Source organism: Mesoplodon bidens (genome assembly GCF_964165515.1).
Source record: "Mesoplodon bidens genome assembly, chromosome: Y".
Classification (NCBI taxonomy): Eukaryota; Metazoa; Chordata; class Mammalia; order Artiodactyla; family Ziphiidae; genus Mesoplodon; species Mesoplodon bidens.
The window spans coordinates 8,158,054-8,302,232 of record NC_138180.1 but is presented as its reverse complement, the minus strand read 5'-3'; positions in this window follow the sequence as shown (position 1 = coordinate 8,302,232).

Below are 144,179 nucleotides of genomic sequence, written 5' to 3'. Positions count from 1 at the left end.
GTAGCTTCCTGCCAGGTGACCGAAGTTCGCAGGAGAGATGATTCCCATGTTCACATGCAGAGAGGCTCCTGCCCGGGCCACAGGTGCCCACTGCCCCTGCCCAAGATCGGGGGCCGAAAGCAGCCCTGTCTAAGTCCCATAACCCTAGAGGGAGTATTGGACCAACACTTCTAGAAAACGGGGTCCTTGTGGGCAACTCATTGGAGGGACACAAATAAATCTTTGCCGACTTTTTGCTGAAACTTACGAGCGTTCACACCTAAGCCTCTTACAAGGTCAGCTGTTTAGCTAAACATGAGCTCATGATCTAAATTTACACAATAATGAAGAAATCAGCTACAAAGGGAGACAATCAGCAAAAACAATCAATACCAGAATTAGATTCCCTAGGCCATCCGTCAGATGTTGGAATAATCAGGTGCTAGGCAGAAAATATACATAAACCTGGAAATGAAACAAGGAACAAGGATGTTTTCAAAGACTGGTAGGATCTCTAAAGCATTTTTGAAGTACATGGCATTGATAAAGCTAAATACTCAAAGGTTGTTTAATACAACAAATTAAGCAGTGAGAAGAGTGAAATTATGCTGTTTAGAAAACTATGGAAGGTGAGATTTTCTGCCTAATTATATAAGATGAATTCTCTAAAAAATACACATTATTTCAAAGACTTATAGGCTGTGAAATAAGTTAAGGGTATTTCAAATGGCTTGTCTGCAAAAAAGGTGAAATGTAGGGAATCAGAGAAAGCCGAGGGGATAATATGTCAATATATACATTGCTATATGGTGAACTAAGGCTTAGGCCAGCAACACTGTAGAGGAATTGACACTTAGAAACGTACAAGTAAGCTGGAATCTTTAAAAGTTCAAATCTTTATAAGTAAAAAGATTTATTAAAATGAATAACCAAGTGTTTTACTTGACATCAGAAAATCAAAACAATAAACCCTGAGAACATAGAAAAAAGATAAATAAAGATATGAGCAGGACGTAATACCAAAGAAATCCTATAAAATTCAGGTGAGGTAGTAAGTCCAAAGTATATTCTTTGAAAAGATTTAAAAGACACACTTTGATTAAGGAAAACACAAACATAATTAAAGAATATATAGAAAGAATCAGGACAATGTTATAGCAGAGAATATATGAAATGCCAGTAAATTGGAACATTTCTGTAAAGTTGACCATTTCCTAGCTCGTACAGTTTAACAAAACTGACACAAGAGGAAATCATTTAAGGTCATCATGTCTGCTCTTGGCATTCTCGGAACGACCTTGCCTCAGAATGCAGCATCTGTAGTCCATGGTAACCTGCGGAGAGTGGGCGGGGCTTAGGGAGGCTGAAGACTGCCCTCACTGAGGGAGTGGGTGTGGTCATCTCTGCTGTGACTGAACAAAGGGCAGGGGAGCAGGGGGCCCAGGGCAGGGCCCTCAGAGTCCGGCAGTCCGAGTGGGGTGTCACAAGCATTTAGGCCCACGCCATAGGGCGCTTCTTTGTCTGCACAGCTGTCCAAACTCTCACTTTTCCACTCAGGCCGCCCACTTAGTTGAAGTGTGTGTGGAACCTGTCCACGCAGTACACCTCGCTGCAAAGCTAACAATAGGTCAGGGCATCGTAGCTTCCTGCCAGGTGACTGAAGTTCGCAGGCAAATGGGTCTCTGGGACACCTGCGGAGAGTCTCCTCCCCGGGCCACAGGCCGCCCACTGCCCCTGCCCCATATCGAAGGCTGAAAAGCAGCCATGTCTGAGTCCACTGCCTCTCGAAGGAGTATTGGACCAACACTTGTAGAAAACGGGGTCCTTGCGGGAAACTCATTGGAGGGACACAAATAAATCTTTGCCGACTTTCTGCTGAAGCTTACCAGCGTTCACACCTAAGCCTCTTACAAGGTCAGCTGTTTAGCTAAACATGAGCTCATGATCTAAATTTACACAATATTGAAGAAATCAGCAACAAAGTGAGACAATCAGCAAAAACAATCAATACCAGAATTAGATTCCCTAGGCCATCCATCTGATGTTGGAATAATCAGGTGCAAGGCAGAAAATATACATAAACCTGGAAATGAAACAAGGAACAAGGATGTTTTCAAAGGCTGGTAGGATCTCTAAAACATTTTTAAAGTACATGTCGTTGATAAACCTAAATACTCAAAGGTTGTTTAATACCACAGATTAAGCATTGAGAAGAGTGAAATTATGCTGTTTTGAAAACTATGGCAGGTGAGATTTTCTGCCTAATTATATAAGAAGATTTCTCTAAAAAATAGACATTATTTCAAAGACTTATTGGCTGTGAAATAAGTTAAGTGTATTTCAAATGGCTTCTCTGCAAAGAAAGGTGAGATGTAGGGAATCACAGAAAGTCGAGGGGAAAATGTCAATATATACATTGCTATATGGTGAACTAAGCCTTAGGCCAGGCACAATGTAGAGGACCTGACACTTAGAAACTTAAAAGTGAGCTGGAATCTTTAAAAGTTCAAATGTTTATAAGTAAAAAGATTTATGAAAATGAATAACCTAGTGTTTTAATTGACATCAGAAGATCAAAAAAATAAACCCTGAGAACATAGAAAAAAGATAAATAAAGATATGAGCAGAACTTAATACCACAGAAAACGTATAAAATTCAGGTGAGGTAGTATGTCCAAAGAATATTCTTTGAAAAGATTTAAAAGACACACTTTGATTAAGGAAAACACAAACATAATTAAAGAATATATAGAAAGAATCAGGACAATGTTATAGCAGAGATTATATGAAATGCCAGTAAATTGGAAAATTTCTGTAAAGTGGACCATTTCCTAGCTCTTACAGTTTACCAAAACTGACACAAGAGGAAATCATTTAAGGTCATCATGTCGGCCCTTGGCATTCTCGGAACGCCCTGGCCTCAGAATGCAGCATCTGTAGTCCATGGTAACCTGCGGAGAGTGGGAGGGGCTGAGGGAGACTGGAACACTGCCCTCACTGAGGGAGAGGGTGTGGCCATCTCTGCTGTGACTGAACAAAGGGCAGGGGAGCAGGGGGCCCATGGCAGGGCCCTCAGAGCCCAGCAGGCCCAGTGGGGTGTCACAAGCATATAGGCCCAGGCCATAGGGCGCCTTCTTTGTCTGCACAGCTGTCCAAACTCTCATTTTTCCACTCAGGCCGCCCACTTATTTGAAGTGTGTGTGGAACCTGTCCGCACAGTACACCTCGCTGCACAGCTAACCATAGGTCAGGGCATCGTAGCTTCCTGCCAGGTGACCGAAGTTCGCAGGCAAATGGGTCCCTGGGACACATGCGGAGAGGCTCCTGCCCGGGCCACAGGCCGCCCACTGCCCCTGCCCCAGATCGAAGGCTGAAAAGCAGCCATGTCTGAGTCCACTGCCTCTCGAAGGAGTATTGGCCCAACACTTGTAGAAAACGGGGTCCTTGCGGGCAACTCATTGGAGGGTCACAAATAAATCTTTGCCGACTTTCTGCTGAAGCTTACCAGCGTTCACACCTAAGCCTCTTACAAGGTCAGCTGTTTAGCTAAACATGAGCTCATGATCTAAATTTACACAATATTGAAGAAATCAGCTACAAAGTGAGACAATCAGCAAAAACAATCACTACCAGAATTAGATTCCCTAGGCAATCCATCTGATGTTGGAATAATCAGGTGCAAGGCAGAAAATATACATAAAACTGGAAATGAAACAAGGAACAAGGATGTTTTCAAAGACTGGTAGGATCTCTAAATCATTTTTAAAGTACATGTCGTTGATAAACCTAAATACTCAAAGGTTGTTTAATACCACAGATTAAGCATTGAGAAGAGTGAAATTATGCTGTTTTGAAAACTATGGCAGGTTAGATTTTCTGCCTAATTATATAAGAAGATTTCTCTAAAAAATAGACATTATTTCAAAGACTTATTGGCTGTGAAATAAGTTAAGTGTATTTCAAATGGCTTGTCTGCAAAGAAAGGTAAGATGTAGGGAATCACAGAAAGTCGAGGGGAAAATGTCAATATATACATTGCTATATGGTGAACTAAGCCTTAGGCCGGCAACACTGTAGAGGAATGGACCCTTAGAAACATACAAGTAAGCTGGAATATTTAAAAGTTCAAAGCTTTATAAGTAAAAACATTTATTAAAATGAATAACCAAGTGTTTTACTTGACATCAGAAAATTAAAACAATAAACCCTGAGAACATAGAAAAAAGATAAATAAAGATATGAGCAGAACTTAATACCACAGAAAACGTATAAAATTCAGGTGAGGTAGTAAGTCCAAAGAATATTGTTTGAAAAGATTTAAAAGACACACTTTGATTAAGGAAAACACAAACATAATTAAAGAATACATAGAAAGAATCAGGACAATGTTATAGCAGAGAATATATGAAATGCCAGTAAATTGGAACATTTCGGTAAAGTGGACCATTTCCTAGCTCTTACAGTTTACCAAAACTGACACAAGAGGAAGTCATTTAAGGTCATCATGTCGGCCCTTGGCATTCTCAGAACGCCCTGGCCTCAGAATGCAACATCTGTAGTCCATGGTAAACTGCGGAGAGTGGGAGGGGCTGAGGGAAACTGGAACACTGCCCTCACTGAGGGAGTGGGTGTGGCCATCTCTGCTGTGACTGAACAAAGGGTAGGGGAGCAGGGGGCCCAGGGCAGGGCCCTCAGAGCCCGGCAGGCCCAGTGGGGTGTCACAAGCATTTAGGCCCTGGCCATAGGGCGCCTTCTTTGTCTGAACAGCTGCCCAAACTCTCATTTTTCCACACAGGCCGCCCACTTAGTTGAAGTGTGTGTGGAACCTGTCCGCGCAGTACACCTCGCTGCACAGCTAACCATAGGTCTGGGCATCGTAGCTTCCTGCCAGGTGACCGAAGTTCGCAGGAGAGATGATTCCCAGGTTCACACGCAGAGAGGCTCCTGCCCGGGCCACGGGCCGCCCACTGCCCCTGCCCAAGATCGCGGGCCGAAAGCAGCCCTGTCTAAGTCACCTACCCCTAGAGGGATTATTGGACCAACACTTCTAGAAAACGGGGTCCATGTGGGCAACTCATTTTAGGGACACAAATAAATCTTGGCCGACTTTTTGCTGAAACTTACGAGCGTTCAAACCTAAGCCTCTTACAAGTTCAGCTGTTTAGCTAAACATGAGCTCATGATCTAAATTTACACAATAATGAAGAAATCAGCTACAAAGGGAGACAATCAGCAAAAACAATCAATACCAGAATTAGATTCCCTAGGCCATCCGTCAGATGTTGGAATAATCAGGTGCTAGGCAGAAAATATACATAAACCTGGAAATGAAACAAGGAACAAGGACGTTTTCAAAGACTGGTAGGATCTCTAAAGCATTTTTGAAGTACATGGCATTGATAAAGCTAAATACTCAAAGGTTGTTTAATACAACAAATTAAGTAGTGAGAAGAGTGAAATTATGCTGTTTAGAAAACTATGGAAGTTGAGATTTTCTGCCTAATTATATAAGATGATTTCTCTAAAAAATACACATTATTTCAAAGACTTATAGGCTGTGAAATAAGTTAAGGGTATTTCAAATGGCTTGTCTGCAAAGAAAGGTGAGATGTAGGGAATCACAGAAAGCCGAGGGGATAATAGGTCAATATATACATTGCTATATGGTGAACTAAGCCTTAGGCCGGCAGCACTGTAGAGGAATTGACACTTAGAAACGTACAAGTAAGCTGGAATCTTTAAAAGTTCAAATCTTTATAAGTAAAAAGATTTATGAAAATGAATAACCAAGTGTTTTACTTGACATCAGAAAATCAAAACAATAAACCCTGAGAACATAGAAAAAAGATAAATAAAGATATGAGCAGAACTTAATACCACAGAAAACGTATAAAATTCAGGTGAGGTAGTAAGTCCAAAGAATATTCTTTGAAAAGATTTAAAAGACACACTTTGATTAAGGAAAACACAAACATAATTAAAGAATATATAGAAAGAATCAGGACAATGTTATAGCAGAGAATATATGAAATGCCAGTAAATTGGAATATTACTGTAAAGTGGACCATTTCCTAGCTCGTACAGTTTACCAAAACTGACAGAAGAGGAAATCATTTAAGTTTATCATGTCGGCCCTTGGCATTCTCGGAACGCCCTGGCCTCAGAATGCAGCATCTGTAGTCCATGGTAAACTGCGGAGAGTGGGACGGGCTGAGGGAGACTGGAACACTGCCCTCACTGAGGGAGTGGGTGTGGCCATCTGTGCTGTGACTGAACAAATGGTACGGTAGCTGGGGGCCCAGGGCAGGGCCCTCAGATCCCGGCAGGCCCAGTGGGGTGTCACAAGCATTTAGGCCCAGGCCATAGGGCGCCTTCTTTGTCTGCACAGCTGCCCAAACTCTCATTTTTCCACACAGGCCTCCCACTTAGTTGAAGTGTGTGTGGAACCTGTCCGTGCAGTACACCTCGCTGCACAGCTAACCATAGGTGTGCGCATCGTAGCTTCCTGCCAGGTGACCGAAGTTCGCAGGAGAGATGATTCCCAGGTTCACACGCAGAGAGGCTCCTGCCCGGGCCACAGGTGGCCACTGCCCCTGCCCAAGATCGGGGCCGAAAGCAGCCCTGTCTAAGTCCCATAACCCTAGAGGGAGTATTGGACCAACACTTCTAGAAAACGGGGTCCTTGTGGGCAACTCATTGGAGGGACACAAATAAATCTTTGCCGACTTTTTGCTGAAACTTACGAGCGTTCACACCTAAGCCTCTTACAAGGTCAGCTGTTTAGCTAAACATGAGCTCATGATCCAAATTTACACAATAATAAAGAAATCAGCTACAAAGGGAGACAATCAGCAAAAACAATCAATACCAGAATTAGATTCCCTAGGCCATCCGTCAGATGTTGGAATAATCAGGTGCTAGGCAGAAAATATACATAAATCTGGAAATGAAACAAGGAACAAGGATGTTGTCAAAGACTGGTAGGATCTCTAAAGCATTTTTGAAGTACATGGCATTGATAAAGCTAAATACTCAAAGGTTGTTTAATACAACAAACTAAGCAGTGAGAAGAGTGAAATTATGCTGTTTAGAAAACTATGGCAGGTGAGATTTTCTGCCTAATTATATAAGATGATTTCTCTAAAAAATGCACATTATTTCAAAGACTTATAGGCTGTGAAATAAGTTAAGGGTATTTCAAATGGCTTGTCTGCAAAGAAAGGTGAGTTGTAGGGAATCACAGAAAGCTGAGGGGATAATATGTCAATATATACATTGCTATATGGTGAACTAAGCCTTAGGCCGGCAACAGTGTAGAGGAATGGACCCTTAGAAACGTACAAGTAAGCTGGATTCTTTAAAAGTTCAAATCTTTATAAGTAAAAAGATTTATTAAAATGAATAACCAAGTGTTTTACTTGACATCACAAAATCAAAACAATAAACCCTGAGAACATAGAAAAAAGATAAATAAAGATATGAGCAGAACTTAATACCACAGAAAACGTATAAAATTCAGGTGAGGTAGTAAGTCCAAAGAATATTCTTTGAAAAGATTTAAAAGACACACTTTGATTAAGGAAAACACAAACATAATTAAAGAATATATAGAAAGAATCAGGACAATGTTATAGCAGAGAATATATGAAATGCCAGTAAATTGGAACATTTCTGTAAAGTTGACCATTTCCTACCTCGTACAGTTTAACAAAACTGACACAAGAGGAAATCATTTAAGGTCATCATGTCTGCTCTTGGCATTCTCGGAACGCCCTGGCCTCAGAATGCAGCATCTGTAGTCCATGGTAACCTGCGGAGAGTGGGCGGGGCTTAGGGAGGCTGAAGACTGCCCTCACTGAGGGAGTGGGTGTGGTCATCTCTGCTGTGACTGAACAAAGGGCAGGGGAGCAGGGGGCCCAGGGCAGGGCCCTCAGAGCCCGGCAGGCCGAGTGGTGTGTCACAAGCATTTAGGCCCACGCCATAGGGCGCCTTCTTTGTCTGCACAGCTGTCCAAACTCTCACTTTTCCACTCAGGCCGCCCACTTAGTTGAAGTGTGTGTGGAACCTGTCCGCGCAGTACACCTCGCTGCACAGCTAACCATAGGTCAGGGCATCGTAGCTTCCTGCCAGGTGACCGAAGTTCGCAGGCAAATGGGTCCCTGGGACACATGCGGAGAGGCTCCTGCCCGGGCCACAGGCCGCCCACTGCCCCTGCCCCAGATTGAAGGCTGAAAAGCAGCCATGTCTGAGTCCACTGCCTCTCGAAGGAGTATTGGACCAACACTTGTAGAAAACGGGGTCCTTGCGGGCAACTCATTGGAGGGACACAAATAAATCTTTGCCGACTTTCTGCTGAAGCTTACCAGCGTTCACACCTAAGGCTCTTACAAGGTCAGCTGTTTAGCTAAACATGAGCTCATGATCTAAATTTACACAATATTGAAGAAATCAGCAACAAAGTGAGACAATCAGCAAAAACAATCACTACCAGAATTAGATTCCCTAGGCCATCCATCTGATGTTGGAATAATCAGGTGCAAGGCAGAAAATATACATAAACCTGGAAATGAAACAAGGAACAAGGATGTTTTCAAAGACTGGTAGGATCTCTAAAACATTTTTAAAGTACATGTCGTTGATAAACCTAAATACTCAAAGGTTGTTTAATACCACAGATTAAGCATTGAGAAGAGTGAAATTATGCTGTTTTGAAAACTATGGCAGGTGAGATTTTCTGCCTAATTATATAAGAAGATTTCGCTAAAAAATAGACATTATTTCAAAGACTTATTGGCTGTGAAATAAGTTAAGTGTACTTCAAATGGCTTGTCTGCAAAGAAAGGTGAGATGTAGGGAATCACAGAAAGTCGAGGGCAAAATGTCAATATATACATTGCTATATGGTGAACTAAGCCTTAGGCCAGCCACAATGTAGAGGACCTGAAATTAGAAACTTAAAAGTGAGCTGGAATCTTTAAAAGTTCAAATGTTTATAAGTAAAAAGATTTATGAAAATGAATATCCAAGTGTTTTAATTGACATCAGAAAATCAAAACAATAAACCCTGAGAACATAGAAAAAACATAAATAAAGATATGAGCAGAACTTAATACCACAGAAAACGTATAAAATTCAGGTGAGGTAGTAAGTCCAAAGAATATTCTTTGAAAAGATTTAAAAGACACACTTTGATTAAGGAAAACACAAACATAATTAAAGAATATATAGAAAGAACCAGGACAATGTTATAGCAGAGAATATATGAAATGCCAGTAAATTGGAACATTTCTGTAAAGTGGACCATTTCCTAGCTCCTACAGTTTACCAAAACTGACACAAGCGGAAATCATTTAAGGTCATCATGTCGCCCTTTGGCATTCTAGGAACGCCCTGGCCTCAGAATGCAGCATCTGTAGTCCATGGTAACCTGCGGAGAGTGGGAGGGGCTGAGGGAGACTGGAACACTGCCCTCACTGAGGGAGTGGGTGTGGCCATTTCTGCTGTGACTGAACAAATGGCAGGGGACATGGGGCCCAGGGCAGGGCCCTCAGAGCCCGGCAGGCCCAGTGGGGTGTCACAAGCATTTAGGCCCAGGCCATAGGGCGCCTTCTTTGTATGCACAGCTGCCCAAACTCTCATTTTTCCACACAGGCCACCCACTTAGTTGAAGTGTGTGTGGAACCTGTCCGCGCAGTACACCTCGCTGCACAGCTAACCATAGGTCTGCGCATCGTAGCTTCCTGCCAGGTGACCGAAGTTCGCAGGAGAGATGATTCCCAGGTTCACACGCAGAGAGGCTCCTGCCCGGGCCACAGGTGCCCACTGCCCCTGCCCAAGATCGGGGGCCGAAAGCAGCCCTGTCTAAGTCCCCTACCCCTAGAGGGAGTATTGTTCCAACACTTCTAGAAAACGTGGTCCTTGTGGGCAACTCATTGGAGGGACACAAATAAATCTTTGCCGACTTTTTGCTGAAACTTACGAGCGTTCACACCTAAGCCTCTTACAAGGTCAGCTGTTTAGCTAAACATGAGCTCATGATCTAAATTTACAAAATAAAAAAGAAATCAGCTACAAAGGGAGACAATCAGCAAAAACAATCAATACCAGAATTAGATTCCCTAGGCCATCCGTCAGATGTTGGAATAATCAGGTGCTAGGCAGAAAATATACATAAACCTGGAAAAGAAACAAAGAACAAGGATGTTGTCAAAGACTGGTAGGATCTCTAAAACATTTTTAAAGTACATGGCGTTGATAAACCTAAATACTCAAAGGTTGTTTAATACAAAAAATTAAGCAGAGAGAAGAGTGAAATTATGCTGTTTAGAAAACTATGGAAGGTGAGATTTTCTGCCTAATTATATAAGATGATTTCTCTAAAAAATACACATTATTTCAAAGACTTATAGGCTGTGAAATAAGTTAAGGGTATTTCAAATGGCTTGTCTGCAAAGAAAGGTGAGATGTAGGGAATCACAGAAAGCCGAGGGGATAATATGTCAATATATACTTTGCTATATGGTGAACTAAGCCTTAGGCCGGCAACACTGTAGAGAAATTGACACTTAGAAACGTACAAGTAAGCTGGAATCTTTAAAAGTTCAAATCTTTATAAGTAAAAAGATTTATTAAAATGAATAACCAAGTGTTTTACTTGACATCAGAAAATCAAAACAATAAACCCTGAGAACATAGAAAAAAGATAAATAAAGATATGAGCAGGACTTAATACCAAAGAAGACGTATAAAATTCAGGTGAGGTAGTAAGTCCAAAGAATATTCTTTGAAAAGATTTAAAAGACTCACTTTGATTAAGGAAAACACAAACATAATTAAAGAATATATAGAAAGAATCAGGACAATGTTATAGAAGAGAATATATGAAATGCCAGTAAATTGGAACATTTCTGTAAAGTGGACAATTTCCTAGCTCGTACAGTTTAACAAAACTGACACAAGAGGAAATCATTTAAGGTCATCATGTCTGCTCTTGGCATTCTCTGAACGCCCTGGCCTCAGAATGCAGCATCTGTAGTCCATGGTAACCTGCGGAGAGTGTGCGGGGCTTAGGGAGGCTGAAGACTGCCCTCACTGAGGGAGTGGGTGTGGTCATCTCTGCTGTGACTGAACAAAGGGCAGGGGAGCAGGGGGCCGAGGGCAGGGCCCTCAGAGCCCGGCAGGCCCTGTGGGGTGTCACAAGCATTTAGGCGCAGACCATAGGGCGCCTTCTTTGTCTGCACAGCTGTCCAAACTCTCACTTTTCCACTCAGGCCGCCCACTTATTTGAAGTGTGTGTGGAACCTGTCCGCGCAGTACACCTCGCTGCACAGCTAACCATAGGTCAGGGCATCGTAGCTTCCTGCCAGGTGACCGAAGTTCGCAGGCAAATGGGTCCCTGGGACACATGCGGAGAGGCTCCTGCCCGGGCCACAAGCCGCCCATTGCCCCTGCCCCAGATCGAAGGCTGAAAAGCAGCCATGTCTGAGTCCACTGCCTCTCGAAGGAGTATTGGAGCAACACTTGTAGAAAACGGGGTCCTTGCGGGCAACTCATTGGAGGGACACAAATAAATCTTTGCCTACTTTCTGCTGAAGCTTACCAGCGTTCACACCTAAGCCTCTTACAAGGTCAGCTGTTTAGCTAAACATGAGCTCATGATCTAAATTTACACAATATTGAAGAAATCAGCAACAAAGTGAGACAATCAGCAAAAACAATCACTACCAGAATTAGATTCCGTAGGCCATCCATCTGATGTTGGAATAATCAGGTGCAAGGCAGAAAATATACATAAACCTGCAAATGAAACAAGGAACAAGGATGTTTTCAAAGACTGGTAGGATCTCTAAAACATTTTTAAAGTACATGTCGTTGATAAACCTAAATACTCAAAGGTTGTTTAATACCACAGATTAAGCATTGAGAAGAGTGAAATTATGCAGTTTTGAAAACTATGGCAGGTGAGATTTTCTGCCTAATTATATAAGAAGATTTCTCTAAAAAATAGACATTATTTCAAAGACTTATTGGCTGTGAAATAAGTTAAGTGTATTTCAAATGGCTTGTCTGCAAAGAAAGGTGAGATGTAGGGAATCACAGAAAGTCGAGGGGAAAATGTCAATATATACATTGCTATATGGTGAACTAAGCCTTTGGCAAGCCACAATGTAGAGGACCTGACCCTTAGAAACTTAAAAGTGAGCTGGAATCTTTAAAAGTTCAAATGTTTTTAAGTAAAAAGATTTGTGAAAATGAATAACCAAGTGTTTTAATTGACATCAGAAAATCAAAACAATAAACCCTGAGAACATAGAAAAAAGATAAATAAAGATATGAGCAGCACTTAATACCACAGAAAACGTATAAAATTCAGGTGAGGTAGTAAGTCCAAAGAATATTCTTTGAAAAGATTTAAAAGACACACTTTGATTAAGGAAAACACAAACATAATTAAAGAATATATAGAAAGAATCAGGACAATGTTATAGCAGAGAATATATGAAATGCCAGTAAATTGGAACATTTCTGTAAAGTGGACCATTTCCTAGCTCCTACAGTTTACCAAAACTGACACAAGGGGAAATAATTTAAGGTCATCATGTCGGCCCTTGTCATTTTCGGAACGCCCTGGCCTCAGAATGCAGCATCTGTAGTCCATGATAACCTGCGGAGAGTGGGCGGGGCTGAGGGAAACTGGAACACTGCCCTCAGTGAGGGAGTGGGTGTGGCCATCTCTGCTGTGACTGAACAAAGGGCAGGGGAGCAGGTGGCCCAGGGCAGGGCCCTCAGAGCCCGGAAGGCCCAGTAGGGTGTCACAAGCATTTAGGCCCAGGCCATAGGGCGCCTTCTTTGTCTACACAGCTGCCCAAACTCTCACGTTTCCACTCAGGCCGCCCTCTTATTTGAAGTGCATGTGGTACCTGTCCGCGCAGTGCACCTCGCTGCACAACTAACCATAGTTCTGGGCATCGTAGCTTCCTGCCAGGTGACCGAAGTTCTTAGGCAGATGGGTCCCTGTGACACACGCAGAGAGGCTCCTGCCCATGCCAAAGGCCGCCAACTGCCACTGCCCCAGATCGTGGGGCGCAAAGCAGCCCTGTCTGAGGCCGTGCCTCTTGAGGGAGTATTGGGCCAACACTTGTAGAAAACGGGGTCCTCGCGGGCAACTCATTGGAGGGACACAAATAAATCTTTGCTGACTTTCTGATGAAGCTTACGAGTGTTCACACCTAAGCCTCTTAGAAAGTCATATGTTTTGCAAAACATGAGCTCATGATCTAAATTTACACAATAATGAAGAAATCAGCTACAGGGGGAGACAATCTGCAAAAAACACTCAATACCAGAATTAGATTCCCTAGGCCATCGATCAGACATTGGAATAATCAGGTGCAAGGCAGAAAATATACATAAAACTGGAACTGAAACAAGGAACAAGGATGTTTTCAAAGACTGGTAGGATCTCTAAAACATTTTTAAAGTACATGTCATTGATAAAGCTAAATAATCAAAGTTTGTGTAATACAACAGATTCATCATTGAGAAGACTGAAATTATGCTGTTTTGAAAACTATGGCAGGTCAGATTTCCTGCGTAAATATATAAGAAGATTTCTCTAAAAAAAACACATTATTTCAAAGACTTATTGGATGTGAAATAAGTTAAGGGTATTTCAAATGGCTTGTCTGCAAAGAAAGGTGAGATGTAGGAAATCACAGAAAGTCGAGGGGAAAATAGGTCAATATCTACTTTGCTATATTGTGAACTAAGCCTTAGGCCAGCCACAATGTAGAAGACCTGACCCTTAGAAACTTACAAGTAACCTGGAATCTTTAAAAGTTCAAATCTTTATAAGTAAAAATATTTATTAAAATGAATAACCAAGTGTTTTAATTGACATCAGAAGATCAAAACAATAAAAGCTGAGAACACAAAAAAAATATAAATAAAGATATGAGGAGAACTTAATACAATAGGAAATGTATAAAATTCCGGTGATGTAGTAAGTCTAAGAATATTCTTTGACAAGATTTAAAAGACACACTTTGATTTAGGAAAACCATAACATAAGTAAAGAATATATAGAAAGAATCAGGACAATGTTATAGCAGAGAATATATGAAATGCCAGTAAATTTGAACATTTGTGTAAAGTGGACCATTACCTAGCTCCTAAAGTTTACCAAAACTGACACAAGAGGAAATCATGTAAGGTCATCATGTCTGCCCTTGGCATTCTCGGAATGCCATGGACTCAGAATGCAGCATGTGTAGTCCATGGAAACATGCGGAGAGGGTGCAGGGCTGAGGGAGGTTGGAACACTGCCCTCACTGAGGGAGTGGGTGTGGCCATCTCTGCTGTGCCTGAACAAAGGGCAGGGAGCAGGGGGCCAAGGGAAGGGCCCTCAGAGCCCGGCAGGCCCAGTGGGGTGTCACAAGCATTTAGGCCCAGGGCAAAGTGTGCCTTCTTTGTGTGCACAGCTGCCAAAACTGTCAACTTTCCACTCAGGACGCCCTCTTACTTGAAGTGTGTGTGGAACCTGTCCGCACAGTACACCTCGCTGCACAACTAACCATAGGTCTGGGCATCGTAGTTTCCTGCCAGGTGACCGTAGTTCGCAGGCAGATGGGTCCCTGTGACACACGCAGAGAGGCTCCTGCCCGGGACACAGGCCGCCCACTGCCACTGCCCCAGATCGTGGGGCGCAAAGCAGCCCTCTCTGAGGCCGTGCCTCTTGAGGGAATAGTGGACCAACACTTGTAGAGAACGGGGCCCTCGTGGGCAACTCATTGGAGGGACACAAATAAATCTTTGCGGACTTTCTGATGAAGCTTACGAGTGTTCACACCTAAGCCTCTTACAAAGTCAGATGTTTAGCAAAACATGAGCTCATGATCTAAATTTACACAATAATGAAGAAATCAGCTACAAGGGGAGACAATCAGCAAAAACAATCAATACCAGAATTAGATTCCCTAGGCCATCGATCAGACGTTGCAATAATCAGGTGCAAGGCAGAAAAATATACATAAAACTGGAACTGAAACAAGGAAAAAGGATGTTTTCAAAGACTGGTAGGATCTCTAAAATATTTTTAAAGTACATGTCATTGATAAAGCTAAATACTCAAAGGTTGTGTCATACAACAGATTCATCATTGAGAAGAGTGAAATTATGCTGTTTTGAAAATTATGGCAGGTCAGATTTTCTGCCTAAATATATAAGAAGATTTCTCTAAAAATACACATTATTTCAAAGACTTATTGGCTGTGAAAAAAGTTAAGGGTATTTCAAATGGCTTGCCTGCAAAGAATGTTGAGATGTAGGGAATCACAGAAAGTCGAGGGGAAAATAGGTCAATATATACTTTGCCATATTGTGAACTAAGCCTTAGGCCAGCAACAATGTAGAGGTCCTGACCCTTAGAAACTTACAAGTAAGCTGGAATCTTGAAAAGTTGAAATCTTTATAAGTAAAAACCTTTATTAAAATGAATAACCAAGTATTTTAATTGACTTCAGAATATCAAAACAATAAACCTGAGACCACAGAAAAAATATAAATAAAGATATGAGCAGAACTTAATACAATAGAAAACGTATAAAATTCAGGTGATGTAGTAAGCCCAAAGAATATTTTTTGACAAGATTTAAAAGACAAACTTTGACTAAGGAAAACCAAAACATAAGTAAAGAATATACAGAAAGAATCAGGACAATGTTATTGCAGAGAATATATGAAATGCCAGTAAATTTGAACATTTGTGTAAAGTGGACCATTTCCTAGCTCCTAAAGTTTACCAAAACTAACACAAGAGGAAATCATTTAAGGTCCTCATGTCTGCGCTTGGCATTCTCGGAATGCCCTGGACTTATAATGCAGCATGTGTAGTCCATGGTAACATGCGGAGAGGGGGAGGGGCTGAGGGAGGTTGGAACACTGCCCTCAGAGAGGGAGTGGGTGTGGCCAATTCTGCTGTGACTGAAAAAAGGGCAGGGGAGAAGGGGGTCCAGGGCAGGTCCCTCAGAGCCCGGCAGGCCCAGTGGGGTGTCAAAGCATTTAGGCCTAGGATAAAAGGCTCCTTCTTTGTCTGCACATCAGCCCAAACTTGCACCTTTCCACTCAGGCCGCCCTCTTACTTGAAGTGCATGTGGAACCTGTCCGTGCAGTACACCTCGCTGCACAGCTTACCATAGGTCTGGACATCGTAGCTTCCTGCCAGGTGACCGAAGTTCGCAGGAAGATGGTTTCCTGGGACCCACGCTGAGAGGCTCCTGCCCAGACCAGTGGCCGCCCAATGCCAGTGCCACAGATCATGGGGCACAAAGCAGCCCTGTCTGAGGCCTTGCCTCTAGAGGGAGTATTGTACCAACACTTGTAGAAAACGGGGTCCTCGTGGGCAACTCATTGGAGGGAAACAAATAAATCTTTGCTGACTTTCTGATGAAGCTTACGAGTGTTCACACCTAAGCCTCTTACAAAGTCAGATGTTTATCTAAACATGAGCTCATGATCTAAATTTACACAACAATGAAGAAATCAGCTACAGGGGGAGACAATCAGCAAAAACAATCAATACCAGAATTAGATTCCCTAGGCCATCGATCAGACGTTGGAATAATAAGGTGCAAGGCAGAAAATATACATAAAACTGGAACTGAAACAAGGAACAAGGATGTTTTCAAAGATTGGGAGGATCTCTAAAACATTTTTAAAGTACATGTCATTGATAAAGCTAAATACTCAAAGGTTGTGTAATACAACAGATTCATCATTGAGAAGAGTGAAATTATGCTGTTTTGAAAACTATGACAGGTCAGATTTTCTGCCTAAATATATAAGAAGATTTATCTAAAAAATACACATTATTTCAAAGAAATATTAGCTGTGAAATAAGTTAAGGGTATTTCAATTGGCGTGTCTGCAAAGAACGGTGAGATGTAGGAAATCACATAAAGTCGAGGGGAAAATAGGTCAATATATACTTTGCTATAAGGTGAACTAAGCCTTAGGCCAGCAATAATGTAGAGGACCTGACCCTTAGAATCTTAGAAGTAAGCAGGAATCTTGAAAAGTTGAAATCGTTATAAGTAACAACATTTTTTAAAATGAATAACCAAGTCTTTTATTTGACATCAGAATATCAAAACAATAAACCTGAGAACACAGAAAAAATATAAACAAGTATATGAGGAGAACTTAATACAATAGAATATGTATAAAATTCATGTGAGGTAGTAAGTCCAAAGAATATTATTTGACAAGATTTAAAAGACACATTTTGATTAAGGAAAACCAAAACATAAGTAAAGAATATACAGAAAGAATCAGGACCATGTTATAGCAGAGAATATATGAAATGCCAGTAAATTTGAACATTTCTGTAAAGTTGACCATTTCCTAGCTCCTAAAGTTTACCAAAATTGACACAAGAGGAAATCATTTAAGGTCATTATGTCTGCCCTTGGCATTTTCGGAACGCCCTGGCCTCAGAATGCAGCATCTGTAGTCCATGGTAACCTGCGGAGATGGGGCGGGGCTGAGGGAGGTTGGAACACTGCCCTCACTGAGGGAGTGGGTGAGGCCATCTCTGCTGTGACTTAACAAAGGGCCGTGGAGAAGGGGACCCAGGGCAGGGCCCTCAGAGCCCGGCAGGCCCAGTCGTGTGTCACAAGCATTTAGGCCCAGGCCAAAGTGCGCCTTCTTTGTCTGCACAGCTGCCCAAACTCTCACCTTTCCACTCAGGCCGCCCTCTTAGTTGAAGTGTGTTTGGAACCGATCCGCGCAGTACACCTCGCTGCAAAGCTAACCATAGGTCTGGGCATCATAGCTTCCTGCCAGGGGACCGACTTTGCAGGCAGATCAGTCGTGGGACACACGTGGGGAGACTCCTGCCCAGGCCACAGGCCGCCCAAAGCCACTACCACAGATAGGGGGAAGCAAAGCAGTCCTGACTGAGTCCCAGGCTCTAGAGGGAATAGTGGACCAACACTTGTAGAAAACGGGGTCCGCGCGTGTAACTCATTGGAGGGACACAAAAAAATGTTTGTGGACTTTCTGCAGAAGCTTACGAGCGTTCACACCTAAGCCTCTTACAAGGTCAGCTGTTTAGCTAACCATGAGCTCATGATCTAAATTTACACAATAATGAAAAAATCAGCTACAAGGGGAGACAAGCAGAAAAAACAATCAATACCAGAATTAGATTCCCTAGGCCATCCATCAGATGTTGGAATAATCAGGTGCAAGGCAGAAAGTATACAAAAACAGGAACTGAAACAAGGAACAAGGATGTTTTCAAAGATTGGTAGGATCTCTAAAACATTTTTAAGGTTTATGTCATTGATAAAGCTAAATACTCAATGGTTGTGTCACACAACAGATTCATCATTGAGAAGAGGGAAATTATGCTGTTTTGAAAACTATGGCAGGTCAGATTTTCTGCCTAATTATATAAGAAGATTTCTCTAAATAATAAACATTATTTCAGAGACTTATTGTCTGTGAAATAAGTTAAGGGTATTTCAAATGGCTTGTCTGCAAAGAAAGGTGAGATGTAGGGAATCACAGAAAGTCGAGGGGAAATAGGTCAATATAAACATTGCTATATGGTGAACTAAGCCTTAGGCCAGCAACAATGTAGAGGACCTGACCCTTAGACACTTACAAGTAAGCTGGAATCTTGAAAAGTTCAAATCTTTATAAGTAATAAGATTTATTAAAATGAATAATCAAGTGTTTTAATTGACATCAGAATATCAAAACAATAAAACCTGAGAACATAGAAAAAAGATAAAGATATGAGGAGAACTTAACACAATTGAAAACGTATAAAATTCAGGGGATGTAGTAAGTCCAAAGAATATTCTTTGACAAGACTTAAAAGTCACACTTTGATTAAGGAAAACCAAAAAATAAAAAGAATATACAGAAAGAATCAGGACAATGTTATAGCATAGAATATATGCAATGCCAGTGAATTTGAACATTTGTGTAAAGTGGACCTTTTCGTAGCTCCTAAAGTTTACCAAAACTGACACAAGAGGAAATCATTTAAGGTCATCATGTCTGCCCTTGGCATTCTCGGAATGCCCGGGACTCACAATGCAGCATATGTAGTCCATGGTAAACTGCGGACAGGGGGCAGTGCTGAGGGAGTTTGGAACACGGCCTTCACTGAGGGAGTGGGTGTGGCCAACTCTGCTGTGACTGAACAAAGGGCAGGTGAATAGGGGGCCCAGGGCAGGGCCCTCAGAGCCCGGCAGGCCCAGTGAGGTGTCACAAGCATTTAGGCCCTGGACAAAGGGCTCCTTTTTGTCTGCACAGCTGCCCAAACATTCACCTTTCAACTCAGGCCGCCCACTTACTTGAAGTGCTTGTGGAACCTGTCCGGTCAGTACACCTCGCTGCACAGCTAACCATAGCTCTGGGCATCGTAGCTTCCTGCCAGGTGACCGAAGTTCGCAGTCCTATGGGTCCCTGTGTCACACGCAGAGAGGCTCCTGCCCGGGACACAGGCCGCCCACTGCCACTGTCCCAGATCGTGGGGCGCAAAGCAGCCCTTTCTGAGGCCGTGCCTCTAGAGGGAGTAGTGGAACAACACTTGTAGAGAACAGGGCCCTCGCGGGCAAATCATTGGAGGGACACAAATAAATCTTTGCGGACTTTCTGATGAAGCTTACGAGTGTTCACACCTAAGACTCTTACAAAGTCAAATGTTTAGCAAAACATGAGCTCATGATCTAAATTTACACAATAATGAAGAAATCAGCTACAGGGGGAGACAATCAGCAAAAACAATCAATACCAGAATTAGATTCCCTAGGCCATCGATCAGACGTCGGAATAATCAGGTGCAAGGCAGAAAATATACATAAAACTGGAACTGAAACAAGGAACAAAGATGTTTTCAAAGACTGGTAGGATCTCTAAAACATTTTTAAAGTACATATCATTGATAAAGCTAAATACTCAAAGGTTGTGTCATACAACAGATTCATCATTGAGAAGAGTGAAATTATGCTGTTTTGAAAACTATGGCTGGTCAGATTTTCTGCCTAATTATATAAGAAGATTTCTCTAAAAAATACACATTATTTCAAAGACTTATTGGCTGTGAAATAAGTTAAGTGTATTTCAAATGGCTTGTCTGCAAAGAAAGGTGAGATGTAGGGAATCACAGACAGTCGAGGGGAAAATAGGTCAATATATACATTGCTATAAGGTGAACTAAGCCATAGGCCAGCCACAAGTAGAGGACCTGATCCTTAGAAACTTACAAGTAAGCTGGAATCTTGAAAAGTTCAAATCTTTATAAGTAAAAACATTTATTAAAATGAATAACCAAGTGTTATAAATGACATCAGAATATCAAAACAATAAACCTGAGAACACAGAAAAAATATAAATAAAGATATGAGGAGAACTTAATACAATAGAAAATGTATAAAATTCAGGTGATGTAGTAAGTCTAAGAATATTCTTTGACAAGATTTAAAACACACACTTTGATTAAGGTAAACCAAAACATAAGTAAAGAATATACAGAAAGAATCAGGACAATGTTATAGCAGAGAATATATGAAATGTCAGTAAATTTGAACATTTGTGTAAAGTGGACCATTTCCTAGCTCCTAAAGTTTACCAAAACTGACACAAGAGGAAATCATGTAAGGTAATCATATCTGCCCTTGGCATTCTCGGAAGGCCCTGGACTCAGAATGCAGCATCTGTAGTCCATGAACCCTGCAGAGAGTTTGCGGGGATGAGGGAGGTTGGAACACTGCCCTCACTGAGGGAGTGGGTGTGGCCATCTCTGCTCTTACTGAACAAAGGGCAGAGGAGCATGGGGCCCAGGGCAGGGCCCTCAGAGACCGGCAGGCCCAGTGGGGTGTCACAAGCATTTAGGCCCAGGCCAAAGAGCGCCTTCTTTGTCTGCACAGCTGCCCAAACTCTCACCTTTCCACTCAGGCCGCCCTCTTACTTGAAGTGTGTGTGGAACCGGTCCGCGCATTACACCTCGCTGAACAGCTAACCATAGGTCTGGGCATCGTAGCTTCCTGCCAAGTGACCGAAGTTCTCAGGCAGATGGGTCCCTGGGACACAAGCAGAGAGGCTCCTGCCCGGGCCACAGGCCGCCCACTGCCACTGCCACAGATCGTGGGGCTTAAAGCAGCCCTGTCTGAGGCCGTGCCTCTAGAGGGAGTAGTGGACCAACACTTGTACAGAACGGGGCCCTCGCGGGCAACTTATTGGAGGGAAACAAATAAATCTTTGCGGACTTTCTGATTAGGCTTACGAGTGTTCACACCTAAGCCTCTTACAAAGTCACATGTTTAGCTAAACATGAGCTCATGATCTAAATTTACACTATAATGAAGAAATCAGCTACAGGGTGAGACAATCAGCAAAAACAATCAATACCAGAATTAGATTCCCTAGGCCATCGATCAGACTTTGGAATAATCAGGTGCAAGGCAGAAAATATACAAAAAACTGGAACTGAAATAAGGAACAAGGATGTTTTCAAAGACTGGTAGGATCTCTAAAACATTTTCAAAGTGCATGGCATTGATAAAGCTAAATACTCAAAACAGATTCATCATTGAGAAGAGTGAAATTATGCTGTTTTGAAAACTATGGCAGGTCAGATTTTCTGCCTAATTATATAAGGAGATTTCTCTAAAAAATACACATTATTTCAGAGTCTTATTGGCTGTGAAATAAGTTAAGTGTATTTCAAATGGCTTGTCTGCAAAAAAGGTGAGATTTAGGGAATCACAGAAAGTCGAGGGGAAAATAGGTCAATATATACATTGCTATATGGTGAACTAAGCCTTAGGCCAGCAACAATGTAGAGGACCTGACCCTTAGAAACTTACAAGTAAGCTGGAATATTGAAAAGTTCAAATCTTTATAAGTAAAAAGATTTATTAAAATGAATAATCAAGTGTTTTAATTGACATCAGAATATCAAAACAATAAAACCTGAGAACATAGAAAAAAGATAAAGATATGAGGAGAACTTAATACAATTGAAAATGTATAAAATTCAGGGGATGTAGTAAGACCAAAGAATGTTCTTTGACAAGATTTAAAAGACACACTTTGATTAAGGAAAACCAAAACATAAGCAAAGAATATACAGAAAGAATCAGGACAATGTTATAGCAGAGAATATATGAAATGCCAGTAAATTTGAACATTTGTGTAAAGTGGACCTTTTCCTAGCTCCTAAAGTTTACCAAAACTGACACAAGAGGAAATCATTTAAGGTCATCATGTCTGCCCTTGGCATTCTCGGAATGCCCTGGCCTCAGAATGCAGCATCTGTAGTCCATGGTAAACTGCGGAGAGGGGGCAGGGCTGAGGGAGTTTGGAACACGGCCTTCACTGAGGGAGTGGGTGTGGCCAATTCTGCTGTGACTGAACAAAGGGCAGGTGAACAGGGGGCCCAGGGCAGGGCCCTCAGAGCCCGGCAGGCCCTGTGAGGTGTCACAAGTATTTAGGCCCAGGACAAAGGTCTCCTTCTTTGTCTGCAGAGCGGCCCAAACTTTCACCTTTCCACTCAGGCCGCCCTCTTACTTGAAGTGCATGTGGAACCTGTCCGCGCAGTACACCTCGCTGCCCAGCTAACCATAGGTCTGGGCATCGTAGCTTACTGCCAGGTGACCGAAGTTCGCAGGCAGATGGGTCCCTGGGACACACGCGGAGAGGCTCTTGCCCGTGCCAGTGGCGGCCCACTGCCACTGCCACTGATCGTGGGGCACAAAGCAGCTCTGTCTGAGGCCGTGCCTCTAGAGGGAGTATTGGACCAACACTTGTAGAAAACGGGGTCCTCGTGGGCAACTCATTGGAGGGACACAAATAAATCTTTGCGGACTTTCTGATGAAGCTTATGAACGTACACACCTATGCCTCTTACAAAGTCAGATGTTTAGCTAAACATGAGCTCATGATCTAAATTTACACAACACTGAAGAAATCAGCTACAGGGTGAGACAATCAGCAAAAACACTCAATAACAGAATTAGATTCCCTAGGCCATCGATCAGACGTTGGAATAATCAGGTGCAAGGCAGAAAATATACATAAAACTGGAACTGAAACAAGGAACAAGGATGTTTTCAAAGACTGGTAGGATCTCTAAAACATTTTTAAAGTACATGTCATTGATAAAGCTAAATACTCAAAGGTTGTGTCATACAACAGATTCATCATTGAGAAGAGTGAAATTATGCTGTTTTGAAATCTATGGCCAGTCAGATTTTCTGCCTAAATATATAAGAAGATTTCTCTAAAAAATACACATTATTTCAAAGACTTATTGGCTGTGAAATAAGTTAAGGGTATTTCAAAAGGCTTGTCTGCAAAGAAAGTTGAGATGTAGGAAATCACAGAAAGTCGAGGGGGAAATAGGTCAATATATACTTTGCTATATTGTGAACTAAGCCTTAGGCCAGCCACAATGTACAGGACATGACCCTTAGAAACTTACAAGTAAGCTGGAATCTTTAAAAGTTCAAACTTTATAAGTAAAAAGATTTATTAAAATGAATAACCAAGTGTATTAATTGACATCAGAATATCAAAACAATAAACCCTGAGAACATAGAAAAAAGATATATAAAGATATGTGCAGAACTTAATACCACAGAAAACGTATAAAATTCAGGTGAGGTAATAAATCCAAAGAATATTCTTTGACAAGATTTAAAAGACACACTATGATTAAGGAAAACCAAAATATAAGTAAAGAATATACAGAAAGAATCAGGACAATGTTATAGCAGAGAATATATGAAATGCCAGTAAATTTGAACATTTTTGTAAAGTGGACCATTTCCTAGCTCCTAAAGTTTACTAAAACTGACACAAGAGGAAATCATGTAAGGTAATCATGTGTGCCCTTGGAATTCTCGGAATGCCCTTGACTCAGAATGCAGCATCTGTAGTCCATGGAAACCTGTGGAGAAGGGGCGGGGCTGAGGGAGGTTAGAACACTGCCCTCACTGAGGGAGTGGGTGTGGCCATCTCTGCTGTGACTGAACAAAGGGCAGGGGAGCAGGGGGCCAAGTTCAGGGCCCTCAGAGTCCGGCAGGCCCAGGGGGTGTCACAAGGATTTAGGCCCTGGCCAAAGTGCGCCTTCGTTGTCTGCACAGCTGCCCAAACTCTCACCTTTCTACTCAGGACGCCCGCTTACTTGAAGTGTGTGTGGAACCTGTCCGTGCAGTACACCTCGCTGCACAACTAACCATAGGTCTGGGCATCGTAGCTTCCTGCCAGGTGACCGAAGTTCGCAGGCAGATGGGTCCCTGGGACACACGCGGAGAGGCTCCTGCCCGGGCCACAGGCCGCCCACTGCCACTGCCCCAGATCGTGGGTCGCAAAGCAGCCCTGTCTGAGTCCCAGCATCTAGAGGGAGTAGTGGACCAACACTTGTAGAGAACAGGGTCCCCGCGGGTAACTCATTGGAGGGACACAAAAAAATCTTTGTGGACTTTCTGCTGAAGCTTACGAGCGTTCACACCTAAGCCTCTTACAAGGTCAGCTGTTTAGCTAAACATGAGCTCATGATCTACATTTACACAATAATGAAGAAATCAGCTACAAGGGGAGACAAGCAGCAAAAACAATCAATACCAGAATTACATTCCCTAGGCTATTCATAAGATGTTGGAATAATCAGGTGCAAGGCAGGAAGTATACACAAAACTAGAACTGAAACAAGGAACAAGGATGTTTTCAAAGACTGGTAGGATCTCTAAAACATTTTTAAAGTACATGTCATTGATAAAGATAAATATTCAAAGATTGTGCCATACAACAGATTCATCATGAGAAGAGTGAAATTATGCTGTTTTGAAACTATGGCAGGTCAGATTTTCTGCCTAATTATATGAGAAGATTTCTCTAAAAAATACACATTATTTCAAAGACTTATTGGATGGGAAATAAGTTAAGGGTATTTCAAATGGCTTGTCTGCAAAGAAAGGTGAGATGTAGGGAATCACAGAAAGTCGAGGGTAAAATAGGACAATATATACATTGCTATATGGTGAAATAAGCCATAGGCCAGCCACAATGTAGAGGACCTGACCATTAGAAACTTACAAGTAAGCTGGAATCTTTAAAAGTTCAAATTTTTATAAGTAAAAACATTTATTAAAATGAATAACCAAGTGTATTAATTGACATCAGAATATCAAAACAATAAACCTGAGAACACAGAAAAAATTTAAATAAAGATATGTGGAGAACTTAATACAATAGAGAATGTATAAAATTCAGGTGATGTAGTAAGTCTAAGAATATTCTTTGACAAGATTTAAAAGACACACTTTGATTAAGGAAAACCAAAACATAAGTAAAGAATATACAGAAAGAATCAGGACAATGTTATAGCAGAGAATATATGAAATGCCAGTAAATTTGAACATTTGTGTAAAGTGGACCATTTCCTAGATCCTAAAGTTTACCAAAACTGACACAAGAGGAAACATTTAAGGTCATCATGTCTGCCCTTGACATTATCGGAATGCCCTGGACTCAGAATCCAGCATCTGTAGTCCATGGAAACCTGCGGAGAGGGTGCGGGGCTGAGGGAGGTTGGAACACTGCCCTCACTGAGGGAGTGGGTGAGGCCATCTCTGCTGTGACTGAAAAAAGGGAAGGGGAGCACGGGGCACAGGGCAGGGCCCTCAGAGCCCGGCAGGCCCAGTGGGGTGTCACAAGCATTTAGGCCCAGGCCAAAGGGCGCCTTCTTTGTCTGCACAGCTGCCCAAACTCTTACCTTTCCACTCAGGCCGCCCTCTTACTTGAAGTGTTTGTGGAACCTGTCGGCGCATTACACATCGCTGAACAGCTAACCATAGGTCTGGGCATCGTAGCTTCCTGCCAGGTGACCGAAGTTCTCAGGCAGATGGGTCCCTGGGACACACGCAGAGAGCCTCCTGCCCGGGCCACAGAACGCCCACTGCCACTGCCCCATATCGTGGGGCTTAAAGCAGCCCTGTCTGAGCCATGCCTCTAGAGGGAGTAGTGGACCAACACTTGTAGAGAATGGGGCCCTCGTGGGCAAATCATTGGAGGGACACAAACAAATCTTTGCGGACTTTCTGATGAGGCTTACGAGTGTTCATACCTAAGCCTCTTACAAAGTCAGATGTTTAGATAAACATGACTCATGATCTAAATTTACACAATAATGAAGAAATCAGCTACAGGGGGAGACAATCAGCAAAAACAATCAATACCAGAATTAGATTCCCTAGGCCATCGATCAGACGATGAATAATCAGGTGCAAGGCAGAAAATATACATAAACCTGGAACTGAAATATGGAACAAGGATGTTTTCAAAGACTGGTAGGATCTCTAAAACATTTTCAAAGTGCATGTCATTGATAAAGCTAAATACTCAAAGGTTGTGTAAGACAACAGATTCATCATTGAGAAGAGTGAAATTATGCTGTTTTTAAAACTATGGCAGGTCAGATTTTCTGCCTAAATATATAAGAATATTTCTCTAAAAAATACACATTATTTCAAAGACTTATTAGCTGTGAAATAAGTTAAGGGTATTTCAAATGGCTTGTCTGCAAAGAAAGGTGAGATGTAGGAAATCACAGAAAGTCGAGGGGAAAATAGGTCAATATATACTTTGCCATATTGTGAACTAAGCCTTAGGCCACCCACAATATAGAGGACCTGACCCTTAGAAACTTACAAGTAAGCTGGAATCTTTAAAAGTTCAAATCTTTATAAGTAAAAAGACTTAATAAAATGAATAACCAAGTGTTTTAATTGACAGCAGAAGATCAAAACAATAAACCCTGAGAACATAGAAAAAAGATAAATAAAGATATGAGCAGAACTTAATACCACAGAAAACGTTTAAAATTCAGGTGAGGTAGTAAATCCAAAGAATATTTTTTGACGAGATATAAAAGACACACTTTGATTAAGGAAAACCAAAACATAAATAAAGAATATACAGAAAGAATCAGGACAATGTTATAGCAGAGAATATATGAAATGCCAGTAAATTTGAACATTTGTGTAAAGTGGACCATTTCCTAGTTCCTAAAGTTTACCAAAATTGACACAAGAGGAAATCTTTTAAGGTCATCATGTCTGCCCTTGGCATTCTCGGAACGCCCTGGCCTCAGAATGCAGCATCTGTAGTCCATGGTAACCTGTGGAGAGGGGGCGGAGCTGAGGGAGGTGGGAACACTGCCCTCACTGAGGGAGTGGATGTGGCCATCTCTGCTGTGATTGAACAAAGGGCAGGGGAGCAGGTGGCCAAGGGCAGGGCCCTCAGAGCCCGGCAGGCCCAGTGGGGTGTCACAAGCATTTAGGCCCAGGACAAAGGGCGCCTTCCTTGTCTGCACTGCTGCCCAAACTCTCAACTTTCCACTCAGGACGCCCTCTTACTTGAAGGATGTGTGGACCCTGTTTGCGCAGTACACCTCGCTGCAAAGCTAAGCATAGGTCTGGGCATCATAGCTTCCTGCCAGGTGACCGAAGTTCGCAGGCAAAACGGTCGTGGGACACACGCGGGGAGCCTCCTGCCCAGGCCACAGGCCGGCCAAAGCCACTACCCCAGATCGGGGGAAGCTAAGCAGTCCTGTCTGAGTCCCAGCCTCTAGAGGGAGTGGTGGACCAACACTTGTAGAATACGGGGTCCGCGCGGGTAACTCATTGGAGGGACACAAAAAAATCTTTGTTTACTTTCTGCTGAAGCTTACGAGCGTTCACACCTAAGCCTCTTACAAGGTCAGCTGTTTAGCTAAACATGAGCTCAGGATCTAAATTTACACAATAATGAAGAAATCAGCTCCAAGGGGAGACAAGCATCAAAAACAATCAATACCAGAATTAGATTCCCTAGGCCATCCATCAGATGTTGGAATCATCAGGTGCAAGGCATAAAGGAGACACAAAACTGGAACTGAAACAAGGAACAAGGATGCTTTCAAAGACTGGTAGGATCTCTAAAACATTTTTAAAGTACATGTCAATGATAAAGCTAAATACTCAAAGGTTGTGTCATACAACAGATTCATCATTGAAAAGAGAGAAATTATGCTGTTGGAAAACTATGGCAGGTCAGATTTTCTGCCTAATTATACAAGAAGATTTCTCTAAAAAATACACATTATTTCACAGACTTTTTGGCTGTGAAATAAGTAAAGGGTATTTCAAAAGGCTTGTCTGCAAGAAAGGTGAGATATAGGGAATCAGAGAAAGTCGAGGGGAAAATAGGTCAATATATACATTGCTATATGGTGAAATAAGCCTAACGCCAGCAACAATGTAGAGGACCTGACCCTTAGAAACTTGCAAGTAACCTGGAATCTTGAAAAGTTCAAATCTTTATAAGTAAAAAGGTTTATTAAAATGAATAATTAAGTGTTTTAATTGACATCAGAATATCAAAACAATAAACCCTGAGAACATAGAAAAAAGATAAATAAAGATATGAGGAGAACTTAATACAATTGTAAACGTATAAAATTCAGGGGTTGTAGTAAGTCCAAAGAATATTCTTTGACAAGATTTAAAAGACACACTTTGATTAAGGAAAACCAAAACATAAAAAGAATATACTGAAAGAATCAGGACAATGTTATAGCAGAGAATATATGAAATGCCAGTAAATTTGAACATTTGTGTAAAGTGGACCTTTTCCTATCTCCTAAAGTTTACCAAAACTGACACAAGAGGAAATCATTTAAGGTCATCATGTCTGCCCTTGGCATTCTCGGAATACCCTGGACTCAGAATGCCGCATCTGTTGTCCAAGGTAAACTGCGGAGAGGGGGCAGGGCTGTGGGAGTTTGGAACTCGGCCTTCACTGAGGGAGTTGGTGTGGCCAATTTTGCTGTGACTGAACAAAGGTCAGGTGAACAGGGGGCCCAGGGCATGGCCCTCAGAGCCCGGCAGGCCCAGTGAGGTGTCACAAGCATTTAGGCCCAGGCCAAAGTGCGCATTCTTTGTCTGCACAGCTGCCCAAACTCTCACCTTTCCACTCAGGACGCCCTCTTACTTGAAGTGTGTGTGGAACCTGTCAGCGCATTACACCTCGCAGAACAGCTAACCATAGGTCTGGGCATCGTAGCTTCCTGCCAGGTGACCGAAGTTCGCAGGAAGATGGGTCCATCGTACACTCCCAGAGAGGCTCCTGCGTGGGCCACAGGCCGCCCACTGCCACTGCCCCAGATCGTGGGGTGCAAAGCATCCCTCTCTGAGGCCGTGCCTCTAGAGGGAGTAGTGGACCAACACTTGTAGAGAACGGGGCTTTCACGGGCAAATCATTGGAGGGACACAATTAATCTTTGTGGACTTTCTGATGAAGCTTACGAGTGCTCACACCTAAGCCTCTTACAAGGTCAGCTGTTAGGCTAAACATGTGCTCATGATCTAAATTTACACAATAATGAAGAAATCAGCTACAGGGGGAGAAAATCAGCAATGACAATCAATACCAGAATTAGGTTCCTAGGCCATCGATCAGACGAGGAATAATCAGGTGCAAGGCAGAAAATATACATAAAACTGGAACTGAAACAAGGAACAAGGATGTTTTCAAAGATTGGTAGGATCTCTAAAACATTTTTAAAGTACATGTCATTGATAAAGCTAAATAATCAAAGGTTGTGTAATACAACAGATTCATCATTGAGAAGAGTGAAATTATGCTGTTTTGAAAACTATGGCAGGTCAGATTTTCTGCCTAAATATATAAGAAGATTTCTCTAAAAAATACACATTATTTCAAAGACTTATTAGCTGTGAAATAAGTTAAGGTTATTTCAAATGGCTTGTCTGCAAAGAAAGGTGAGATGTAGGAAATCACAGAAAGTCGAGGGGAAAATAGGTCAATATATACTTTGCCATATTGTGAACTAAGCCTTAGGCCAGCCACAGTATAGAGGACCTGACACTTAGAAACTTACAAGTAAGCCGGAATCTTTAAAAGTTCAAAACTTTATAAGTAAAAAGATTTATTAAAATGAATAACCAAGTGTTTTAATTGACATCAGAAGATCAAAACAATAAACCCTGAGAACATAGAAAAAAGATAAATAAAGATATGAGCAGAACTTAATACCACAGAAAACGTATAAAATTCAGGTAGGTAGTAAGTCCAAAGAATATTCCTTGAAAAGATTTAAAAGACACACTTTGATTAAGGAAAACCAAAACATAAGTAAAGAATATACAGAAAGAATCAGGACAATGTTATAGCAGAGAATATATGAAATGCCAGTAAATTTGAACATTTCTGTAAAGTGGACCATTTCCTAGCTCCTAAAGTTTACCAAAATTGACACAAGAGGAAATCATTTAAGGTCATCATGCCTGCCCTTGGCATTCTCTGAACGCCCTGGCCTCAGAATGCAGCATCTGTAGTCCATGGTAACCTGTGGAGAGTGGGCTGGGCTGAGGGAGATGCGAACACTGCCCTCACTGAGGGAGTGGGTGTGGCCATCTCTGCTGTGACTTAACAAAGGGCAGGAGAGAAGGGGGCCAACGGCAGGGCCCTCAGAGCACGGCAGGCCATGTCGTGTGTCACAAGCATTTAGGCCCAGGCCAAAGTGCGCCTTCTTTGTCTGCACAGCTGCCCAAACTCTCACCTTTCCACTCAGGCCGCACTCTTACTTGAAGTATGTGTGGACCGGTCCGCGCAGTACACCTCGCTGCAAAGCTAACCATATGTCTGGGCATCATAGCTTCCTGCTAGGTGACCGAAGTTCGCAGGCAGATCGGTCGTGGGACACAGGCGGGGAGCCTCCTGCCTAGGCCAGAGGCCGCCCGAAGCCACTACCCCAGATCGGGGAAAGCTAAGCAGTCCTGTCTGAGTCCCAGCCTCTAGAGGGAGTAGTGGACCAACACTTGTGGAATACGGGGTCCGCGCAGGTAACTCATTGGAGGGACACAAAAAAGTCTTTGTGGACTTTCTGCTGAAGCTTACGAGCGTTCACACCTAAGCCTCTTACAAGGTCAGCTGTTTAGCTAAACATGAGCTCATGATCTAAATTTACACAATAATGAAGAAATCAGCTACAAGGGGAGACAAGCAGCAAAAACAATCAATACCAGTATTAGATTCCCTAGGCCATACATCAGATGTTGGAATAATAAGGTGCAAGGCAGAAAGTATACACAAAACTGGAACTAAAACAAGGAACAAGGATGTTTTCAAAGACTGCTAGGATCTCTAAAACATTTTTAAAGTACATGTCATTGATAAAGCTAAATACTCAAAGGTTGTGTAATACAACAGATTCATCATGGAGAAGAGTGAAATTATGCTCTTTTAAAAACTATGGCAGGTCAGATTTTCTGCCTAATTATATAAGAAGATTTCTCTAAATAATACACATTATTTCAGAGACTTATTGGCTGTGAAATAAGTTAAGGGTATTTCAAATGGCTTGTCTGCAAAGAAAGGTGAGATGTAGGGAATCACAGAAAGTCGAGGGGAAAATTGGTCAATATATACATTGCTATATGGTTAACTAAGCCTTAGGTCAGCAGCAATGTAGAGGGCCTGACCCTTAGAAACTTACAAGTTAGCTGGAATCTTGAAAAGTTGAAATCTTTATAAGTAAAAACATTTATTAAAATGAATAACCAAGTGTTTTAATTGACATCAGAATATCAAAACAATAAACCTGAGAACACAGAAAAAATATGAATAAAGATATGAGGAGAACATAATACAATAGAAAAAGTATAAAATTCAGGTGATGTAGTAAGTCCAAAGAATATTCTTTGACAAGATTTAAAAGACACACTTTGATTAAGGAAAACCAAAATATAAGTAAAGAATATACAGAAAGAATCAGGACAATGTTATAGCACAGAATATATGAAATGCCAGTAAATTTGAACATTTGTGTAAAGTGGACCATTTCCTAGCTCCTAAAGTTTACAAAAACTGGCACAAGAGGAAATCATGTAAGGTCATCATGTCTGCCCTTGGCATTCTCGGAATGCCCTGGACTCAGAATGCAGCATCTGTAGTCCATGGAAACCTGCGGAGTGGGTGCGGGGCTGAGGGAGTTTGGAACACTGCCCTCACTGAGGGAGTAGTTGTGGCCATCTCTGCTGTGACTGAACAAAGGGCAGGGGAGCAGGGGGCCCAGGGCATGGCCCTCAGAGCCTGGCAGGCCCAGTGGGGTGTCACAAGCATTTAGGCCCAGGCCAAAGTGCGCCTTCTTTTCTGCACAGCTGCCCAAACTCTCACCTTTCCACTCAGGACGCCCTCTTACTTGAAGTGCATGTGGAACCTGTCCGTGCAGTACACCTCGCTGCACAGCTAACCATAGGTCTGGGCTTCGTAGCTTCCTGCCAGGTGACCGAAGTTCGCAGGCAGATGGGCCCCTGGGACACACGCGGAGAGGCTCCTGCCCAGGCCAGTGGACACCCACTGCCACTTCCACAGATCGTGGGGCACAAAGCAGCCCTGGCTGAGGCCGTGCCTCAAGAGGGAGTATTGGACAAACACTTGTAGAAAACGGGGTCCTCCCGGGCAACTCATTGGAGAGACACAAATAAATCTTTGCGGACTCTCTGGAGAAGCTTACGAGTGTTCACACCTAAGCCTCTTACAAAGTCACATGTTTAGCTAAACATGAGCCCATGATCTAAATTTACACCATAATGAAGAAATCAGCTACAGGGGGAGACAATCAGCAAAAACAATCAATACCAGAATTAGATTCCCTAGCCATCGATCAGACGTTGGAATAATCGGGTGCAAGGCAGAAAATATACATAAATCTGGAACTGAAACAAGGAACAAGGATGTTTTCAAAGACTGGTAGGATCTCTAAAACATTTTTAAAGTACATGTCATTGATAAAGCTAAATACTCAAAGGTTGTGTAATACAACAGATTCATCATTGGGAAGAGTGAAATTATGCTGTTTTGAAAACTATGGCAGGTCAGATTTTCTGCTTAAATATATAAGAAGATTTCCCTTAAAAATACACATTATTTCAAAGACTTATTGGCTGTGAAATAAGTTAAGGGTATTTCAAATGGCTTGTCTGCAAAGAATGGTGAGATGTAGGAAATCACAGAAAGTCGAGGGTAAAATAGGTCAATATCTACTTTGCTATATTGTGAACTAAGACTTAGGCCAGCCACAATGTAGAGGACCTGACCCTTAGAAACTTACAAGTAAGCTGGAATCTTGAAAAGTTCAAATCTTTATAAGTAACAAGATTTATTAAAATGAATAACCAAGTGTTTTAATTGACAACAGAATATCAAAACAATAAAACTGAGAACACAGAAAAAATATAAATAAAATTATGAGCAGAACTTAATACAATAGAAAACCTATAATATTCAGGTGAGGTAGTAAGTCCAAAGAATATTCTTTGACAAGATATAAAAGACACATTTTGATTAAGGAAAACCAAAACATAAGTAAAGAATATACAGAAAGAATCAGGACAATGTTATAGCACAGAATATATGAAATGCCAGTAAATTTGAACATTTGTGTAAAGTGGACCATTTCCTAGCTCCTAAAGTTTACCAAAACTAACACAAGAGGAAATCATTTAAGGTCATCATGTCTGCCCTTGGCATTCTCGTTATGCCCTGGACTCAGAATGCAGCATATGTAGTCCATGCTAACCTGCGGAGAGGGGGAGGGGCTGAGGGAGTTTGGAACACTGCCCTCACAGAGGGAGTGGGTGTGGCCAATTCTGCTGTGACTGAACAAAGGGCAGGTGAACAGGGGGCCATGGACCGGGCCCTCAGAGCCCAGCAGGCCCAGTGCGGTGTCACAAGCATTTAGGCCCAGGACAAAGGGCTCCTTCTTTGTCTGCACAGCTGCCGAAACTTTCAACTTTCCAGTCAGGCCGCCCTCTTACTTGAAGAGCATGTGGAAACTGTCTGCGCAGTACACCTCGCTGCACAGCTAACCATAGGTCTGAGCATCATAGCTTCCTGCCAGGTGACCGAAGTTCGCAGGCAGATGTGTCCCTCGGACACACGCGGAGAGGGTCCTGCACAGGACAGTGGCCGCCCACTGCCACTGCCACAGATCGTGGGGCACAAAGCAGCCCTGTCTGAGGCCGTGCCTCTAGAGGGAGTATTCGACCAACACTTGTAGAAAACGGGGTCCTCGAGGGCAACTCATTGGAGGGACACAAATAAATCTTTGCCGACTTTCTGATGAAGCTTACGAGTGTTCACACCTAAGCCTCTTACAAGGTCAGCTGTTTAGCTAAACATGAGCTCATGATCTAAATTTACACAATAATGAAGAAATCAGCTACAGGGGGAGACAATCAGCAAAAACAATCAATACCAGAATTAGATTCCCTAGGCCATCGATCAGACGTTGGAATAATCAGGTGCAAGGCAGAAAATATACATAAAACTGGAACTGAAACAAGGAACAAGGATGTTTTCAAAGATTGGTAGGATCTCTAAAACATTTTTAAAGTACATATCATTGATAAAGCTAAATACTCAAAGGTTGTGTAATACAACAGATTCATCATTGAGAAGAGTGAAATTATGCTGTTTTGAAAATTATGGCAGGTCAGATTTTGGGCCTAAATATATAAGAAGATTTCTCTAAAAAATACACATAATTTCAAAGACTTATTGGCTGTGAAATAAGTTAAGGGTATTTCAATTGTCTTGTCTGCAAAGAAAGCTGAGATGTAGGAAATCACATAAAGTCGAGGGGAAAATAGGTCAGTATATACTTTGCTATATGGTGAACTAAGCCTTAGGCCAGCAACAATGTAGAGGACCTGACCCTTAGAAACTTACAAGTGAGCTGGAATCTTGAAAAGTTGCAATCTTTATAAGTAACAACATTTATTAAAATGAATAACCAAGTCTTTTAATTGACATCAGAATATCAAAACTATAAACCTGAGAACACAGAAAAAATATAAATAAGGATATGAGGAGAACTTAATACAATAAGTCCAAAGAATATTATTTGACAAGATTTAAAAGACACATTTTGATTAAGGAATACCAAAATATAAGTAAAGAATATACAGAAAGAATCAGGACAATGTTATAGCAGAGAATATATGAAATGCCAGTAAATTTGAACATTTGTGTAAAGTGGACCTTTTCCTAGCTCCTAAAGTTTACCAAAATTGACACAAGAGGAAATCATTTAAGTTCATCATGTCGGCCCTTGGCATTTACGGAACGCCCTGGCCTCAGAATGCAGCATCTGTAGTCCATGGTAAACTGCGGAGAGGGGGCGGGGCTGAGGGAGGTGGGAACACTGCCCTCACTGAGGGAGTGGGTGTGGCCATCTCTGCTGTGACTGAACAAAGGGCAGGGGAGAAGGGTGCCAACTGCAGGGCCCTCAGAGCCTGGCAGGCCCAGTCGTGTGTCACAAGCATTTAGGCCCAGGCCAAAGTGTGCCTTCTTTGTCTGCACAGCTGCCCAAACTCTCACCTTTCCACTCAGGCCGCCCTCTTATTTGAAGTGTGTGTGGAACAGGTCCGCGCAGTACACCTCGCTGCAAAGCTAACCATAGTTCTGGGCATCATACCTTCCTGTCAGGTGACCGAAGTTCGCAGGCAGATGGGTCGTGGGACACACGCGGGGAGCCTACTGCCCAGGCCACAGGCCGCCCAAAGCCACTACTCCAGATCGGGCGAAGCAAAGCAATCCTGTCTGAGTCCCAGCCTCTAGAGGGAGTAGTGGCCCAACACTTGTAGAAAACGGGGTCCGCGCGGGTAACTCACTGGAGGGACAAAAAAAAATTTTTGTGGTATTTCAGCTGAAGCTTACGAGCGTTCACACCTAAGCCTCCTACAAGGTCAGCTGTTTAGCTAAACATGAGCTCATGATCTAAATTTACACAGTAATGAAAAAATCAGCTACAAGGGGAGACAAGCAGCAAAAACAATCAATAGCAGAATTAGATTCCCTAGGCAATCCATCAGATGTTGGAATAATCAGGTTCAAGGCAGAAAGTATACACAAAACTGGAACTGAAACAAGGAACAAGGATGTTTTCAAAGACTGGTAGGATCTCTAAAACATTTTTAAAGTACATGTCATGGATAAAGCTATAAACTCAATGGTTGTGTCACACAACAGATTCATCATTGAGAAGAGTGAAATTATGCTGTTTTGAAAACTATGGCAGGTCAGATTTTCTGCCTAATTATATAAGAAGATTTCTCTAAAAAATACACATTATTTCAAAGACTTATTGGCTGTGAAATAAGTTAAGGGTATTTCAAATGGCTTGTCTGCAAAGAAAGTTGAGATGTGGGGAAGCAGAGAAAGTCGAGGGGAAAATATGTCAATATATACTTTGCCATATTGTGAACTAAGCCTTAGACCAGCAACACTGTAGAGGACCTGACCCTTAGAAACTTACAAGTAAGCTGGAATCTTGAAAAGTTGAAATCTTTATAAGTTAAAACATTTATTAAAATGAATAACAAAGTGTTTTAATTGACATCAGAATATCAAAACAATAAACCTGAGAACACAGAAGAAATATGAATAAAGATATGAGGAGAACTTAATACAATAGAAAACGTATAAAATTCAGGTGATGTAGTAAGTCCAAAGAATATTCTTTGACAAGATTTAAAAGACACACTTTGATTAAGGAAAACCAAAATATAAGTAAAGAATATACAGAAAGAATCAGGACAATGTTATAGCAGAGAATATATGAAATGCCAGTAAATTTGAACATTTGTGTAAAGTGGACCATTTCCTAGCTCCTAAAGTTTACCAAAGCTAACACAAGAGGAAATCATTTAAGGTCATCATGTCTGCCCTTGGCATTCTTGGTATGCCCTGGCCTCAGAATGCAGCATCTGTAGTCCATGGTAACCTGCGGAGAGGGGGAGGGGCTGAGGGATGTTGGAACACTGCCCTCACAGAGGGAGTGGGTTTGGCCAATTCTGCTGTGACTGAACAAAGGGCAGGGTAGCAGGGGACCCAGGGCAGGGCCCTCAGAGCCCGGCAGGCCCAGTGGGGTGTCACAAGCATTTAGGCCCAGGACAAAGGGCTCCTTCTTTGTCTGCACAGCTGCCCAAACTTTCACCTTTCCACTCAGGCCGCCCTCTTACTTGAAGTGCATGTGGAACCTGTCCGCACAGTACACCTCGCTGCACACCTAACCATAGGTCTGGGCATCGTAGCTTCTAGCCAGGTGACCGAAGTTCGCAGGAAGATGTGTCCCTGGGACACACGCGGAGAGGCTCCTGCCCAGGACAGTAGCAGGCCACTGCCACTGCCACAGATCGTGGGGCACAAAGCAGCCCTGTGTGAGGCCGTGCCTCTAGAGGGAGTATTGGACCAACACTTGTAGAAAATGGGGTCCTCGTGGGCAACTCATTGGAGGGACACAAATAAATCTTTGCGGACTTTCTGATGAAGCTTACGAGTGTTCACACCTAAGCCTCTTACAAAGTCATCTGTTTAGCTAAACATGAGCTCATGATCTAAATTTACACAATAATGAAGAAATCAGCTACAGGGAGAGACAATCAGCAAAAACTATCCATACCAGAATTAGGTTCCCTAGGCCATCGACCTGACGTTGGAATAATCAGGTGCAAGGCAAAAAATATACATAAAACTGGAACAGTAACAAAGAACTAGGATGTTTTCAAAGACTGGTAGGTTCTCTAAAATATTTTTAAAGTACATGTCATTGATAAAGCTAAATACTCAAAGGTTGTGTAATACAACAGATTCATCATTGAGAAGAGTGAAATTATGCTCTTTTGAAAATTATGGCAGGTCAGTTTTCTGCCTAAATATATAAGAAGATTTCTCTAAAAATACACATTATTTCAAAGACTTATTGGCTGTGAAAAAAGTTAAGGGTATTTCAAATGGCTTGTCTGCAAAGAAATTTGAGATTTAGGGAATCACAGAAATTCGAGGGGAAAATTGGTCAATATATACTTTGCCATATTGTGAACTAAGCCTGAGGCCAGCCACAAGGTAGAGGACCTGACCCTTAGAAACTTACAAGTAAGCTGGAATCTTTAAAAGTTCAAACTTTATAAGTAAAAAGGTTTATTAAAATGAATAACCAAGTGTTTTAATTGACATCAGAAGATCAAAACAATAAACACTGAGAACATAGAAAAAAGATAAATAAAGATATGAGCAGAACTTAATACCACAGAAAACGTTTAAAATTCAGGTGAGGTAGTAAATCCAAAGAATATTTTTTGACGAGATATAAAAGACACACTTTGATTAAGGAAAACCTAAACATAAGTAAAGAATATACAGAAATAATCAGGACAATGTTATAGCAGAGAATATATGAAATGCCAGTAAATTTGAACATTTGTGTAAAGTGGACCATTTCCTAGCTCCTAAAGTTTACCAAAACTGACACAAGCGGAAATAATTTAAGGTCATCATGTCTGCCCTTGGCATTCTCGGAATGCCCTGACCTCGAAATGCAGCATCTGTAGTCCATGGTAACCTGTGGAGAGGGGGCGGGGTTGAGGGAGGTGGGAACACTGCCCTCACGGAGGGAGTGTGTGTGGCCATCTCTGCTGTGACTGAACAAAGGGCAGGGGAGCAGGGGGCCCTGGGCAGGTCCCTCAGAGCCCGGCAGGCCCAGTGGGGTGTCACAAGCATTTAGGCCCAGGACAAAGGGCACCTTCAATGTCAGCACAGCAGCCCAAACTCTCACCTTTCCACTCAGGCCGCCCTCTAACTTGAAGTGTGTGTGGACCCGGTACGCGCAGTACACCTCGCTGCAAAACTAACCATAGGTCTGGGCATCATAGCTTCCTGCCAGGTGACCAAAGATCGCAGGCAGATCGGTCGTGGGACACACGCGGGGAGCCTCCTGCCCACGCCACAGGCCGCCCAAAGCCACTACCCCAGATCGGGGGAAGCAAAGCAATCCTGTCTGAGTCCCAGCCTCTAGAGGGAGTAGTGGACCAACACTTGTAGAAAATGGGGTCCGCGCGGGTAACTCATTGGAGGGACCCCAAAAAATCTTGTGGACTTTCTGCTGAAGCTTACTAGCGTTCACACATAAGCCTCTTACAAGTTCAGCTCTGTAGCTAAACATGAGCTCATGATCTAAATTTACACAGTATTGAAGAAATCAGCTACAAGGGGAGACAAGCAGCAAAAACAATCAATACCAGAATTAGATTCCCTAGGCCATCCATCAGATGTTGGAATAATCAGGTGCAAGGCAGAAAGTATACACAAAACAGGAACTGAAACAAGGAACAAGGATGTTTTCAAAGACTGGTAGGATCTCTAAAACATTTTTAAAGTACATGTCATTGATAAAGCTAAATACTCAAAGGTTGTGTCATACAACAGATTCATCATTGAGAAGAGTGAAATTATGCTCTTTTGAAAACTATGGCAGGTCAGATTTTCTGCCTAATTATATAAGAACATTTCTCTAAAAAATACACATTATTTCAGAGACTTATTGGCTGTGAAATAAGTTAAGGGTATTGCAAATGGCTAGTCTGCAAAGAAAGGTGAGATGTAGGGAATCACAGAAAGTCGAGGGGAAATAGGTCAATATATACATTGCTATATGGTGAACTAAGCCTTAGGCCAGCAACAATGTAGAGGACCTGACCCTTAGAAACTTACAAGTAAGCTGGAATCTTTAAAAATTCAAATCTGTATAAGTAAAAAGATTTATTAAAATGAATAACCAAGTGTTTTAATTGACATCAGAAAATCAAAACAATAAAACCTGAGAACATAGAAAAAAGATAAATAAAGATATGAGGAGAACTTAATACAATTGAAAATGTATAAAATTCAGGGGATGTACTAAGACCAAAGAATATTCTTTGACAAGATTTAAAAGACACACTTTGATTAAGGAAAACCAAAACATAAAAAGAATATACAGAAAGAATCAGGACAATGTTATAGCAGAGAATATATGAAATGCCAGTGAATTTGAACATTTGTGTAAAGTGGACCATATCCTAGCTCCGAAAGTTTACCAAAACTGACAGAAGAGGAAATCATGTAAGGTCATCATGTCTGCCCTTGGCATTCTCGGAATGCCCTGGACTCAGAATGCAGCATCTGTAGTCCATGGTAAACTGCGGATAGGGGGCAGGGCTGAGGGAGTTTGGAACACGGCCTTCACTGAGGGAGTGGGTGTGGCCAATTCTGCTGTGAATGAACAAAGGGCAGGTGAACAGGGGGCCCAGGGCAGGGCCCTCCGAGCCCGGCAGGCCCAGTGAGGTGTCACAAGTATTGAGGCCTTGGACAAAGGGGTCCTTCTTTGTCTGCACAGCTGCCCAAACATTCACCTTTCCACTCAGGCCTCCCTCTTACTTGAAGTGCTTGTGGAACCTGTCCGCCAGGACACCACGCTGCACAGCTAACCATAGCTTTGGGCATCGTAGCTTCCTGCCAGGTGACCGAAGTTCGCAGGAAGATGCGTCCCTGGGACACACGCGGAGAGGGTCCTGCCCAGGCCAGAGGCCGCCCACTGCCACAGCCCCAGATCGTGGGGCACAAAGCAGCCGTGTCTGAGGCCGTGCCTCTAGAGGGAGTATTGGACCAACACTTGTAGAAAACAGGGTCCTCGCGGGCAACTCATTGGAGGGACACAAATAAATCTTTGCGGACTTTCTGATGAAGTTTACGAGTGTTCACACCTAAGCCTCTTACAAACTCAGATGTTTAGCTAAACATGAGCTCATGATCTAAATTTACAGAACACTGAAGAAATCAGCTACAGGGGGAGACAATCAGCAAAAACTATCAATACCAGATTTAGATTCCCTAGGCCATCGATCTGACGTTGTAATAATCAGGTGCAAGTTAGAAAATATACAGAAAACTGGAACTGAAACAAGGAACAAGGATGTTTTCAAAGACTGGTAGGATCTCTAAAACATTTTTAAAGTACATGTCATTGATAAAGCTAAATACTCAAAGGTTGTGTAATACAACAGATTCATCTTTGAGAAGAGTGAAATTATGCTGTTTTGAAAATTATGGCAGGTCAGATTTTCTGCCTAAATATATAAGAAGATTTCTCTAAAAATACACATTATTTCAAAGACTTATTGGCTGTGAAAAAATTAAGGGTATTTCAAATGGCTTCTCTGCAAAGAAAGTTGAGATGTAGGGAATGACAGAAAGTCGAGGGGAAAATAGGTCAATATATACATTGCTATATGGTGAACTAAGCCTTAGGCCAGCCACAATACAGAGGACCTGACCCTTAGAAACTTACAAGTAAGCTGGAATCTTGAAAAGTTGAAATCTTTATAAGTAAAAAGGTTCATTAAAATGAATAACCAAGTGTTTTAATTGACATCAGAATATCAAAACAATAAACCTGAGAACACAGAAAAAATATAAATAAAGATATGAGGAGAACTTAATACGATAGAAAACGTATAAAATTCAGGTTATGTAGTAAGACCAAAGAATATTCTTTGACAAGATTTAAAAGACACACTTTGATTAAGGAAAACCAAAACATAAGTAAAGAATATACAGAAAGAATCAGGACAATGTTATAGCAGAGAATATATGAAATGCCAGTAAATTTGAACATTTGTGTAAAGTGGACCATTTCCTAGCTCCTAAAGTTTACCAAAACTGGCACAAGAGGAAATCATGTAAGGTCATCATGTCTGCCCTTGGCATTCTCGGAATGCCCTGGACTCAGAATGCAGCATCTGTAGTCCATGGAAACCTGCGGAGTGGGTGCGGGGCTGAGGGAGTTTGGAACACTGCCCTCACTGAGGGAGTAGTTGTGGCCATCTCTGCTGTGACTGAACAAAGGGCAGGGGAGCAGGGGGCCCAGGGCAGGGCCCTCAGAGCCTGGCAGGCCCAGTGGGGTGTCACAAGCATTTAGGCCCAGGCCAAAGTGCGCCTTCTTTGTCTGCACAGCTGCCCAAACTCTCACCTTTCCACTCAGGCCGCCCTCTTACTTGAAGTGTGTGTGGAACCGGTCCGCGCAGTACACCTCGCTGCAAAGCTAACCATAGGTCTGTGCATCATAGCTTCCTGCCAATTGACCGAAGTTCGCAGGCAGATGGGTCGTGGGACACACGTAGGGAGCCTCCTGCCCAGTCCACAGGCCGCCCAAAGCCACTATCCCAGATCGGGGGCAGCAAAGCAGTCCTGTCTGAGTCCCAGCCTCTAGAGGGAGTAGTGGACCAAAACTTGTAGAAAACGGGGACCGCGCAGGCAACTCATTGGAGGGACACAAAAAAATCTTTGCGGACTTTCTGCTGAAGCTTACGACCGTTCACACCTAAGCCTCTTACAAGGTCAGCTGTTTAGCTAAACATGAGCTCATGATCTAAATTTACACAATAATGAAGAAATCAGCTACAAGGGGAGACAAGCAGCAAAAACAATCAATACCGGAATTAGATTCCCTAGGCCATCGATCAGACGTTTGAATAATCAGGTGCAAGGCAGAAATTATACATAAAACTGGAACTGAAACAAGGAACAAGGATGTTTTCAAAGACTGGTACGATCTCTAAAACATTTTTAAAGTACATGTCATTGATAAAGCTAAATACTCAAAGGTTGTGTAATACAACAGATTCATCATTGGGAAAAGTGAAATTATGCTGTTTTGAAAACTATGGCAGGTCCGATTTTCTGCCTAAATATATAAGAAGATTTCTCTGAAAACTACACATTATTTCAAAGACTTATTGGCTGTGAAATAAGTTAAGGTTATTTCAAATGGCTTGTCTGCAAAGAAAGGTGAGATGTAGGAAATCACAGAAAGTCGAGGGGAAAATAGGTCAATATATACTTTGCTATATTGTGAACTAAGCCTTTGGCCAGCCACAATGTAGAGGACCTGACACTTAGAAACTTACAAGTAAGCTGGAATCTTTAAAAATTCAAATCTCTATAAGTAAAAAGATTTATTAAAATGAATAACCAAGTGTTTTAATTGACATCAGAAGATCAAAACAATAAACCCTGAGAACATAGAAAAAAGATAAATAAAGATATGAGCAGAACTTATTACCACAGAAAACGTATAAAATTCAGTTGAGGTAGTAAGTCCAAAGAATATTCTTTGACAAGATTTAAAAGACACACTTTGATTAAGGAAAACCAAAACATAAGTAAAGAATATACAGAAAGAATCAGGACAATGTTATAGCAGAGAATATATGAAATGCCAGTATATTTGAACATTTGGGTAAAGTGGACCATTTCCTGGCTCCTAAAGTTTACCAAAATTGACACAAGAGGAAATCATTTAAGGTCATCATGTCTGCCCTTGGCATTCTCGGAATGCCCTGGCCTCAGAATGCAGCATCTATAGTCCATGGCAACCTGCGGAGAGGGGGCGGGGCTGAGGGAGGTTGGAACACTGCCTTCACTGAGGGAGTGGGTGGGGCCATCTCTGCTGTGACTGAACAAAGGGCAGGGGAGAAGTGGGCCAACGGCAGGGCCCTCAGAGCCCGGCAGGCCCATTCGTGTGTCACAAGCATTTAGGCCCCGGCCAAAGTGCGCCTTCTTTGTCTGCACAGCTGCCCACACTCTCACCTTTCCACTCAGGCCGCCCTCTTACTTGAAGTGTGTGTGGAACCGGTCCGCGCAGTACACCTCGATGCAAAGCTAACCATAGGTCTGTGCATCATAGCTTCCTTCCAGGTGACCGAAGTTCGCAGGCAGATGGGTCGTGGGACACACGTGGGGAGCCTCCTGCCCAGGCCACAGGCCGCCCAAAGCCACTATTCCAGATCGGGGGCAGCAAAGCAGTCCTGTCTGAGTCCCAGCCTCTAGAAGGAGTAGTGGACCAACACTTGAAGAAAACGGGGTCCGCGCGGGCATCTCATTGGAGGGACACAAAAAAATCATTGCGGACTTTCTGCTGAAGCTTACGAGCGTTCACACCGAAGCCTCTTACAAGGTCAGCTGTTTAGCTAAACATGAGCTCATGATCTAAATTTACACAATAATGAAGAAATCAGCTACAAGGGGAGACAAGCAGCAAAAACAATCAATACCAGAATTAGATTCCCTAGGCCAACCATCAGATGTTGGAATAATCAGGTGCAAGGCAGAAAGTATACACAAAACTGGAACTGAAACAAGGAACAAGGATGTTTTCAAAGACTGGTAGGATCTCTAAAACATTTTTAAAGTACATGTCATTGATAAAGCTAAATACTCAATAGTTGTGTAATACAACAGATTCATCATTGAGAAGAGTGAAATTATGCTGTTTTGAAAACTATGGCAGGTCAGATTTTCTGCCTAATTATATAAGAAGATTTCTCTAAAAAAATACACCTTATTTCACAGACTTATAGGCTGTGAAATAAGTTAAGGGTATTTCAAATGGCTTGTCTGCAAAGAAAGGTGAGATGTAGGGAATCACAGAAAGTCGAGGGGAAAATAGGTCAATATATACACTGCTATAAGGTGAACTAAGACTTAGGCCAGCCACAATGTACAGGACCGGACCCTTAGAAACTTACAAGTAAGCTGGAATCTTGAAAAGTTCAAATCTTTATAAGTAAAAAGATTTATTAAAATGAATAACCAAGTGTTTTAATTGACATCAGAATATCAAAACAATAAACCTGAGAACATAGAAAAAATATAAATAAAGATATGAGCAGAACTTAATACAGTAGAAAACGTATTAAATTCAGGTGGTGTAGTAAGTGCAAAGAATATTCTTTGACAAGATTAAAAGACAAACATTGATTAAGGAAAACCAAAACATAAGTAAAGAATATACAGAAAGAATCAGGAGAATGTTATAGCAGAGAATATATGAAATGCCAGTAAATTTGAACATTTGTGTAAACTGGACCAGTTCCTAGCTCCTAAAGTTTACCAAAACTGACACAAGAGGAAATCATTTAAGGTCATCATGTCTGCCCTTGGCATTCTCGGAATGCCCTGGACTCAGAATGCAGCATGGGTAGTCCATGGTAACCTGCGGGCAGGGGGCAGGGCTGAGGGAGGTTGGAACCGTGCCCTCTCAGAGCGAGTGGGTGTGGCCATCTCTGCTGTGACTGAACAAAGGGCAGGGGAGCAGGGGGACCAGGGCAGGGCCCTCAGAGCACGGCAGGCCCAGAGGTGTTTCACAAGCCTTTAGGCCCAGGACAAAGGGCGCCTTCTTTGTCTGCACAGCTGCCCAAACTCTCACCTTTCCACTCAGGCCGCCCTCTTACTTGAAGTGTGTGTGGAACCTATCCACGCAGTACACCTCGCTGCACAGCTAACCATAGGTCTGGGCATCGTAGCTTCCTGCCAGGTGACCGAAGTTCGCAGGCAGATGGGTCCCTGGGACACAGGCAGAGAGGCTCCTACACGGGCCACAGGCCGCCCACTGCCACTGCCCCAGATCGTGGGCCGCAAAGCAGCTCTGTCTGAAGCCGTGCCTCTAGAGGGAGTAGTGGACCAACCCTTGTAGAAAACGGGGTCCTCGTGGGCAAATCATTGGAGGGACACAAATAAATCTTTGCGGACTTTCTGATGAAGCCTACGAGTGATCACACCTAAGCCTCTTACAAAGTCAGATGTTTAGCTAAACATGAGCTCATGATCTAAATTTACACAATAATGAAGGAATCAGCTACAGGGGGAGACATGCAGCAAAAACAATCAATACCAGTATTAGATTCGCTAGGCCAACCATCAGATGTTGGAATATTCAGGTGCAAGGCAGAAAGTATACACAAAACTGGAACTGAAACAAGGAACAAGGATGTTTTCAAAGACTGGTAGGATCTCTAAAAAATTTTTAAAGTACATGTCATTGATAAAGCTAAATACTCAAAGGTTGCGTAATACAACAGATTCATCATTGAGAAGAGTGAAATTATGCTGCTTTTGAAAACTATGGCAGGTCAGATTTTCTGCCTAAATATATAAGAAGATTTCTCTGAAAACTACACATTATTTCAAAGACTTATTGGCTGTGAAATAAGTTAAGGTTATTTCCAATGGCTTGTCTGCAAAAAAGGTGAGATGTAGGAAATCACAGAAAGTCGAGGGGAAAATAGGTCAATATATACTTTGCTATATTGTGAACTAAGCCTTTGGCCAGCCACAATGTAGAGGACCTGACCCTTAGAAACTTACAAGTAACCTGGAATCTTTAAAATTCAAATCTGTATTAGTAAAAAGATTTATTAAAATGAATAACCAAGTGTTTTAATTGACATCAGAAGATCAAAACAATAAACCCTGAGAACATAGAAAAAAGATAAATAAAGTTATGAGCAGAACTTAATACCACAGAAAACGTATAAAATTCAGTTGAGGTAGTAAGTCCAAAGAATATTCTTTGACAAGATTTAAAAGACAAACTTTGATTAAGGAAAACCAAAACATAAGTAAAGAATATACAGAAAGAATCAGGACAATGTTATAGCAGAGAATATATGAAATGCCAGTAAATTTGAACATTTGTGTAAAGTGGACCATTTCCTAGCTCCTAAAGTTTACCAAAATTGACACAAGAGGAAATCATTTAAGGTCATCATGTCTGCCCTTGGCATTCTCGGAATGCCCTGGCCTCGGAATGCAGCATCTGTAGTCCATGGTAACCTGCGGAGAGGGGGCGGGGCTGAGGGAGGTTGGAACACTGCCTTCACTGAGGGAGTGGGTGGGGCCATCTCTGCTGTGACTAAACAATGGGCAGGGGAGAAGGGGGCCAACGGCAGGGCCCTCAGAGCCCGGCAGGCCCAGTCGTGTGTCACAAGCATTTAGGCCCAGGCCAAAGTGCGCCTTCTTTGTTTGCACAGCTGCCCAAACTCTCACCTTTCCTCTCAGGCCGCCCTCTTACTTAAAGTGTGTGTGGAACCGGTCCACGCAGTACACCTCGATGCAAAGCTAACCATAGGTCTGTGCATCATAGCTTCCTGCCAGGTGACCGAAGTTCGCAGGCAGATGGGTCGTGGGACACACGTGGGGAGCCTCCTGCCCAGGCCACAGGCTGCCCAAAGCCACTATCCAAGATCGGGGGCAGCAAAGCAGTCCTGTCTGAGTCTCAGCCTCTAGAGGGAGTAGTGGACCAACACTTGTAGAAAACGGGGACCGCGCGGGCAACTCATGGAGGGACACAAAAAAATCTTTGCGGACTTTCTGCTGAAGCTTACGACCGTTCACACCTAAGCCTCTTACAAGGTCAGCTGTTTAGCTAAACATGAGCTCATGATCTAAATTTACACAATAATGAAGAAATCAGCTACAGGGGGAGACAATCAGCAAAAACAATCAATACCAGAATTAGATTCCCTAGGCCATCGATCAGACGTTTGAATAATCAGGTGCAAGGCAGAAAATATCCATAAAACTGGAACAGAAACAAGGAACAAGGATGTTTTCAAAGACTGGTACGATCTCTAAAACATTTTTAAAGTACATGTCATTGATAAAGCTAAATACTCAAAGGTTGTGTAATACAACAGATTCATCATTGGGAAAAGTGAAATTATGCTGTTTTGAAAACTATGGCAGGTCCGATTTTCTGCCTAAATATATAAGAAGATTTCTCTGAAAACTACACATTATTTCAAAGACTTATTGGCTGTGAAATAAGTTAAGGTTATTTCAAATGGCTTGTCTGCAAAGAAAGGTGAGATGTAGGAAATCACAGAAAGTCGAGGGGAAAATAGGTCAATATATACTTTGCTATATTGTGAACTAAGCCTTTGGCCAGCCACAATGTAGAGGACCTGACACTTAGAAACTTACAAGTAAGCTGGAATCTTTAAAAATTCAAATCTGTATAAGTAAAAAGATTTATTAAAATGAATAACCAAGTGTTTTAATTGACATCAGAAGATCAAAACAATAAACCCTGAGAACATAGAAAAAAGATAAATAAAGATATGAGCAGAACTTATTACCACAGAAAACGTATAAAATTCAGTTGAGGTAGTAAGTCCAAAGAATATTCTTTGACAAGATTTAAAAGACACACTTTGATTAAGGAAAACCAAAACATAAGTAAAGAATATACAGAAAGAATCAGGACAATGTTATAGCAGAGAATATATGAAATGCCAGTATATTTGAACATTTGTGTAAAGTGGACCATTTCCTGGCTCCTAAAGTTTACCAAAATTGACACAAGAGGAAATCATTTAAGGTCATCATGTCTGCCCTTGGCATTCTCGGAATGCCCTGGCCTCAGAATGCAGCATCTATAGTCCATGGCAACCTGCGGAGAGGGGGCGGGGCTGAGGGAGGTTGGAACACTGCCTTCACTGAGGGAGTGGGTGGGGCCATCTCTGCTGTGACTGAACAAAGGGCAGGGGAGAAGTGGGCCAACGGCAGGGCCCTCAGAGCCCGGCAGGCCCATTCGTGTGTCACAAGCATTTAGGCCCCGGCCAAAGTGCGCCTTCTTTGTCTGCACAGTTGCCCACACTCTCACCTTTCCACTCAGGCCGCCCTCTTACTTGAAGTGTGTGTGGAACCGGTCCGCGCAGTACACCTCGATGCAAAGCTAACCATAGGTCTGTGCATCATAGCTTCCTTCCAGGTGACCGAAGTTCGCAGGCAGATGGGTCGTGGGACACACGTGGGGAGCCTCCTGCCCAGGCCACAGGCCGCCCAAAGCCACTATTCCAGATCGGGGGCAGCAAAGCAGTCCTGTCTGAGTCCCAGCCTCTAGAAGGAGTAGTGGACCAACACTTGAAGAAAACGGGGTCCGCGCGGGCATCTCATTGGAGGGACACAAAAAAATCATTGCGGACTTTCTGCTGAAGCTTACGAGCGTTCACACCGAAGCCTCTTACAAGGTCAGCTGTTTAGCTAAACATGAGCTCATGATCTAAATTTACACAATAATGAAGAAATCAGGTACAAGGGGAGACAAGCAGCAAAAACAATCAATACCAGAATTAGATTCCCTAGGCCAACCATCAGATGTTGGAATAATCAGGTGCAAGGCAGAAAGTATACACAAAACTGGAACTGAAACAAGGAACAAGGATGTTTTCAAAGACTGGTAGGATCTCTAAAACATTTTTAAAGTACATGTCATTGATAAAGCTAAATACTCAATAGTTGTGTAATACAACAGATTCATCATTGAGAAGAGTGAAATTATGCTGTTTTGAAAACTATGGCAGGTCAGATTTTCTGCCTAATTATATAAGAAGATTTCTCTAAAAAAATACACCTTATTTCACAGACTTATAGGCTGTGAAATAAGTTAAGGGTATTTCAAATGGCTTGTCTGCAAAGAAAGGTGAGATGTAGGGAATCACAGAAAGTCGAGGGGAAAATAGGTCAATATATACACTGCTATAAGGTGAACTAAGACTTAGGCCAGCCACAATGTACAGGACCGGACCCTTAGAAACTTACAAGTAAGCTGGAATCTTGAAAAGTTCAAATCTTTATAAGTAAAAAGATTTATTAAAATGAATAACCAAGTGTTTTAATTGACATCAGAATATCAAAACAATAAACCTGAGAACATAGAAAAAATATAAATAAAGATATGAGCAGAACTTAATACAGTAGAAAACGTATTAAATTCAGGTGGTGTAGTAAGTGCAAAGAATATTCTTTGACAAGATTAAAAGACAAACATTGATTAAGGAAAACCAAAACATAAGTAAAGAATATACAGAAAGAATCAGGAGAATGTTATAGCAGAGAATATATGAAATGCCAGTAAATTTGAACATTTGTGTAAACTGGACCAGTTCCTAGCTCCTAAAGTTTACCAAAACTGACACAAGAGGAAATCATTTAAGGTCATCATGTCTGCCCTTGGCATTCTCGGAATGCCCTGGACTCAGAATGCAGCATGGGTAGTCCATGGTAACCTGCGGGCAGGGGGCAGGGCTGAGGGAGGTTGGAACCGTGCCCTCTCAGAGCGAGTGGGTGTGGCCATCTCTGCTGTGACTGAACAAAGGGCAGGGGAGCAGGGGGACCAGGGCAGGGCCCTCAGAGCACGGCAGGCCCAGAGGTGTTTCACAAGCCTTTAGGCCCAGGACAAAGGGCGCCTTCTTTGTCTGCACAGCTGCCCAAACTCTCACCTTTCCACTCAGGCCGCCCTCTTACTTGAAGTGTGTGTGGAACCTATCCACGCAGTACACCTCGCTGCACAGCTAACCATAGGTCTGGGCATCGTAGCTTCCTGCCAGGTGACCGAAATTCGCAGGCAGATGGGTCCCTGGGACACAGGCAGAGAGGCTCCTACACGGGCCACAGGCCGCCCACTGCCACTGCCCCAGATCGTGGGCCGCAAAGCAGCTCTGTCTGAAGCCGTGCCTCTAGAGGGAGTAGTGGACCAACCCTTGTAGAAAACGGGGTCCTCGTGGGCAAATCATTGGAGGGACACAAATAAATCTTTGCGGACTTTCTGATGAAGCCTACGAGTGATCACACCTAAGCCTCTTACAAAGTCAGATGTTTAGCTAAACATGAGCTCATGATCTAAATTTACACAATAATGAAGGAATCAGCTACAGGGGGAGACATGCAGCAAAAACAATCAATACCAGTATTAGATTCGCTAGGCCAACCATCAGATGTTGGAATATTCAGGTGCAAGGCAGAAAGTATACACAAAACTGGAACTGAAACAAGGAACAAGGATGTTTTCAAAGACTGGTAGGATCTCTAAAAAATTTTTAAAGTACATGTCATTGATAAAGCTAAATACTCAAAGGTTGCGTAATACAACAGATTCATCATTGAGAAGAGTGAAATTATGCTGCTTTTGAAAACTATGGCAGGTCAGATTTTCTGCCTAAATATATAAGAAGATTTCTCTGAAAACTACACATTATTTCAAAGACTTATTGGCTGTGAAATAAGTTAAGGTTATTTCCAATGGCTTGTCTGCAAAAAAGGTGAGATGTAGGAAATCACAGAAAGTCGAGGGGAAAATAGGTCAATATATACTTTGCTATATTGTGAACTAAGCCTTTGGCCAGCCACAATGTAGAGGACCTGACCCTTAGAAACTTACAAGTAACCTGGAATCTTTAAAATTCAAATCTGTATTAGTAAAAAGATTTATTAAAATGAATAACCAAGTGTTTTAATTGACATCAGAAGATCAAAACAATAAACCCTGAGAACATAGAAAAAAGATAAATAAAGTTATGAGCAGAACTTAATACCACAGAAAACGTATAAAATTCAGTTGAGGTAGTAAGTCCAAAGAATATTCTTTGACAAGATTTAAAAGACAAACTTTGATTAAGGAAAACCAAAACATAAGTAAAGAATATACAGAAAGAATCAGGACAATGTTATAGCAGAGAATATATGAAATGCCAGTAAATTTGAACATTTGTGTAAAGTGGACCATTTCCTAGCTCCTAAAGTTTACCAAAATTGACACAAGAGGAAATCATTTAAGGTCATCATGTCTGCCCTTGGCATTCTCGGAATGCCCTGGCCTCGGAATGCAGCATCTGTAGTCCATGGTAACCTGCGGAGAGGGGGCGGGGCTGAGGGAGGTTGGAACACTGCCTTCACTGAGGGAGTGGGTGGGGCCATCTCTGCTGTGACTAAACAATGGGCAGGGGAGAAGGGGGCCAACGTCAGGGCCCTCAGAGCCTGGCAGGCCCAGTCGTGTGTCACAAGCATTTAGGCCCAGGCCAAAGTGCGCCTTCTTTGTTTGCACAGCTGCCCAAACTCTCACCTTTCCTCTCAGGCCGCCCTCTTACTTAAAGTGTGTGTGGAACCGGTCCACGCAGTACACCTCGATGCAAAGCTAACCATAGGTCTGTGCATCATAGCTTCCTGCCAGGTGACCGAAGTTCGCAGGCAGATGGGTCGTGGGACACACGTGGGGAGCCTCCTGCCCAGGCCACAGGCTGCCCAAAGCCACTATCCAAGATCGGGGGCAGCAAAGCAGTCCTGTCTGAGTCCCAGCCTCTAGAGGGAGTAGTGGACCAACACTTGTAGAAAACGGGGACCGCGCGGGCAACTCATGGAGGGACACAAAAAAATCTTTGCGGACTTTCTGCTGAAGCTTACGACCGTTCACACCTAAGCCTCTTACAAGGTCAGCTGTTTAGCTAAACATGAGCTCATGATCTAAATTTACACAATAATGAAGAAATCAGCTACAGGGGGAGACAATCAGCAAAAACAATCAATACCAGAATTAGATTCCCTAGGCCATCGATCAGACGTTTGAATAATCAGGTGCAAGGCAGAAAATATACATAAAACTGGAACTGAAACAAGGAACAAGGATGTTTTCAAAGACTGGTACGATCTCTAAAACATTTTTAAAGTACATGTCATTGATAAAGCTAAATACTCAAAGGTTGTGTAATACAACAGATTCGTCATTGAGAAAAGTGAAATTATGCTGTTTTGAAAACTATGGCAGGTCAGATTTTCTGCCTAAATATATAAGAAGATTTCTCTGAAAACTACACATTATTTCAAAGACTTATTGGCTGTGAAATAAGTTAAGGTTATTTCAAATGGCTTGTCTGCAAAGAAAGGTGAGATGTAGGAAATCACAGAAAGTCGAGGGGAAAATAGGTCAATATATACTTTGCTATATTGTGAACTAAGCCTTTGGCCAGCCACTATGTAGAGGACCTGACACTTAGAAACTTACAAGTAAGCTGGAATCTTTAAAAATTCAAATCTGTATAAGTAAAAAGATTTATTAAAATGAATAAACAAGTGTTTTAATTGACATCAGAAGATCAAAACAATAAACCCTGAGAACATAGAAAAAAGATAAATAAAGATATGAGCAGAACTTAATACCACAGAAAACGTATAAAATTCAGTTGAGGTAGTAAGTCCAAATAATATTCTTTGACAAGATTTAAAAGACACACTTTGATTGAGGAAAACCAAAACATAATTAAAGAATATACAGAAAGAATCAGGACAATGTTATAGCAGAGAATATATGAAATGCCATTAAATTTGAACATTTGTGTAAAGTGGACCATTTCCTGGCTCCTAAAGTTTACCAAAATTGACACAAGAGGAAATCATTTAAGATCATCATGTCTGCCCTTGTCATTCTCGGAATGCCCTGGCCTCAGAATGCAGCATCTATAGTCCATGGCAACCTGCGGAGAGGGGGCGGGGCTGAGGGAGCTTGGAACACTGCCTTCACTGAGGGAGTGGGTGGGGCCATCTCTGCTGTGACTGAACAAAGGGCAGGGGAGAAGTGGGCCAACGGCAGGGCCCTCAGAGCCCGGCAGGCCCAGTCGTGTGTCACAAGCATTTAGGCCCAGGCCAAAGTGCGCCTTCTTTGTCTGCACAGCTGCCCACACTCTCACCTTTCCACTCAGGCCGCCCTCTTACTTTAAGTGTGTGTGGAACCGGTCCGCGCAGTACACCTCGATGCAAAGCTAACCATAGGTCTGGGCATCATAGTTTCCTGCCAGGTGACCGAAGTTCGCAGGCAGATGGGTCGTGGGACACACGTGGGGAGCCTCCTGCCCAGGCCACAGGCCGCCCAAAGCCACAATCACAGATCGGGGGCAGCAAAGCAGTCCAGTCTGAGTCCCAGCCTCTAGAGGGAGTAGTGGACCAACACTTGTAGAAAACGGGGACCGCGCGGGCAACTCATTGGAGGGACACAAAAAAATCTTTGCGGACTTTCTGCTGAAGCTTACGAGCGTTCACACCTAAGCCTCTTACAAGGTCAGCTGTTTAGCTAAACATGAGCTCATGATCTAAATTTACACAATAATGAAGAAATCAGCTACAGGGGGAGACAATCAGCAAAAACAATCAATACCAGAATTAGATTCCCTAGGCCATCGATCAGACGTTTGAATAATCAGGTGCAAGGCAGAAATTATACATAAAACTGGAACTGAAACAAGGAACAAGGATGTTTTCAAAGACTGGTACGATCTCTAAAACATTTTTAAAGTACATGTCATTGATAAAGCTAAATACTCAAAGGTTGTGTAATACAACAGATTCATCATTGGGAAAAGTGAAATTATGCTGTTTTGAAAACTATGGCAGGTCCGATTTTCTGCCTAAATATATAAGAAGATTTCTCTGAAAACTACACATTATTTCAAAGACTTATTGGCTGTGAAATAAGTTAAGGTTATTTCAAATGGCTTGTCTGCAAAGAAAGGTGAGATGTAGGAAATCACAGAAAGTCGAGGGTAAAATAGGTCAATATATACTTTGCTATATTGTGAACTAAGCCTTTGGCCAGCCACAATGTAGAGGACCTGACACTTAGAAACTTACAAGTAAGCTGGAATCTTTAAAAATTCAAATCTGTATAAGTAAAAAGATTTATTAAAATGAATAACCAAGTGTTTTAATTGACATCAGAAGATCAAAACAATAAACCCTGAGAACATAGAAAAAAGATAAATAAAGATATGAGCAGAACTTATTACCGCAGAAAACGTATAAAATTCAGTTGAGGTAGTAAGTCCAAAGAATATTCTTTGACAAGATTTAAAAGACACACTTTGATTAAGGAAAACCAAAACATAAGTAAAGAATATACAGAAAGAATCAGGACAATGTTATAGCAGAGAATATATGAAATGCCAGTATATTTGAACATTTGTGTAAAGTGGACCATTTCCTGGCTCCTAAAGTTTACCAAAATTGACACAAGAGGAAATCATTTAAGGTCATCATGTCTGCCCTTGGCATTCTCGGAATGCCCTGGCCGCAGAATGCAGCATCTATAGTCCATTGCAACCTGCGGAGAGGGGGCGGGGCTGAGGGAGGTTGGAACACTGCCTTCACTGAGGGAGTGGGTGGGGCCATCTCTGCTGTGACTGAACAAAGGGCAGGGGAGAAGTGGGCCAACGGCAGGGCCCTCAGAGCCCGGCAGGCCCATTCGTGTGTCACAAGCATTTAGGCCCCGGCCAAAGTGCGCCTTCTTTGTCTGCACAGCTGCCCACACTCTCACCTTTCCACTCAGGCCGCCCTCTTACTTGAAGTGTGTGTGGAACCGGTCCGCGCAGTACACCTCGATGCAAAGCTAACCATAGGTCTGTGCATCATAGCTTCCTTCCAGGTGACCGAAGTTCGCAGGCAGATGGGTCGTGGGACACACGTGGGGAGCCTCCTGCCCAGGCCACAGGCCGCCCAAAGCCACTATTCCAGATCGGGGGCAGCAAAGCAGTCCTGTCTGAGTCCCAGCCTCTAGAAGGAGTAGTGGACCAACACTTGAAGAAAACGGGGTCCGCGCGGGCAACTCATTGGAGGGACACAAAAAAATCATTGCGGACTTTCTGCTGAAGCTTACGAGCGTTCACACCGAAGCCTCTTACAAGGTCAGCTGTTTAGCTAAACATGAGCTCATGATCTAAATTTACACAATAATGAAGAAATCAGCTACAAGGGGAGACAAGCAGCAAAAACAATCAATACCAGAATTAGATTCCCTAGGCCAACCATCAGATGTTGGAATAATCAGGTGCAAGGCAGAAAGTATACACAAAACTGGAACTGAAACAAGGAACAAGGATGTTTTCAAAGACTGGTAGGATCTCTAAAACATTTTTAAAGTACATGTCATTGATAAAGCTAAATACTCAATAGTTGTGTAATACAACAGATTCATCATTGAGAAGAGTGAAATTATGCTGTTTTAAAACTATGGCAGGTCAGATTTTCTGCCTAATTATATAAGAAGATTTCTCTAAAAAATACACCTTATTTCAAAGACTTATAGGCTGTGAAATAAGTTAAGGGTATTTCAAATGGCTTGTCTGCAAAGAAAGGTGAGATGTAGGGAATCACAGAAAGTCGAGGGGAAAATAGGTCAATATATACACTGCTATAAGGTGAACTAAGACTTAGGCCAGCCACAATGTACAGGACCGGACCCTTAGAAACTTACAAGTAAGCTGGAATCTTGAAAAGTTCAAATCTTTATAAGTAAAAAGATTTATTAAAATGAATAACCAAGTGTTTTAATTGACATCAGAATATCAAAACAATAAACCTGAGAACATAGAAAAAATATAAATAAAGATATGAGCAGAACTTAATACAGTAGAAAACGTATTAAATTCAGGTGGTGTAGTAAGTGCAAAGAATATTCTTTGACAAGATTAAAGACAAACATTGATTAAGGAAAACCAAAACATAAGTAAAGAATATACAGAAAGAATCAGGAGAATGTTATAGCAGAGAATATATGAAATGCCAGTAAATTTGAACATTTGTGTAAACTGGACCAGTTCCTAGCTCCTAAAGTTTACCAAAACTGACACAAGAGGAAATCATTTAAGGTCATCATGTCTGCCCTTGGCATTCTCGGAATGCCCTGGACTCAGAATGCAGCATGGGTAGTCCATGGTAACCTGCGGGCAGGGGGCAGGGCTGAGGGAGGTTGGAACCGTGCCCTCTCAGAGCGAGTGGGTGTGGCCATCTCTGCTGTGACTGAACAAAGGGCAGGGGAGCAGGGGGACCAGGGCAGGGCCCTCAGAGCCCGGCAGGCCCAGAGGGGTTTCACAAGCCTTTAGGCCCAGGACAAAGGGCGCCTTCTTTGTCTGCACAGCTGCCCAAACTATCACCTTTCCACTCAGGCCGCCCTCTTACTTGAAGTGTGTGTGGAACCTATCCGCGCAGTACACCTCGCTGCACAGCTAACCATAGGTCTGGGCATCGTAGCTTCCTGCCAGGTGACCGAAGTTCGCAGGCAGATGGGTCCCTGGGACACAGGCAGAGAGGCTCCTACACGGGCCACAGGCCGCCCACTGCCACTGCCCCAGATCGTGGGCCGCAAAGCAGCTCTGTCTGAAGCCGTGCCTCTAGAGGGAGTAGTGGACCAACCCTTGTAGAAAACGGGGTCCTCGTGGGCAAATCATTGGAGGGACACAAATAAATCTTTGCGGACTTTCAGATGAAGCCTACGAGTGATCACACCTAAGCCTCTTACAAAGTCAGATGTTTAGCTAAACATGAGCTCATGATCTAAATTTACACAATAATGAAGGAATCAGCTACAGGGGGAGACATGCAGCAAAAACAATCAATACCAGAATTAGATTCCCTAGGCCAACCATCAGATGTTGGAAAATTCAGGTGCAAGGCAGAAAGTATACACAAAACTGGAACTGAAACAAGGAACAAGGATGTTTTCAAAGACTGGTAGGATCTCTAAAACATTTTTAAAGTACATGTCATTGATAAAGCTAAATACTCAATAGTTGTGTAATACAACAGATTCATCATTGAGAAGAGTGAAATTATGCTGTTTTGAAAACTATGGCAGGTCAGATTTTCTGCCTAATTATATAAGAAGATTTCTCTAAAAAATACACCTTATTTCAAAGACTTATAGGCTGTGAAATAAGTTAAGGGTATTTCAAATGGCTTGTCTGCAAAGAAAGGTGAGATGTAGGGAATCACAGAAAGTCGAGGGGAAAATAGGTCAATATATACACTGCTATAAGGTGAACTAAGACTTAGGCCAGCCACAATGTACAGGACCGGACCCTTAGAAACTTACAAGTAAGCTGGAATCTTGAAAAGTTCAAATCTTTATAAGTAAAAAGATTTATTAAAATGAATAACCAAGTGTTTTAATTGACATCAGAATATCAAAACAATAAACCTGAGAACATAGAAAAAATATAAATAAAGATATGAGCAGAACTTAATACAGTAGAAAACGTATTAAATTCAGGTGGTGTAGTAAGTGCAAAGAATATTCTTTGACAAGATTAAAAGACAAACATTGATTAAGGAAAACCAAAACATAAGTAAAGAATATACAGAAAGAATCAGGACAATGTTATAGCAGAGAATATATGAAATGCCAGTAAATTTGAACATTTGTGTAAACTGGACCAGTTCCTAGCTCCTAAAGTTTACCAAAACTGACACAAGAGGAAATCATTTAAGGTCATCATGTCTGCCCTTGGCATTCTCGGAATGCCCTGGACTCAGAATGCAGCATCGGTAGTCCATGGTAACCTGCGGGCAGGGGGCAGGGCTGAGGGAGGTTGGAACCGTGCCCTCTCAGAGCGAGTGGGTGTGGCCATCTCTGCTGTGACTGAACAAAGGGCAGGGGAGCAGGGGGACCAGGGCAGGGCCCTCAGAGCCCGGCAGGCCCAGAGGGGTTTCACAAGCCTTTAGGCCCAGGACAAAGGGCGCCTTCTTTGTCTGCACAGCTGCCCAAACTCTCACCTTTCCACTCAGGCCGCCCTCTTACTTGAAGTGTGTGTGGAACCTATCCGCGCAGTACACCTCGCTGCACAGCTAACCATAGGTCTGGGCATCGTAGCTTCCTGCCAGGTGACCGAAGTTCGCAGGCAGATGGGTCCCTGGGACACAGGCAGAGAGGCTCCTACACGGGCCACAGGCCGCCCACTGCCACTGCCCCAGATCGTGGGCCGCAAAGCAGCTCTGTCTGAAGCCGTGCCTCTAGAGGGAGTAGTGGACCAACCCTTGTAGAAAACGGGGTCCTCGTGGGCAAATCATTGGAGGGACACAAATAAATCTTTGCGGACTTTCTGATGAAGCCTACGAGTGATCACACCTAAGCCTCTTACAAAGTCAGATGTTTAGCTAAACATGAGCTCATGATCTAAATTTACACAATAATGAAGAAATCAGCTACAGGGGGAGACATGCAGCAAAAACAATCAATACCAGAATTAGATTCCCTAGGCCAACCATCAGATGTTGGAATATTCAGGTGCAAGGCAGAAAGTATACACAAAACTGGAACTGAAACAAGGAACAAGGATGTTTTCAAAGACTGGTAGGATCTCTAAAACATTTTTAAAGTACATGTCATTGATAAAGCTAAATACTCAAAGGTTGTGTAATACAACAGATTCATCATTGAGAAGAGTGAAATTATGCTGCTTTTGATAACTATGGCAGGTCAGATTTTCTGCCTAAATATATAAGAAGATTTCTCTGAAAACTACACATTATTTCAAAGACTTATTGGCTGTGAAATAAGTTAAGGTTATTTCAAATGGCTTGTCTGCAAAAAAGGTGAGATGTAGGAAATCACAGAAAGTCGAGGGGAAAATAGGTCAATATATACTTTGCTATATTGTGAACTAAGCCTTTGGCCAGCCACAATGTAGAGGACCTGATCCTTAGAAACTTACAAGTAACCTGGAATCTTTAAAATTCAAATCTGTATTAGTAAAAAGATTTATTAAAATGAATAACCAAGTGTTTTAATTGACATCAGAAGATCAAAACAATAAACCCTGAGAACATAGAAAAAAGATAAATAAAGTTATGAGCAGAACTTAATACCACAGAAAACGTATAAAATTCAGTTGAGGTAGTAAGTCCAAAGAATATTCTTTGACAAGATTTAAAAGACACACTTTGATTAAGGAAAACCAAAACATAAGTAAAGAATATACAGAAAGAATCAGGACAATGTTATAGCAGATAATATATGAAATGCCAGTAAATTTGAACATTTGTGTAAAGTGGACCATTTCCTAGCTCCTAAAGTTTACCAAAATTGACACAAGAGGAAATCATTTAAGGTCATCATGTCTGCCCTTGGCATTCTCGGAATGCCCTGGCCTCGGAATGCAGCATCTGTAGTCCATGGTAACCTGCGGAGAGGGGGCGGGGCTGAGGGAGCTTGGAACACAGCCTTCACTGAGGGAGTGGGTGGGGCCATCTCTGCTGTGACTAAACAATGGGCAGGGGAGAAGGGGGCCTACGGCAGGGCCCTCAGAGCCCGGCAGGCCCAGTCGTGTGTCACAAGCATTTAGGCCCAGGCCAAAGTGCGCCTTCTTTGTCTGCACAGCTGCCCAAACTCTCACCTTTCCACTCAGGCCGCCCTCTTACTTGAAGTGTGTGTGGAACCGGTCCGCGCAGTACACCTCGATGCAAAGCTAACCATAGGTCTGTGCATCATAGCTTCCTGCCAGGTGACCGAAGTTCGCAGGCAGATGGGTCGTGGGACACACGTGGGGAGCCTCCTGCCCAGGCCACAGGCCGCCCAAAGCCACTATCCCAGATCGGGGGCAGCAAAGCAGTCCTGTCTGAGTCCCAGCCTCTAGAGGGAGTAGTGGACCAACACTTGTAGAAAACGGGGACCGCGCGGGCAACTCATTGGAGGGACACAAAAAAATCTTTGCGGACTTTCTGCTGAAGCTTACGAGCGTTCACACCTAAGCCTCTTACAAGGTCAGCTGTTTAGCTAAACATGAGCTCATGATCTAAATTTACACAATAATGAAGAAATCAGCTACAGGGTTAGACAATCAGCAAAAACAATCAATACCAGAATTAGATTCCCTAGGCCATCGATCAGACGTTTGAATAATCAGGTGCAAGGCAGAAATTATACATAAAACTGGAACTGAAACAAGGAACAAGGATGTTTTCAAAGACTGGTACGATCTCTAAAACATTTTTAAAGTACATGTCATTGATAAAGCTAAATACTCAAAGGTTGTGTACTACAACAGATTCATCATTGAGAAAAGTGAAATTATGCTGTTTTGAAAACTATGGCAGGTCAGATTTTCTGCCTAAATATATAAGAAGATTTCTCTGAAAACTACACATTATTTCAAAGACTTATTGGCTGTGAAATAAGTTAAGGTTATTTCAAATGGCTTGTCTGCAAAGAAAGGTGAGATGTAGGAAATCACAGAAAGTCGAGGGGAAAATAGGTCAATATATACTTTGCTATATTGTGAACTAAGCCTTTGGCCAGCCACAATGTAGAGGACCTGACTCTTAGAAACTTACAAGTAAGCTGGAATTTTTAAAAATTCAAATCTTTATAAGTAAAAAGATTTATTAAAATGAATAACCAAGTGTTTTAATTGACATCAGAAGATCAAATCAATAAACCCTGAGAACATAGAAAAAAGATAAATAAAGATATGAGCAGAACTTAATACCACAGAAAACGTATAAAATTCAGTTGAGGTAGTAAGTCCAAAGAATATTCTTTGACAAGATTTAAAAGACACACTTTGATTAAGGAAAACCAAAACATAAGTAAAGAATATACAGAAAGAATCAGGACAATGTTATAGCAGAGAATATATGAAATGCCAGTAAATTTGAACATTTGTGTAAAGTGGACCATTTCCTAGCTCCTAAAGTTTACCAAAATTGACACAAGAGGAAATCATTTAAGGTCATCATGTCTGCCCTTGACCTTCTCGGAATGCCCTGGCCTCAGAATGCAGCATCTGTAGTCCATGGTAACCTGCGGAGAGGGGGCGGGACTGAGGGAGGTTGGAACACTGCCTTCACTGAGGGAGTGGGTGGGGCCATCTCTGCTGTGACTGAACAATGGGCAGGGGAGAAGGGGGCCAACGGCAGGGCCCTCAGAGCCCGGCAGGCCCAGTCGTGTGTCACAAGCATTTAGGCCCAGGCCAAAGTGCGCCTTCTTTGTTTGCACAGCTGCCCAAACTCTCACCTTTCCTCTCAGGCCGCCCTCTTACTTAAAGTGTGTGTGGAACCGGTCCGTGCAGTACACCTCGTTGCAAAGCTAACCATAGTTCTGTGCATCATAGCTTCCTGCCAGGTGACCGAAGTTCGCAGGCAGATGGGTCGTGGGACACACGTCGGGAGCCTCCTGCCCAGGCCACAGGCCGCCCAAAGCCACTATCCCTGATCGGGGGCAGCAAAGCAGTCCTGTCTGAGTCCCAGCCTCTAGAGGGAGTAGTGGACCAACACTTGTAGAAAACGGGGACCGCGCGGGCAACTCATGGAGGGACACAAAAAAATCTTTGCGGACTTTCTGCTGAAGCTTACGACCGTTCACACCTAAGCCTCTTACAAGGTCAGCTGTTTAGCTAAACATGAGCTCATGATCTAAATTTACACAATAATGAAGAAATCAGGTACAGGGGGAGACAATCAGCAAAAACAATCAATACCAGAATTAGATTCCCTAGGCCATCGATCAGACGTTTGAATAATCAGGTGCAAGGCAGAAAATATACATAAAACTGGAACTGAAACAAGGAACAAGGATGTTTTCAAAGACTGGTACGATCTCTAAAACATTTTTAAAGTACATGTCATTGATAAAGCTAAATACTCAAAGGTTGTGTAATACAACAGATTCGTCATTGAGAAAAGTGAAATTATGCTGTTTTGAAAACTATGGCAGGTCAGATTTTCTGCCTAAATATATAAGAAGATTTCTCTGAAAACTACACATTATTTCAAAGACTTATTGGCTGTGAAATAAGTTAAGGTTATTTCAAATGGCTTGTCTGCAAAGAAAGGTGAGATGTAGGAAATCACAGAAAGTCGAGGGGAAAATAGGTTAATATATACTTTGCTATATTGTGAACTAAGCCTTTGGCCAGGCACAATGTAGAGGACCTGACACTTAGAAACTTACAAGTAAGCTGCAATCTTTAAAAATTCAAATCTGTATAAGTAAAAAGATTTATTAAAATGAATAAACAAGTGTTTTAATTGACATCAGAAGATCAAAACAATAAACCCTGAGAACATAGAAAAAAGATAAATAAAGATATGAGCAGAACTTAATACCACAGAAAACGTATAAAATTCAGTTGAGGTAGTAAGTCCAAAGAATATTCTTTGACAAGATTTAAAAGACACACTTTGATTAAGGAAAACCAAAACATAATTAAAGAATATACAGAAAGAATCAGGACAATGATATAGCAGAGAATATATGAAATGCCATTAAATTTGAACATTTGTGTAAAGTGGACCATTTCCTGGCTCCTAAAGATTACCAAAATTGACACAAGAGGAAATCATTTAAGATCATCATGTCTGCCCTTGGCATTCTCGGAATGCCCTGGCCTCAGAATGCAGCATCTATAGTCCATGGCAACCTGCGGAGAGGGGGCGGGGCTGAGGGAGCTTGGAACACTGCCTTCACTGAGGGAGTGGGTGGGGCCATCTCTGCTGTGACTGAACAAAGGGCAGGGGAGAAGGGAGCCCAGGGCAGGGCCCTCAGAGCCGGGCAGGCCCAGTCGTGTGTCACAAGCATTTAGGCCCAGGCCAAAGTGCGCCTTCTTTGTCTGCACAGCTGCCCACACTCTCACCTTTCCACTCAGGCCGCCCTCTTACTTGAAGTGTGTGTGGAACCGGTCCGCGCAGTACACCTCGATGCAAAGCTAACCATAGGTCTGGGCATCATAGCTTCCTGCCAGGTGACCGAAGTTCGCAGGCAGATGGGTCGTGGGACACACGTGGGGAGCCTCCTGCCCAGGCCACAGGCCGCCCAAAGCCACAATCACAGATCGGGGGCAGCAAAGCAGTCCAGTCTGAATCCCAGCCTCTAGAGAGAGTAGTGGACCAACACTTGTAGAAAACGGGGACCGCGCGGGCAACTCATTGGAGGGACACAAAAAAATCTTTGCGGACTTTCTGCTGAAGCTTACGAGCCTTCACACCTAAGCCTCTTACAAGGTCAGCTGTTTAGCTAAACATGAGCTCATGATGTAAATTTACACAATAATGAAGAAATCAGCTACAGGGGTAGACAATCAGCAAAAACAATCAATACCAGAATTAGATTCCCTAGGCCATCGATCAGACGTTTGAATAATCAGGTGCAAGGCAGAAATTATACATAAAACTGGAACTGAAACAAGGAACAAGGATGTTTTCAAAGACTGGTACGATCTCTAAAACATTTTTAAAGTACATGTCATTGATAAAGCTAAATACTCAAAGCTTGTGTAATACAACAGATTCATCATTGGGAAAAGTGAAATTATGCTGTTTTGAAAACTATGGCAGGTCAGATTTTCTGCCTAATTAAATATGAAGATTTCTCTAAAAAATACACATTATTTCAAAGACTTATTGGCTGTGAAAAATGTTAAAGGTATTTCAAATGGCTTGTCTGCAAAGAAAGGTGAGATGTAGGGAATCACAGAAAGTCGAGGGGAAAATAGGTCAATATATACATTACTATATGGTGAACTAAGACTTAGGCCAGCCACAATGTAGAGGACCTGACCCTTAGAAACTTACAAGTAAGCTGGAATCTTGAAAAGTTCAAATCTTTATAAGTAAAATGATTTATTAAAATGAATAAACAGGTGTTTTAAATGACATCAGAATATCAAAACAATAAACCTGAGAACATAGAAAAAATATAAATAAAGATATGAGCAGAACTTAATACAATAGAAAACGTATAAAATTCAGGTGATGTAGTAAGTCCAAAGAATATTCTTTGACAAGATTAAAAGACAAACTTTGATTAAGGAAAACCAAAACATAAGTAAAGAATATACAGAAAGAATCAGGAGAATGTTATAGCAGAGAATATATGAAATGCCAGTAAATTTGAACATTTCTGTAAAGAGAACCATTTCCTAACTCCTAAGGTTTACCAAAATTGACACAAGAGGAAATCATTTAAGGTCATCATGTCTGCCCTTGGCATTCTCGGAACGCCCTGGCCTCAGAATGCAGCATCTGTCGTCCATGGTAAACTGCGGAGAGTGGGAGGGGCTGAGGGAGATTGGAACACTGCCCTCACTGAGGGAGTGGGTGTGGCCATATCTGCTGTGACTGAACAAAGGGCAGGGGAGCAGGGGGCCCAGGGCAGGGCCCTCAGAGCCCGGCAGACCCAGTGGGCTGTCACAAGCATTTAGGCCCAGGTCAAAGGGCGCCTTCTTTGTCTGCACAGCTGCCCAAACTCTCACCTTTCCACTCAGGCCGCCCACTTAGTTGAAGTGTGTGTGGAACCTGTCCGCGCAGTACACCTCGCTGCACAGCTAACCATAGGTCAGGGCATCGTAGCTTCCTGCCAGGTGACCGAAGTTCGCAGGCAAATGCGTCCCTGGGACACATGCGGAGAGGCTCCTGCCCGGGCCACAGGCCGCCCACTGGCCCTGCCCCAGATCGAAGGCTGAAAAGCAGCCATGTCTGAGTCCACTGTCTCTCGAAGGAGTATTGGACCAACACTTGTAGAAAACGGGGTCCTTGCGGGCAACTCATTGGAGGGACAAAAAGAAATCTTTGCCGACTTTCTGCTGAAGCTTACCAGCGTTCACACCTAAGCCTCTTACAAGGTCAGCTGTTTAGCTAAACATGAGCTCATGATCTAAATTTACACAATATTGAAGAAATCAGCTACAAAGTGCGACAATCAGCAAAAACAATCAATACCAGAATTAGATTCCCTAGGCCATCCATCTGATGTTGGAATAATCAGGTGCAAGGCAGAAAATATACATAAAACTGGAACTGAAACAAGGAACAAGGAGGTTTTCAAAGGCTGGTAGGATCTCTAAAACATATTTAAAGTACATGTCGTTGATAAACCTAAATACTCAAAGGTTGTTTAATACCACAGATTAAGCATTGAGAAGAGTGAAATTATGCTGTTTTGAAAACTATGGCAGGTGAGATTTTCTGCCTAATTATATAAGAAGATTTCTCTAAAAAATAGACACTATTTCAAAGACTTATTGGCTGTGAAATAAGTTAAGTGTATTTCAAATGGCTTGTCTGCAAAGAAAGTTGAGTTGTAGGCAATCACAGAAAGTCGAGGGGAAAATGTCAATATATACATTGCTATATGGTGAAATAAGACTCAGGCCAGCAACAATGTACAGAACCTGACCATTAGAAAGTTACAAGTAAGTTGGAATCTTCAGAAGCTCAAATCTTTATAAGTAAAAATATTTATTAAAATGAATAACCAAGTGTTTTAATTGACATCAGAAAATCAAAACAATAAACCCTGAGAACATAGAAAAAAGATAAATAAAGATATGAGCAGAACTTAATACCACAGAAAACGTATAAAATTCAGGTGAGGTAGTAAGTCCAAAGAATATTCTTTGAAAAGATTTAAAAGACACACATTGATTAAGGAAAACACAAACATAATTAAAGAATATATAGAAAGAATCAGGACAATGTTATAGCAGAGAATATATGAAATGCCAGTGAATTGGAACATTTCTGTAAAGTGGACCATTTCCTAGCTCCTACAGTTTACCAAAACTGACACAAGCGGAAATCATTTAAAGTCATCATGTCGGCCCTTGGCATTCTCGGAACGCCCTGGCCTCAGAATGCAGCATCTGTAGTCTATGGTAAACTGCGGAGAGTGGGAGGGGCTGAGGGAAACTGGAACACTGCCCTCACTGAGGGAGTGGGTGTGGCCATCTCTGCTGTGACTGAACAAAGGGTAGGGGAGCAGGGGGCCCAGGGCAGGGCCCTCAGAGCCCGGCCCGCCCAGTGGGGTGTCACAAGCATTTAGGCCCAAGCTATAGGGCGCCTTCTTTGTCTGAACAGCTGCCCAAACTCTCATTTTTCCCCACAGGCCGCCCACTTAGTTGAAGTGTGTCTGGAACCTGTCTGCGCAGTACACCTCGCTGCACAGCTAACCATAGGTCTGGGCATCGTAGCTTCCTGCCAGGTGACCGAAGTTCGCAGGAGAGATGATTCCCAGGTTCACACGCAGAGAGGCTCCTGCCCGGGCCACAGGCCGCCCACTGCCCCTGCCCAAGTTCGGGGGCTGAAAGCAGCCCTGTCTAAGTCCCCTAACCCTAGAGGGATTATTGGACCAACACTTCTAGAAAACGGGGTCCTTGTGGGCAACTCATTGGAGGGAAACTAATAAATCTTTGCCGACTTTTTGCTGAAATTTACGAGCGTTCACACCTAAGCCTCTTACAAGGTCAGCTGTTTAGCGAAACATGAGCTCATGATCTAAATTTACACAATAATGAAGAAATCAGCTACAAAGGGAGACAATCAGCAAAAACAATCAATACCAGAATTAGATTCCCTAGGCCATCCGTCAGATGTTGGAATAATCAGGTGCTAGGCAGAAAATATACATAAACCTGGAAATGAAACAAGGAACAAGGATGTTTTCAAAGACTGGTAGGATCTCTAAAGCATTTTTGAAGTACATGGCATTGATAAAGCTAAATACTCAAAGGTTGTTTAATACAACAAATTAAGCAGTGAGAAGAGTGAAATTATGCTGTTTAGAAAACTATGGAAGGTGAGATTTTCTTCCTAATTATATAAGATGATTTCTCTAAAAAATACACATTATTTCAAAGACTTATAGGCTGTGAAATAAGTTAAGGGTATTTCAAATGGTTTGTCTGCAAAGAAAGGTGAGATGTAGGGAATTACAGAAAGCCGAGGGGATAATATGTCAATATATACATTGCTATATGGTGAACTAAGCCTTAGGCCAGCCACAATGTAGAGGACCTGACACTTAGAAACTTAAAAGTGAGCTGGAATCTTTAAAAGTTCAAATGTTTATAAGTAAAAAGATTTATGAAAATGAATAACCAAGTGTTTAATTGACATCAGAAAATCAAAACAATAAACCCTGAGAACATAGAAAAAAGATAAATAAAGATATGAGCAGAACTTAATACCACAGAAAACGTATAAAATTCAGGTGAGGTAGTAAGTCCAAAGAATATTCTTTGAAAAGATTTAAAAGACACACTTTGATTAAGGAAAACACAAACATAATTAAAGAATATATAGAAAGAATCAGGACAATGTTATAGCAGAGAATATATGAAATGCCAGTGAATTGGAACATTTCTGTAAAGTGGACCATTTCCTAGCTCCTACAGTTTACCAAAACTGACACAAGCGGAAATCATTTAAAGTCATCATGTCGGCCCTTGGCATTCTCGGAACGCCCTGGCCTCAGAATGCAGCATCTGTAGTCTATGGTAAACTGCGGAGAGTGGGAGGGGCTGAGGTAAACTGGAACACTGCCCTCACTGAGGGAGTGGGTGTGGCCATCTCTGCTGTGACTGAACAAAGGGTAGGGGAGCAGGGGGCCCAGGGCAGGGCCCTCAGAGCCCGGCAGGCACAGTGGGGTGTCACAAGCATTTAGGCCCAGGCCATAGGGCGCCTTCTTTGTCTGCACAGCTGCCCAAACTCTCATTTTTCCACACAGGCCGCCCACTTAGTTGAAGTGTGTGTGGAACCTGTCCGCGCAGTACACCTCGCTGCACAGCTAACCATAGGTCTGGGCATCGTAGCTTCCTGCCAGGTGACCGAAGTTCGCAGGAAAATGGGTCCCAGGGACACATGCGGAGAGGCTCCTGCCCGGGCCACAGGCCGCCCACTGCCCCTGCCCCAGATCGAAGGCTGAAAAGCAGCCATGTTTGAATCCACTGCCTCTCGAAGGAGTATTGGACCAACACTTGTAGAAAACGGGGTCCTTGCGTGCAACTCATTGGAGGGACACAAATAAATCTTTGCCGACTTTCTGCTGAAGCTTACCAGCGTTCACACCTAAGCCTCTTACAAGGTCAGCTGTTTAGCTAAACATGAGCTCATGATCTAAATTTACACAATATTGAAGAAATCAGCTACAAAGTGAGACAATCAGCAAAAACAATCACTACCAGAATTAGATTCCCTAGGCCATCCATCTGATGCTGGAATAATCAGATGCAAGGCAGAAAATATACATAAAACTGGAACTGAAACAAGGAACAAGGAGGTTTTCAAAGGCTGGTAGGATCTCTAAAACATTTTTAAAGTACATGTCGTTGATAAACCTAAATACTGAAAGGTTGTTTAATACCACAGATTAAGCATTGAGAAGAGTGAAATTATGCTGTTTTGAAAACTATGGCAGGTGATATTTTCTGCCTAATGATATAAGAAGATTTCTCTAAAAAATACACATTATTTCAAAGACTTATTGGCTGTGAAATAAGTTAAGTGTATTTCAAATGGCTTGTCTGCAAAGAAAGGAAAGAGGTAGGGAATCACAGAAAGTCGAGGGGAAAATGTCAATATATACATTGCTATATGGTGAACTAAGCCTTAGGCCAGCCACAATGTAGAGGACCTGACACTTAGAAACTTAAAAGTGAGCTGGAATCTTTAAAAGTTCAAATGTTTATAAGTAAAAAGATTTATGAAAATGAATAACCAAGTGTTTTAATTGACATCAGAAAATCATAAAAATAAACCCTGAGAACATAGAAAAAAGATAAATAAAAATATGAGCAGAACTTAATACCACAGAAAACGTATAAAATTCAGGTGAGGTAGTAAGTCTAAAGAATATTCTTTGAAAAGATTTAAAAGACACACTTTGATTAAGGAAAAAACAAACATAATTAAAGAATATATAGAAAGAATCAGGACAATGTTATAGCAGAAAATATATGAAATGCCAGTAAAATGGAAAATTTCTGTAAAGTGGACCATTTCCTAGCTCGTACAGTTTACCAAAACTGACACAAGAGGAAATCATTTAAGGTCATCATGTCGGCCCTTGGCATTCTCGGAACGCCCTGGCCTCAGAATGCAGCATCTGTAGTCCATGGTAACCTGCGGAGAGTGGGAGGGGCTGAGGGAGACTGGAACACTGCCCTCACTGAGGGAGTGTGTGTGGCCATCTCTGCTGTGACTGAACAAAGGGCAGTGGAGCAGGGGGCCCAGGGCAGGGCCCTCAGAGCCCGGCAGGCCCAGTGTGGTGTCACAAGCATTAAGGCCCAGGCCATAGGGCGCCTTCTTTGTCTGCAGAGCTGCCCAAACTCTCATTTTTCCACACAGGCCGCCCACTTAGTTGAAGTGTGTGTGGAACCTGTCCGCGCAGTACACCTCGCTGCACAGCTAACCATAGGTGTGCGCATCGTAGCTTCCTGCCAGGTGACCGAAGTTCGCAGGAGAGATGATTCCCAGGTTCACACGCAGAGAGGCTCCTGCCCGGGCCACAGGTGCCCACTGCCCCTGCCCAAGATCGGGGGCCGAAAGCAGCCCTGTCTAAGTCCCCTATACCTAGAGGGAGTATTGGACCAATACTTCTAGAAAACGGGGTCCTTGTGGGCAACTCATTGGAGGGACACAAATAAATCTTTGCCGACTTTTTGCTGAAACTTACGAGCGTTCACACCTAAGCCTCTTACAAGGTCAGCTGTTTAGCTAAACATGAGCTCATGATCTAAATTTACACAATAATGAAGAAATCAGCTACAAAGGGAGACAATCAGCAAAAACAATCAATACCAGAATTAGATTCCCTAGGCCATCCGTCAGATGTAGGAATAATCAGGTGCTAGGCAGAAAATATACATAAACCTGGAAATGAAACAAGGAACAAGGATATTTTCAAAGACTGGTAGGATCTCTAAAGCATTTTTGAAGTACATGGCATTGATAAAGCTAAATACTAAAAGGTTGTTTAATACAACAAATTAAGCAGTGAGAAGAGGGAAATTATGCTGTTTAGAAAACTATGGAAGGTGAGATTTTCTGCCTAATTATATAAGATGATTTCTCTGAAAAATACACATTATTTCAAAGACTTATAGGCTGTGAAATAAGTTAAGGGTATTTCAAATGGCTTGTCTGCAAAAAAGGTGAGATGTAGGGAATCACAGAAAGCCGAGGGGATAATATGTCAATATATACATTGCTATATGGTGAACTAAGCCTTAGGCCGGCAACACTGTAGAGGAATTGACACTTAGAAACGTACAAGTAAGCTGGAATCTTTAAAAGTTCAAATCTTTATAAGTAAAAAGATTTATTAAAATGAATAACCAAGTGTTTTACTTGACATTAGAAAATCAAAACAATAAACCCTGAGAACATAGAAAAAAGATAAATAAAGATATGAGCAGAACTTAATACCACAGAAAACGTATAAAATTCAGGTGAGGTAGTAAGTCCAAAGAATATTCTTTGAAAAGATTTAAAAGACACACTTTGATTAAGGAAAACACAAACATAATTAAAGAATATATGGAAAGAATCAGGACAAAGTTATAGCAGAGAATATATGAAATGCCAGTAAATTGGAACATTTCTGTAAAGTTGACCATTTCCTAGCTCGTACAGTTTAACAAAACTGACACAAGAGGAAATCATTTAAGGTCATCATGTATGCTCTTGGCACTCTCGGAATGCCCTGGCCTCAGAATGCAGCATCTGTAGTCCATGGTAACCTGCGGAGAGTGGGCGGGGCTCAGGGAGGCTGAAGACTGCCCTCACTGAGGGAGAGGGTGTGGCCATCTCTGCTGTGACTGAACAAAGGTCAGGGGAGCAGGGGGCCCATGGCAGGGCCCTCAGAGCCCGGCAGGCCCAATGGGGTGTCACAAGCATATAGGCCCAGGCCATAGGACGCCTTCTTTGTCTGCACAGCTGCCCAAACTCTCATTTTTCCACTCAAGCCGCCCACTTAGTTGAAGTGTGTGTGGAACCTGTCCGCGCAGTACACCTCGCTGCACAGCTAACCATAGGTCAGGGCATCGTAGCTTCCTGCCAGGTGACCGAAGTTCGCAGGCAAATGGGTCCCTGGGACACATGCGGAGAGGCTCCTGCCCGGGCCACAGGCCACCCACTGCCCCTGCCCCAGATCGAAGGCTGAAAAGCAGCCATGTCTGAGTCCACTGCCTCTCGAAGGAGTATTGGACCAACACTAGTAGAAAATGGGCTCTTTGCGGGCAACTCATTGGAGGGACACAAATAAATCTTTGCCGACTTTCTGCTGAAGCTTACCAGCGTTCACACCTAAGCCTCTTACAAGGTCAGCTGTTTAGCTAAACATGAGCTCATGATCTAAATTTACACAATATTGAAGAAATCAGCTACAAAGTGAGACAATCAGCAAAAACAATCACTACCAGAATTAGATTCCCTAGGCCATCCATCTGATGTTGGAATAATCAGGTGCAAGGCAGAAAATATACATAAACCTGGAAATGAAACAAGGAACAAGGATGTTTTCAAAGACTGGTAGGATCTCTAAAACATTTTTAAAGTACATGTCGTTGATAAACCTAAATACTCAAAGGTTATTTAATACCACAGATTAAGCATTGAGAAGAGTGAAATCATGCTGTTTTGAAAACTATGGCAGGTGAGATTTTCTGCCTAATTATATAAGAAGATTTCTCTAAAAAATAGACATTATTTCAAAGACTTATTGGCTGTGAAATAAGTTAAGTGTATTTCAAATGGCTTGTCTGCAAAGAAAGGTGAGATGTAGGGAATCACAGAAAGTTGAGGGGAAAATATCAATATATACATTGCTATAAGGTGAACTAAGCCTTAGGCCAGCCACAATGTAGAGGACCTGACACTTAGAAACTTAAAAGTGAGCTGGAATCTTTAAAAGTTCAAATGTTTATAAGTAAAAAGATTTATGAAAATGAATAACCAAGTGTTTTAATTGACATCAGAAAATCAAAACAATAAACCCTGAGAACATAGAAAAAAGATAAATAAAGATATGAGCAGAACATAATACCACAGAAAACGTATAAAATTCAGGTGAGGTAGTAAGTCCAAAGAATATTGTTTGAAAAGATTTAAAAGACACACTTTGATTAAGGAAAACACAAACATAATTAAAGAATATATAGAAAGAATCAGGACAATGTTATAGCAGAGAATATATGAAATGCCAGTAAATTGGAACATTTCGGTAAAGTGGACCATTTCCTAGCTCCTACAGTTTACCAAAACTGACACAAGAGGAAATCATTTAAGGTCATCATGTCGGCCCTTGCAATACTCGGAACGCCCTGGCCTCAGAATGCAGCATCTGTAGTCCATGGTAACCTGCGGAGAGTGGGCGGGGCTGAGGGAAACAGGAACACTGCCCTCACTGAGGGAGTGGGTGTGGCCATCTCTGCTGTGACTGAACAAAGGGCAGGGGAGCAGGGGGCCCAGGGCAGGGCCCTCAGAGCCCGGCAGGCCCAGTGGGGTGTCACAAGCATTTAGGCCCAGGCCATAGGGCACCTTCTTTGTCTGCACAGCTGCCCAAACTCTCATTTTTCCACACAGGCCGCCCACTTAGTTGAAGTGTGTGTGAAACCTGTCCGCGCAGTACACATCGCTGCACAGCTAACCATAGGTCTGGTCATCGTAGCTTCCTGCCATGTTACCGAAGTTCGCAGGAGAGATGATTCCCAGGTTCACATGCAGAGAGGCTCCTGCCCGGGCCACAGGCCGCCCACTGCCCCTGCCCAAGATCGGGGGCCGAAAGCAGCCCTGTCTAAGTCCCCTATACCTAGAGGGAGTATTGGACCAACACTTCTAGAAAACGGGGTCCTTGTGGGCAACTCATTGGAGGGACACAAATAAATCTTTGCCGACTTTTTGCTGAAACCTACGAGCGTTCACACCTAAGCCTCTTACAAGGTCAGCTGTTTAGCTAAACATGAGCTCATAATCTAAATTTACACAATAATGAAGAAATCAGCTACAAAGGGAGACAATCAGCAAAAACAATCAATACCAGAATTAAATTCCCTAGGCCATCCGTCAGATGTTGGAATAATCAGGTGCTAGGCAGAAAATATACATAAACCTGGAAAAGAAACAAGGAACAAGGATGTTGTCAAAGACTGGTAGGATCTCTAAAATATTTTTAAAGTACATGTCGTTGATAAACCTAAATCCTCAAAGGTTGTTTAATACCACAGATTAAGCATTGAGAAGAGTGAAATTATGCTGTTTTGAAAACTATGGCAGGTGAGATTTTCTGCCTAATTATATAAGAAGATTTCTCTAAAAAATACACATTATTTCAAAGACTTATTGGCTGTGAAATAAGTTAAGTGTATTTCAAATGGCTTGTCTGCAAAGAAAGGAGAGAGGTAGGGAATCACAGAAAGTCGAGGGGAAAATGTCAATATATACATTGCTATATGGTGAACTAAGCCTTAGGCCAGCCACAATGTAGAGGACCTGACACTTAGAAACTTAAAAGTGAGCTGGAATCTTTAAAAGTTCAAATGTTTATAAGTAAAAAGATTTATGAAAATGAATAACCAAGTGTTTTAATTGACATCAGAAAATCAAAACAATAAACCCTGAGAACATAGAAAAAAGATAAATAAAGATATGAGCAGAACTTAATACCACAGAAAACGTATCAAATTCAGGTGAGGTAGTAAGTCCAAAGAATATTCTTTGAAAAGATTTAAAAGACACACTTTGATTAAGGAAAACACAAACATAATTAAAGAATATATAGAAAGAATCAGGACAATGTTATAGCAGAGAATATATGAAATGCCAGTAAATTGGAACATTTCTGTAAAGTGGACCATTTCCTAGCTCCTACAGTTTACCAAAACTGACACAAGCGGAAATCATTTAAGGTCATCATGTCTGCCCTTGGCATTCTCGGAACGCCCTGGCCTCAGAATGCAGCATCTGTAGTCCATGGTAACCTGCGGAGAGTGGGAGGGGCTGAGGGAGACTGGAACACTGCCCTCACTGAGGGAGTGGGTGTGGCCATCTCTGCTGTGACTGAACAAAGGGCAGTGGAGCAGGGGTCCCAGGGCAGGGCCCTCAGAGCCCGGCAGGCCCAGTGGGGTGTCACAAGCATTTAGGCCCAGGACATAGGGCGCCTTCTTTGTCTGCACAGCTGCCCAAACTCTCATTTTTCCACACAGGCCTCCCACTTAGTTGAAGTGTGTGTGGAACCTGTCCGCGCAGTACACCTCGCTGCACAGCTAACCATAGGTCTGCGCATCGTAGCTTAATGCCAGGTGACCGAATTTGGCAGGAGAGATGATTCCCAGGTTCACACGCAGAGAGGCTCCTGCCCGGGCCACAGGTGCCCACTGCCCCTGCCCAAGATCGGGGGCCGAAAGCAGCCCTGTCTAAGTCCCCAACCCCTAGAGGGAGTATTGTTCCAACACTTCTAGAAAACGGGTTCCTTGTGGGCAACTCATTGGAGGGACACAAATAAATCTTTGCCGACTTTTTGCTGAAACTTACGAGCGTTCACACCTAAGCCTCTTACAAGGTCAGCTGTTTAGCTAAACATGAGCTCATGATCTAAATTTACACAATAATGAAGAAATCAGCTACAAAGGGAGACAATCAGCAAAAACAATCAATACCAGAATTAGATTCCCTAGGCCATCCGTCAGATGTTGGAATAATCAGGTGCTAGGCAGAAAATATACATAAATCTGGAAATGAAACAAGGAACAAGGATGTTTTCAAAGACTGGTAGGATCTCTAAAGCATTTTTGAAGAACATGGCATTGATAAAGCTAAATACTCAAAGGTTGTTTAATACAACAAACTAAGCAGTGAGAAGAGTGAAATTATGCTGTTTAGAAAACTATGGCAGGTGAGATTTTCTGCCTAATTATATAAGAAGATTTCTCTAAAAAATGCACATTATTTCAAAGACTTATAGGCTGTGAAATAAGTTAAGGGTATTTCAAATGGCTTGTCTGCAAAGAAAGGTGAGATGTAGGGAATCACAGAAAGCCGAGGGGATAATATGTCAATATATACATTGCTATATGTTGAACTAAGCCTTAGGCCGGCAACAGTGTAGAGGAATGGACCCTTAGAAACATACAAGTAAGCTGGAATCTTTAAAAGTTCAAATCTTTATAAGTAAAAAGATTTATTAAAATGAATAACCAAGTGTTTTACTTGACATCAGAAAATCAAAACAATAAACCCTGAGAACATAGAAAAAAGATAAATAAAGATATGAGCAGAACTTAATACCACAGAAAACGTATAAAATTCAGGTGAGGTAGTAAGTCCAAAGAATATTCTTTGAAAAGATTTAAAAGACACACTTTGATTAAGGAAAACACAAACATAATTAAAGAATATATAGAAAGAATCAGGACAATGTTATAGCAGAGAATATATGAAATGCCAGTAAATTGGAACATTTCTGTAAAGTTGACCATTTCCTAGCTCGTACAGTTTAACAAAACTGACACAAGAGGAAATCATTTAAGGTCATCATGTCTGCTCTTGGCATTCTCGGAACGCCCTGGCCTCAGAATGCAGCATCTGTAGTCCATGGTAACCTGCGGAGAGTGGGCGTGGCTTAGGGAGGCTGCAGACTGCCCTCACTGAGGGAGTGGGTGTGGTCATCCCTGCTGTGACTGAACAAAGGGCAGGGGAGCAGGGGGCCCAGGGCAGGGCACTCAGAGCCCGGCAGGCCGAGTGGTGTGTCACAAGCATTTAGGCCCACGCCATAGGGCGCCTTCTTTGTCTGCTCAGCTGTCCAAACTCTCACTTTTCCACTCAGGCCGCCCACTTAGTTGAAGTGTGTGTGGACCCTGTCCGCGCAGTACACCTCGCTGCACAGCTAACAATAGGACAGGGCATCGTAGCTTCCTGCCAGGTGACCGAAGTTCGCAGGCAAATGGGTCCCTGGGACAAATGCGGAGAGGCTCCTGACCGGGCCACAGGCCGCCCACTGCCCCTGACCCAGATTGAAGGCTGAAAAGCAGCCATGTCTGAGTCCACTGCCTCTCGAAGGAGTATTGGACCAACACTTGTAGAAAACGGGGTCCTTGCGGGCAACTCATTGTAGGGACACAAATAAATCTTTGCCGACTTTCTGCTGAAGCTTACCAGCGTTCACACCTAAGCCTCTTACAAGGTCAGCTGTTTAGCTAAACATGAGCTCATGATCTAAATTTACACAATATTGAAGAAATCAGCAACAAAGTGAGACAATCAGCAAAAACAATCACTACCAGAATTAGATTCCCTAGGCCATCCATCTGATGTTGGAATAATCAGGTGCATGGCAGAAAATATACATAAACCTGCAAATGAAACAAGGAACAAGGATGTTTTCAAAGACTGGTAGGATCTCTAAAACATTTTTAAAGTACATGTCGTTGATAAACCTAAATACTCAAAGGTTGTTTAATACCACAGATTAAGCATTGAGAAGAGTGAAATTATGCTGTTTTGAAAACTATGGCAGGTGAGATTTTCTGCCTAATTATATAAGAAGATTTCTCTAAAAAATAGACATTATTTCAAAGACTTATTGGCTGTGAAATAAGTTAAGTGTATTTCAAATGGCTTGTCTGCAAAGAAAGGTGAGATGTAGGGAATCACAGAAAGTCGAGGGGAAAATGTCAATATATACATTGCTATATGGTGAACTAAGCCTTAGGCCAGCCACAAGGTAGAGGACCTGACACTTAGAAACTTAAAAGTGAGCTGGAATCTTTAAAAGTTCAAATGTTTATAAGTAAAAAGATTTATGAAAATGAATATCCAAGTGTTTTAATTGACATCAGAAAATCAAAACAATAAACCCTGAGAACATAGAAAAAAGATAAATAAAGATATGAGCAGAACTTAATACCACAGAAAACGTATAAAATTCAGGTGAGGTAGTAAGTCCAAAGAATATTCTTTGACAAGATTTAAAAGACACACTTTGATTAAGGAAAACACAAACATAATTAAAGAATATATAGAAAGAATCAGGACAATATTATAGCAGAGTATATATGAAATGCCAGTAAATTGGAACATTTCGGTAAAGTGGACCGTTTCCTAGCTCCTACAGTTTACCAAAACTGACACCAGAGGAAATCATTTAAGGTCATCATGTCGGCCCTTGGCATTCTCGGTACGCCCTGGCCTCAGAATGCAGCATCTGTAGTCCATGGTAACCTGCGGAGTGTGGGCGGGGCTGAGGGAAACTGGAACACTGCCCTCACTGAGGGAGTGGGTGTGGCCATCTCTGCTGTGACTGAACAAAAGGCAGGGGAGCAGGCAGCCCATGGCAGGGCCCTCAGAGCCCGGCAGGCCCAGTGGGGTGTCACAAGCATTTAGGCCCAGGCCATAGGGCGCCTTCTTTGTCTGAACAGCTGCCCAAACTCTCATATTTCCACACAGGCCGCCCACTTAGTTGAAGTGTGTCTGGAACCTGTCCGCGCAGTACACCTCGCTGCACAGCTAACCATAGGTGTGCGCATCGTAGCTTCCTGCCAGGTGACCGAAGTTCGCAGGAGAGATGATTCCCAGGTTCACACGCAGAGAGGCTCCTGCCCGGTCCACAGGCCGCCCACTGCCCCTGCCCAAGATCGGGGGCCAAAAGCAGCCCTGTCTAAGTCCCCTATACCTAGAGGGAGTATTGGACCAACACTTCTAGAAAACGGGGTCCTTGTGGGCAACTCATTGGAGGGACACAAATAAATCTTTGCCGACTTTTTGCTGAAGCTTACGAGCGTTCAAACGTAAGCCTCTTACAAGGTCAGCTGTTTAGCTAAACATGAGCTCATGATCTAAATTTACACAATATTGAAGAAATCAGCTACAAAGGGAGACAATCAGCAAAAACAATCAATACCAGAATTAGATTCCCTAGGCCATCCTTGAGATGTTGGAATAATCAGGTGCTAGGCAGAAAATATACATAAACCTGGAAAAGAAACAAGGAAAAAGGATGTTTTCAAAGACTGGTAGGATCTCTAAAATATTTTTTAAAGTACATGTCGTGGATAAACCTAAATACTCAAAGGTTGTTTAATACCACAGATTAAGCATGGAGAAGAGTGAAATTATGCTGTTTTGAAAACTATGGCAGGTGAGATTTTCTGCCTAATTATATAAGAAGATTTCTCTAAAAAATAGACATTATTTCAAAGACTTATTTGCTGTGAAATAAGTTAAGTGTATTTCAAATGGCTTGTCTGCAAAGAAAGGAGAGAGGTAGGGAATCACCGAAAGTTGAGGGGAAAATGTCAATATATACATTGCTATATGGTGAACTAAGCCTTAGGCCAGACACAATGTAGAGGACCTGACACTTAGAAACTTAAAAGTGAGCTGGAATCTTTAAAAGTTCAAATGTTTATAAGTAAAAAGATTTATGAAAATGAATAACCAAGTGTTTTAATTGACATCAGAAAATCAAAACAATAAACCCTGAGAACATAGAAAAAAGATAAATAAAGATATGAGCAGAACTTAATACCACAGAAAACGTATAAAATTCAGGTGAGGTAGTAAGTCCAAAGAATATTCTTTGAAAAGATTTAAAAGACACACTTTGATTAAGGAAAACACAAACATAATTAAAGAATATATAGAAAGAATCAGGACAATGTTATAGCAGAGAATATATGAAATGCCAGTAAATTGGAACATTTCTGTAAAGTTGACCATTACCTAGCTCGTACAGTTTAACAAAACTGACACAAGAAGAAATCATTTAAGGTCATCATGTCTGCTCTTGGCATTCTCGGAACGCCCTGGCCTCAGAATGCAGCATCTGTAGTCCATGGTAACCTGCGGAGAGTGGGCGGGGCTTAGGGAGGCTGAAGACTGCACTCACTGAGGGAGTGGGTGTGGTCATCTCTGTTGTGACTGAACAAAGTGCATGGGAGCAGGGGGCCCAGGGCAGGGCCCTCAGAGCCCGGCAGGCCGAGTGGGGTGTCACAAGCATTAAGGCCCACGCCATAGGGCGCCTTCTTTGTCTGCACAGCTGTCCAAATTCTCACTTTTCCATTCAGGCCGCCCATTTAGTTGAAGTGTGTGTGGAAGCTGTCCGCGCAGTACACCTCGCTGCACAGCTAACAATAGGTCAGGGCATCGTAGCTTCCTGCCAGGTGACCGAAGTTCGCAGGCAAATGGGTCCCTGGGACACATGCGGAGAGGCTCCTGCCCGGGCCACAGGCTGCCCACTGCGCCTGCCCCGGATCGGAGGCTGAAAAGCAGCCATGTGTGAGTCCATTGCCTCTCGAAGGAGTATTGGACCAACACTTGTAGAAAACGGGGTCCTTGCGGGCAACTCATTGGAGGGACACAAATAAATCTTTGCCGACTTTCTGGTGAAACTTACCAGCGTTCACACCTAAGCCTCTTACAAGGTCAGCTGTTTAGCTAAACATGAGCTCATGATCTAAATTTACACAATATTGAAGAAATCAGCAACAAAGTGAGACAATCAGCAAAAACAATCACTACCAGAATTAGATTCCCTAGGCCATCCATCTGATGTTGGAATAATCAGGTGCAAGGCAGAAAATATACATAAACCTGGAAATGAAACAAGGAAGAAGGATGTTTTCAAAGGCTGGTAGGATCTCTAAAACATTTTTAAAGTACATGTCGTTGATAAACCTAAATACTCAAAGGTTGTTTAATACCACAGATTAAGCATTGAGAAGAGTGAAATTATGCTGTTTTGAAAACTATGGCAGGTGAGATTTTCTGCATAATTATATAAGAAGATTTCCCTAAAAAATAGACATTATTTCAAAGACTTATTGGCTGTGAAATAAGTTAAGTGTATTTCAAATGGCTTGTCTGCAAAGAAAGGTGAGATGTAGGGAATCACAGAAAGTCCAGGGGAAAATGTCAATATATACATTGCTATATGGTGAACTAAGCCTTAGGCCAGCCACAATGTAGAGGACCTGACCCTTAGAAACTTAAAAGAGAGCTGGAATCGTTAAAAGTTCAAATTTTTATAAGTAAAAAGATTTATGAAAATGAATAACCTAGTGTTTTAATTGACATCAGAAAATCAAAACAATAAACCCTGAGAACATAGAAAAAAAGATAAATAAAGATATGAGCAGAACTCAATACCACAGAAAACGTATAAAATTCAGGTGAGGTAGTAAGTCCAAAGAATATTCTTTGAAAAGATTTAAAAGACACACTTTGATTAAGGAAAATACAAACATAATTAAAGAATATGTAGAAAGAATCAGGACAATGTTATAGCAGAGAATATATGAAATGCCAGTAAATTGGAACATTTCTGTAAAGTGGACCATTTCCTAGCTCCTACAGTTTACCAAAACTGACACAAGCGGAAATCATTTAAGGTCATCATGTCGGCCCTTGGCATTCTCGGAACGCCCTGGCCTCAGAATGCAGCATCTGTAGTCCATGGTAACCTGCGGAGAGTGGGAGGGGCTGAGGGAGACTGGAACACTGCCCTCACTGAGGGAGTGGGTGTGGCCATCTCTGCTGTGACTGAAAAAAGGGCAGTGGAGCAGGGGGCCCAGGGCAGGGCCCTCAGAGCCCGGCAGGCCCAGTGGGGTGTCACAAGCATTTAGGCCCAGGCCATAGGGCGCCTTCTTTGTCTGCACAGCTGCCCAAACTCTCATTTTTCCACACAGGCCTCCCACTTAGTTGAAGTGTGTGTGGAACCTGTCCGCGCAGTACACCTCGCTGCACAGCTAACCATAGGTCTGCGCATCGTAGCTTAATGCCAGGTGACCGAAGTTCGCAGGAGAGATGATTCACAGGTTCACACGCAGAGAGGCTCCTGCCCGGGCCACAGGTGCCCACTTCCCCTGCCCAAGATCGGGGGCCGAAAGCAGCCCAGTCTAAGTCCCCTACCCCTAGAGGGAGTATTGTTCCAACACTTCTAGAAAACGGGTTCCTTGTGGGCAACTCATTGGAGAGACACAAATAAATCTTTGCCGACTTTTTGCTGAAACTTACGAGCGTTCACACCTAAGCCTCTTACAAGGTCAGCTGTTTAGCCTAACATGAGCTCATGATCTAAATTTACACAATAATAAAGAAATCAGCTACAAAGGGAGACAATCAGCAAAAACAATCAATACCAGAATTAGATTCCCTAGGCCATCCGACAGATGTTGGAATAATCAGGTGCTAGGCAGAAAATATACATAAATCTGGAAATGAAACAAGGAACAAGGATGTTTTCAAAGACTGGTAGGATCTCTAAAGCATTTTTGAAGTACATGGCATTGATAAAGCTAAATACTCAAAGGTTGTTTAATACAACAAACTAAGCAGTGAGAAGAGTGAAATTATGCTGTTTAGAAAACTATGGCAGGTGAGATTTTCTGCCTAATTATATAAAATGATTTATCTAAAAAATGCACATTATTTCAAAGACTTATAGGCTGTGAAATAAGTTAAGGGTATTTCAAATGGATTGTCTGCAAAGAAAGGTGAGATGTAGGGAATCACAGAAAGCCGAGGGGATAATATGTCAATATATACATTTCTATATGGTGAACTAAGCCTTCGGCCGGCAACAGTGTAGAGGAATGGACCCTTAGAAACGTACAAGTAAGCTGGAATCTTTAAAAGTTCAAATCTTTATAAGTAAAAAGATTTATTAAAATGAATAACCAAGTGTTTTACTTGACATCAGAAAATCAAAACAATAAACCCTGAGAACATAGAAAAAAGATAAATAAAGATATGAGCAGAACTTAATACCACAGAAAACGTATAAAATTCAGGTGAGGTAGTAAGTCCAAAGAATATTCTTTGAAAAGATTTAAAAGACACACTTTGATTAAGGAAAACACAAACATAATTAAAGAATATATAGAAAGAATCAGGACAATGTTATAGCAGAGAATATATGAAATGCCAGTAAATTGGAACATTTCTGTAAAGTTGACCATTTCCTAGCTCGTACAGTTTAACAAAACTGACACAAGAGAAATCATTTAAGGTCATCATGTCTGCTCTTGGCATTCTCGGAACGCCCTGGCCTCAGAATGCAGCATCTGTAGTCCATGGTAACCTGCGGAGAGTGGGCGTTGCTTAGGGAGGCTGAAGACTGCCCTCACTGAGGGAGTGGGTGTGGTCATCTCTGCTGTGACTGAACAAAGGGCAGGGGAGCAGGGGGCCCAGGGCAGGGCCCTCAGAGCCCGGCAGGCCGAGTGGTGTGTCACAAGCATTTAGGCCCACGCCATAGGGCGCCTTCTTTGTCTGCACAGCTGTCCAAACTCTCATTTTTCCACTCAGGCCGCCCACTTAGTTGAAGTGTGTGTGGAACCTGTCCGCGCAGTACACCTCGCTGCACAGCTAACCATAGGTCAGGGCATCGTAGCTTCCTGCCAGGTGACCGAAGTTCTCAGGCAAATGGGTCCCTGGGACACATGCGGAGAGGCTCCTGCCCGGGCCACAGGCCGCCCACTGCCCCTGCCCCAGATTGAAGGCTGAAAAGCAGCCATGTGTGAGTCCACTGCCTCTCGAAGGAGTATTGGACCAACACTTGTAGAAAACGGGGTCCTTGCGGGCAACTCATTGTAGGGACACATATAAATCTTTGCCGACTTTCTGCTGAAGCTTACCAGCGTTCACACCTAAGCCTCTTACAAGGTCAGCTGTTTAGCTAAACATGAGCTCATGATCTAAATTTACACAATATTGAAGAAATCAGCAACAAAGTGAGACAATCAGCAAAAACAATCACTACCAGAATGAGATTCCCTAGGCCATCCATCTGATGTTGGAATAATCAGGTGCAAGGCAGAAAATATACATAAACCTGCAAATGAAACAAGGAACAAGGATGTTTTCAAAGACTGGTAGGATCTCTAAAACATTTTTAAAGTACATGTCGTTGATAAACCTAAATACTCAAAGGTTGTTTAATACCACAGATTAAGCATTGAGAAGAGTGAAATTATGCTGTTTTGAAAACTATGGCAGGTGAGATTTTCTGCCTAATTATATAAGAAGATTTCTCTAAAAAATAGACATTATTTCAAAGACTTATTGGCTGTGAAATAAGTTAAGTGTATTTCAAATGGCTTGTCTGCAAAGAAAGGTGAGATGCAGGGAATCACAGAAAGTCGAGGGGAAAATGTCAGTATATACATTGCTATATGGTGAACTAAGCCTTAGGCCAGCCACAAGGTAGAGGACCAGACCCTTAGAAACTTAAAAGTGAGCTGGAATCTTTAAAAGTTCAAATGTTTATAAGTAAAAAGATTTATGAAAATGAATAACCAAGTGTTTTAGTTGACATCAGAAGATCAAAACAATAAAGCGTGAGAACATAGAAAAAAGATAAATAAAGATATGAGCAGAACTTAATACCACAGAAAACGTATAAAATTCAGGTGAGGTAGTAAGTCCAAAGAATATTCTTTGAAAAGATTTAAAAGACACACTTTGATTAAGGAAAACACAAACATAATTAAAGAATATATAGAAAGAATCAGGACAATGTTATAGCAGAGAATATATGAAATGCCAGTAAATTGGAACATTTCTGTAAATTGGACCATTTCCTAGCTCCTACAGTTTACCAAAACTGACACAAGAGGAAATCATTTAAGGTCATCATGACGGCCCTTGGAATTCTCGGAACACCCTGGCCTCAGAATGCAGCATCTGCAGTCCATGGTAACCTGCGGAGAGTGGGCGGGGCTGAGGGAAACTGGAAAACTGCCCTAACTGAGGGAGTGGGTGTGGCCATCTCTGCTGTGACTGAACAAAGGGCAGGGGAGCAGGGGGCCCAGGGCATGGCCCTCAGAGCCCGGCAGGCCCAGTGGGGTGTCACAAGCATTTAGGCCCAGGCCATAGGGGGCCTTCTTTGTCTGCACAGCTGCCCAAACTCTCATTTTTCCACACAGGCCGCCCACTTAGTTGAAGTGTGTGTGAAACCTGTCCACGCAGTACACATCGCTGCACAGTAAACCATAGGTCTGGTCATCGTAGCTTCCTGCCATGTTACCGAAGTTCGCAGGAGAGATGATTCCCAGGTTCACACGCAGAGAGGCTCCTGCCCGGGCCACAGGCCGCCCACTGCCCGTGCCCAAGATCGGGGGCCGATAGCAGCCCTGTCTAACTCCCCTATACCTAGAGGGAGTATTGGACCAACACTTCTAGAAAACGGGGTCCTTGTGTGCAACTCATTGGAGGGACACAAATAAATCTTTGCCGACTTTTTGCTGAAACTTACCAGCGTTCACACCTAAGCCTCTTACAAGGTCAGCTGTTTAGCTAAACATGAGCTCATAATCTAAATTTACACAATAATGAAGAAATCAGCTACAAAGGGAGACAATCAGCAAAAACAATCAATACCAGAATTAGATTCCCTAGGCCATACGTCAGATGTTGGAATAATCAGGTGCTATGCAGAAAATATACATAAACCTGGAAAAGAAACAAGGAACAAGGATGTTTTCAAAGACTGGTAGGATCTCTAAAACATTTTTAAAGTATATGTCGTTGATAAAGCTAAATACTCAAAGGTTGTTTAATACAACAAATTAAGCAGTGAGAAGAGTGAAATTATGCTGTTTAGAAAACTATGGAAGGTGAGATTTTCTGCCTAATTATATAAGATGATTTCTCTAAAAAATACACATTATTTCAAAGACTTATAGGCTGTGAAATAAGTTAAGGGTATTTCAAATGGCTTGTCTGCAAAGAAAGGTGAGATGTAGGGAATCACAGAAAGCCGAGGGGATAATATGTCAATATATACATTGCTATATGGTGAACTAAGCCTTAGGCCAGCCACAATGTAGAGGACCTGACACTTAGAAACTTAAAAGTGAGCTGGAATCTTTAAAAGTTCAAATGTTTATAAGTAAAAAGATTTATGAAAATGAATAACCAAGTGTTTTAATTGACATCAGAAAATCAAAACAATAAACCCTGAGAACATAGAAAAAAGATAAATAAAGATATGAGCAGAACTTAATACCACAGAAAACGTATAAAATTCAGGTGAGGTAGTAAGTCCAAAGAATATTCTTTGAAAAGATTTAAAAGACACACTTTGATTAAGGAAAACACAAACATAATTAAAGAATATATAGAAAGAATCAGGACAATGTTATAGCAGAGAATATATGAAATGCCAGTAAATTGGAACATTTCTGTAAAGTGGACCATTTCCTAGCTCCTACAGTTTACCAAAACTGACACAAGCGGAAATCATTTAAGGTCATCATGTCAGCCTTTGGCATTCTCGGAACGCCCTGGCCTCAGAATGCAGCATCTGTAGTCCATGGTAACCTGCGGAGAGTGGGAGGGGCTGAGGGAGACTGGAACACTGCCCTCACTGAGGGAGTGGGTGTGGCCATTTCTGCTGTGACTGAACAAATGGCAGGGGAGCAGGGGGCCCAGGGCAGGGACCTCAGAGCCCGGCAGGCCCAGTGGGGTGTCACAAGCATTTAGGCCCAGGCCATAGGGCGCCTTCTTTGTCTGCACAGCTGCCCAAACTCTCATTTTTCTACCCAGGCCACCCACTTAGTTGAAGTGTGTGTGGAACCTGTCCGCGCAGTACACCTCTCTGCACAGCTAACCATAGGTCTGCGCATCGTAGCTTCCTGCCAGGTGACCGAAGTTCGCAGGAGAGATGATTCGCAGGTTCACACGCAGAGAGGCTCCTGCGCGGGCCACAGGTGCCCACTGCCCCTGCCCAAGATCGGGGGCCGAAAGCAGCCCTGTCTAAGTCCCCTACCCCTAGAGGGAGTATTGTTCCAACACTTCTAGAAAACGTGGTCCTTGTGGGCAACTCATTGGAGGGACACAAATAAATCTTTGCCGACTTTTTGCTGAAACATACGAGCGTTCACACCTAAGCCTCTTACAAGGTCAGCTGTTTAGCTAAACATGAGCTCATGATCTAAATTTACACAATAATAAAGAAATCAGCTACAAAGGGAGACAATTAGCAAAAACAATCAATACCAGAATTAGATTCCCTAGGCCATCCGTCAGATGTTGGAATAATCAGGTGCTAGGCAGAAAATATACATAAACCTGGAAAAGAAACAAGGAACAAGGATGTTTTCAAAGACTGGTAGGATCTCTAAAACATTTTTAAAGTACATGTCGTTGATAAACCTATATACTCAAAGGTTGTTTAATTCCACAGATTAAGCATTGAGAAGAGTGAAATTATGCTGTTTTGAAAACTATGGCAGGTGAGATTTTCTGCCTAATTATATAAGAAGATTTCTCTAAAAAGTAGACATTATTTCAAAGACTTATTGGCTGTGAAATAAGTTAAGTGTATTTCAAATGGCTTGTCTGCAAAGAAAGGAGAGAGGTAGGGAATCACAGAAAGTCGAGGGGAAAATGTCAATATATACATTGCTATATGGTGAACTAAGCCTTAGGCCAGCCACAATGTAGAGGACCTGACACTTAGAAACTTAATAGTGAGCTGGAATCTTTAAAAGTTCAAATGTATATAAGTAAAAATATTTATGAAAATGAATAACCAAGTGTTTTAATTGACATAAGAAAAAAAAAATAAACCCTGAGAACATAGAAAAAAGATAAATAAAGATATGAGCAGAACTTAATACCACAGAAAACGTATAAAATTCAGGTGAGGTAGTAAGTCCAAAGAATATTCTTTGAAAAGATTTAAAAGACACACTTTGATTAAGGAAAACACAAACATAATTAAAGAATATATAGAAAGAATCAGGACAATGTTATAGCAGAGCATATATGAAATGCCAGTAAATTGGAACATTTCTGTAAAGTGGACCATTTCCTAGCTCCTACAGTTTACCAAAACTGACACAAGAGGAAATCATTTAAGGTCATCATGTCGGCCCTTGGCATTCTCGGAACGCCCTGGCCTCAGAATGCAGCATCTGTAGTCCATGGTAACCTGCGGAGAGTGGGAGGGGCTGAGGGAGACTGGAACACTGCCCTCAGTGAGGGAGTGGGTGTGGCCATCTCTGCTGTGACTGAACAAAGGGCAGGGGAGCAGGTGGCCCAGGGCAGGGCCCTCAGAGCCCGGAAGGCCCAGTGGTGTGTCACAAGCATTTAGGCCCAGGCCATAGGACGCCTTCTTTGTCTGCACAGCTGCCCAAACTCTCATTTTTCCACACAGGCCGCCCTCTTAGTTGAAGTGTGTGTGGAACCTGTCCGCGCAGTACACCTCGCTGCACAGCTAACCATAAGTCTGCGCATCGCAGCTTCCTGCCAGGTGACCGAAGTTCGCAGGAGAGATGATTCCCAGGTTCACACGCAGAGAGGCTCCTGCCTGGGCCACAGGTGCCCACTGCCCCTGCCCAAGATCGGGGGCCGAAAGCAGCCCTGTCTAAGTCCCCTACCCCTAGAGGGAGTATTGGACCAACACTTCTCGAAAACGTGGTCCTTGTGGGCAACTCATTGGAGGGACACAAAATAAATCTTTGCCGACTTTTTGCTGAAACTTACGAGCATTCACACCTATGCCTCTTACAATTTCAGCTGTTTAGCTAAACATGAGCTCATGATCTAAATTTACACAATAATGAAGAAATCAGCTACAAAGGGAGACAATCAGCAAAAACAATCAATACCAGAATTAGATTCCTTAGGCCACCCATCAGATGATAGAATAATCAGGTGCTAGGCAGAAAATATACATAAACCTGGAAATGAAACAATGAACAAGGAGGTTTTCAAAGACTGGTAGGATCTCTAAAGCATTTTTGAAGTACATGGCATTGATAAAGCTAAATACTCAAAGGTTGTTTAATACAACAAATTAAGCAGTGAGAAGAGTGAAATTATGCTGTTTTGAAAACTATGGCAGGTGAGATTTTCTGCCTAATTATATAAGAAGATTTCTCTAAAAAATAGACATTATTTCAAAGACTTATTGGCTGTGAACTAAGTTAAGTGTATTTCAACTGTCTTGTCTGCAAAAAATGTGGGATGTAGGGAATCACAGAAAGTCGAGGGGATAATGTCATATATACATTGCTATATGGTGAACTAAGCCTTAGGACGGCAACAGTGTAGAGGAATGGACCCTTAGAAACGTACAAGTAAGCTGGAATCTTTAAAAGTTTAAATCTTTATAAGTAAAAAGTTTATGAAAATGAATAACCAAGTGTTTTACTTGACATCAGAAAATCAAAACAATAAACCCTGAGAACATAGAAAAAAGATAAATACAGATATGAGCAGAACTTAATACCACAGAAAACGTATAAAATTCAGATGAGGTAGTAAGTCCAAAGAATATTCTTTGAAAATATTTAAAAGACACACTTTGATTATGGAAAACACAAACATAATTAAAGAATATATAGAAAGAATCAGGACAATGTTATAGCAGAGAATATATGAAATGCCAGTAAATTTGAATATTTCTGTAAAGTTGACCATTTCCTAGCTCCTACAGTTTACCAAAAGTGACACAAGAGGAAATCATTTAAGGTCATCATGTCTGCTCTTGGCATTCTAGGAACGCCCTGGCCTCAGAATGCAGCATCTGTAGACGATGGTAACCTGCGGAGAGTGGGCGGGGGTGAGGGAGGCTGGAACACTGCCCTCACTGAGGGAGTGGGTGTGGCCATCTCTGCTGTGACTGAACAAATGCAGGGGAGCATGGGGTCCAGGGCAGGGTCCTCAGAGCCCGGCAGGCCCAGTGCGGTGTCACAAGCATTTAGGCCCACGCCATAGGGCGCCTTCTTTGTCTGCACAGCTGCCCAAACTCTCACTTTTCCACTCAGGCCGCCCACATATTTGAAGTGTGTGTGGAACCTGTCAGCACAGTACACCTCGCTGCACAGCTAACCATAGGTCTGTGCATCGTAGCTTCCTACCAGGTGACCGAAGTTCGCAGTAGAGATGATTCCCAGGTTCACACACAGAGAGGCTCCTGCCCGGGCCACAGGCCGCCCACTGCCCCTGCCCAAGATCGGGGGCCGAAAGCAGCCCTGTCTAAGTACCCTACCCATAGAGGGAGTATTGGACCAACACTTCTAAAAAACGGGGTCCTTGTGGGCAACTCATTGGAGGGACACAAAGAAATCCTTGCGGACTTTTTGCTGAAACTTACGAGCGTTCACACCTAAGCATCTTACAAGGTCAGCTGTTTAGCTAAACATGAGCTCATGATCTAAATTTACACAATAATGAAGAAATAAGCTACAAAGGGAGACAAACAGCAAAAACAATCAATACCAGAATTAGATTCCCTAGGCCATCCGTCGGATGTTGGAATAATCAGGTGCTAGGCAGAAAATATACATAAACCTGGAAATGAAACAAGAAACAAGGATGTTTTCAAAGACTGGTAATATCCCTAAACCTTTTTAAAGTACATGGCATTGATAAAGCTAAATACTCAAAGGCTGTTTAATACAACAAATTAAGCAGTGAGAAGAGTGAAATTATGCTGTTTAGAAAACTATGGAAGGTGAGATTTTCTGCCTAATTATATAAGATGATTTCTCTTAAAAATACACATTATTTCAAAGACTTATTGGCTGTGAAATAAGTTAAGGGTATTTCAAATGGCTTGTCTGCAAAGAAAGGTGAGATGTAGGGAATCACAGAAAGCCGAGGGGATAATATGTCAATATATACATTGCTATATGTTGAAGTAATCCTTAGGCCGGCAACAGTGTAGAGGAATGGACCCTTAGAAACGTTCAAGTAAGCTGGAATCTTTAAAAGTTCAAATCTTTATAAGTAAAAAGATTTATTAAAATGAATAACCAAGTGTTTTAATTGACATCAGAAAATCAAAACAATAAACCCTGAGAACATAGAAAAAAGATAAATAAAGTTATGAGCAGACCTTAATACAACAGAAAACGTATAAAATTCCGGTGATTTAGTAAGTCCAAAGAATATTCTTTGAAAAGTTTTAAAAGACACACTTTGATAAAGGAAAACATAAACATAAGTAAAGAATATACAGAAAGAATCAGGAAAATGTTATAGCAGAGAATATATGAAATGCCAGTAAATTTGAATATTTCTGTAAAGTGGACCATTTCCTAGCTCCTAAAGTTTACCAAAACTGACACAAGAGGAAATCATTTAAGGTCATCATGTCTGCCCTTGGCATTCTCGGAACGCCCTGGCCTCAGAATGCAGCATCTGTAGTCCATGGTAACCTGCGGAGAGGGGGCGTGGCTGAGGGTGGTTGGAACACTGCCCTCACTGAGGGAGTGGGTGTGGCCATCTCTGCTGTGACTGAACAAAGGGCAGGGGAGCAGGGGGCCGAGGGCAGGGCCCTCAGAGCCCGGCAGACCCAGTGGGCTGTCACAAGCATTTAGGCCCAGGTCAAAGGGCGCCTTCTTTGTCTGCACAGCTGCCCAAACTCTCACCTTTCCACTCAGGCCGCCCTCTTATTGGAAGTGTGTTTGGATCCTGTCCGCGCAGTACACCTCGCTGCACAGATAACCATAGGTCAGGGCATCGTAGCTTCCTGCCAGGTTACCGAAGTTCGCAGGCAAATGGGTCCCTGGGACACATGCGGAGAGGCTCCTGCCCGGGCCACAGGCCGCCCACTGCCCCTGCCCCAGAACGAAGGCTGAAAAGCAGCCATGTCTGAGTCCACTGCCTCTCAAAGGAGTATTGGACCAACACTTGTAGAAAACGGGGTCCTTGCGGGCAACTCATTGGAGGGACACATAGAAATCTTTGCCGACTTTCTGCTGAAGCTTACCAGCGTTCACACCTAAAACTCTTACAAGGTCAGCTGTTTAGCTAAACATGAGCTCATGATCTAAATTTACACAATATTGAAGAAATCAGCTACAAAGTGAGACAATCAGCAAAAATAATCAATACCAGGATTAGATTCCCTAGGCCATCCATCTGATGTTGGAATAATCAGGTGCAAGGCAGAAAATATACATAAAACTGGAACTGAAACAAGGAACAAGGTGGTTTTCAAAGACTGGTAGGATCCCTAAAACATTTTTAAAGTACATGGCATTGATAAAGCTAAATATTCAAAGGTTCTTTAATACAACAAATTAAGCAGTGAGAAGAGAGAAATTATGCTGTTTAGAAAACTATGGAAGGTGAGATTTTCTGCCTAATTATATAAGATGATTTCTCTAAAAAATATACATTATTTCAAAGACTTATTTGCTGTGAAATAAGTTAAGGGTATTTCAAATGGCTTGTCTGAAAAGAAAGGTGAGATGTAGGAAATCACAGAAAGCCGAGGGGATAATATGTCAATATATACTTTGCTATATGGTGAACTAAGCCTTAGGCCGGCAACAGTGTAGAGGAATGGACCCTTAGAAACGTACAAGTAAGCTGGAATCTTTAAAAGTTTAAATCTTTATAAGTAAAAAGATTTATGAAAATGAATAACCAAGTGTTTTACTTGACATCAGAAAATCAAAACAATAAACCCTGAGAACATAGAAAAAACATAAATAAAGATATGAGCAGAACTTAATACCACAGAAAACATATAAAATTCAGGTGAGGTAGTAAGTCCAAAGAATATTCTTTGAAAAGATTTAAAAGACACACTTTGATTAAGGAAAACACAAACATAATTAAAGAATATATAGAAAGAATCAGGACAATGTTATAGCAGAGAATATATGAAATGCCAGTAAGTTGGAACATTTCTGTAAAGTGGACCATTTCCTAGCTCCTAAAGTGTACCAAAACTGACACAAGAGGAAATCATTTAAGGTCATCATGTCTGCCCTTGGCATTCTCGGAACGCCCTGGCCTCAGAATGCAGCATCTGTAGTCCATGGTAAACTGCGGAGAGTGGGCAGGGCTGAGGGAGGCTGGAACACTGCCCTCACTGAGGGAGTGGGTGTGGCCATCTCTGCTGTGACTGAACAAAGGGCAGGGGAGCATGGGGCCCGGGGCAGGGTCCTCAGAGCCCGGCAGACCCAGTGCGGTATCACAAGCATTTAGGGAAGTCCATAGGGCGCCTTCTTTGTCTGCACAGCTGCCCAAACTCTCACTTTTCCACTCAGGCCGCCCACTTAGTTGAAGTGTGTGTGGAACCTATCCGCGCAGTACACCTCGCTGCACAGAAAACCATAGGTCTGCGCATCGTAGCTTCCTGCCAGGTGACCGATTTTCGCAGGAGAGATGATTCCCAGGTTCACACGCACAGAGGTTCCTGCCCCGGCCACAGGCCGCCCACTGCCCCTGCCGAAGATCGGGGGCCGAAAGCAGCCCTGGCTAAGTCCCCTACACCTAGAGGGAGTATTGGACCAACACTTCTAGAAAAGGGGTCCTTGTGGGCAACTCATTGGAGGGACACAAATAAATCTTTGCCGACTTTTTGATGAAACGTACGGGCGTTCACACTTAAGCCTCTTACAAGGTCAGCTGCTTAGCTAAACATGAGCTCATGATCTAAATTTACACAATAATGAAGCAATCAGCTACAAAGGGAGACAATCAGCAATAACAATCAATACCAGAATTAGATTCCCTAGGCCATCCGTCAGATGTTGGAATAATCAGGTGCTAGGCAGAAAATATACATAAACCTGGATATGAAACAAGGAACAAGGATGTTTTCAAAGACTGGTAGGATCTCTATAACATTTTTAAAGTACATGACATTGATAAAGTTAAATACTCAAAGGTTGTTTAATACAACAAATTAAGCAGTGAGAAGAGTGAAATTATGCTGTTTGGAAAACTATGGAAGGTGAAATTTTCTGCCTAATTATATAAGATGAATTCTATAAAAAATACCAATTATTTCAAAGACTTATTGGCTGTGAAATAAGTTAAGGGTATTTCAAATGGCTTGTCTGCAAAGAAAGGTGAGATGTAGGGAATCACAGAGAGCCGAGGGGATAATATGTATATATATACATTGCTATATGGTGAACTAAGCCTTAGGCCGGCAACAGTGTAGAGTAACGGACCCTTAGAAACGTACAAGTAAGCTGGAATCTTTAAAAGTTCAAATCTTTATAAGTAAAAAGATTTATGAAAATAAATAACCAAGTGTTTTAATTGACATCAGAAAATCAAAACAATAAACCCTGAGAACATAGAAAAAAGATAAATAATGATATGAGCAGAACTTAATACCACAGAAAACGTATAAAATTCAGGTGAGGTAGTAAGTCCAAAGAATATTCTTTGAAAAGATTTAAAAGACACACTTTGATTAAGGAAAACACAAACATAATTAAACAATATATAGAAAGAATCAGGACAATGTTATAGAAGAGAATATATGAAATGCCAGTAAATTTGAATATTTCTGTAAAGTTAACCATTTCCTAGCTCCTACAGTTTACCAAAACTGACACAAAAGGAAATCATTTAAGGTCATCATGTCTGCTCTTGGCATTCTAGGAACGCCCTGGCCTCAGAATGCAGCATCTGTAGACCATGGTAACCTGCGGAGAGTGGGCGGGGCTGAGGGAGGCTGGAACACTGCCCTCACTGAGGGAGTGGGTGTGGCCATCTCTGCTGTGACTGAACAAAAGGCAGGGGAGCATGGGACCCAGGGCAGGGTCCTCAGAGCCCGGCAGGCCCAGTGCGGTGTCACAAGCATTTAGGCCCATGCCATAGGGCACCTTCTTTGTCTGCACAGCTGCCCAAACTCTCACTTTTCCACTCAGGCCGCCCACTTATTTAAAGTGTGTGTGGAACCTGTCCGCGCAGTACACCTCGCTGCACAGATAACCATAGGTCTGGGCATCGTAGCTTCCTACCAGGTGACCGAAGATCACAGTAGAGATGATTCCCCGGTTCACACGCAGAGAGGCTCCTGCCCGGGCCACAGGCCTCCCACTGCCCCTGCCCAAGATCGGGGGCCGAAAGCAGCCCTCTCTAAGTCCCCTACCCCTAGAGGGAGTATTGGAACAACACTTCTAAAAAACGGGGTCCTTGTGGGCAACTCATTGGAGGGACACAAAGAAATCTTTGCCGACTTTTTGCTGAAACTTACGAGCGTTCACACTTAAGCCTCTTACCAGGTCAGCTGTTTAGCTAAACATGAGCTCATGATCTAAATTTACACAATAATGAAGAAATAAGCTACAAAGGGAGACAAACAGCAAAAACAATCAATACCAGAATTAGATACCCTAGGCCATCCGTCGGATGTTGGAATAATCAGGTGCTAGGCAGAAAATATACATAAACCTGGAAATGAAACAAGGAACAAGGATATTTTCAAAGACTGGTAATATCCCTAAACGTTTTTAAAGTACATGGCATTGATAAAGCTAAATACTCAAAGGTTCTTTAATACAACAAATTAAGCAGTGAGAAGAGTGAAATTATGCTGTTTAGAAAACTATGGAAGGTGAGATTTTCTGCCTAATTATATAAGATGATTTCTCTTAAAAATACACATTATTTCAAAGACTTATTGGCTGTGAAATAAGTTAAGGGTATTTCAAATGGCTTGTCTGCAAAGAAAGGTGAGATGTAGGGAATCACAGAAAGCCGAGGGGATAATATGTCAATATATACATTGCTATATGGTGAAGTAATCCTTAGGCCGGCAACAGTGTAGAGGAATGGACCCTTAGAAACGTTCAAGTAAGCTGGAATCTTTAAAAGTTCAAATCTTTATAAGTAAAAAGATTTATGAAAATAAATAACCAAGTGTTTTAATTGACATCAGAAAATCAAAACAATAAACCCTGAGAACATAGAAAAAAGATAAATAAAGATATGAGCAGATCTTAATACAACAGAAAACGTATAAAATTCCGGTGATTTCGTAAGTCCAAAGAATATTCTTTGAAAAGATTTAAAAGACACACTTTGATAAAGGAAAACATAAACATAAGTAAAGAATATACAGAAAGAATCAGGACAATGTTATAGCAGAGAATATATGAAATGCCAGTAAATTTGAACATTTCTGTAAAGCGGACCATTTCCTAGCTCCTAAACTTTACCAAAACTGACACAAGAGGAAATCATTTAAGGTCATCATGTCTGCCCTTGGCATTCTCGGAACGCCCTGGCCTCAGAATGCAGCATCTGTAGTCCATGGTAACCTGCGGAGAGGGGGCGTGGCTGAGGGTGGTTGGAACACTGCCCTCACTGAGGGAGTGGGTGTGGCCATCTCTGCTGTGACTGAACAAAGGGCAGGGGAGCAGGGGGCCGAGGGCAGGGCCCTCAGAGCCCGGCAGACCCAGTGGGCTGTCACAAGCATTTAGGCCCAGGTCAAAGGGCGCCTTCTTTGTCTGCACAGCTGCCCAAACTCTCACCTTTCCACTCAGGCCGCCCTCTTATTGGAAGTGTGTTTGGATCCTGTCCGCGCAGTACACCTCGCTGCACAGATAACCATAGGTCAGGGCATCGTAGCTTCCTGCCAGGTTACCGAAGTTCGCAGGCAAATGGGTCCCTGGGACACATGCGGAGAGGCTCCTGCCCGGGCCACAGGCCGCCCACTGCCCCTGCCCCAGAACGAAGGCTGAAAAGCAGCCATATCTGAGTCCACTGCCTCTCAAAGGAGTATTGGACCAACACTTGTAGAAAACGGGGTCCTTGCGGGCAACTCATTGGAGGGACACATAGAAATCTTTGCCGACTTTCTGCTGAAGCTTACCAGCGTTCACACCTAAAACTCTTACAAGGTCAGCTGTTTAGCTAAACATGAGCTCATGATCTAAATTTACACAATATTGAAGAAATCAGCTACAAAGTGAGACAATCAGCAAAAATAATCAATACCAGGATTAGATTCCCTAGGCCATCCATCTGATGTTGGAATAATCAGGTGCAAGGCAGAAAATATACATAAAACTGGAACTGAAACAAGGAACAAGGTGGTTTTCAAAGACTGGTAGGATCCCTAAAACATTTTTAAAGTACATGGCATTGATAAAGCTAAATATTCAAAGGTTCTTTAATACAACAAATTAAGCAGTGAGAAGAGAGAAATTATGCTGTTTAGAAAACTATGGAAGGTGAGATTTTCTGCCTAATTATATAAGATGATTTCTCTAAAAAATATACATTATTTCAAAGACTTATTTGCTGTGAAATAAGTTAAGGGTATTTCAAATGGCTTGTCTGAAAAGAAAGGTGAGATGTAGGAAATCACAGAAAGCCGAGGGGATAATATGTCAATATATACTTTGCTATATGGTGAACTAAGCCTTAGGCCGGCAACAGTGTAGAGGAATGGACCCTTAGAAACGTACAAGTAAGCTGGAATCTTTAAAAGTTTAAATCTTTATAAGTAAAAAGATTTATGAAAATGAATAACCAAGTGTTTTACTTGACATCAGAAAATCAAAACAATAAACCCTGAGAACATAGAAAAAACATAAATAAAGATATGAGCAGAACTTAATACCACAGAAAACATATAAAATTCAGGTGAGGTAGTAAGTCCAAAGAATATTCTTTGAAAAGATTTAAAAGACACACTTTGATTAAGGAAAACACAAACATAATTAAAGAATATATAGAAAGAATCAGGACAATGTTATAGCAGAGAATATATGAAATGCCAGTAAGTTGGAACATTTCTGTAAAGTGGACCATTTCCTAGCTCCTAAAGTGTACCAAAACTGACACAAGAGGAAATCATTTAAGGTCATCATGTCTGCCCTTGGCATTCTCGGAACGCCCTGGCCTCAGAATGCAGCATCTGTAGTCCATGGTAAACTGCGGAGAGTGGGCAGGGCTGAGGGAGGCTGGAACACTGCCCTCACTGAGGGAGTGGGTGTGGCCATCTCTGCTGTGACTGAACAAAGGGCAGGGGAGCATGGGGCCCGGGGCAGGGTCCTCAGAGCCCGGCAGACCCAGTGCGGTATCACAAGCATTTAGGGAAGTCCATAGGGCGCCTTCTTTGTCTGCACAGCTGCCCAAACTCTCACTTTTCCACTCAGGCCGCCCACTTAGTTGAAGTGTGTGTGGAACCTATCCGCGCAGTACACCTCGCTGCACAGAAAACCATAGGTCTGCGCATCGTAGCTTCCTGCCAGGTGACCGATTTTCGCAGGAGAGATGATTCCCAGGTTCACACGCACAGAGGTTCCTGCCCCGGCCACAGGCCGCCCACTGCCCCTGCCGAAGATCGGGGGCCGAAAGCAGCCCTGGCTAAGTCCCCTACACCTAGAGGGAGTATTGGACCAACACTTCTAGAAAAGGGGTCCTTGTGGGCAACTCATTGGAGGGACACAAATAAATCTTTGCCGACTTTTTGATGAAACGTACGGGCGTTCACACTTAAGCCTCTTACAAGGTCAGCTGCTTAGCTAAACATGAGCTCATGATCTAAATTTACACAATAATGAAGCAATCAGCTACAAAGGGAGACAATCAGCAATAACAATCAATACCAGAATTAGATTCCCTAGGCCATCCGTCAGATGTTGGAATAATCAGGTGCTAGGCAGAAAATATACATAAACCTGGATATGAAACAAGGAACAAGGATGTTTTCAAAGACTGGTAGGATCTCTATAACATTTTTAAAGTACATGACATTGATAAAGTTAAATACTCAAAGGTTGTTTAATACAACAAATTAAGCAGTGAGAAGAGTGAAATTATGCTGTTTGGAAAACTATGGAAGGTGAAATTTTCTGCCTAATTATATAAGATGAATTCTATAAAAAATACCAATTATTTCAAAGACTTATTGGCTGTGAAATAAGTTAAGGGTATTTCAAATGGCTTGTCTGCAAAGAAAGGTGAGATGTAGGGAATCACAGAGAGCCGAGGGGATAATATGTATATATATACATTGCTATATGGTGAACTAAGCCTTAGGCCGGCAACAGTGTAGAGTAACGGACCCTTAGAAACGTACAAGTAAGCTGGAATCTTTAAAAGTTCAAATCTTTATAAGTAAAAAGATTTATGAAAATAAATAACCAAGTGTTTTAATTGACATCAGAAAATCAAAACAATAAACCCTGAGAACATAGAAAAAAGATAAATAATGATATGAGCAGAACTTAATACCACAGAAAACGTATAAAATTCAGGTGAGGTAGTAAGTCCAAAGAATATTCTTTGAAAAGATTTAAAAGACACACTTTGATTAAGGAAAACACAAACATAATTAAACAATATATAGAAAGAATCAGGACAATGTTATAGAAGAGAATATATGAAATGCCAGTAAATTTGAATATTTCTGTAAAGTTAACCATTTCCTAGCTCCTACAGTTTACCAAAACTGACACAAAAGGAAATCATTTAAGGTCATCATGTCTGCTCTTGGCATTCTAGGAACGCCCTGGCCTCAGAATGCAGCATCTGTAGACCATGGTAACCTGCGGAGAGTGGGCGGGGCTGAGGGAGGCTGGAACACTGCCCTCACTGAGGGAGTGGGTGTGGCCATCTCTGCTGTGACTGAACAAAAGGCAGGGGAGCATGGGACCCAGGGCAGGGTCCTCAGAGCCCGGCAGGCCCAGTGCGGTGTCACAAGCATTTAGGCCCATGCCATAGGGCACCTTCTTTGTCTGCACAGCTGCCCAAACTCTCACTTTTCCACTCAGGCCGCCCACTTATTTAAAGTGTGTGTGGAACCTGTCCGCGCAGTACACCTCGCTGCACAGATAACCATAGGTCTGGGCATCGTAGCTTCCTACCAGGTGACCGAAGATCACAGTAGAGATGATTCCCCGGTTCACACGCAGAGAGGCTCCTGCCCGGGCCACAGGCCTCCCACTGCCCCTGCCCAAGATCGGGGGCCGAAAGCAGCCCTCTCTAAGTCCCCTACCCCTAGAGGGAGTATTGGAACAACACTTCTAAAAAACGGGGTCCTTGTGGGCAACTCATTGGAGGGACACAAAGAAATCTTTGCCGACTTTTTGCTGAAACTGACGAGCGTTCACACTTAAGCCTCTTACCAGGTCAGCTGTTTAGCTAAACATGAGCTCATGATCTAAATTTACACAATAATGAAGAAATAAGCTACAAAGGGAGACAAACAGCAAAAACAATCAATACCAGAATTAGATACCCTAGGCCATCCGTCGGATGTTGGAATAATCAGGTGCTAGGCAGAAAATATACATAAACCTGGAAATGAAACAAGGAACAAGGATATTTTCAAAGACTGGTAATATCCCTAAACGTTTTTAAAGTACATGGCATTGATAAAGCTAAATACTCAAAGGTTCTTTAATACAACAAATTAAGCAGTGAGAAGAGTGAAATTATGCTGTTTAGAAAACTATGGAAGGTGAGATTTTCTGCCTAATTATATAAGATGATTTCTCTTAAAAATACACATTATTTCAAAGACTTATTGGCTGTGAAATAAGTTAAGGGTATTTCAAATGGCTTGTCTGCAAAGAAAGGTGAGATGTAGGGAATCACAGAAAGCCGAGGGGATAATATGTCAATATATACATTGCTATATGGTGAAGTAATCCTTAGGCCGGCAACAGTGTAGAGGAATGGACCCTTAGAAACGTTCAAGTAAGCTGGAATCTTTAAAAGTTCAAATCTTTATAAGTAAAAAGATTTATTAAAATGAATAACCAAGTGTTTTAATTGACATCAGAAAATCAAAACAATAAACCCTGAGAACATAGAAAAAAGATAAATAAAGATATGAGCAGATCTTAATACAACAGAAAACGTATAAAATTCCGGTGATTTCGTAAGTCCAAAGAATATTCTTTGAAAAGATTTAAAAGACACACTTTGATAAAGGAAAACATAAACATAAGTAAAGAATATACAGAAAGAATCAGGACAATGTTATAGCAGAGAATATATGAAATGCCAGTAAATTTGAACATTTCTGTAAAGCGGACCATTTCCTAGCTCCTAAACTTTACCAAAACTGACACAAGAGGAAATCATTTAAGGTCATCATGTCTGCCCTTGGCATTCTCGGAACGCCCTGGACTCAGAATGCAGCATCTGTAGTCCATGGTAACCTGCGGAGAGGGGGCGTGGCTGAGGGTAGTTGGAGCTCTGCCCTCACTGAGGGAGTTGGTGTGACCATCTCTGCTGTGACTGAACAAAGGGCAGGGGAGCAGGGTCCGAAGGCTGGGCCCTCAGAGCCCGGCAGACCCAGTGGGCTGTCACAAGCATTTAGGCCCAGGTCAAAGGGCGCATTCTTTGTCTGCACAGCTGCCCAAACTCTCACCTTTCCACTCAGGCCGCCCTCTTATTTGAAGTGTGTTTGGATCCTGTCCGCGCAGTACACCTCGCTGCACAGATAACCATAGGTCAGGGCATCGTAGCTTCCTGCCAGGTTACCGAAGTTCGCAGGCAAATGGGCCCGGGGACACCTGCGGAGAGGCTCCTGCCCGGGCCACAGGCCGCCCACTGGCCCTGTCACAGATCGAAGGCTGAAAAGCAGCCATGTCTGAGTCCACTGCCTCTCGAAGGAGTATTGGACCAACACTTGTAGAAAACGGGGTCCTTGCGGGCAACTCATTGGAGGGACACAAATAAATCTTTGCCGACTTTCTGCTGAATCTTACCAGCGTTCACACCTAAGCCTCTTACAAGGTCAGCTGTTTAGCTAAACATGAGCTCATGATCTAAATTTACACAATATTGAAGAAATCAGCTACAAAGTGAGACAATCAGCAAAAATAATCACTACCAGAATTAGATTCCCTAGGCCATCCATCTGATGTTGGAATAATCAGGTGCAAGGCAGAAAATATGCATAAAACTGGAACTGAAAGAAGGAACAAGGGGGTTTCAAAGGCCGATAGGATCTCTAAAACATTTTTAAAGTACATGTCGTTGATAAACCTAAATACTCAAATGTTGTTTAATACCACAGATTAAGCATTGAGAAGAGTGAAATTATGCTGTTTTGAAAACTATGGCAGGTGAGATTTTCTGCCTAATTATATAAGAAGATTTCTCTAAAAAATAGACATTATTTCCAAGGCTTATTGGCTGTGAAATAAGTTAAGTGTATTTCAAATGGCTTGTCTGCAAAGAAAGGTGAGATGTAGGGAATCACAGAAAGTCGAGGGGAAAATATGTCAATATATACATTGCTATAGGGTGAACTAAGCCTTAGGCTGGCAAAAGTGTAGAGGAATGGACCCTTAGAAACTTACAAGTAAGCTGGAATCTTTAAAATTTCAAATCTTTATAAGTAAAAATATTTATGAAAATGAATAACCAAGTGTTTTAATTGACATCAGAAGATCAAAACAATAAACCCTGAGAACATAGGAAAAAGATAAATAAAGATATGAGCAGAACTTAATACCACAGAAAACGTATAAAATTCAGGTGAGGTAGAAAGTCCAAAGAATATTCTTTGAAAAGATTTAAAAGACACACTTTTATTAAGGAAAACACAAACATAATTAAATAATACATAGAAAGAATCAGGACAATGTTATAGCAGAGAATATATGAAATGCCAGTAAATTAGAACATTTCTGTAAAGTGGACCATTTCATAGCTCCTACAGTTTACCAAAACTGACACAAGAGGAAATCATTTAAGGTCATCATGTCGGCCCTTGGCATTCTCGGAACGCCCAGGCCTCAGAATGCAGCATCTGTAGTCCATGGTAACCTGCGGAGAGTGGGAGGGGCTGAGGAGACTGGAACACTGCCCTCACTGAGGGAGTGGGTGTGGCCATCTCTGCTGTGACTGAACAAAGGGCAGGGGAGCAGGGGGCCCAGGGCAGGGCCCTCAGAGCCCGGCAGGCCCAGTGGGATGTCAGAAGCTTTTAGGCCCAGGCCATAGGGCGCCTTCTTTGTCTGCACAGCTGCCCAAACTCTCATTTTTCCACACAGGCCGCCCACCTAGTTGAAGTGTGTGTGGAACCTATCCGCGCAGTACACCTCGCTGCACAGCTAACCATAGGTCTGGGCATCGTAGCTTCCTGCCTGGTGACCGAAGTTCGCAGGAGAGATGATTCCCAGGTTCACACGCAGAGAGGCTCCTGCCCGGGCCACAGGCCGCCCACTGCCCCTGCCCAAGATCGGGGGCCGAAAGCAGCCCTGTGTAAGTCCCCTACCCCTAGAAGGAGTACTGGACCAACACTTCTAGAAAACGGGGTCCTTGTGGGCAACTCATTGGAGGGACACAAATAAATCTTGGCCGACTTTTTGCTGAAACTTACGAGCGTTCACACCTATGCCTCTTACAACGTCAGCTGTTTAGCTAAACATGAGCTCATGATCTAAATTTACACAATAATGAAGAAATCAGCTACAAAGGGAGACAATCAGCAAAAACAATCAATACCAGAATTAGATTCCCTAGGCCATCCGTCAGATGTTGGAATAATCAAGTGCTAGGCAGAAAATATACATAAACCTGGGAATGAGACAAGGAACAAGGATGTTTTCAAACACTGGTAGGATCTCTAAATCATTTTTAAAGTACATGTCATTGATAAAGCTAAATACTCATAGGTTGTTTAATACAACAAATTAAGCAGTGAGAAGAGTGAAATTATGCTGTTTAGAAAACTATGGAAGGTGAGATTTTCTGCCTAATTATATAAGAAGATTTCTCTAAAAAATAGACATTATTTCAAAGACTTATTGGCTGTGAAATAAGTTAAGTGTATTTCACATGGCTTGTCTGCAAAGAAAGGTGAGTTGTAGGGAATCACAGAAAGTCGAGGGGAAAATGTCAATATATACATTGCTATATGGTGAACTAAGCCTTAGGCCAGCCACAATGTAGAGGACCTGACCCTCAGAAACTTAAAAGTGAGCTGGAATCTTTAAACGTTCAAATATTTATAAGTAAAAAGATTGATGAAAATGAATAACCAAGTGTTTTAATTGACATCAGAAGATCAAAACAATAAACCCTGAGAACATAGAAAAAAGATAAATAAAGATATGAGCAGAACTTAATACCACAGAAAACGTATAAAATTCAGGTGAGGTAGTAAGTCCAAAGAATATTCTTTGAAAAGATTTAAAAGACACTCTTTGATTAAGGAAAACACAAACATAATTAAAGAATATATAGAAAGAATCAGGACAATGTTATAGCAGAGAATATATGAAATGCCAGTAATTTGAACATTTCTGTAAAGTTGACCATTTCTTAGTTCCTACAGTTTACCAAAACTGACACAAGAGGAAATCATTTAAGGTCATCATGTCTGCCCTTGGGATTCTCGGAACGCCCTGGCCTCAGAATGCAGCATCTGTAGTCCATGGTAACCTGCGGAGAGTGGGCGGGGCTGAGGGAGACTGGAACACTGCCCTCACTGAGGGAGTGGGTGTGGCCATCTCTGCTGTGACTGAACAAAGGGCAGGGGAGCAGGGGGCCCAGGGCAGGGCCCTCAGAGCCCGGCAGGCCCAGTGTTGTGTCACAAGCATTTAGTCCCAGGCCATAGGGCGCCTTCTTTGTCTGCACAGCTGCACACACTCTCACTTTTCCACTCAGGCCGCCCACTTAGTTGAAGTGTGTGTGGAACCTGTCCGCGCAGTATACCTCGTTGCACAGCTATCCATAGGTCTGGGCATCGTACCTTCCTGCCAGTTGACCGAAGTTCACAGGAGAGATGATTCCTTGGTTCACACGCAGAGAGGCTCCTGCCCGGGCCACAGGCCGCCCACTGCCCCTGCCCAAGATCGGGGGCCGAAAGCAGCCCTGTCTAAGTCCCCTACCCCTAGAGGGAGTATTGGACCAACACTTCTAGAAAACGGAGTCCTTGTGGGCAACTCTTTGGAGGGACACAAATAAATCTTTGCCGACTTTTTGCTGAAACTTACGAGCGTTCACACCTAAGCCTCTTACAAGGTCAGCTGTTTAGCTAAACATGAGCTCATGATCTAAATTTACACAATATTGAAGAAATCCGCTACAAAGTAATACAATCAGCAAAAACAATCAATACCAGAATTAGATTCCCTAGGCCATCCGTCATATGTTGGAATAATCAGGTGCTAGGCAGAAAATATGCATAAACCTGGGAATGAAACAAGGAACAAGGATGTTTTCAAACACTGGTAGGATCTCTAAAATATTTTCAAAGTACATGTCATTGATAAAGCTAAATACTCATAGGTTGTTTAATACAACAAATTAAGCAGTGAGTAGAGTGAAATTATGCTGTTTAGAAAACTATGGAAGATGAGATTTTCTGCCTAATTATATAAGATGATTTCTCTATAAAATACACATTATTTCAAAGACATTGGCTGTGAAATAAGTTAACGGTATTTCAAATGTTTTATCTGCAAAGAAAGGTGAGATGTAGGGAATCACAGAAAGCCGAGGGGATAATATGTCAATATATACTTTGCTATATGGTGAACTAAGCCTTAGGCAGGCAACAGTGTAGAGGAATGGACCCTTAGAAACGTACAAGTAAGCTGGAAACTTTAAAAGTTCAAATATTTATATGTAAAAAGATTTATTAAAATGAATAACCAATTATTTTAAATGAGATCATAAGATCAAAACGATAAACCCTGAGTACATAGAAAAAAGATAAATAAAGATATGAGCAGAACTTAATACCACAGAAAACGTATAAAATTCAGTTGATTTAGTAAGTCCAAAGAATATTCTTTGAAAATATTTAAAAGACACATTTTGATTAATGAAAACAAAAACATAAGTAAAGAATATACAGAAAGAATCAGGACAATGTTATAGCAGAGAATATATGAAATGCCAGTAAATTTGAAAATTTCTGTAAAGTGGACCATTTCCTAGCTCCTACAGTTTACCAAAAGTGACACAAGAGGAAATCATTTAAGGTCATCATGTCTGCTCTTGGCATTCTAGGAACGCCCTGGCCTCAGAATGCAGCATCTGTAGACGATGGTAACCTGCGGAGAGTGGGCGGGGGTGAGGGAGGCTGGAACACTGCCCTCACTGAGGGAGTGGGTGTGGCCATCTCTGCTGTGACTGAACAAATGCAGGGGAGCATGGGGTCCAGGGCAGGGTCCTCAGAGCCCGGCAGGCCCAGTGCGGTGTCACAAGCATTTAGGCCCACGCCATAGGGCGCCTTCTTTGTCTGCACAGCTGCCCAAACTCTCACTTTTCCACTCAGGCCGCCCACATATTTGAAGTGTGTGTGGAACCTGTCAGCACAGTACACCTCGCTGCACAGCTAACCATAGGTCTGTGCATCGTAGCTTCCTACCAGGTGACCGAAGTTCGCAGTAGAGATGATTCCCAGGTTCACACACAGAGAGGCTCCTGCCCGGGCCACAGGCCGCCCACTGCCCCTGCCCAAGATCGGGGGCCGAAAGCAGCCCTGTCTAAGTACCCTACCCATAGAGGGAGTATTGGACCAACACTTCTAAAAAACGGGGTCCTTGTGGGCAACTCATTGGAGGGACACAAAGAAATCCTTGCGGACTTTTTGCTGAAACTTACGAGCGTTCACACCTAAGCATCTTACAAGGTCAGCTGTTTAGCTAAACATGAGCTCATGATCTAAATTTACACAATAATGAAGAAATAAGCTACAAAGGGAGACAAACAGCAAAAACAATCAATACCAGAATTAGATTCCCTAGGCCATCCGTCGGATGTTGGAATAATCAGGTGCTAGGCAGAAAATATACATAAACCTGGAAATGAAACAAGAAACAAGGATGTTTTCAAAGACTGGTAATATCCCTAAACCTTTTTAAAGTACATGGCATTGATAAAGCTAAATACTCAAAGGCTGTTTAATACAACAAATTAAGCAGTGAGAAGAGTGAAATTATGCTGTTTAGAAAACTATGGAAGGTGAGATTTTCTGCCTAATTATATAAGATGATTTCTCTTAAAAATACACATTATTTCAAAGACTTATTGGCTGTGAAATAAGTTAAGGGTATTTCAAATGGCTTGTCTGCAAAGAAAGGTGAGATGTAGGGAATCACAGAAAGCCGAGGGGATAATATGTCAATATATACATTGCTATATGTTGAAGTAATCCTTAGGCCGGCAACAGTGTAGAGGAATGGACCCTTAGAAACGTTCAAGTAAGCTGGAATCTTTAAAAGTTCAAATCTTTATAAGTAAAAAGATTTATTAAAATGAATAACCAAGTGTTTTAATTGACATCAGAAAATCAAAACAATAAACCCTGAGAACATAGAAAAAAGATAAATAAAGTTATGAGCAGACCTTAATACAACAGAAAACGTATAAAATTCCGGTGATTTAGTAAGTCCAAAGAATATTCTTTGAAAAGTTTTAAAAGACACACTTTGATAAAGGAAAACATAAACATAAGTAAAGAATATACAGAAAGAATCAGGAAAATGTTATAGCAGAGAATATATGAAATGCCAGTAAATTTGAATATTTCTGTAAAGTGGACCATTTCCTAGCTCCTAAAGTTTACCAAAACTGACACAAGAGGAAATCATTTAAGGTCATCATGTCTGCCCTTGGCATTCTCGGAACGCCCTGGCCTCAGAATGCAGCATCTGTAGTCCATGGTAACCTGCGGAGAGGGGGCGTGGCTGAGGGTGGTTGGAACACTGCCCTCACTGAGGGAGTGGGTGTGGCCATCTCTGCTGTGACTGAACAAAGGGCAGGGGAGCAGGGGGCCGAGGGCAGGGCCCTCAGAGCCCGGCAGACCCAGTGGGCTGTCACAAGCATTTAGGCCCAGGTCAAAGGGCGCCTTCTTTGTCTGCACAGCTGCCCAAACTCTCACCTTTCCACTCAGGCCGCCCTCTTATTGGAAGTGTGTTTGGATCCTGTCCGCGCAGTACACCTCGCTGCACAGATAACCATAGGTCAGGGCATCGTAGCTTCCTGCCAGGTTACCGAAGTTCGCAGGCAAATGGGTCCCTGGGACACATGCGGAGAGGCTCCTGCCCGGGCCACAGGCCGCCCACTGCCCCTGCCCCAGAACGAAGGCTGAAAAGCAGCCATGTCTGAGTCCACTGCCTCTCAAAGGAGTATTGGACCAACACTTGTAGAAAACGGGGTCCTTGCGGGCAACTCATTGGAGGGACACATAGAAATCTTTGCCGACTTTCTGCTGAAGCTTACCAGCGTTCACACCTAAAACTCTTACAAGGTCAGCTGTTTAGCTAAACATGAGCTCATGATCTAAATTTACACAATATTGAAGAAATCAGCTACAAAGTGAGACAATCAGCAAAAATAATCAATACCAGGATTAGATTCCCTAGGCCATCCATCTGATGTTGGAATAATCAGGTGCAAGGCAGAAAATATACATAAAACTGGAACTGAAACAAGGAACAAGGTGGTTTTCAAAGACTGGTAGGATCCCTAAAACATTTTTAAAGTACATGGCATTGATAAAGCTAAATATTCAAAGGTTCTTTAATACAACAAATTAAGCAGTGAGAAGAGAGAAATTATGCTGTTTAGAAAACTATGGAAGGTGAGATTTTCTGCCTAATTATATAAGATGATTTCTCTAAAAAATATACATTATTTCAAAGACTTATTTGCTGTGAAATAAGTTAAGGGTATTTCAAATGGCTTGTCTGAAAAGAAAGGTGAGATGTAGGAAATCACAGAAAGCCGAGGGGATAATATGTCAATATATACTTTGCTATATGGTGAACTAAGCCTTAGGCCGGCAACAGTGTAGAGGAATGGACCCTTAGAAACGTACAAGTAAGCTGGAATCTTTAAAAGTTTAAATCTTTATAAGTAAAAAGATTTATGAAAATGAATAACCAAGTGTTTTACTTGACATCAGAAAATCAAAACAATAAACCCTGAGAACATAGAAAAAACATAAATAAAGATATGAGCAGAACTTAATACCACAGAAAACATATAAAATTCAGGTGAGGTAGTAAGTCCAAAGAATATTCTTTGAAAAGATTTAAAAGACACACTTTGATTAAGGAAAACACAAACATAATTAAAGAATATATAGAAAGAATCAGGACAATGTTATAGCAGAGAATATATGAAATGCCAGTAAGTTGGAACATTTCTGTAAAGTGGACCATTTCCTAGCTCCTAAAGTGTACCAAAACTGACACAAGAGGAAATCATTTAAGGTCATCATGTCTGCCCTTGGCATTCTCGGAACGCCCTGGCCTCAGAATGCAGCATCTGTAGTCCATGGTAAACTGCGGAGAGTGGGCAGGGCTGAGGGAGGCTGGAACACTGCCCTCACTGAGGGAGTGGGTGTGGCCATCTCTGCTGTGACTGAACAAAGGGCAGGGGAGCATGGGGCCCGGGGCAGGGTCCTCAGAGCCCGGCAGACCCAGTGCGGTATCACAAGCATTTAGGGAAGTCCATAGGGCGCCTTCTTTGTCTGCACAGCTGCCCAAACTCTCACTTTTCCACTCAGGCCGCCCACTTAGTTGAAGTGTGTGTGGAACCTATCCGCGCAGTACACCTCGCTGCACAGAAAACCATAGGTCTGCGCATCGTAGCTTCCTGCCAGGTGACCGATTTTCGCAGGAGAGATGATTCCCAGGTTCACACGCACAGAGGTTCCTGCCCCGGCCACAGGCCGCCCACTGCCCCTGCCGAAGATCGGGGGCCGAAAGCAGCCCTGGCTAAGTCCCCTACACCTAGAGGGAGTATTGGACCAACACTTCTAGAAAAGGGGTCCTTGTGGGCAACTCATTGGAGGGACACAAATAAATCTTTGCCGACTTTTTGATGAAACGTACGGGCGTTCACACTTAAGCCTCTTACAAGGTCAGCTGCTTAGCTAAACATGAGCTCATGATCTAAATTTACACAATAATGAAGCAATCAGCTACAAAGGGAGACAATCAGCAATAACAATCAATACCAGAATTAGATTCCCTAGGCCATCCGTCAGATGTTGGAATAATCAGGTGCTAGGCAGAAAATATACATAAACCTGGATATGAAACAAGGAACAAGGATGTTTTCAAAGACTGGTAGGATCTCTATAACATTTTTAAAGTACATGACATTGATAAAGTTAAATACTCAAAGGTTGTTTAATACAACAAATTAAGCAGTGAGAAGAGTGAAATTATGCTGTTTGGAAAACTATGGAAGGTGAAATTTTCTGCCTAATTATATAAGATGAATTCTATAAAAAATACCAATTATTTCAAAGACTTATTGGCTGTGAAATAAGTTAAGGGTATTTCAAATGGCTTGTCTGCAAAGAAAGGTGAGATGTAGGGAATCACAGAGAGCCGAGGGGATAATATGTATATATATACATTGCTATATGGTGAACTAAGCCTTAGGCCGGCAACAGTGTAGAGTAACGGACCCTTAGAAACGTACAAGTAAGCTGGAATCTTTAAAAGTTCAAATCTTTATAAGTAAAAAGATTTATGAAAATAAATAACCAAGTGTTTTAATTGACATCAGAAAATCAAAACAATAAACCCTGAGAACATAGAAAAAAGATAAATAATGATATGAGCAGAACTTAATACCACAGAAAACGTATAAAATTCAGGTGAGGTAGTAAGTCCAAAGAATATTCTTTGAAAAGATTTAAAAGACACACTTTGATTAAGGAAAACACAAACATAATTAAACAATATATAGAAAGAATCAGGACAATGTTATAGAAGAGAATATATGAAATGCCAGTAAATTTGAATATTTCTGTAAAGTTAACCATTTCCTAGCTCCTACAGTTTACCAAAACTGACACAAAAGGAAATCATTTAAGGTCATCATGTCTGCTCTTGGCATTCTAGGAACGCCCTGGCCTCAGAATGCAGCATCTGTAGACCATGGTAACCTGCGGAGAGTGGGCGGGGCTGAGGGAGGCTGGAACACTGCCCTCACTGAGGGAGTGGGTGTGGCCATCTCTGCTGTGACTGAACAAAAGGCAGGGGAGCATGGGACCCAGGGCAGGGTCCTCAGAGCCCGGCAGGCCCAGTGCGGTGTCACAAGCATTTAGGCCCATGCCATAGGGCACCTTCTTTGTCTGCACAGCTGCCCAAACTCTCACTTTTCCACTCAGGCCGCCCACTTATTTAAAGTGTGTGTGGAACCTGTCCGCGCAGTACACCTCGCTGCACAGATAACCATAGGTCTGGGCATCGTAGCTTCCTACCAGGTGACCGAAGATCACAGTAGAGATGATTCCCCGGTTCACACGCAGAGAGGCTCCTGCCCGGGCCACAGGCCTCCCACTGCCCCTGCCCAAGATCGGGGGCCGAAAGCAGCCCTCTCTAAGTCCCCTACCCCTAGAGGGAGTATTGGAACAACACTTCTAAAAAACGGGGTCCTTGTGGGCAACTCATTGGAGGGACACAAAGAAATCTTTGCCGACTTTTTGCTGAAACTTACGAGCGTTCACACTTAAGCCTCTTACCAGGTCAGCTGTTTAGCTAAACATGAGCTCATGATCTAAATTTACACAATAATGAAGAAATAAGCTACAAAGGGAGACAAACAGCAAAAACAATCAATACCAGAATTAGATACCCTAGGCCATCCGTCGGATGTTGGAATAATCAGGTGCTAGGCAGAAAATATACATAAACCTGGAAATGAAACAAGGAACAAGGATATTTTCAAAGACTGGTAATATCCCTAAACGTTTTTAAAGTACATGGCATTGATAAAGCTAAATACTCAAAGGTTCTTTAATACAACAAATTAAGCAGTGAGAAGAGTGAAATTATGCTGTTTAGAAAACTATGGAAGGTGAGATTTTCTGCCTAATTATATAAGATGATTTCTCTTAAAAATACACATTATTTCAAAGACTTATTGGCTGTGAAATAAGTTAAGGGTATTTCAAATGGCTTGTCTGCAAAGAAAGGTGAGATGTAGGGAATCACAGAAAGCCGAGGGGATAATATGTCAATATATACATTGCTATATGGTGAAGTAATCCTTAGGCCGGCAACAGTGTAGAGGAATGGACCCTTAGAAACGTTCAAGTAAGCTGGAATCTTTAAAAGTTCAAATCTTTATAAGTAAAAAGATTTATGAAAATAAATAACCAAGTGTTTTAATTGACATCAGAAAATCAAAACAATAAACCCTGAGAACATAGAAAAAAGATAAATAAAGATATGAGCAGATCTTAATACAACAGAAAACGTATAAAATTCCGGTGATTTCGTAAGTCCAAAGAATATTCTTTGAAAAGATTTAAAAGACACACTTTGATAAAGGAAAACATAAACATAAGTAAAGAATATACAGAAAGAATCAGGACAATGTTATAGCAGAGAATATATGAAATGCCAGTAAATTTGAACATTTCTGTAAAGCGGACCATTTCCTAGCTCCTAAACTTTACCAAAACTGACACAAGAGGAAATCATTTAAGGTCATCATGTCTGCCCTTGGCATTCTCGGAACGCCCTGGCCTCAGAATGCAGCATCTGTAGTCCATGGTAACCTGCGGAGAGGGGGCGTGGCTGAGGGTGGTTGGAACACTGCCCTCACTGAGGGAGTGGGTGTGGCCATCTCTGCTGTGACTGAACAAAGGGCAGGGGAGCAGGGGGCCGAGGGCAGGGCCCTCAGAGCCCGGCAGACCCAGTGGGCTGTCACAAGCATTTAGGCCCAGGTCAAAGGGCGCCTTCTTTGTCTGCACAGCTGCCCAAACTCTCACCTTTCCACTCAGGCCGCCCTCTTATTGGAAGTGTGTTTGGATCCTGTCCGCGCAGTACACCTCGCTGCACAGATAACCATAGGTCAGGGCATCGTAGCTTCCTGCCAGGTTACCGAAGTTCGCAGGCAAATGGGTCCCTGGGACACATGCGGAGAGGCTCCTGCCCGGGCCACAGGCCGCCCACTGCCCCTGCCCCAGAACGAAGGCTGAAAAGCAGCCATGTCTGAGTCCACTGCCTCTCAAAGGAGTATTGGACCAACACTTGTAGAAAACGGGGTCCTTGCGGGCAACTCATTGGAGGGACACATAGAAATCTTTGCCGACTTTCTGCTGAAGCTTACCAGCGTTCACACCTAAAACTCTTACAAGGTCAGCTGTTTAGCTAAACATGAGCTCATGATCTAAATTTACACAATATTGAAGAAATCAGCTACAAAGTGAGACAATCAGCAAAAATAATCAATACCAGGATTAGATTCCCTAGGCCATCCATCTGATGTTGGAATAATCAGGTGCAAGGCAGAAAATATACATAAAACTGGAACTGAAACAAGGAACAAGGTGGTTTTCAAAGACTGGTAGGATCCCTAAAACATTTTTAAAGTACATGGCATTGATAAAGCTAAATATTCAAAGGTTCTTTAATACAACAAATTAAGCAGTGAGAAGAGAGAAATTATGCTGTTTAGAAAACTATGGAAGGTGAGATTTTCTGCCTAATTATATAAGATGATTTCTCTAAAAAATATACATTATTTCAAAGACTTATTTGCTGTGAAATAAGTTAAGGGTATTTCAAATGGCTTGTCTGAAAAGAAAGGTGAGATGTAGGAAATCACAGAAAGCCGAGGGGATAATATGTCAATATATACTTTGCTATATGGTGAACTAAGCCTTAGGCCGGCAACAGTGTAGAGGAATGGACCCTTAGAAACGTACAAGTAAGCTGGAATCTTTAAAAGTTTAAATCTTTATAAGTAAAAAGATTTATGAAAATGAATAACCAAGTGTTTTAATTGACATCAGAAAATCAAAACAATAAACCCTGAGAACATAGAAAAAACATAAATAAAGATATGAGCAGAACTTAATACCACAGAAAACATATAAAATTCAGGTGAGGTAGTAAGTCCAAAGAATATTCTTTGAAAAGATTTAAAAGACACACTTTGATTAAGGAAAACACAAACATAATTAAAGAATATATAGAAAGAATCAGGACAATGTTATAGCAGAGAATATATGAAATGCCAGTAAGTTGGAACATTTCTGTAAAGTGGACCATTTCCTAGCTCCTAAAGTGTACCAAAACTGACACAAGAGGAAATCATTTAAGGTCATCATGTCTGCCCTTGGCATTCTCGGAACGCCCTGGCCTCAGAATGCAGCATCTGTAGTCCATGGTAAACTGCGGAGAGTGGGCAGGGCTGAGGGAGGCTGGAACACTGCCCTCACTGAGGGAGTGGGTGTGGCCATCTCTGCTGTGACTGAACAAAGGGCAGGGGAGCATGGGGCCCGGGGCAGGGTCCTCAGAGCCCGGCAGACCCAGTGCGGTATCACAAGCATTTAGGGAAGTCCATAGGGCGCCTTCTTTGTCTGCACAGCTGCCCAAACTCTCACTTTTCCACTCAGGCCGCCCACTTAGTTGAAGTGTGTGTGGAACCTATCCGCGCAGTACACCTCGCTGCACAGAAAACCATAGGTCTGCGCATCGTAGCTTCCTGCCAGGTGACCGATTTTCGCAGGAGAGATGATTCCCAGGTTCACACGCACAGAGGTTCCTGCCCCGGCCACAGGCCGCCCACTGCCCCTGCCGAAGATCGGGGGCCGAAAGCAGCCCTGGCTAAGTCCCCTACACCTAGAGGGAGTATTGGACCAACACTTCTAGAAAAGGGGTCCTTGTGGGCAACTCATTGGAGGGACACAAATAAATCTTTGCCGACTTTTTGATGAAACGTACGGGCGTTCACACTTAAGCCTCTTACAAGGTCAGCTGCTTAGCTAAACATGAGCTCATGATCTAAATTTACACAATAATGAAGCAATCAGCTACAAAGGGAGACAATCAGCAATAACAATCAATACCAGAATTAGATTCCCTAGGCCATCCGTCAGATGTTGGAATAATCAGGTGCTAGGCAGAAAATATACATAAACCTGGATATGAAACAAGGAACAAGGATGTTTTCAAAGACTGGTAGGATCTCTATAACATTTTTAAAGTACATGACATTGATAAAGTTAAATACTCAAAGGTTGTTTAATACAACAAATTAAGCAGTGAGAAGAGTGAAATTATGCTGTTTGGAAAACTATGGAAGGTGAAATTTTCTGCCTAATTATATAAGATGAATTCTATAAAAAATACCAATTATTTCAAAGACTTATTGGCTGTGAAATAAGTTAAGGGTATTTCAAATGGCTTGTCTGCAAAGAAAGGTGAGATGTAGGGAATCACAGAGAGCCGAGGGGATAATATGTATATATATACATTGCTATATGGTGAACTAAGCCTTAGGCCGGCAACAGTGTAGAGTAACGGACCCTTAGAAACGTACAAGTAAGCTGGAATCTTTAAAAGTTCAAATCTTTATAAGTAAAAAGATTTATGAAAATAAATAACCAAGTGTTTTAATTGACATCAGAAAACCAAAACAATAAACCCTGAGAACATAGAAAAAAGATAAATAATGATATGAGCAGAACTTAATACCACAGAAAACGTATAAAATTCAGGTGAGGTAGTAAGTCCAAAGAATATTCTTTGAAAAGATTTAAAAGACACACTTTGATTAAGGAAAACACAAACATAATTAAACAATATATAGAAAGAATCAGGACAATGTTATAGAAGAGAATATATGAAATGCCAGTAAATTTGAATATTTCTGTAAAGTTAACCATTTCCTAGCTCCTACAGTTTACCAAAACTGACACAAAAGGAAATCATTTAAGGTCATCATGTCTGCTCTTGGCATTCTAGGAACGCCCTGGCCTCAGAATGCAGCATCTGTAGACCATGGTAACCTGCGGAGAGTGGGCGGGGCTGAGGGAGGCTGGAACACTGCCCTCACTGAGGGAGTGGGTGTGGCCATCTCTGCTGTGACTGAACAAAAGGCAGGGGAGCATGGGACCCAGGGCAGGGTCCTCAGAGCCCGGCAGGCCCAGTGCGGTGTCACAAGCATTTAGGCCCATGCCATAGGGCACCTTCTTTGTCTGCACAGCTGCCCAAACTCTCACTTTTCCACTCAGGCCGCCCACTTATTTAAAGTGTGTGTGGAACCTGTCCGCGCAGTACACCTCGCTGCACAGATAACCATAGGTCTGGGCATCGTAGCTTCCTACCAGGTGACCGAAGATCACAGTAGAGATGATTCCCCGGTTCACACGCAGAGAGGCTCCTGCCCGGGCCACAGGCCTCCCACTGCCCCTGCCCAAGATCGGGGGCCGAAAGCAGCCCTCTCTAAGTCCCCTACCCCTAGAGGGAGTATTGGAACAACACTTCTAAAAAACGGGGTCCTTGTGGGCAACTCATTGGAGGGACACAAAGAAATCTTTGCCGACTTTTTGCTGAAACTGACGAGCGTTCACACTTAAGCCTCTTACCAGGTCAGCTGTTTAGCTAAACATGAGCTCATGATCTAAATTTACACAATAATGAAGAAATAAGCTACAAAGGGAGACAAACAGCAAAAACAATCAATACCAGAATTAGATACCCTAGGCCATCCGTCGGATGTTGGAATAATCAGGTGCTAGGCAGAAAATATACATAAACCTGGAAATGAAACAAGGAACAAGGATATTTTCAAAGACTGGTAATATCCCTAAACGTTTTTAAAGTACATGGCATTGATAAAGCTAAATACTCAAAGGTTCTTTAATACAACAAATTAAGCAGTGAGAAGAGTGAAATTATGCTGTTTAGAAAACTATGGAAGGTGAGATTTTCTGCCTAATTATATAAGATGATTTCTCTTAAAAATACACATTATTTCAAAGACTTATTGGCTGTGAAATAAGTTAAGGGTATTTCAAATGGCTTGTCTGCAAAGAAAGGTGAGATGTAGGGAATCACAGAAAGCCGAGGGGATAATATGTCAATATATACATTGCTATATGGTGAAGTAATCCTTAGGCCGGCAACAGTGTAGAGGAATGGACCCTTAGAAACGTTCAAGTAAGCTGGAATCTTTAAAAGTTCAAATCTTTATAAGTAAAAAGATTTATTAAAATGAATAACCAAGTGTTTTAATTGACATCAGAAAATCAAAACAATAAACCCTGAGAACATAGAAAAAAGATAAATAAAGATATGAGCAGATCTTAATACAACAGAAAACGTATAAAATTCCGGTGATTTCGTAAGTCCAAAGAATATTCTTTGAAAAGATTTAAAAGACACACTTTGATAAAGGAAAACATAAACATAAGTAAAGAATATACAGAAAGAATCAGGACAATGTTATAGCAGAGAATATATGAAATGCCAGTAAATTTGAACATTTCTGTAAAGCGGACCATTTCCTAGCTCCTAAACTTTACCAAAACTGACACAAGAGGAAATCATTTAAGGTCATCATGTCTGCCCTTGGCATTCTCGGAACGCCCTGGACTCAGAATGCAGCATCTGTAGTCCATGGTAACCTGCGGAGAGGGGGCGTGGCTGAGGGTAGTTGGAGCTCTGCCCTCACTGAGGGAGTTGGTGTGACCATCTCTGCTGTGACTGAACAAAGGGCAGGGGAGCAGGGTCCGAAGGCTGGGCCCTCAGAGCCCGGCAGACCCAGTGGGCTGTCACAAGCATTTAGGCCCAGGTCAAAGGGCGCATTCTTTGTCTGCACAGCTGCCCAAACTCTCACCTTTCCACTCAGGCCGCCCTCTTATTTGAAGTGTGTTTGGATCCTGTCCGCGCAGTACACCTCGCTGCACAGATAACCATAGGTCAGGGCATCGTAGCTTCCTGCCAGGTTACCGAAGTTCGCAGGCAAATGGGCCCGGGGACACCTGCGGAGAGGCTCCTGCCCGGGCCACAGGCCGCCCACTGGCCCTGCCACAGATCGAAGGCTGAAAAGCAGCCATGTCTGAGTCCACTGCCTCTCGAAGGAGTATTGGACCAACACTTGTAGAAAACGGGGTCCTTGCGGGCAACTCATTGGAGGGACACAAATAAATCTTTGCCGACTTTCTGCTGAATCTTACCAGCGTTCACACCTAAGCCTCTTACAAGGTCAGCTGTTTAGCTAAACATGAGCTCATGATCTAAATTTACACAATATTGAAGAAATCAGCTACAAAGTGAGACAATCAGCAAAAATAATCACTACCAGAATTAGATTCCCTAGGCCATCCATCTGATGTTGGAATAATCAGGTGCAAGGCAGAAAATATGCATAAAACTGGAACTGAAAGAAGGAACAAGGGGGTTTTCAAAGGCCGATAGGATCTCTAAAACATTTTTAAAGTACATGTCGTTGATAAACCTAAATACTCAAATGTTGTTTAATACCACAGATTAAGCATTGAGAAGAGTGAAATTATGCTGTTTTGAAAACTATGGCAGGTGAGATTTTCTGCCTAATTATATAAGAAGATTTCTCTAAAAAATAGACATTATTTCCAAGGCTTATTGGCTGTGAAATAAGTTAAGTGTATTTCAAATGGCTTGTCTGCAAAGAAAGGTGAGATGTAGGGAATCACAGAAAGTCGAGGGGAAAATATGTCAATATATACATTGCTATAGGGTGAACTAAGCCTTAGGCTGGCAAAAGTGTAGAGGAATGGACCCTTAGAAACTTACAAGTAAGCTGGAATCTTTAAAATTTCAAATCTTTATAAGTAAAAATATTTATGAAAATGAATAACCAAGTGTTTTAATTGACATCAGAAGATCAAAACAATAAACCCTGAGAACATAGGAAAAAGATAAATAAAGATATGAGCAGAACTTAATACCACAGAAAACGTATAAAATTCAGGTGAGGTAGAAAGTCCAAAGAATATTCTTTGAAAAGATTTAAAAGACACACTTTTATTAAGGAAAACACAAACATAATTAAATAATACATAGAAAGAATCAGGACAATGTTATAGCAGAGAATATATGAAATGCCAGTAAATTAGAACATTTCTGTAAAGTGGACCATTTCATAGCTCCTACAGTTTACCAAAACTGACACAAGAGGAAATCATTTAAGGTCATCATGTCGGCCCTTGGCATTCTCGGAACGCCCAGGCCTCAGAATGCAGCATCTGTAGTCCATGGTAACCTGCGGAGAGTGGGAGGGGCTGAGGAGACTGGAACACTGCCCTCACTGAGGGAGTGGGTGTGGCCATCTCTGCTGTGACTGAACAAAGGGCAGGGGAGCAGGGGGCCCAGGGCAGGGCCCTCAGAGCCCGGCAGGCCCAGTGGGATGTCAGAAGCTTTTAGGCCCAGGCCATAGGGCGCCTTCTTTGTCTGCACAGCTGCCCAAACTCTCATTTTTCCACACAGGCCGCCCACCTAGTTGAAGTGTGTGTGGAACCTATCCGCGCAGTACACCTCGCTGCACAGCTAACCATAGGTCTGGGCATCGTAGCTTCCTGCCTGGTGACCGAAGTTCGCAGGAGAGATGATTCCCAGGTTCACACGCAGAGAGGCTCCTGCCCGGGCCACAGGCCGCCCACTGCCCCTGCCCAAGATCGGGGGCCGAAAGCAGCCCTGTGTAAGTCCCCTACCCCTAGAAGGAGTACTGGACCAACACTTCTAGAAAACGGGGTCCTTGTGGGCAACTCATTGGAGGGACACAAATAAATCTTGGCCGACTTTTTGCTGAAACTTACGAGCGTTCACACCTAAGCCTCTTACAACGTCAGCTGTTTAGCTAAACATGAGCTCATGATCTAAATTTACACAATAATGAAGAAATCAGCTACAAAGGGAGACAATCAGCAAAAACAATCAATACCAGAATTAGATTCCCTAGGCCATCCGTCAGATGTTGGAATAATCAAGTGCTAGGCAGAAAATATACATAAACCTGGGAATGAGACAAGGAACAAGGATGTTTTCAAACACTGGTAGGATCTCTAAATCATTTTTAAAGTACATGTCATTGATAAAGCTAAATACTCATAGGTTGTTTAATACAACAAATTAAGCAGTGAGAAGAGTGAAATTATGCTGTTTAGAAACCTATGGAAGGTGAGATTTTCTGCCTAATTATATAAGAAGATTTCTCTAAAAAATAGACATTATTTCAAAGACTTATTGGCTGTGAAATAAGTTAAGTGTATTTCACATGGCTTGTCTGCAAAGAAAGGTGAGTTGTAGGGAATCACAGAAAGTCGAGGGGAAAATGTCAATATATACATTGCTATATGGTGAACTAAGCCTTAGGCCAGCCACAATGTAGAGGACCTGACCCTCAGAAACTTAAAAGTGAGCTGGAATCTTTAAACGTTCAAATATTTATAAGTAAAAAGATTGATGAAAATGAATAACCAAGTGTTTTAATTGACATCAGAAGATCAAAACAATAAACCCTGAGAACATAGAAAAAAGATAAATAAAGATATGAGCAGAACTTAATACCACAGAAAACGTATAAAATTCAGGTGAGGTAGTAAGTCCAAAGAATATTCTTTGAAAAGATTTAAAAGACACTCTTTGATTAAGGAAAACACAAACATAATTAAAGAATATATAGAAAGAATCAGGACAATGTTATAGCAGAGAATATATGAAATGCCAGTAATTTGAACATTTCTGTAAAGTTGACCATTTCTTAGTTCCTACAGTTTACCAAAACTGACACAAGAGGAAATCATTTAAGGTCATCATGTCTGCCCTTGGGATTCTCGGAACGCCCTGGCCTCAGAATGCAGCATCTGTAGTCCATGGTAACCTGCGGAGAGTGGGCGGGGCTGAGGGAGACTGGAACACTGCCCTCACTGAGGGAGTGGGTGTGGCCATCTCTGCTGTGACTGAACAAAGGGCAGGGGAGCAGGGGGCCCAGGGCAGGGCCCTCAGAGCCCGGCAGGCCCAGTGTTGTGTCACAAGCATTTAGTCCCAGGCCATAGGGCGCCTTCTTTGTCTGCACAGCTGCACACACTCTCACTTTTCCACTCAGGCCGCCCACTTAGTTGAAGTGTGTGTGGAACCTGTCCGCGCAGTATACCTCGTTGCACAGCTATCCATAGGTCTGGGCATCGTACCTTCCTGCCAGTTGACCGAAGTTCACAGGAGAGATGATTCCTTGGTTCACACGCAGAGAGGCTCCTGCCCGGGCCACAGGCCGCCCACTGCCCCTGCCCAAGATCGGGGGCCGAAAGCAGCCCTGTCTAAGTCCCCTACCCCTAGAGGGAGTATTGGACCAACACTTCTAGAAAACGGAGTCCTTGTGGGCAACTCATTGGAGGGACACAAATAAATCTTTGCCGACTTTTTGCTGAAACTTACGAGCGTTCACACCTAAGCCTCTTACAAGGTCAGCTGTTTAGCTAAACATGAGCTCATGATCTAAATTTACACAATATTGAAGAAATCCGCTACAAAGTAATACAATCAGCAAAAACAATCAATACCAGAATTAGATTCCCTAGGCCATCCGTCATATGTTGGAATAATCAGGTGCTAGGCAGAAAATATGCATAAACCTGGGAATGAAACAAGGAACAAGGATGTTTTCAAACACTGGTAGGATCTCTAAAATATTTTCAAAGTACATGTCATTGATAAAGCTAAATACTCATAGGTTGTTTAATACAACAAATTAAGCAGTGAGTAGAGTGAAATTATGCTGTTTAGAAAACTATGGAAGATGAGATTTTCTGCCTAATTATATAAGATGATTTCTCTATAAAATACACATTATTTCAAAGACATTGGCTGTGAAATAAGTTAACGGTATTTCAAATGTTTTATCTGCAAAGAAAGGTGAGATGTAGGGAATCACAGAAAGCCGAGGGGATAATATGTCAATATATACTTTGCTATATGGTGAACTAAGCCTTAGGCAGGCAACAGTGTAGAGGAATGGACCCTTAGAAACGTACAAGTAAGCTGGAAACTTTAAAAGTTCAAATATTTATATGTAAAAAGATTTATTAAAATGAATAACCAATTATTTTAAATGAGATCATAAGATCAAAACGATAAACCCTGAGTACATAGAAAAAAGATAAATAAAGATATGAGCAGAACTTAATACCACAGAAAACGTATAAAATTCAGTTGATTTAGTAAGTCCAAAGAATATTCTTTGAAAATATTTAAAAGACACATTTTGATTAATGAAAACAAAAACATAAGTAAAGAATATACAGAAAGAATCAGGACAATGTTATAGCAGAGAATATATGAAATGCCAGTAAATTTGAACATTTCTGTAAAGTGGACCATTTCCTAGCTCCTAAAGTTTACCAAAACTGACACAAGAGGAAATCATTTAAGGTCATCATGTCTGCCCTTGGCATTCTCGGAACGCCCTGGCGTCAGAATGCAGCATTTGTAGTCCATGGTAACCTGCGGAGAGGGACGTGCCTGAGGGAGGTTGGAAGACTGCCCTCACTGAGGGAGTGGGTGCGGCCATCTCTGCTGTGATTAAACAAAGGGCAGGGGAGCAGGGGGCCCAGGGCAGGGCCCTCAGAGCCCGGCAGACCAAATGTGTGTCACCAGCATTTAAGCCCAGGCCAAAGGGCGCCTTCTTTTTCTGCACAGCTGCCCAAACTCTTACCTTTCCACTCAGGCCGCCCTCTTATTTGAAGTGTGTTTGGAACCTGACTGCGCTGTACACCACGCTGCACAGCTAACCATAGGTCAGGGCATCATAGCTTCCTGCCAGGTGACCGAAGTTCGCAGGCAAATGAGTCCCTGGGACACATGCGGAGAGGCTCCTGCCCGGGCCACAGGCCGCCCACAGGCCCTGCCCCAGATCGAAGGCTGAAAAGCAGCCATGTCTGAGTCCACTGCCTCTCGAAGGAGTATTGGACCAACACTTGTTGAAAATGGGGTCCTTGCGGGCAACTCATTGGAGGGACACAAATAAATCTTTGCCGACTTTCTGCTAAAGCTTACCAGTGTTCACACCTAAGCCTCTTACAAGGTCAGCTGTTTAGCTAAACATGAGCTCATGATCTAAATTTACACAATATTGAAGAAATCAGCTACAAAGTGAGACAATCAGCAAAAACAATCACTAACAGAATTAGATTCCCTAGGCCATCCATCTGATGTTGGAATAATCAGGTGCAAGGCAGAAAATATACATAAAACTGGAACGGAAACAGGGAACAAGGAGGTTTTCAAAGGCTGGTAGGATCTCTAAAACATTTTTAAAGTACATGTCGTTGATAAACCTAAATAGTCAAAGTTTGTTTAATACCACAGATTAAGCATTGAGAAGAGTGAAATTATGCTGTTTTGAAAACTATGGCAGGTGAGATTTTCTGCCTAATTATATAAGAAGGTTTCTCTAAAAAATAGACATTATTTCAAAGACTAATTGGCTGTGAAATAAGTTAAGTGTATTTCAAATGGCTTGTCTGCAAAGAAAGGTGAGATGTAGGGAATCACAGAAAGTCGAGGGGAAAATGTCAATATATACATTGCTATATGGTGAACTAAGCCTTAGGCCAGCCACAGTGTAGAGGACCTGACCGTTAGAAACTTAAAAGTGAGCTGGAATCTTTAAAAGTTCAATTCTTTATAAGTAAAAAGATTGATGAAAATGAATAACCAAGTGTTTTAATGGACATCAGAAGATCAAAACAATAAACCCTGAGAACATAGAAAAAAGATAAATAAAGATAGGAGCAGAACTTAATACCACAGAAAACGTACAAAATTCAGGTGAGGTAGTAAGTCCAAAGAATATTCTTTGAAAAGATTTAAAAGACACTCTTTGATTAAGGAAAACACAAACATAATTAAAGAATATATAGAAAGAATCAGGACAAGGTTATAGCAGAGAATATATGAGATGCCAGTAAATTTGAACATTTCTGTAAAGTTGACCATTTCCTAGCTCCTACAGTTTACCAAAACTGACACAAGAGGAAATCATTTAAGGTCATCATGTCTGCCCTGGAATTCTCGGAACGCCCTGACCTCAGAATGCAGCATCTGTAGTCCATGGTAACCTGCGGAGAGTGGGCGGGGCTGAGGGAGACTGGAACACTGCCCTCAGTGAGGGAGTGGGTGTGGCCATCTCTGCTGTGACTGAACAAAGGGCAGGGGAGCAGGGGGCCCAGGGCAGGGCCCTCAGAGCCCGGCAGGCCCAGTGGGGTGTCACAAGCATTTAGGCCCAGGCCATAGGGCGCCTTCTTTGTCTGCACAGCTGCACACACTCTCACTTTTCCACTCAGGCCGCCCACTTTGTTGAAGTGTGTGTGGAACCTGTCCACGCAGTATACCTCGTTGCACAGCCATCCATAAGTCTGGGCATCGTACCTTTCTGCCAGTTGTCCAAAGTTCACAGGAGAGATGATTCCTTGGTTCACACGCAGAGAGGCTCCTGCCCGGGCCACAGGCCGCCCACTGCCCCTGCCCAAGATCGGGGGCCGAAAGCAGCCCTGTCTAAGTCCCCTACCCCTAGAGGGAGTATTGGACCAACACTTCTAGAAAACGGGGTCCTTGTGGGCAACTGATTTGAGGGACACAAATAAATCTTTGCCGACTTTCTGCTGAAACTTACGAGCGTTCACACCTAAGCCTCTTACAAGGTCAGCTGTTTAGCTAAACATGAGCTCATGATCTAAATTTACACAATAATGAAGAAATCAGCTACAAAGGGAGACAATCAGCAAAAACAATCAATACCAGAATTAGATTCCCTAGGCCATCCGTCATATGTTGGAATAATCAGGTGCTAGGCAGAAAATATGCATAAACCTGGGAATGAAACAAGGAACAAGGATGATTTCAAACACTGGTAGGATCTCTAAAATATTTTCAAAGTACATGTCATTGATAAAGCTAAATACTCATAGGTTGTTTAATACAACAAATTAAGCAGTGAGTAGAGTGAAATTATGCTGTTTAGAAAACTATCAAGGTGAGATTTTCTGCCTAATTATATAAGATGATTTCTCTAAAAAATACACATTATTTCATAGATTTATTGGCTGTGAAATAAGTTAACGGTATTTCAAATGTTTTGTCTGCAAAGAAAGGTGAGATGTAGGGAATCACAGAAAGCCGAGTGGATAATATGTCAATATATACATTGCTATATGGTGAACTAAGCCTTTGGCAGGCAACAGTGTAGAGGAATGGACCCTTAGAAACGTACAAGTCAGCTGGAATCATTAAAAGTTCAAATCTTTATATGTAAAAAGATTTATTAAAATGAATAACCAATTGTTTTAAATGACATCATAAGATCAAAACAATAATCCCTGAGTACATAGAAAAAAGATAAATAAAGATATGAGCAGAACTTAATACCACAGAAAACGTATAAAATTCAGTTGATTTAGTGAGTCCAAAGAATATTCTTTGAAAAGATTTAAAAGACACATTTTGATTAAGGAAAACAGAAACATAAGTAAAGAATATACAGAAAGAATCAGGACAATGTTATAGCAGAGAATATATGAAATGCCAGTAAATTTGAACATTTCTGTAAAGTGGACCATTTCCTACCTCCTAAAGTTTACCAAAACTGACAGAAGAGGAAATCATTTACGGTCATCATGTCTGCCCTTCGCATTCTCGGAACGCCCTGGCGTCAGAATGCAGCATCTGTAGTCCATGGTAACCTGCGGAGAGGGGGCGCGGCTGAGGGAGGTTGGAAGACTGCCCTCACTGAGGGAGTGGGTGTGGCCATCTCTGCTGTGACTGAACAAAGGGCAGGGGATCATGGGGCCCAGGGCAGTGCCCTCAGAGTCCGGCAGACCCAGAGGGGTGTCACAAGCATTTAGGCCCAGGCCAAAGGGCGCCTTCTTTGTCTGCACAGCTGCCCAAACTCTCACCTTTCCACCCAGGCCGCCCTCTTATTTGAAGTGTGTTTGGAACCTGTCCGCGCAGTACACCTCGCTGCACTGCTAACCATAGGTCAGGGCATCGTAGCTTCCTGCCAGGTGACCGAAGTTCGCAGGCAAATTGGTCCCTGGTACACATGCAGAGAGGCTCCTGCCCGGGCCACAGGCCGCCCACTTGCCCTGCCCCAGATCGAAGGCTGAAAAGCAGCCTTGTCTGAGTCCACTGCCTCTCGAAGGAGTATAGGACCAACACTTGTAGAAAACGGTTTCCTTGCGGGCAACTCATTGGAGGGACACAAATAAATCTTTGCCGACTTTCTGCTGAAGCTTACCAGCGTTCACACCTAAGCCTCTTACAAGGTCAGCTGTTTAGCTAAACATGAGCTCATGATCTAAATTTACACAATATTGAAGAAATCAGCTACAAAGTGAGACCATTAGCAAAAACAATCAATACCAGAATGAGATTCCCTAGGCCATCCATCTGATGTTGGAATAATCAGGTGCAAGGCAGAAAATATACATAAAACTTGAAATGAAACAAGGAACAAGGAGGTTTTCAAAGGCTGGTAGGATCTCTAAAACATTTTTAAAGTACATGTCGTTGATAAACCTAAATACTCAAAGGTTGTTTAATAACACAGATTAAGCAGTGAGAAGAGTGAAATTATGTTGTTTTGAAAACTATGGCAGGTGGGATTTTCTGCCTAACTATATAAGAAGATTTCTCTAAAAAATAGATATTATTTCAAAGACTTATTGGCTGTGAACTAAGTTAAGTGTATTTCAAATGTCTTGTCTGCAAAGAAATGTGAGATGTAGGGAATCACAGAAAGTCGAGGGGAAAATGTCAATATATACATTGCTATATGGTGAACTAAGCCTCAGGCCAGCCACAATGTAGAGGACCTGACCTTTAGAAACTTAAAAGTGAGATGGAATCTTTAAAAGTTCAAATCTTTATAAGTAAAAAGATTTATTAAAATGAATAACCAAAAGTTTTAATGGACATCAGAAGATCAAAACAGTAAACCCTGAGAACATAGAAAACAGATAAATAAAGATATGAGCAGAACTTAATACCACAGAAAACGTATAAAATTCAGGTGAGGTAGTAAGTCCAAAGAATATTCTTTGAAAAGATTTAAAAGACACACTTTGATTAAGGAAAACACAAACATAATTAAAGAATATATAGAAAGAATCAGGACAATGTTATAGCAGAGAATATATGAAATGCCAGTAAATTTGAACATTTCTGTAAAGTGGACCATTTCCTAGCTCCTACAGTTTACCAAAACTGAAACAAGAGGAAATCATTTACGGTCATCATGTCTGCCCTTGGCATTCTCGGAACGCCCTGGCCTCAGAATGCAGCATCTGTAGTCCATGGTAACCTGCGGATATTGGGCGGGGCTGAGGGAGGCTGGAACACTGCCATCACAGAGGGAGTGGGTGTGGCCATCACGACTGTGACTGAACAAACGGCAGTGGAACAGGGGGCCCAGGGCAGGGCCCTCAGAGTCCGGCACACCCAGTGGGGTGTCACTAGCATTTAGGCACAGGCCAAAGGGCGCCTTCTTTGTCTGCACAGCTGCCCAAACTCTCACCTTTCCACTCAGGCCGCCCTCTTATTTGAAGTGTGTTTGGAACCTGTCCGCGCAGTACACCTCGCTTCACAGCTAACCATAGGTCCGGGCATCGTAGCTTCCTGCCAGGTGACCAATGTTCGCAGGCAAATGGGTCCCTGGGACACATGCGGAGAGGCTCCTGCCCGGGCCACAGGCCGCCCACTGGCCCTGCCCCAGATCGAAGGCTGAAAAGCAGCCATGTCTGAGTCCACTGCCTCTCGAAGGAGTATTGGACCAACCCTTGTAGACAACGGGGTCCTTGCGGGCAACTCATTGGAGGGACACAAAGAAATCTCTGCCGACTTTCTGCTGAAGGTTACCAGCGTTCACACCTAAGCCTCTTACAAGGTCAGCTGTTTAGCTAAACATGAGCTCATGATCTAAATTTACACAATATTGAACAAATCAGCTACAAAGTGAGACAATCAGCAAAAACAATTAATACCAGAATGAGATTCCCTAGGCCATCCATCTGATGATGGAATAATCAGGTGCAAGGCAGAAAATATACATAAAACTGGAACTGAAACAAGGAACACGGAGGTTTTCAAAGGCTGGTAGGATCTCTAAAACATTTTTAAAGTACATGTCGTTGATAAACCTAAATACTCAAAGGTTGTTTAATACCACAGATTAAGCATTGAGAAGAGTGAAATTATGCTGATTTGAAAACTATGGCAGGTGAGATTGTCTGCCTAATTATAAAAGAAGATTAAAAAATAGACATTATTTCAAAGACCTATTGGCTGTGAAATAAGTTAAGTGTATTTAGAATGGCTTGTCTGCAAAGAAAGGTGAGATGTATGGAATCACAGAAAGTCGAGGGGAAGATGTCAATATATACATTGCTATATGGTGAAATAAGCTTTAGGCCGGCAACACTGTAGAGGAATGGACCCTTAGAAACGTACAAGTAAGCTAGAATCTTTAAAAGTTCAAAGCTTTATAAGTAAAAAGATTTATTAAAATGAATAACCAAGTGTTTTAATTGACATCAGAAGATCAAAACAATAAACCCTGAGAACATAGAAAAAAGATAAATAAGATATGAGTAGAACTTAATACCACAGAAAACGTATAAAATTCAGGTGAGGTAGTAAGTCCAAAGAATATTCTTTGAAAAGATTTAAAAGACACACTTTGATTAAGGAAAACACAAACATAATTAAAGAATATATAGAAAGAATCAGGAAAATGTTATAGCGGAGAATATATGAAATGCCAGTAAATTTGAACTTTTCTGTAAAGTGGACCATTTCCTAGCTCCTACAGTTTACCAAAACTGACACAAGAGGAAATCATTTAAGGTCATCATGTCTGCCCTTGGCATTCTCGGAACGCCCTGGCCTCAGAATGCAGCATCTGTAGTCCATGGTAACCTGCGGAGAGTGGGAGGGGCTGAGGGAGGCTGGAACAGTGCCCTCAGTGAGGGAGTGGGTGTGGCCATCTCTGCTGTGACTGAACAAAGGGCAGGGGAGCAGGGGTCCAAGGGCAGGGCCCTCAGAGCCTGGCAGACCCAGTGGGGTGTCACAAGCATTTAGGCCCAGGCCATAGGGCACCTTCTTTGTCTGCACAGCTGCCCACACTCTCATCTTTCCACTCAGGCCGCCCACTTATTTGAAGTGTGTGTGGAACCCCTCCGCGCAGTATACCTCGCTGCACAGCTATCCATAGGACTGGGCATCGTACATTCCTGCAAGTTGACCGAAGTTCACAGGAGCGATGATTCCTTGGTTCACACGCAGAGAGGCTCCTGCCCGGGCCACAGGCCGCCCACTGCCCCTGCCCAAGATCGGGGGCCGAAAGCAGCCCTGTCTAAGTTCCCTACCCCTAGAGGGAGTATTGGACCTACACTTCTAGAAAACGGGGTCCTTGTGGGCAACTCATTGGAGGGACACAAATAAATCTTTGCCGACTTTTTGCTGAAACTTACGAGCGTTCACACCTAAGCATCTTACAAGGTCAGCTGTTTAGCTAATCATGAGATCATGATCCAAATTTACACAATAATGAAGAAATCAGCTACAAAGAGAGACAATCAGCAAAAACAATCAATACCAGAATTAGATTCCCTAGGCCATCCGTCAGATGTTGGAATAATCAGGTGCTAGGCAGAAAATATACATAAACCTGGGAATGAAACAAGGAACAATGATGATTTCAAACACTGGTAGGTTCTCTAAAATATTTTTAAAGTACATGTCATTGATAAAGCTAAATACTCATAGGTTGTTTAATACAACAAATTAAGCAGTGAGTAGAGTGAAATTATGCTGTTTAGAAAACTATGGAAGGTGAGATTTTCTGCCTAATTATATAAGATGACTTCTCTAAAAAATACACATTATTTCAAAGACTTAGTGGCTGTGAAATAAGTTAAGGGTATTTCAAATGGCTTGTCTGCAAAGAAAGGTGAGATGTAGGGAATCACAGAAAGCCGAGGGGATAATATGTCAATATATACATTGCTATATGGTGAACTAAGACTTAGGCCGGCAACACTGTAGAGGAATGGACCCTTAGAAACGTACAAGTAAGCTGGAATCTTTAAAAGTTCAAATCTTTATAAGTAAAAAGATTTACTAAAATGAATAACAAAGTGTTTTATTGACATCAGAAAATCAAAACAATATACCCTGAGAACATAGAAAAAAGATAAATAAAGATATGAGCAGAACATAATACAACAGAAAACGTATAAAATTCAGGTGATTTAGTAAGTCCAAAGAATATTCTTTGAAAAGATTTAAAAGACACACTTTGATTAAGGAAAGCAAAAACATAAGTAAAGAATATACAGAAAGAATCAGGACAATGTTATAGCAGAGAATATATGAAATGCCAGTAAATTTGAACATTTCTGTAAAGTGGACCATTTCCTAGCTCCTAATGTTTACCAAAACTGACACAAGAGGAAATCATTTACGGTCATCATGTCTGCCCTTGGAATTCTCGGAACGCCCTGGCCTCAGAATGCAGCATCTGTAGTCCATGGTAACCTGCGGAGAGGGGGCGTGCCTGAGGGAGGTTGGAAGACTGCCCTCACTGTGGGAGTGGGTGTGGCCATCTCTGCTGTGACTAAGCAAAGGACAGGGGAGCAGGGGGCCCAGGGCAGGGCCCTCAGAGCCCGGCAGACCCAATGGGTGTCACCAGCATTTAGGCCCAGTCCAAAGGGCGCCTTCTTTTTCTGCACAGCTGCCCAAACTCTCACCTTTCCACTCAGGCCGCCCTCTTATTTGAAGTGTGTTTGGAACCTGTCCGCGCAGTACACCTCTCTGCACAGCTAACCATAGGTCAGGGCATCATAGCATCCTGCCAGGTGACCGAAGTTCGCAGGCAAATGGGTCCCTGGGACACATGCGGAGAGGCTCCTGCCCGGGCCACAGGCCGCCCACTGCCCCTGCCCCAGATCGAAGGCTGAAAAGCAGCCATGTCTGAGTCCACTGCCTCTCGAAGGAGTATTGGACCAACACTTGTAGAAAACGGGGTCCTTGCGGGCAACTCATTGGAGGGACACAAATAAATCTTTGCCGACTTTCTGCTGAAGCTTACCAGCGTTCACACCTAAGCCTCTTACAAGGTCAGCTGTTTAGCTAAACATGAGCTCATGATCTAAATTTACACAATATTGAAGAAATCAGCTACAAAGTGATACAATCATTAAAAACAATCAATACCAGAATTAGATTCCCTAGGCCATCCGTCAGATGTTGGAATAATCAGGTGCTAGGCAGAAAATATACATAAACCTGGGAATGAAACAAGGAACAAGGATGTTTTCAAACACTGGTAGGATCTCTAAAATATTTTTAAAGTACATGTCATTGATAAAGCTAAATACTCATAGGTTGTTTAATACAACAAATTAAGCAGTGAGTAGAGTGAAATTATGCTGTTTAGAAAACTATGGAAGGTGAGATTTTCTGCCTAATTATATAAGATGACTTCTCTAAAAAATACACATTATTTCATAGACTTAGTGGCTGTGAAATATGTTAATGGTATTTCAAATGGCTTGTCTGCAAAGAAAGGTGAGATGTAGGGAATCACAGAAAGCCGAGGGGATAATAGGTCAATATATACATTGCTATATGGAGAACTAAGACTTAGGCCGGCAACACTGTAGAGGAATGGACCCTTAGAAACGTACAAGTAAGCTGGAATCTTTAAAAGTTCAAATCTTTATAAGTAAAAACATTTATGAAAATGAATAACCATGTGTTTTAATTGACATCAGAAGATCAAAACAATAAACCCTGAGAACATAGAAAAAAGATAAATAAAGATATGAGCAGAACTTAATACCACAGAAAACGTATAAAATTCAGGTGAGGTAGTAAGTCCAAAGAATATTCTTTGAAAAGATTTAAAAGACACACTTTGATTAAGGAAAACACAATCTTAATTAAAGAATATATAGAAAGAATCAGGACAATGTTATAGCAGAGAATATATGAAATGCCAGTAAATTTGAACATTTCTGTAAAGTTGACCATTTCCTAGTTCCTACAGTTTACCAAAACTGACACAAGAGGAAATCATTTAAGGTCATCATGTCTGCCCTTGGCATTCTCGGAACGCCCTGGCCTCAGAATGCAGCATCTGTAGTCCATGGTAACCTGCGGAGAGTGGGCGGGGCTGAGGGAGGCTGGAACACTGCCCTCAATGAGGGAGTGGGTGTGCCCATCTCTGCCGTGATTGAACAAAGGGCAGGGGAGCAGGGGGCCCAGGGCAGGGCCCTCAGAGCCCGGCAGGCCCAGTGGGGTGTCACAAGCATTTAGGCCCAGGCCATAGGGCGCCTTCTTTGCCTGCACAGCTGCACACACTCTTACTTTTCCACTCAGGCCGCCCACTTAGTTGAAGTGTGTGTGGAACCTGTCCGCGCAGTATACCTCGTTGCACAGCTATCCATAGGTCTGGGCATCGTACCTTCCTGCCAGTTGACCGAAGTTCACAGGAGAGATGATTCCTTGGTTCACACGCAGAGAGGCTCCTGCCCGGGCCACAGGCCACCCACTGCCCCTGCCCAAGATCGGGGGCCGAAAGCAGCCCTGTCTAAGTCCCCTACACCTAGAGGGAGTATTGGACCAACACTTTTAGAAAACGGGGTACTTGTGGGCAACTCATTGGAGGGACACAGATAAATCTTTGCACACTTTTTGCTGAAACTTACGAGCGTTCACACCTAAGCCTCTTACAAGGTCAGCTGTTTAGCTAAACATGAGCTCATGATCTAAATTTACACAATAATGAAGAAATCAGCTATAAAGGGAGACAATCAGCAAAAACAATCAATACCAGAATTAGATTCCCTAGGCAATCCGTCATATGTTGGAATAATCAGGTGCTAGGCAGAAAATATGCATAAACCTGGGAATGAAACAAGGAACAAGGATGTTTTCAAACACTGGTAGGATCTCTAAAATATTTTCAAAGTACATGTCATTGATAAAGCTAAATACTCATAGGTTGTTTAATACAACAAATTAAGCAGTGAGTAGAGTGAAATTATGCTGTTTAGAAAACTATGGAAGATGAGATTTTCTGCCTAATTATATAAGATGATTTCTCTAAAAAATACACATTATTTCGAAGACATTGGCTGTGAAATAAGTTAACGGTATTTCAAATTTTTTTTCTGGAAAGAAAGGTGAGATGTAGGGAATCACAGAAAACCGAGGGGATAATATGTCAATATATACATTGCTATATGGTGAACTAAGCCTTAGGCAGGCAACAGTGTAGAGGAATGTACCCTTAGAAACGTACAAGTAAGCTGGAATCTTTAAAAGTTCAAATCTTTATATGTAAAAAGATTTATTAAAATGAATAACCAATTGTTTTAAATGAGATCATAAGATCAAAACAATAAACCCTGAGTACATAGAAAAAAGATAAATAAAGATATGAGCAGAACTTAATACCACAGAAAACGTATAAAATTCAGTTGATTTAGTAATACGAAAGAATATTCTTTGAAAAGATTTAAAAGACACATTTTGATTAAGGAAAACAAAAACATAAGTAAAGAATATACAGAAAGAATCAGGACAATGTTATAGCAGAGAATATAATAAATGCCAGTAAATTTGAATATTTCTGTAAAGTGTACCATTTCCTAGCTCCTAAAGTTTACCAAAACTGACACAAGAGGAAATCATTTAAGGTCATCATGTCTGCCCTTGGCATTCTCGGAACGCCCTGGCGTCAGAATGCAGCATCTGTAGTCCATGGTAACCTGCGGAGAGGGACGTGCCTGAGGGAGGTTGGAAGACTGCCCTCACTGAGGGAGTGGGTGTGGCCATCTCTGCTGTGAATGAACAAAGGGCAGGGGAGCAGGGGGCCCAGGGCAGGGCCCTCAGAGCCCGGCAGACCCAATGGGTGTCACCAGCATTTAAGCCCAGGCCAAAGGGCGCCTTCTTTTTCTGCACAGCTGCCCAAACTCTTACCTTTCCACTCAGGCCGCCCTCTTATTTGAAGTGTGTTTGGAACCTGTCCGCGCAGTACACCACGCTGCACAGCTAACCATAGGTCAGGGCATCATAGCTTCCTGCCAGGTGACCGAAGTTCGCAGGCAAATGGGTCCCTGGGACACATGCGGAGAGGCTCCTGCCCGGGCCACAGGCCGCCCACTGGCCCTGCCCCAGATCGAAGGCTGAAAAGCAACCATGTCTGAGTCCACTGCCTCTCGAAGGAGTATTGGACCAACACCTGTAGAAAACGGGGTCCTTGCGGGCAACTCATTTGAGGGACACAAATAAATCTTTGCCGACTTTCTGCTGAAGCTTACCTGCGTTCACACCTAAGCCTCTTACAAGGTCAGCTGTTTAGCTAAACATGAGCTCATGATCTAAATTTACACAATATTGAAGAAATCAGCTACAAAGTGAGACAATCAGCAAAAACAATCAATACCAGGATTAGATTCTCTAGGCCATCCGTCAGATGTTGGAATAATCAGGTGCTAGGCAGAAAATATACATAAACCTGGAAATGAAACAAGGAACAAGGATGTTTTCAAAGACTGGTAGGATCTCAAAACATTATTAAAGTACATGTCATTGATAAAGCTAAATACTCAAAGGTTGTTTAATACAACAAATTAAGCAGTGAGAAGAGTGAAATTATGCTGTTTAGAAAACTATGGAAGGTGAGATTTTCTGCCTAATTATATAAGATAATTTCTCTAAAAAATACCCATTATTTCAAAGACTTATTGGCTGTGAAATAAGTTAAGTGTATTTCAAATGGCTTGTCTGCAAAGAAAGGTGAGATGTAGGGAATCACAGAAAGCCGAGGGGATAATATGTCAATATATACATTGCTATATGGAGAACTAAGCCTTAGGCCGGCAACAGTGTAGAGGAATGGACCCTTAGAAACGTACAAGTAAGCTGGAATCTTTAAAAGTTCAAATCTTTATAAGTAAAAAGATTTATTAAAATGAATAACCAAGTGTTTTACTTGATATCAGAAAATCAAAACAATAAACCCCGAGAACATAGAAAAAAGATAAATAAAGATATGAGCAGAACTTAATACAACAGAAAACGTATAAAATTCAGGTGATTTAGTAAGTCCAAAGAATACTCTTTGAAAAGATTTAAAAGACACACTTTGATTAAGGAAAACAAAAACATAAGTAAAGAATATACAGAAAGAATCAGGACAATGTTACAGCAGAGAATATATGAAATGCCAGTAAATTTGAACATTTCTGTAAAGTGGACCATTTCCTAGCTCCTACAGTTCACCAAAACTGACACAAGAGGAAATCATTTAAGGTGATCATGCCGGCCCTTGGCATTCTCGGAACGCCCTGGCCTCAGAATGCAGCATCTGTAGTCCATGGTAAACTGCGGAGATGGGGCGTGGCTGAGGGAGGTTGGAAGGCTGCCCTCACTGAGGGAGTGGTTGTGGCCATCTCTGCTGTGAGTGAAAAAAGGGCAGGGGAGCGGGGGGCCCAGGGTAGGGCCATCAGAGCCCGGCAGGCCCAGTGGGGTGTCACAAGCATTTAGGCCCAGGCCAAAGGGCGCCTTCTTTGTCTGCACAGCTGCCCAAACTCTCACCTTTCCGCTCAGGCTGCTCTCTTACTTGAAGTTTGTGTGGAAGCTGTCCACGCAGTACACCTCGCTGCAGAGCTAACCATAGGTCTGGGCATCGTAGCTTCCTGCCGTGTGCCCAAAGTTCAGAGGCAGATCGGTCCCTGTGACACACGTGGAGAGGCTCCTGCCCGGGCCGCAGGCCGCCCACTGCCCCTGCCACAGATCGGGGGCCGCAAAGCAGCCCTGTCTGAGACCCCTGCCTCTAGAGGGAGTATTGGACCAACACTTGTAGAAAACGGGGTCCTCGCGGGCAACTCATTGGCGGAACACAAATAAATCTTTGCCGACTTTCTGCTGAAGCTTACGAGCTTTCACACCTAAGCCTCTTTTAAGGTCAGCTGTTTAGCTAAACATGAGCTCATGATCTAAATTTACACAATAATGAAGAAATCAGCTACAAGGGGAGACAATCAGCAAAAACAATCAATACCAGAATTAGATTCCCTAGGCTATCCATCAGATGTTGGAATAATCAGGTGCAAGGCAGAAAATATACACAAAACTGGAACTGAAACAAGAAACAAGGATGTTTTCAAAGCCTGATAGGATCTCTGAAACATTTTTAAACTACATGTCATTGATAAAGCTAAATACTCAAAGGTTGCATAATACAACAGATTCATCATTGACTAGAATAAAATTATGCTGTTTTGAAAACTATGGCAGGTCAGATTTTCCGCCTAATTATATAAGATTTCTCTAAAAAATACACATTAATTCAAAGACTATTGGCTGTGAAATAAGTTAAGGGTATTTCAAATGGCTTGTCTGCAAAGAAAGGTGAGATGTAGGGAATCACAGAAAGCCGAGGGGAAAATAGGTCAATATATACATTGCTCTATGGTGAACTAAGCCTTAGGCCAGCAACAATGTAGAGGACCTGACCCTTAGCAACTTACAAGTAAGCTGGAATCATCAAAAGTTCAAATCTTTATAAGTAAAAAGATTTATGAAAATGAAAAACCAAGTGTTTTAATTGACATCAGAAGATCAAAACAATAAACCCTGAGAACATAGATAAAATATAACGAAAGATATGAGCAGAACTTAATACAACAGAAAACATATAAAATTCAGGTGATGTAGTAAGTCCAAATAATATTCTTTGAAACATTTAAAAGACACACTTTGATTAAGGAAATCAAAAACATAAGTAAAGAATATACAGAATGAATCAGGACAATGTTATAGCAGAGAATATATGAAATGCCAGTAAATTTGAACATTTGTGTAAAATGGACCATTTCCTACCTCCTAAAGTTTACCAAAACTGACACAAGAGGAAATCATTTAAGGTCATCATGTCTGCCCTTGGCATTTTCGGAACGTCCTGGCCTCAGAATGCAGCATCTGTAGTCCATGGTAAACTGCGGAGACGGGGAGAGGCTGAGGGAGTTTGGAACACTGCCCTCACTGAGGGAGTGGGTGTGGCCATCACTTCTGTGACTGAACAAAGGGCAGGGGAGCAAGGGTCCCAGGGCAGAGCCCTCAGATCCCGGCAGGCCCAGTGTGGTGTCACAAGATTTAGGCCCAGGCCAAGGGACGCCGTCTTTGTCAGCACAACTGCCCAAACTCTCAACTTTCCACTCAGGCCGCCCTCTTACTTGAAGTGTGGGTGGAACCTGTCCGCGCAGTACACCTCGCTGAAAAGCTAACCATAGGTCTGGGAATCGTAGCTTCCTGCCAGGTGACCGAAGTTCGCAGGGAGATGTGTCCCTGGGACACAAGCGGAGAGGCTCCTGCCCGGGCCACAGGCCGCCCACTGCCCCTGCCACAGATCAGGGGCCGCAAAGCAGCCCTGTCTCTGTCCCCTGCCTCTAGAGGGAGTATTGGACCAACACTTGTAGAAAACGGGGTCCTCGCGGGCAACTCATTTGAGGGACACAAATAAATCTTTGCCGACTTCCTGCTGAAGCTTACCAGCGTTCACACCTAAGCCTCTTACAAGGTCAGCTGTTTAGCTAAACATGAGCTCATGATCTAAATTTACACAATATTGAAGAAATCAGCTACAAAGTGAGACAACCAGCAAAAACAATCAATACCAGAATGAGATTCCCTAGGCCATCCATCTGATGATGGAATAATCAGGTGCAAGGCAGAAAGTATACATAAACCTGGAAATGAAACAAGGAACAAGGATGTTTTCAAAGCCTGATAGGATCTCTAAAACATTTTTAAAGTACATGTCATTGATAAAGCTAAATACTCAAAGGTTGTGTACTACAACAGATTCATAGATCAGAAGAGTGAAATTATGCTCTTTTGAAAACTATGGAAGGTCAGATTTTCTGCCTTATTATATAAGACGATTTTTCTAAAAAATACACATTATTTCAAAGACTTATTGGCTGTAAAATAAGTTAAGGGAATTGCAAATGGCTTGTCTGCAAAGAAAGGTGAGATGTAGGGAATCACAGAAAGTCGAGGGCAAAATAGGTCAATATATAATTGCTATATGGTAAACTAAGCCATAGGCCAGCAACAATGTAGAGGACCTGACCCTTAGAAACTTACAAGTAAGCTGGAATACTCAAAATTACAAATATTTATAAGTAAAAAGATTTATTAAAATGAATAACCAAGTGTTTTAATTGACATCAGAAGATCAATACATTAAGCCCTGAGAACATAGAAAAAAGATAATTAAAGATAGGAGCAGAACTTAATACAACAGAAAACGTATACAATTCAGGTGATGTATTAAGTCCGAAGAATATTCTTTGAAAAGATTTAAAAGACAGAGTTTGATTAAGGAAAACAAAAAAATAAGTAAAGCATATACAGAAAGTATTAGGACAATGTTATAGCAGAGAATATATGAAATGCCCTTAAATTTTAACATTTCTGTAAAGTGGACCATTTCCTAGCTCCAAAAGTTTACCAAAACTGACACAAGAGGAAATCATTTAAGGTCATCATGTCTGCCCTTGGCATTCTCGGAACGCCCTGGCCTCAGAATGCAGCATCTGCAGTCCATGGTAAGCTGCGGAGAAGGGACGTAGCTGAGGGAGGTTGGAACACTGCCCTCACTGATGGAGTGGGTGTGGCCATCTCTGCTGTGACTGAACAAAGGGCAGGGGAGCAAGGGTCCCAGGGCAGAGCCCTCAGATCCCGGCAGGCCCAGTGTGGTGTCACAAGATTTAGGCCCAGGCCAAGGGACGCCGTCTTTGTCAGCACAACTGCCCAAACTCTCAACTTTCCACTCAGGCCGCCCTCTTACTTGAAGTGTGGGTGGAACCTGTCCGCGCAGTACAACTCGCTGCACAGCTAACCATAGGTCTGGGCATCGTAGCTTCCTGACAGGTGACCGAAGTTCGCAGGCAGATGGGTCCCTGGGACACAAGCGGAGAGGCTCCTGCCCGGGCCACAGGCGGCCCACTGCCCCTGCCACAGATCAGGGGCCGCAAAGCAGCCCTGTCTGAGTCCCCTGCCTCTAGAGGGAGTATTGGACCAACACTTGTAGAAAACGGGGTCCTCGCGGGCAACTAATTGGAGGGACACAAATAACTCTTTGCCGAATTTCTGCTGAAGCTTACGTGCGTTCACACCTAAGCCTCTTACAAGGTCAGCTGTTTAGCTAAACAAGAGCTCATGATCTAAATTTACTAAATAAAGAAGAAATCAGTTACAAGGGGAGACAATCAGCAAAAACAATCAATTCCAGAATTAGATTTCCTAGGTCATCCATCAGATGTTGGAATATTCAGGTTCAATGCAGAAAATATACACTAAACTGGAACTGAAACAAGGAACAAGGATGTTGTCAAAGACTGGTAGGATCTCAAAACATTATTAAAGTACATGTCATTGATAAAGCTAAATACTCAGAGTTTGTTAATACAACATATTCATCATTGAGAAGAGTGAAATTATGCTGTTTAGAAAACTGTGGCAGGTCAGATTTTCTGCCTAATTATATAAGAAGATTTCTCTAAAAAATACACATTATTTCCAAGACTTATTGGCTGTGAAATAAGTTAAGGGTATTTCAAAAGGCCTGTCTGCAAAGAAAGGTGTGATGTAGGGAATCACAGAAAGCCGAGGGTAAAATAGGTCAATATATGCATTGCTGTATGTTTAACTAAGCCTTAGGCCAGCAACAATGTAGGGGACCTGACCCTTAGAAACTTACAAGTAAGCTGGAATCTTCAAAAGTTCAAATCTTTATAAGTAAAAAGATTTATTAAAATGAATAACCAAGTGTTTTAATTGACATCAGAAGATCATAACAGTAAAACCTCAGAACACAGAAAAAGGATAAATAAAGATATGAGCAGAACTTAATACAACAGAAAAGGTATACAATTCACGTGATGTTGTAAGTCCAAAGAATATTCTTTGAAAAGATTTAAAAGACACACTTTGATTAAGGAAAACAAAAACATAAGTAAAGAATATACAAAAGAATCAGGAAAATGTTATAGCAGAGAATATATGAAATGCCAGTAAATTTGAACATTTCTGTAAAGTGGACCATTTCCTAGCTCCTAAAGTTTACCAAGACTGACACAAGAGGAAATCATTTAAGGTCATCATGTCTGCCCTTGGCATTGTCGGAACGCACAGGCCTCGGAATGCAGCATCTGTAGTCCATGGAAACCTGCGGAGAGGGGGCGGGGCTGAGGGAGTTTGGAACACTGACCTCACTGAAGGAGTGGTTGTGGCCATCTCTGCTGTGAGTGAAAATAGGGCAGGGGAGCGGGGGGCCCAGAGTAGGGCCCTCAGAGCATGGCAGGCCCAGTGGGGTGTCACAAGCATTTAGGCCCAGGCCAAAGGGCGCCTTGTTTGTCTGCACAGCTGCCCAAACTCTCACCTTTCCACTCAGGCTGCCCTCTTACTTGAAGTGTGTGTGGAAGCTGTCCGCGCAGTACACCTCGCTGCCGAGCTAACCATAGGTCTGGGCATTGTAGCTTCCTACCGGGTGCCCAAAGTCCGCAGGCAGATGGGTTCCTGTGACACACGTGGAGAGGATCCTGCCCGGGCCGCAGGCCGCCCACTGCCCCTGCCCCAGATCGTGGGCCGCAAAGCAGCCCTGTCTGAGGCCCCTCTGCCTCTAGAGGGAGTATGGGACCAACACTTGTAGAAAACGGGGTCCTCGCTGGCAACTCATTGGAGGGACACAAATAAATCTTTGCCGACTTTCTGTTGAAGCTTACGAGCGTTCACACCTAAGCCTCTTTCAAGGTCAGCTGTTTAGCTAAACATGAGCTCATGATCTAAATTTACACAATAATGAAGAAATTAGCTACAAGGGGAGACAATCAGCAAAAACAATCAATTCCAGAATTAGATTCCCTAGGCCATCCATCAGATGTTGGAATAATCAGGTGCAAGGCAGAAAATATACCCAAAACTGGAACTGAAACAAGGAACAAGGATGTTTTCAACGCCTGATAGGATCTCTAAAATATTTTTAAAGTACATGTCATTGATAAAGCTAAATATTCAAAGGTTGCGTAATACAACAGATTCATCATTGAATAGAGTGAAATTATGCTGTTTTGAAAACTATGGCAGGTCAGATTTTCTGCCAAATTATATATGATTTCTCTAAAAAATACACATTATTTCAAAGATTTATTGGCTGTGAAATAAGTTAAGGGTATTTCCAATGGCGTGTCTGCAAAGAAAGGTGAGATGTAGGGAATCACAGAAAGCCGAGGGGAAAATAGGTCAATATATACATTGCTATATGGTGAACTAAGCCTTAGGCCAGCAACAATGTAGAGGACCTGACCCTTAGAAACTTACAAGTAAGCTGGAATCATCAAAAGTTCAAAACTTTATATGTAAAAAGCTTTATGAAAATGAATAACCAAGTGTTTTAATTGACATCAGAAGATCAAAACAATAAACCCTGAGAACATAGATAAAAGATAATGAAAGATATGAGCAGAACTTAATACAACAGAAATCATATAAAATTCAGGTGATGTAGTAAGTCCAAAGAATATTCTTTGAAACATTTAAAAGACACACTTTGATTAAGGAAAACAAAATCATAAGTTAAGAATATACAGAAAGAATAAGGACAATGTTATAGCAGAGAATATATGAAATGCCATTAAATTTGAACATTTCTGTAAAGTGGACCATTTCCTATCTCCTAAACTTTACCAAAACTGACACAAGAGGAAATCATTTAAGGTCATCATGTCTGCCCTTGGCATTCTCCGAACGTCCTGGCCTCAGAATGCAGCATCTGTAGTCCATGGTAACCTGCGGAGAGGGGGAGGGGCTGAGGGAGGTTGGAAGACTGCCCTCACTGAGGGAGTGGGTGTGGCCATCTCTGCTGTGACTGAACAAAGGCAGGGGAGCAGGGGCCCCATGGCAGGGCCATCAGAGACAGGCAGGCCCAGTGGGGTGCCACAGGCATTTAAGCCCAGGCCAAAGGGCGCTTTCTTTGTCTGCACAGCTGACCAAACTCTCACCTTTCCACTCAGGCCGCCCTCTTACTTGAAGTGTGGGTGGAAACTGTCCACGCAGTACAACTCGCTGCACAGCTAACCATAGGACTGGGAATCGTAGCTTCCTGCAAGGTGACCGAAATTCGCAGGCAGATGGGTCCCTGGGACACACGCGGAGAGGCTCCTGCCCGTGCCACATGCCGCCCACTGCACCTACCCCAGATCGGGGGCCGCAAACAGCCCTGTCTGAGTCCCCTGCCTCTAGAGGGAGTATTGGACCAACACTCTTATAAAACGGGTCCCTCGCGGGCAACTCATTGGAGGGACACAAATAACTCTTTGCCGACTTTCTGCTGAAGCTTACGTGTGTTCACACCTAAGCCTCTTACAAGGTCAGCTGTTTAGCTAAACATGAGCTCATGATCTAAACTTACACAATAATGAAGAAATCAGCTACAAGGGGAGACAATCAGCAAAAACAATCAATTCCAGAATTAGATTCCCTAGGCCATCCATTAGATGTTAGAATAATCAGGTGCAAGGCAGAAAATATACACAAAACTGGAAGTGAAAGAAGGAACAAGGATGTTATCAAAGACTGATAAGATGTTCAAAACATTTTTAAAGTACATGTCATTGATAAAGCTAAATACTCAAAGGTTGTGTAATACAACAGATTCATAGTCCAGAAGAGTGAAATTATGCTCTTTTGAAAACTATGGCAGGTCAGATTTTCTGCCTAATTATATAAGAAGATTTTTCTAAAAAATTCACAATATTTCAAAGACTTATTGGCGGTGAAATAAGTTAAGGGAATTGCAAATGGCTTGTCTGCAAAGAATGGTGAGATGTAGGGAATCACAGAAAATCGAGGGCAAAATAGGTCAATATATAATTGCTATATGGTGAACTAAGCCTTAGGCCAGCAACAATGTAGAAGACCTGACCCTTAGAAACTTACAAGTAAGCTGGAATCCTCAAAATTTCAAATCTTATAAGTAAAAAGATTTATTAAAATGAATAACCAAGTGTTTTAATTGACATCAGAAGATCAATACATTAAGCCCTTAGAACATAGAAAAAAGATAAATAAAGATATGTGCAGAACTTAATACAACAGAAAACGTATACAATTCAGGGGATGTAGTAAGTCCAAAGAATATTCTTTGAAAAGATTTAAAAGACAGAGTTTGATTAAGGAAAACAAAAAAATAAGTAAAGCATATACAGAAAGAATTAGGACAATGTTATAGCAGAGAATATATGAAATGCCCGAAAATTTGAACATTTCTGTAAAGTGGACCATTTCCTAGTTCCTAATGTTTACCAAAACTGACACAAGAGGAAATCATTTAAGGTCATCCTGTCTGCCCTTGGCATTCTCGGAACGCCCTGGCCTCAGAATGCAGCATCTGTAGTCCATGGTAACCTGCGGTGAAGGGGCGGAGCAGAGGGAGCTTGGAACACTGCCCTCACTGAGGGAGTGGGTGTGGCCATCCCTGCTGTGATTGAACAAAGGGCAGGGGAGCAAGGGTCCCAGGGCAGGGCCCTCAGATCCCGGCAGGCCCAGTTGGGTACCACAGGCATTTAGGCCCATGACAAAGGGCGCCTTCTTTGTCTGCACAGCTGCCCAAACTCTCACTTTTCAACTCAGGCCGCCCTCTTACTTGAAGTGTGTTTGGAACCTGTCCACGTAGTACACCTCGCTGCACAGCTAACCATAGGTCTGTGCATTGTTGCTTCCTGACAGGTGACTGAAGTTCGCAGGCAGATGGGTCCCTGGGACACACACGGAGAGGCTTCTGCCCGGGCCACAAGACGCCCAATGCCCCTGCCCCCGATCGCGGGCCGCAAAGCAGACCTCTCTGAGTCCACTGCTTCTAGAGGGATTATTGGACCAACACTTGTAGAAAACGGGAACCACGCGGGCAACTCATTGGAGGAACACAAATAAATCTTTGCTGACTTTCAGCTGAAGCTTACGAGCGTTCACACCTAAGCCTCTTACAAGGTCAGCTGTTTAGCTAAATATGAGCTCATGATCTAAATTTACACAATAATGAAGAAATCAGCTACAAGGGGAGACAATCAGCAAAAACCATCAACACCAGAATTAGATTCCCTAGCCCATCCATCAGATGTTGGAATAATCAGGTGCAAGGCAGAAAATATACATAAAACTGGAAATGAAACAAGGAACAAGGATGTTTTCAAAGAAGGGTAGGATCTCTAAAACATTTTTAAAGTATATGTCATTGCTAAAGCTAAATACTCAAAGGCTGTGTAATACAACAGATTCAGCATTGAGAAGAGTGAAATTATGCTGATTTGAAAACTATGGCAGGTCAGATTTTCTGCCTAATTATATAAGAAGATTTCTCTAAAAAACACACATTATTTCAAAGACTTTTTAGCTGTGAAATAAGTTAAGGGTATTTCAAATGGCTTGTCTGCAAATAAAGGTGATATGTAGGGAATCACAGAAAGTCGAGGGGAAAATAGGTCAATATATACATTGCTATATGGTGAACTAAGCCTTAGGCCAACAACAATGTAGAGGACCTGACCCTTAGAAACTTACAAGTAAGTTGGAATCTTCAAAAGTTCAAATATTTATAAGTAAAAAGATTTATGAAAATGAATAACCAAGTGTTTTAATTGGCATCAGAAGATCAAAACAATAAACCCTGAGAACATAGAAAAAAGATAAATAAAGATATGAGCAGAACTTAATACAACAGAAAACGTATAAAATTCAGGTGAGGTAGTAAGTCCAAAGAATATTCTTTGAAGAGATTTAAAAGACACACTTTGATTAAGGAAAACAAAAACATATGTAAAGAATATACAGAAAGAATCAGGACAATGTTATAGCAGAGAAGATCTGAAATGCCAGTAAATTTGAACATTTCTGTAAAGTGGACTATTTCCTAGATCCTAAAGTTTACCAAAACTGACACAAGAGGAAACCATTTAAGATCATTATGTCTGCCCTTGGCATTCTCGGAACGCCCTGGCCTCAGAATGCAGCATCTGTAGTCCATGGTAAACTGCGGAGTGGGGGCGTGGCTGAGGGAGTTTGGAACACTGCCCTCAGTGAGGGAGTTGGTGTGGACATCTCTGCTGTGACTGAACAAAGGCAGGGGACCAGGGCGACCTGGGTAGGGCCCTCAGATTCCGGCAGGCCCACTGCGGTTTCACAAGCATTTTGGCCCAGGCCGAAGGGCGCCTTCTTTTTGTGCACAGCTGCCAGAACTCTCACCTTTCCACTACGGCCGCCCTCTTACTTGAAGTGTGTGTGGAACCTGTCCACGCAGTACACCTCGCTGCACAGCTAACCATAGGTCTGGGCATCGTAGCTTACTGCCAGGTGACCGAAGTTCGCAGGCAGATGTGTCCCTGCGACACACGCGGAGAGGATCCTGCCCAGTCCACAGGCCACTGTCTGCCCCTCCCCCATATCTGGGCCCGCAAAGCAGGCCTGTCTGTGTCCCTGACTCTAGAGGGAGTATTGGAACAACACTTGTAGAAAACGGGGTCCTCGCGGGCAACTCATTGC